Source organism: Wolffia australiana, chromosome 18 (assembly GCF_029677425.1).
Source record: "Wolffia australiana isolate 7733 chromosome 18, ASM2967742v1".
NCBI lineage: Eukaryota > Viridiplantae > Streptophyta > Magnoliopsida > Alismatales > Araceae > Wolffia > Wolffia australiana.
In genome coordinates, this window is record NC_135852.1 from 6,377,532 (window position 1) to 6,521,710 (window position 144,179).

The window sequence follows — 144,179 nt, forward strand, 5'->3', positions numbered from 1 at the left end:
ATTGGGAATTAATAAGCAAAGCAATTGATTTAGAAATTGGACTTGAAGATAGACGCATTTTTTACTGAAATTTTGAATTAAGGTGTGGTAGATGTGGAATTGAATTTTTGAACAATCAATTTTTAGATCTAGAGAGAGAAAGTAGACGAGATAATCTAGAGAGAGAAAGCGAGAAAAATTAGGGGAAAATCAGTTGTAGGTGAAAGTTGACTCTAATCTATGGATCTACGATGCAAGATGAGATGAAAAATAATCTAGAAATGGGAATTTAAACTCAGATCTTGAATCAAAACCAAAATTTAATGCTAAACACTATTCAATTCATCTCTAAGGGCATGTGCATTTCGCCCATGCCTTGGCGTTTTGAAATCATTCGAGAAGATGTTCAAATAGTGAAGAAGAAACTTACAATTTTGATCCTTGAAGCAAGAAGTGTCGACTTCAGAGCAACTCATGTGTCCTTCTTGGCCAAACTAGTTTGGGAGAGCTTCCTCAGTGGTTTTAACCTTTTTCCTGACCTCTATTTTATAATCCAACCGTATGGATCGTAGAGGTTGAAATACAAACCTACCCTCAAAATTTGGGCGCAATCAAAAGGCTAGATCTCAAGATATTGCCATTTTAATGGCGATTAATCCTGGTCCTGAGATCTTTTTATCTCACCTCCACGGGGTTAAAGAAAGCCGCATTTCTGATTCGCCAGGGTGTTTTCATTGTTTTCTGCACCCTTGGATCACACGCTGACACATCTTTGCATGCTAAAAAACAATGAAATCATTGGTGTTAAAAGTGAGATAAATTTACCTTTTGAACGGCTAGGAGAGCGCCACATCAACTGCGTCAGCATTTCTCGTTTTAGTAAAATAAAAAAAGTACCTCGCTTTGACTAAATCCCCGCGGTTATCAATTCGATGTGTGCATTTATTCATATCGAGATACTTTTTAACACCAACGAAAAAAAACAAATGTACCTTTCTCCTAGAGCCGCCCGCGCCAAATAATAATCGAGATGATGATTGGCTACTTATGGCATTGCGCATTTTATAATTAGCCTATGACAAATGATTGGCACAGCCAATCATTCGCCCAAATTTTTGGACGGATTGACGTGGAAGCCACATAACTTAGTTTAAAAAAATCGTTATTAAATGCCAAATAAATCATAAAATGCATTCTTTTAGCTCTAAAAATTATTTTTTGGCTCAATACTGGTAAAAACAATTATAAAAAATATGTAAAATTTTGAGATAAATTAGTTAAGGCCTTAAAAACTTCTAGCCAAGTACTTTATGCCCTGCAAAAAATAAATCTTCACTGCACTAAGGTCAAAATGTCATGTAATAAATATTGAAAAAAATAAAAGCAATCATGACACTATAGTGCAAGCTATTTATGTCCATTTAATTATGATAGCATGCAAATATGGCTAATAGAACACATATATGTATGTAATATTCATCAATTTTATATTATAAATTGCAATTTATTAGCGGGGACCCATGGCAGCTCCTTGGTCCCGCATACTGATATGGTCCCAGGAGTTGTCCAATGAAAAGACAAAGTGAAGATGCAATATTCCTTGGGATAACAAGACTGTTCACCCAGGTTCTCAAGAAATGACAACCCAGATAAAGTTTCTCATTATAGAATAAGGGAAATGCAATGGGAATAGATATAGAACTCCGTAGGAGGTGAATCGTTCCGTCGGCCCAAAAGGAGAAGGATCTTCCCCACTCAGTCTTCACTTCCAACTCCTTTTTCCCTCCTCCCACGTCCATCCGTCATCTCTTTATTCGTAGGTGTCTGTCACCTATTCGTCTTCTCTTGCGTTACCTGACGTGGAAAGAGTAATGGTCCGAATTCTATTCTTCTTCTTTGACTCCCGGTCAACACAAGTGAGGCTCGTATCACATACCTTGTACAAGTCTGCCTCAGCATACCTTCCTCTCTCTCTTATAATATAGATTCGACACTTTGAGCTTGAATCAAAATCATATGACACTAGAGAGAGTGTGGATTGAAATATGTTTGAAAATCGATATTAACTTGAGTTCATCTATGTGAGTTGAAATTATTAGACCATGATTTTTTTGTGGCTAATAAAGATCAAAGTTGAAGAAGAAATTTTCTAGACAGCTTTGGTATAAATAGTAACAGGAGGAGACTCCAATCCCATTCACGAAGCTTTGGAATATGAGGTCAATAATTGGATTCCTCGAGGGTAATATTTGTGTTTTATTTTTTTCATGTTATCTCACTCTAATTGAGGGGCTCAGTGATAACATGCATTTTTAGTACCCCAATCTGACCATATTTACATGTTTATTTCTATTAACTCAAATATATTTGCATGATATCAAGCTTAAAATGATTAAATTTATGTTTAGAATGAAATTATGAATTTTTGGCATTTCTATGCATTTTTTGTTTCTGACAACAGATTCTGAAAAAATATATTTTTTGGATCAGAATATGATGTTTCTCAAATTTTTTGACATTAAATATGTGAAGATATGATTTTCCTAAGTTGAAATATATTTATATTTGTACTTTTTTGGCCTTATTATATAAAATGGGAATTTTTGAATATACTTTAAGTCCTTTATTTCAGGACGCAACATGACGTCATTTGATTTGTCGAACGGTGATGAATCAGGATTAAGTATAATGATTCGTGATAGCCAATCATTAAGCTCAGTTAATGATTGGCATTCAGCCAATCATTTAACTAAGCCATTATGGCATCACGATTAATAATGCCATAACAGCATTTAATACTAACAAACTTGCCTTTTGACTTTTCCTAAAGTAGGTGACGTGGACCAATCAGAAAAAAGTTGTTCTTTTTTTGCCACAAATACTGGCGTGGATAGGCAAAAAACATTAAAAAATGAAAATTTTTTCTTTCTCTCGCCCTTTGGAACGGTCAACAATGATGGCCGAGCGACGTGGCAGCATGTACATGTGGCGTGCACATGTCAATTTTTTATTGGATTAGAAAGGGGAAGTCGCTGACATGGTGCGCGCTTACACAACGCCACGTGAGCTGGGAGGATATTAAATTATAACATATTAAATAATATAATATATTATAATACATTTTGTCTTTTTCCCCCTACAGGTACTCGTGACGGCTTTGAAAGGCGCGAGTGAGGAAGATGATGCGACAAGGAGTCTCAATGATTTGACAATTCAATTGAAACGGAAAAAGAGGAAGTGTCAGCGCTGATGATGAGGAGAGAGAAAAAGTCAAGGTCTAGGATTTCTCCAATTTCAAACCGCGAGATCTGACAATCCACAGCTTCCATTGAGCTGAAATTTTCAGGATTGCTTTGTCTCCCCCTCTTTACATCCATACCCTTTGATCTATAAATAGAGGCATGGATCACGATAAAATTCATCTTGAACTTGCTTCCTACTCATGTGGGCTGATTGAAAGATAGTGAGTTTTGAGGTCCATCAAGTGTGTTCTTGGTGTCTTGGGTGTATGGGAAGAAGCTTTAGAGAAGAGAGGGAGCTTACCAGCACTCGTAAATCGCCGTGATCCTGGTGCAACGTAAGGATCCATGGTAAGCATATTCGCCTTATGTTGTTTTTTCCGACATCGTCGTCAACATAATTAGAGTTTACTATCATCTTTTCACTATCACACCACCTCCTTAAATCCCCATTATCTCGCCTCTCTACCATCATACCATTCACTCACTCGATCATTATTGTATCCGACATGTTCTCTACCTCACTCATGTAACGCTTCACGTCATTCTACTTTATTTTCCTCTTTTCTTTGCTAATTTCAAGTTTGAATTATAACTATTTACAAACTTTGACTCGATATCACTCACTTCTCATCTTAATCATTGTTCCCTCTGGAGGCGATCCGTACTCATCACTATGGAAATATTCCTCAGCAAATACTGGTAAATATTTTTTATTGAATAATTTCAATTATTGACGACGAGTTAAAACCCAAAAACTGTCACTCAGATCTTTTTTGGTGAACATAATTAGGAATAGAATATAGGGTATAATACTAAATTGGACAAGATTAAGGATTTGTGTGAACCTCATTATAAAACACTGAAGCATTTGTTATCTTCCATCTCTATATGACTGTAATTACTTACCAGGTATATGTTGGGTTCTAGAGGCCTAGATCTGGATGAAGAAATCAAAACGATGCGCAGCGGAAGTCTTTTTGCGAATCGAACGGCATCGATAAAAACCATTGACACGGCGTACCTTTTCACAGATCGCATCCATAATTTCTTTGATCCCGGAGTGAGACGAGTCGAGCTGCTCAAGTGTGCAGCCTCTAGACGTATCCACGCAGTCCTCGACGCGTCGGATCTCCTCATTCTCGTTGACGAGCCCCGTTATTTCTCTGTCGGCGTCGTTACGTTGTCCCGATCACTTCAAGAATGGAGAGGGGGTGTGGGGAGAGTGGAGAAGAAGGGGAAAGGCCCCTGAACAATTCTGGCCTGGGTGAATTTCGTTCAGGGCCTTCCCCTATTTATACTAAGTGGGTATTTTTCATAAAAATCCCCAAAACTTAAGTATATCTTCCAACGTCCAAAAGACCATTTGCGTGTGACCCTCTAGGCCCATGTATCAATCTAGTTAACGACTCTAGCGGCCCAATAACATTTATTGGCCTTCCAAATTAATTAACTATATCATCATATAGATTAATTAACGTTGGATCGATTTAACCCAATCGATCGGCCGAGACTCCAACACGTGGGGTGCCAAGCTACACCTCGTATCCTAGAAGATACAAAGGAGTGTGCATTGACTCACTCATGGAAATTGTTCATCATCGGTTACCGTGTATGTATAATCCCTCATCCACTTGACGCTCCTTGGACGACTTAGGGTATGGTCAACTGTCAAACCCTAATCGGTGATCCGAGTTACTAGTGATGCATTCGGAAATCATCAGAGAACTTCGTTGCATTGTCTTCCTTGAGCTTTTACCTCTTATACCGAGGGTGGACGATCCCATCTTGACCACTCAATCGCCTTCATGTACTTCTTGATGCACCCGAACTAAGACCGTTTAAAATCCCATGACTAGAGACTCGTTGGACATAACCAAAGTACAACCGTTCGTCCACAAGACATTTTTGGTGTCTCAGGTCTAAGGACCACTTACACAATCGTGACATGAATCAACCTGATTGACAGTTTGGTATAATACCATTCAGGGATTCGTACGGATCAATTCAGTGAACTCTTTCCTCTAAAGAGCACCCACTATCTATCCTTAGTGTCGCCACACTAATGGCTATGGGACCGGCCATACTCATCATATGAGTGAGGCTAGATAGTGCTATTCTATCCGGAAACTTCGATGTCCTTCTAGCGTATCCTTGGAATAGGAATGTTTAGAACACATGCTTAAAGGCTAGTGATCTCCGTATTACGATTTCATCATAATTCACTAAGCCCGATCATGTATTCATGGACTTCATTATATGCATCACACGTGCACTATAATGAATATGTTCTATTAATGAATATGGAACGAGATGTGGAGTGTGTGATTGGCTTGCCGGCTACATATATTTCCATCAATATATTCTCTGATTTTACTTTAAAATGTTAACTCTTAATTCAACCCTCTAGTGATAAAAACTAAGAACTACTAGCCTATACTTACTGAAATGTGAACTTAGGCGAGCGGACAAATATATTCTATAAGCATACTATGTACTTTCATTTGACCCCAAGATTTAAAACTGACATAAATTTTATATTTTAAATACTTTGATCTGAACACTTTGATTGTAAACTCAGAAACAAAAATATGTACTTTATATATGATAATAAAAAAATAAATCTTATTTTTTATTATAATTTCATGTATTTCATACTTTATTCATTTAAATGTTAATAAATGAATGTTATTTATTATATTTTAAATATAATTTATAATATTTTAAAAATTAAGTTCTGATTTTTCCTAATTGTATGGTCTTTTACACTTTTTCTGATATTAATTTCATAAAGAAAATAATTTAATAAGTCAGAATATATATTTTGTATTTATTTTTAAGGTTTTATTAAATTTATAATGATATCTGGAATTTTCTGAATTTTTGTATTTTTCTGATATTTTTTGGAATTTTCTGACATTAAATTCATAAAGAAAATAATATATACATGAGAATGTGTGTATATATATCTCAATTTAGTTAAGTATTTACCTCCACTAGTTATAAATGTGCCAGTTAATTTTTTATTGTGAAAGTACATGTGGCAGCACACAATTTGATGAAAGAAAAAAGGCATATTTATTGTGACAAGATTAATTTTTTATTTTTTACTCTTTCAAGTACACATGGCATACTTTGACACAGTAAAGCATTTTAGACGAGGAAGCTCAGCTAGTGATAATAGTCTTTTTGGTGCTTTCAAGGACATGTGTCTCTGTTAGATTAAAAGTGTGAATTTAGGTGCAACTATTGGCATTTTTTGTGGAAATCAAGGGCATGTCTGAAAGCATGAATGGATCACATTTCTAAACATGTATTTTTTATGACAAGTAATTCAATGATTATTTGTCATGCTATAGATCTCTGAAGAGGAATATGAGGAGAGAGAATAAAGCAACAGTCTCCATCGATCCAACTTCAAATTGCAATATATGACAATCCTTGAAAGCACCCTTGGGCTCACATTCTAACAATAGTTTTGTATTTACACCGCTATCCATCTATGGTGTCAGGTCTATAAATAGATGCCCCACAAATCTCAGAAAAAAATGCACCCTTGGATTTTACTCATTCAAAATATCGTTTTGGTCAATTATTGAGCTTGTAGAAGGATTGAAGAAATGGTGATCTAATCAAGACTATTGAAGCAAAGCACCCTAAGCTCGTTGGGATGTGCGGATGAGGTTAGTGCATTTTTTTATTTTTCTAGACTCACATCTTCATCCTTATTCCTAGGTTGTCATCATCTAGAATAATCTAGATTTTTGTCATACCACACACAACCGTGAACGCCATTTCTCACCATTGTGTACCCCCTTCCATATTCATTGGTATCAACATTGCTAATACCACATCCCTCGCCCACTATGCCCCTCTTCCGTGCATATCTTTGCCATCTCCCCCCACATTATGCTTTGCTAAAACCACCACTCCATTACACTCGCTTCCCTTGCCACATTTCCCTGTCACCTGGTGTCACGTGGTCAAATTCTGAACTACGAACAATGCTCAGATCGAACACCTGTCGCCCTCAACGCTTGGGCAGAAATGCTGAGCAGCAGTTGCTTATGCGGTAGAAGTCTCTTGCAGAAACTTTAGATTGCTTATAGGTCAAGGAGAGAAGGTAGGGCCAGGCCCCATAAATGAATTGGGACATTGTATTACAAGGAACAAGATTATGTCATAGTTTTAGCCATTACGTGGGGGAAGACCAGGGATGATACCATAGTAACGAGATGAGTGCACGTGCACTTGGGTAGTGGAGCTCTGTGACTTGAGCCCAACAGCCACGTGTGTGCACTTTCCTTCAATGCCTCTACACATGTGCCCCCAGTCCGAGAGCCGCGCCCCATCAGTCCGTCCCAGCCTTAACGCTTCATGCACCACCAGCACCCGCACTGACACCACCGTGCTCTATCTGCATAGGTGCCACAGTGTTTTTCGCCCAGAGCCTAGGCACCGTGCGACGCAGCACTACCTATAGGGCCGCCACTCGCCCTACAGCCTTCTTGGCGCTCACTGTGTGCCAATGCCTTAGTCTCCTAATGGGTTGTCTCCTGCCCTACGCCTTGTGATAACATGCATTTCTAGTGCCTTATATGATTATAGTTACATGTTTTTCTGCATTAAATTACTCATATTTTCCTATTATCAAGCTTAAAATGATTAAATCTATTTTTAGAACGCTTTTCTGATTTTTTTTACATTTTTCAGGATTTTTATAACAATATATTCTAAAAGAATATAATTTTAGAGACAGAATATGATTTTTCTCAAACTTTTCAACATTAAATTTGGAAATATATTATTTTTCTGAGTCAAAATATATATTAATACGTATTTTTTGGGCTTTTTTTATTTAATATGAATTTTTAAGCATTTTTGGCTTTTTTTTTGCGCAAGGTGATGTGGCACACTCACAGCCATTCATTTAAAACAAAGGAAAAAATAAGAAAGAAGAGGGTGACGTGGCGCACTGACGCGCCGCGACGTCAGCCTCCAAAAAAACATGTTTTAATGTGCTTCTTTTTTTTTCTTCTCTCTTTTGTTTTTTTGACTTCTTTCTCAGCGCACGTTGCGTGGAAAACAATGAGCAGCACACGGAATATGAAAAACGCAGAATATAAGGTGCTTTGACTTTTTAACGAGCATGAAAAATGAGGATGTTGATGAGGAGAGAGAAAAAATCAAGGGCTAGGATTGCTTCAACTTCAAACGGCCATAACTTTTGGTCTACAACTCCAGTTGAGCTGAAATTTTCAGTGTTGCTTCGTCTTCCCCTCCTCTTTCTATCCGTACCCTCTATCTATAGAGGCCTGGACCATTGTGAAATTTATCTTGAACTTGCTTCCTACTTTTGTGGGCTGATTGAAAGATAGTGAGTCTTGAGATCCATCAAGAGTGTTCTTGGTGTCCTGGGTGTGTAGGAAGAAGAATTGGAGAAGAGGGGGAGCTTACCAGCACTCGTAAATCACTGTGATCTTGGCGGAACATAAGGATCTAAGGTAAGTATCGTCGCCTTACGTTGTCTCTTTCACGACGCCATAGTTAACGTAATTAGGGTTTATCATCGTTCTTGCACTCTCATTTCACTCTCTTTTCTCTTCTTTTCATCCTTGCCACCGTACCACTACAAATTCATTCACTATCCTCGTTCATACCGTCGTTCATCGTCATCTCCATCACGATCAATTACTCTTCTATTTAAGTTAAATTAACCTATAACTTACATATTTTTAATCAATATCACTAGCTCACGTACTCGAATCTTGTTTTCATCAATCCTCTTGTCGATCATCACTAGTATAAGAAAGTAATTCATTAATCATTGTTCCCTGTGGAGACGATCCATACTCATCACTAACTAAGTATTTTCAAGTATGGTTAAATTTATTTTTATTGAATAATATCAATCACCAACGACGAATTTTAACCCTAAAATATAGATTATCACCTTGCACATGCAGTACGCACGGAACATGCGCAGCTTGCGTGGTGCGAGCATGCGAGCGGCGCTCAACACATGTGCCTACGCGCCCACGCAACTCCCACACACAGTGTCTGCACCTCTACCGCCCAGCCTACGCGTCATGCACACGTGCGACACTTGGCGCCCGTGCACGCACGCCCTCGGCGGCTTGCATGCGCAACATGTGCTTGGTCTGCCCTGATTTGTCGTGCTTGCCCGCCAACAAGCATGAACACCTAACATGCATTGGCTTAAAAGACATTCCTGCCCCTATTTTGAGTCCAAGTATACAGACATGTCCTCACATTTTGCCCGCAGGCCTCTGTGCAGGAATGTCGTCTGCTTGGGCCCTTACACTTGTCGCTACACATACACTAGTTAAGGCAATTTAATTAGAATTAATTATTTTTTGCTCAAAAATCCCTTAAAATTCCTAAAGATATTCTATTATATTTGGATAAATTAGGTTAAGTAATCTGATTTCAAGTAACGCATCTTTATACTTAGATCTTCAAGTACCTGATTCCAGGAGATCTGATTACATCTAGGCACATCTAATACTCCAATTAAGTAAAGTGACGATACTCAAAGTCCTGGGCACCATGCAATACTGTGATCGGATTTGCACTCTACAACCAAGATCTGCAAGGAAAGATAATTCATAATATTATAAACACAAACACACGAAACCTTCTCTCAAACATACTTCCTCTAATTTTTAACGTACGTGTTTCTCATCGGTAAGCCTTAAGAGACCCACTCGTTCTCCACTATTCAAATGAAAAAGTTTCTTGGAGAAATCACACAGGCAAGAACTAAAACTGAGCTTGAACAAAAAACAGGGTTTATAGCTCACAGCCGAGCAAGCCTCAACAAACACCTTCCCTGTTCATGCGTCTTATTTATCTTCCCACAATTCTCACTCGACATGTGTAGCTCATGTCGATCGACAAAGAGAGAGAGAAGAAGAAGAAGAAGAAGAATGAAGAAATAATCACGCGGATTTGTGATTGACCTGAACGGGAGAGAGCCGAAGAAGATGAATATCGGCAACGCTTCCATCACAAGAACAAGATCGGCTTACGAGAGGTACCGTGCAAGCTTTATCATTCCACGCGGCCAAAACTTTTTTTTAGCATGTATATTAATAGTCGACGCAAAAAAAGTAGCTAATCTCAGACTACCACGTCTCTCTCTCTCTCCCTCCCTCTCTCTCTGTCTTTCTCTCTCTCCCTCTCTCTCTATCTATCTCTCTTTCTATCATTCTTTGTCTCCGTCTCTCTCTCTCTCTCTTTCTACCATTGTTTATCTCCGTCTCTGTCTCTCTCTCTCTCTCTCTCTCTCTCTCTCTCTCTCTCTCTCTCTCTCCCTCTCTCTCTCTCTCTCTCTCTCTCTCTCTCTCTCTCTCTCTCTCTCTCTCTCTCTCTCTCTCTCTCTCTCTCTCTCTCTCTCTCTCTCTCTCTACCTCCCTCTCTCTCTCTCTCTCTCTCTACCTCCCTCTCTCTCTCTTTTTCTCCCACTACCTTCCTCTCTCTTTGTCTCTTTCTCTCCCTCTCTCTCTCTATCTCTCCCTCTCTCTCGCTCTCCCTCTACCTCCCTCTCTATCTCTCTCTCCGCTTCTCTATCGATCTCTCCCTCTCTCTCTCTCTTTCGCCCCCTCTCTCCATCGATACCCATTCCTCTATCTCTCTCTCTCTTTCTCTCCCTCTCTCTCTCCCTCTCTCTCTCTCTCCCTCTCCCTCCCTCTCTCTCTCTCTCTCCGCCTCTCTATCGATCTCTCCCTCTCTCTCTCTCTCTTTCGCCCCCTCTCTCCATCGATACCCATTCCTCTATCTCTCTCTCTCTCTCTTTCTCTCCCTCTATCTCCCTCTCTCTCCGACTCTCTCCATCTATCTCCCTCTCTCTCTCTCTCTCTGCCTGGTCCATCACCGCCTGGCTCGATCATCACGAACGCCGGCTCGGCCGATGAAGAACCGTCGCTGGTTTTGATTCGCAGAAGAAAAGTAGTAATCTCGAGCGAGGATGGCGGACGGGGTGAAGCAGATTTTACAGACGCCGATTCAGCTGGCGGACCAGGTGACGAAGCTGGCCGACGACGTGCACTCGTCGTTCCGCGCCGACTGCGCGGAGCTCAAGTCCAAGACGGAGCGCCTGGCCGAGCTCCTCCGGCAGGCGGCGCGCGCAGACCTCTGCGAGCGCCCCACCCGCCGGATAATGGACAACACGGAGCAGGTCCTCGACAAGGCCCTCGCGCTGGTCTGCAAGTGCCGCGAAGCCCACGGCCTCGTCAAGCGCGTCTTCACCATCATCCCCTCCGCGGCCTTCAAAAAGATGTCTTCTTTGCTCGAAAACTCCATCGGCGACGTCTCCTGGCTGCTCCGCGTCTCCGCCACCGGCGACGACGACGGCGCAGGCTACCTCGGCCTCCCCCCCATCGCCTCCAACGAGCCCATCCTCTGCCTCATCTGGGAGCAGATCGCCAAGCTCAACAACGGCTCTCTCGACGAGCGCGCCGACGCGGCCGCCTCCCTCGTCTCCTTCGCCCGCGACAACGAGCGCTACGGCAAGCTCATCGTGGAGGAAGGCGGGGTCGCGCTCCTCCTCAGGCTGATCAAGGAGGGCCGATCCGACGGCCAGGAGAGCGCCGCCCGCGCGATCGGCCTCCTCGCCCGCGACGCCGAGAGCGTCGACCAGATGCTCCTCGCCGGCGCGGTCACCGTCGTGTCGAAGATCCTCAAGGAGGGTCCGATGAAGGTCCAGGCCGCGGTCGCCTGGGCCGTGGCCGAGCTCGCCGCCGCCCAGCCCAAGTGCCAGGACCTCTTCGCCCAGACCAACGTCATCCGCCTCCTCGTCGGCCATCTCGCCTTCGAGACCCTCCAAGAGCACAGCAAGTACTCCGTCCCGTCCAAAGCCAAGCTCTCCATCCACTCCGTCGTCCTCGCCAACAAGCAGCACATCTCTCTCTCCGGCGCGAGCTCGAAAGGCCGCGACTTGGAGGACGGGGAGACGAAGGCCGCCATGAAGGCCATGGCCGCGAAGGCGCTCTGGCAGCTCACCAAGTCCAACCCCGCCGTCTCGCGCGCCATCGCCGAGTCGCGCGCTCTGCTCTGCTTCGCCGCGCTCCTCGAGAAGGGCCCCCACGCGGTGCAGTACAACTCCGCCATGGCGCTCATGGAGATAGCCCGCGTGGCGGAGAAGGACGACGAGCTGAGGCGGTCGGCGTTCAAGCCCAACTCCCCCGCCTGCCGCGCCGTCGTCGACCAGCTCCTCAGAGTGGTGGACCGCGGCGAGCCCGGCGAGCTTCTTCTCCCCTGCGTGACCGCCATCGGTTGCCTTTCCAGGACGTTCCGCGCGACGGAGACGCGGGTCATCGGCCCGCTCGTCCGCCTCCTCGACGAGAGAGAAGACCAGGTGGCGAGAGAGGCGGCCGTGGCGCTGGGGAAGTTCGCTTGCACGGGGAATTATCTTCACGTGGATCATTGCAAGGCGATTATCGCCGCGGGGGGGGCGGGGCATCTCGTGCAGTTGGTGTATTTTGGGGCGCAGCCGGCGCTGCAGATTGACGCGCTGGTGCTGCTTTGCTACGTTGCGCTGCATGTTCCTCAGCACGAGGCGCTGATCAAGGCGGAGGCGCTGACGGTGCTGGAGTGGGCTTCGAAGCAGGGCTTCGTGGTGCAGGACCCGGCCGTGGAGGAGCTGCTGGGTGAGGCCAAGGGGGCGCTGGAGCTGTACCAGTCCAGAGGCTCCAGGGCGTTTCCCTGACTCGGGCTTGTGTCCACTCCTCCCAACTAGTTGATTAACTCCATGAACCACGCACACCCCCCGACCCCCAATTTTTTTCAGCGATACGCTTGCTGCGATCCTTTCTGCCTCTCTGTCTCTCCGTCTCTCGGTCTCTCTGTCTCTCAGTCTCCCTGCCACTCTCCGTCTATGTGTCTCTCTCTCTCTGTCTCTTTCCGTCTATATCTCTCTCTCTCTGTATGACTTTATGTCTGTCTGTCTATCTCCCTCTCTCTCTCCTCTCTCTACGTCTCTGCCTCTCTCTCTGTCTGTCTCTCTCTTTCCTCTCTCTACGTCTCTTCCTCTCTCTCTGTCTGTCTCTCTCTTTCCTCTCTCTACGTCTCTTCCTCTCTCTGTCTGTCTCTCTCTTTCCTCTCTCTACGTCTCTTCCTCTCTCTGTCTGTCTCTCTCTTTCCTCTCTCTACGTCTCTTCCTCTCTCTCTCTCTCTGTCTGTCTCTCTCTTTCCTCTCTCTACGTCTCTTCCTCTCTCTCTCTCTCTCTGTCTCTCTCTTTCCTCTCTCTCTGCCTGTCTCTCTCTGTCTGTCTCTCTCTTTCCTCTCTCTCTGCCTGTCTCTCTCTGTCTGTCTCTCTCTTTCCTCTCTCTCTGCCTGTCTCTCTTTCCTCTCTCTCTTTCTCTCTCTGCGTCTCTCTCTATATGCCTGTCTCTCTATCTCACCGTCTGTGTGTCTCTCTCTCTGTCTCTCTGTCTCTGTCTCTGTCTGTCTATCTCTCTCTCTATCCTTCTGTATGTCTTTATATCTCTCTCTCTCTTTCCTCTCTCTACGTCTCTGCTTCTCTCTGTCTGTCTCTCTCTTTCCTCTCTATCTCTTTCCTCTCTCTCTATGCCTGTCTCTCTCGTTCTTTCTCTCCCTCTCTCTCTCTCTCTCTCCCTCTTTCCCCCTCTCTGTCTCTCTCTCTCCTATTTCACTCACCCTCTCTCGCTTTCCTTTCTTTCATCTCTTTCCTCTCTCCCTCTCTCTCTCTTTCTCTCTCTCTATCTCTCACACACTCCCCTCTCCCTCTCTTTCTCTCTCTTTCTTTCCTCTCTCTCCCTCTCTGTCTCTCACTCTCTCCCTCTCTCTCCCTCTCTATGTCTCTCTTTGTGTCTCTCTCTTATCTCTCTCTTTCATGTCTCCCCCTTCTCCCTGCTTCTCTCTATGTCTTTCTCTCTTCTCTCTTTCCTCTCCCTCTGTCTCTCTCTCCCTCTCTATGTCTCTCTTTCCTCTCTCTCCCCTTCTCTCTTTTCTCTCTCTCTATCTCTACTTCCCTCTCTCTTTGCTCTCTCTCTTCCCTTCTCTCTTTTCTCTCTATCTATCTCTACTTCCCTCTCTCTTTCCTCTCCCTCTTTCTCTCTCTCCCTATCTATGTCTCTCTTTCCTCTCCCGCTTCCCTTCTCTCTTTACTCTCTCTATCTCTACTTCCCTCTCTCACACACTCTCCCTCTCTCTTCTCTCTCCCTCCTCTTCCTCTCTCTATCCCTCTCTCTGTCTCTCTCTTCTATTTCTCTCACCCTCTCTCTCCTCTCTCCCTCTCTCACTTTCCTCTCCTGTCTCTTTCCTGATGGAAATATTTGTGGCAACAAGCAAATCACACATTTCATATTTCATTCTATGTTCATTAATTGAACATATTCATTGTAGTGCGCGTGTGATGCCTATAATGAAATCTATGAATATGTGATCGAACTTAAAGAATTACGATGATATCATAATGCGGAGAGAACTAGTCGCTTAGTATGTATTCTAAATATTCATATTCGAATGATACTCGAGAAGGAAGTAGAAACATCCTGATATAATAGCACTATCTAGACTCACTCATATGATGAGTATGGCTGGTCCCATAGCCATTAGTATGGAAACACTAAACATAGATAGTGGGTGCTCTTTACTGGAAGAGTTCACTAGATTGATCCATACAAATCCCTGAATGGTATCATACCAAACTATCAATCTAGTTGATTTACATCACATTTGTGTAAGTGGTCCTTAGACCTGAGACACCGAAGACGTCTTGTGAACGGATAGTTGTACTTTGACTATGCTTTACGCATCCCTAAGTCTTGTGGACAGGTGACTGCTCAAGGAAGTCGACGCAATGAAGTTCTTGGCCAAGGCAATGAAATATTAGAGGAGTTCTTCAATGATTTTCAAACGCATTAATACTAACTCGAATGACCAATTAGGGTTTGACAATTGACCATACCCTAAGTCGTCTTTGGAGCATCAAGTGGATGAGGGACTATAGGTACATGATTATCGATGACAACAATATCTATGAGTGAATCGATACACACTCCTTGTATCTTATAGAGCAAGAGGTGCAGTTTGGTACCCCAAGTGCTGGAGACTCAACCTATTGATTGGGTTAGATCGATCCAATTTTAATTGATCTATATAATTTTATAATTAATTAATTTAGAAGGCCAATCAAGGTTATTTGGCCGATGGAATCGTTAACTAGACGGATACATGGGCCTAAAGTGTCACACGCAAATGGTCTTTTGGGTGTCAAAAGATACACTTGTTTTGAGAGTTTTTATGAAAAATACCCACTTAATATAAATAGGAAAATGCCTTAAACAAAATTCACACAAGCCATGATTGTTTAGGGGCCTTCCCCTTATTCTCCCTTCTCCCCATGACTCCTCTCCATTCCTAATGTTACCGGGAAGACTTAGCGAATACGACGGAGATTGAGTAGGGCTCGTCAATTAGAAGGAGGAGATCCGACGTGCAGAGTAATGTGTGGATATTTCTAGAGGTTACACATATGAGCAGCACTACACAACTTGTTCAAAGATTAAAGGAACTATGGATGTGATATGTGCCTAGGTAATTTGTTTAATGATTTTAATGATATTGTTTGATTTTATTTAATGTCTTTCAATGCGTGGAATCCTCGTCTTTGTCAAAATCAAGGCCTCTAGAACCCAACATTTCCTATCTCTCTCACCCTCTGTTTCCTCTCTCTCTATCTCTTACTCTCTCCCTCTTCCTCTCGCTCCCTCTCCCTCTCCTCTCTCTACTTTCCTATCTGCCCCTCTATCTCTCACTCCCCTACTCTCTTTCCTCTCTCACTGTCTCTCCCAATCAAAACATTTCTCCAAAAAACTATGGTCGGGGTGGATAATTATTCTATCATGATATGTTGATGTCCTTCTCAAATATCCTATGAATAGGGATGTTTTGGATTCTTGTTCATGTAAGTAATCACATTATATCATCATAATTGACTCATCATTGCACTTATCATTGTACTTCATGATAAGCATCACAAGTGAATGATAATGAATAAAATTTTTATTGATGTAGAATGTGTATTGACTCATTGGCCATGTAATTCCATCGTCAGCATCATATATGCATGTTTTGAAAGACTTTGTGAAATGGGTCAAATGTAATGGAACTGTGGAGAAGAGGTTGAGGTTGACAAGAAAATCCGGGATGTAGAGGATTACACAGAGAGATTTGGAGTAGGTGGGACAGATATTTCCATATCCTTTGATGAGATAAGAATAAGCATCCACAATGGATATAGATAGAAGAGGACTAGAGGAAATAAGTTTGGGAGTAGAGGGAAGAGTTATTTATTATATGAGTACAAGGCCCAGAGTGAATGATTGAAGATGAATTCTTAGAAGCAATACTCGTTTACTTGAGTAGAAGCATAAGCAGTCATTAGAGAGGAGGATATATAAGTCATATTTCTCTTATTCATTCTTCATATTGTCTACTTTGAAAGAGAGATGGACCATTGGCCTAGGAGTGGCGGTGGTCGAAGATGCAAGGAGACAAGTAACTATGCTAGTAAGGACAGCCATACTTCTTCCGGCATTTTTTATGGGGACAATTAATCACTTCTAGCGCATGTATTAGAAATGAACAATTGAGCCAGCTAGGTTGACCAAACTCTTCTGTTTTTATTTTTTACCTCTCTTTCTAAAATGTGTCTATTCATATTTGAAATTTTCATTTAATAAGATTTTAATTATCAAAATTTATCCTTCCCACTTTATCATTACATTTATGGTAACTTTGAACCAACCATTGCATTTTATGCCATAATAAAGAGAAATCCTAAAAATGACTTAATGGCGCTGAAGATGACAAGGAAAGAGAATTTTTTTGATTAAATGAACAGTTAGAAATCGTCCAACTTCAAGGCTTGATATCTGACAATCTATGATCCTCTATTTGATCGATGGAGCTTTGAATTAATGTTCGTGCTCCTAACCCTAATTTTGTGATTTAATATGTTGAGAGATATCGATCTGTCGATAGATCACGATCTCTCCTCCTTTGTTGGATCGATGGATCTTTGAATTTTTGCTCTCGTTCCAGACCCTGAATGAAAATTTAACTTAAATAGCTTGTTATTTTCATTAAAATTAAAGGTTCTAGATGCACATTACGTTCGTGTTCGTTCACGAACGAACCGAACACGAACACAATTTTTGTTATGTTCGTTCGTCGTCGAACAGTGTTCGTTCGACGATGAAACATGAACTTCCCAACCCTAGTCCTTCTTGAGTATTCTTCTATTATGAATATTTAGAACATATGTTCAAAGAGTAATGATCATCATATTTTTGTTGCATCGCAATTTACTTAGTCATTACATGTATTCATGGACTTCAATTATTAGCATCACACATGCATTCTAATGAATATATTGCATATGTGACTATTGAAAGATATGTAGAATGTGATTAACTTGCATGCTAAATTTATTTCCTACATTACATTTATTTCTCATCCGGCAACATCTATCCATCCTTACCAAATCCATAATGCATGTAATCATAAACCAGTATGTCTCCCGTTCCATTTTTAATGTATATGCACTGTTTACAAGCATCACATTTACCTTTGCACTCTGGGGTACTCTAACTCTAGATATGCGATGGAAAAAGGTTATCAAAGTTGGCCATTGGCTACTACTCGTACATTGGCGAGAATCTAGGCACATGGCACACACAAGAGTAAAAAGTGGTATCTCTCTCAAGTGCATAAACTTAATATAATGCAAAGGTTGAGACTTCTTGTGAGATGGTGCACTACACTCCATGTAGGAACATTGGGTTTGCTTCCTTAACACCAATGGCATGCAATGTGACAACTATGTGGGCATCTTCTTTGCAGGAAAACTACATTTTGTGAACACGCCAAGCATAACTAGATTAACTGACTTATGATACAATGTATAAGGCATTATCTCCAGTCAACACATGACTTATTATTAGTTAGTAAACATATTCATGAAAAATCTCTATGAATCTTCATATTGATAAACCATTAATTAGTTTTCATTTATGTCGTTTAAGGTTTCTGATTTATGTAACAATATTTTTTAATTATCCTTACAAGGATAGTGTAAGGGTTGAATCCCCAGGGAGTAAGTATTGAATGAGAGAATGTTAACCTTAATTTATTTTTTTGGATTATATATTATTTAATAATTTAATATAAGTTAATAAAGTAATGAAAATTAATTAAAAATAAATCCAAGATGAGGAAGCAATCTGTCCTGTTTATCCAAATTTAATTAAAGTTTTACAATAGGTTTCACGCTTTATGGAATTTTTAAAAGAGAAATAATAATAAAATCCAATTAATTATAATTAAATACCATAGTCACCGGGTGACAGTTGATGGAAATGACATGAACAAAGTGATGGAGATGAATGAAATACTCCCACTAGTTGCAAGGGAGATTGTGATGGATACATGCATATTGGTGGCAAAAAAGTGGTATGGGTTTTCCATTGTTGGCGATGACAAAGATGGAGGTGGATACGAGTCAACAAGTGGGATCACTTGCAGCGCGTGTGATGTAGAAAAACCTAGACTATTCTTTTATGAACAAGATGCAAATCTAAAAAAGATGAAGGTTACACTAACCTCATTGTCGTGTGCCCTACGAGCTGAGGGGGGGATACAAACATATATATATTTGTATAGAGATAGATAGATAGATAGATAGATAGAGAGAGAGAGAGAGAGAGAGAGAGAGAGAGAGAGAGAGAGAGGAGAGAGAGATGTACACACACATAAACGTAGAGAGTGAGAGGCGACAAAATGCATCTCAAAGGAAGAGGACCAAGAGGGCAAGAAAATGAGAAGTAACATTTTATCTCCATCTCTGCGAGAGGAGACAACTGTAAGGCTTCAAATCGGAGCTTTCCATTACGACGATTAAATCCCACATCGGCTGTCTTCAAAAACTTGAAGACCGGGTGTTAATATATTTGCTCCACATGCCTTGATATCCCTTACGCAGCCGCGTAGTGAGCACAGAGCGAACTATTCTTTCGCCTTTTACTAAAGAATTCCGTGTGCGCGCCACACAAAGCGGCATACGCTTATTTTTGGAGGGTCGCCAGTCAAACACTGCCGACCCCATCAAATTAAGATGAAATTCTCTCTACTTTGACAAAATATATCGAGCAACGTTAGTCTCTGCCAAAATATTATTTATCGATTACGGGGATCTAAGGCGATGATGAAGATTAGGATACTAATCAGAATGCCATCGATCCCGTTTCCTTGCAGGCTCGTGCAAGTAATGATTCTTCGCATTGTTCGTTGATCTCTCTCATTGTTTGGTTTCATGGTCAAAAGTAGTGATTATATGCCATAATATTTAGGGGATTCTGAGGCGAGATTGAAGAGTAGTATATTAGTCAGAATGCCATGATAATACCAACGATTCCGTTTCCTTGCAGGCTCCTGCAGGTAATGATTCTTCGCTTTGTTCGTTGATCTCTCTCATTGTTTGGTTTCATGGTCAAAAGTAGTGATTATATGCCGAAGTCGCGAGTGAATAAGAGGGTTCGATGAACACCGCAAGAGATCAGAGTACCTGATTTCTCTGAATCTTGATTGTTGTTCCTTCGTAGGATCAGAATTTTCTGTGTTCCGTGATTTCTTTAGTGTCTCTGTCATAGGTTCAAACTTAGAAATTATATTCCGAAATGAATGAATAAGAGAGATCAATGAGTTCAGGAAGAGATCAGAGTCCCAGATTGATCTGAATCTTGATCAGAATCTTTGCCGTGTTCCCTGATTTCTTTAGTGTCTCAGTTATAGGTCTAAAACTAGGGTTTTGTTTTTTGAACTGAAAGAATAAAAGACAACGCAAGATATCAGAGTCCTTGATTCCCCTTAAATGTTAATCGATGTTCCATCGTAGGGTTAAATTCTTCTGTGTTCTCTGATTTCTCTTATTTTTCGGTTCTACTTTCAACATTAAGGATTACATTCCGAAGAAGGGAGTAAATTAGAGCGATCGACGAGCGTGGCAAACTATCAGAGTCCTTGAACTCTCAAAATTTCAATCGATGTTCCTTTGTAGGGTCAGATTCTTCGACGTGTACTCCGGTTTCTCTAATTTCTCGGTTTTACGTTCAAAATTAAGGATTTTTTCCCGAAGAAGTGAATGAATTAGAGAGATCGATGAGCACAACAGAATATCGGAGTCCTTTCATCCGAAGTGGGGATAAAATCGTTCTGTCCTGATCTTGGATCTCTCTTATCTCGTCAGTTCTCAGTTTCAAATCCAGTAAAACGATGAACTAGGGTTAAAGAAGAGATCGAAGTCCCTGTTTCCTTAGAAAAAACTCATTCTCTGGCAGATAAAAAAACTACATTTCTCGAATACAGGTGATTTTTGTTCTGAATGTTGAATCTAAATTGAGAATCGCAAGTTTTTTACTAGAATTATCTGGATTTCGAAGTTTATTCTCTGAGATGAAAGATGTTCATCGCTCGGTTTTATGCGAGGATCAATTTTGTCACGACCAAGATTTATGCATTCATTGTCGATTGAGTTATACTGGGACTTATCATCAGATTGACGAGTTAAATATGAGGGCAATTGTTGATGAAAGTATAGTGACGCTTTTTAATGAATGATGCACATTTGCTGATTGTTCAGCTCAATCGTCTTACAAACTTTATAATCGGCTATTTTTCTCTGAGTTTACTTGTTCATAGTCTGCTTATGATTGCATTGGCTTTGATATTTTGATAAAAATTTTTCCATGAAAGTTACACTAGCAAAGGAATTTTTCTTTAGCTATTTTCCAGATAATGCCGATTGGAATCCATGTATGTATTTATAAATTTCTGGTGCAAGTGATATGGAGTCTGGCGATAGAGATAGAGATAGAGACATGAATACAGATTGAAGATGGCGATGAAGACATAGATCGAGAATGAGATGGAGATTCAGATGGTGTTTGAGGTAGAGAATGCGATGGAGATTCAATTGCAAATAAAAAGATAGAGAATCACCAGTTAGGGCTAGAGATGGGTATAGACATAGGGAGAGATAGAGATGAAGAAAGACAGAGAGATGTAAATATGATGCAGATACATATACAGATGAGCGTAGACATTGATGCTCTCACCTATTTGGTTGGGAAATAAAAACGGTGTTTGGGATTGTTAGAGAAAGATACAGGGAGTGACAATGATAAAGGTGGAGATGGAGATAGAGATAGCGATTTTGACATGAATAAGAAAAAAAGTTGAAGATGGAGGTAAGAACCGTTAAAGGTAGATATATAGATAGAGATAAGAACTGAGATACAATATAGATGTAGAGATAGAGGTTAAAGCTGAGGGAAAGATACTAGTAGAGAGATGTAGAAAAAGGTAGATATATTGATTGAGATACATACAAATAAAGGATGATGTTGGAATTGATGGAGCGCCTGGAAAAAGCTGCGAGGTGCAACATGTGGAACTGGTTTGATTGATAGATGAATGAATAGATAGATAGACAGACATTTTGAGCTTCTACTGATTGATCTGTGATATGGATAGACATATAATTCTATATATCCATCCATCTATAATTTTTCTTGTTTTTTAAAAATCATTCCTCCTTTGTTTTTCTTTTTTTTTTAAACTCATCCATCTATATACATAGATAGATGGATGGATGTATTGACCGTCAAAACCCAATAGAAAAATTGCTATGATCCACTTCAAACGAAAGAGAAATGAGTTCAGAAAATAAGAAAAACAAAATAGAATGATACTTCTATCCCTCTTTTGCTTTTAGTGGCCTTCTCCTTCTCTTTTGTTCTGTATCTCCAGGGAAGAGTTCCTTATTCCTTCTTGAAGCCTTCTTCTAGAGGATGATATCTCTTGTTCTCATCCCATTGCTCTTTCATCTGCTGATGCTTTTCACTGTCCTTTTATTTCACATCCATTTCTTATTGCATTTGATTAATGCCAGGAAATGGATTACTGATTCAGACTTATCATGAATAGTGATCTGATCCACAACAAAAATCCAAATTATGTATCAAGAAACATGTAACCCTTCAAGAACCTTCAGACTGAGGGATCCGGATCAAGAACAACATGGGAGGTTAGAGATTGTTGAATAGCAAGAGAGGTAGGATAATGGAGATGTTCCTGATGGAGGTCCCCCCTTCTGGTTAGCAGGCCTGATCCTGCTGAACAGCCCTGTGGTTGCTCTGCAACCGTAATTCTTGAAACGACTTTAGAATAATGATGTATTTTTGTCTCTCATCTCCTCTTTATTTATGGTTGCCACTTTGTCGGGTGACCACCTTAAATCACTTTTCAAAAAAAATCCCCTCTTTATTTATAGGATCTCATTTCCTCCCTTACCCTTCATATGCTGATGTGGATCTCCCCCTTTTCCTGGCTGGCCTCTAGTATATTTTTTAATAGAACTTATCAATTAGGAACACTGAGATACATGCATACATATATCTCTCCAGCTAATGCAGAAAATATAATGCGAAGAACCCGAGAATTCTTATAGAAGAAGATAGGGATAGAGGAAGAACAGTAAGATCATAGCCATGAACTCGGAGGGAGCGGGAGAACGCCAGGAAGATCACCGGCCAAGGTAGAAGAGGGACCAGCAAAATTGACGTCGGCACGACAGAGATATAGAAGCCCAAAAAATACTTTTGATTTACTTCTTGTCTGCCCTCTTAAAGGGAGGCCTACCCTTATTCAAGATTAATATGAGCATAGTGGAAAATGAAAAAATCCCCCTAGATGGTAAAATGACATAAATATCATAGTTATTAATGGCCATCATGTCATATGCTGTTCAATCTGCAAAGAAGTATTCAATATGTATCTAATTTCGCCCACCAAAAGAGTTGTAAAAACTTCCAAGACCTTGAAACACTCAAGGTGTTAGTACTCTTTTATTTAGTTGAAACAATTTCAGAGTAATTATTGCTAATTGACAAGATAATAATGACATAGTAATTGAGATTAATTTTCTTGGCAGATGTAGCACTACGATATTAGGTGAAGAAAATAATATGTGCTATAGTTATTCTGAGTATTAAGTCACAACTTCATGAATCAAAGTTTGTTTCAGCTCTTACTGGATATGAAATTAACCCCACGCAATATGATAATCATATTTTGAATTTAGCTTTTTTTGGAAAATAGCTCTTGTGATTTATTTACAAGCTCTCTTGGAATCATATTCTTACATACATTCTTAAACATTTTGATTGAAATAACATGCATCGTTGAGTTAAAACTATAAATTCACAAATGATGCTTAATTAATTATTGAAATAAAATTGATAATGATGTAACAATACTTTGAGGGATCGCATACTGACAGATCAAACGTGTGAAGGCCTTCTAATATTTTCCCCAGCTTAGAGGGCTCAGGTTTATTGAATTTGAACTTTATTTTGTTTGAGAATTCCAGGAAATACCTGTCTATCAACAAAGTTGAGGGGATCGATTAAATATGAATCAATTATCAATTTGAAGAATATGCTTCAGATTTATATGATATTTTTCAGTAAAATGTAAAACAATTAACATGCTGTGACAGTAGGTCAATGAATAGGCCAATCATTTATTGTCTCATCAAATGGAGGTAGTTAGTGAATGGTCATGAAAAACAGCTTTGTTGGTCAAGTACTCTTACATCTTCCTTAAGTTGACTATTCTGATGGAAATGGCAACCATTTCTTGCAGGGCCAAAGTGAGATTGTAACCCTTAGTCTGATGGAAATGTCAATCCTATAACTCATATTCATATTGGAACAACCCAAATTTCACTAGATTGAAAGGTGTTACCCGAAGTTCTAGAATGGAATAGCCACTGATTCAAGCTGTCTTTCCTCCATCCACTCACTAACAAATATATCAATGATTAGTCTCTCCAATATCATTGAATTGATGCCAAACTCTGGTAGTGGAACAAACAAATTAAGGTTGAGAATTTTCTATTTCCACACGTCAAAGAAATAAGGGAAGAAAAAGGAAATAGGAATTCTTCAATAACTATCTACACGAGAAGATGAACATAAGTTTTCATCACGAAAGTAAACTTATGCAAAGCATGAAAAACAGCTGGGACGGATGACTCGTCCCACCATCATCCTTGCCGTCCAGCTCCTGAGTTGAAACAGAATGGAACCAAGAGCCATGTAAAGGATGACTGAACGAAAGAACCTCTTAGTTCAGTACCCTCCCGTCCCGACCGGCAAAACAGTTCCGTCATCTGTCCTGGAACATTGGGGTATTTTCCATGCCAGAAATATCATTAGCCAGTAAAAAATCAACAGGTGGACCATTTCTATACCCTCCTCTTTCTGTAATTCTGCCTTGTCAGTTCTCACTTATATCACTATATCTCTCTATCTATCTCTCATTAACTCCCTCTCTGTATATATCTATCTATATCTAAATTTCTATCTCTCCCTGTCTATCTTCCCCCAACTCGCTATCTCCCCATCTTCTATCTATCAACATCTATCAATCTCTATTTCTCTCTATCTATCTATCTATCTCTCTATATCTATCTATCCATCAATCTCTATCTATCTATATAGCTATCTATATCTATCTATCAATCTCTATCTCTCTATCTCTCTATCTCTCTCTATCTGTCTATCAATCTCTCCCTATCTTAACTCTCTCTCTCTTCTATCTCTGTAGAACTCTATCTCCCTATCTATCTCTAACTAACTCTATCTCTCTATCTATCTCACTCCAACTCTATCTCTCGAACTCTATCTATCTACCCTCTCTCTCTAATGCTATCTCATTATATATCTCACTCCAACTCTATCTCTCTAACTCTATCTACCTACTCTCTCACTGAAGCTATCTCTCTATCTATCTCACTCCAACTCTATCTCTCTCTATCTATCTACTCTCTCACTGAAGCTATCTCTCTATCTATCTCACTCCAACTCTATCTCTCTCTATCTATCTACTCTCTCTATCGCTCTCTCTATCTATCTCACTCCAACTCTATATCTCTCTCTAATTCTAACTCACTCCGACCCTATCTCTCTCTAACTCTCTCTATCATATATATCAAACACTAGCTCTCTCTATCATATATCAATTTCTAACGTTCTCTATCTATCTATCAATCTCTATCTCTCTATCTCTCTCTAGCTCTATCTATATATATCTCCAACTCTATCTCTCTAGCTCTATCTTTCTCCAACTCTATCCCTCTATCTATCTCTCCAACTCTATCTCTCGCTAACTCTACATCTCTATATATCTCTCTCTAGCTCTATCTTTCTCCAATTCTATCTCTATCTATCTCTCCAACTCTATCTCTCTCTAGCTCTATCTTTCTCCTACTCTATCTCTCTATCTATCTCTCCAATTCTATGTCTCTCTAGCTCTATCTTTCTCCAACTCTATCTCTCTCTAGCTCTATCTTTCTCCAATTCTATCTCTATCTATCTCTCCAACTCTATCTCTCTCTAGTTCTATCTTTCTCCTACTCTATCTTTCTCTAGCTCTTTCTCCAACTCTATCTCTCTCTAGCTCTATCTTTCTCCTACTCTACCTCTCTCTATCTCTATCTTTCTCCTACTCTATCTTTCACTAGCTCTTTCTCCAACTCTATCTCTCTCTAGCTCTATCTTTCTCCTACTCTATCTCTCTCTAGCTCTATCTTTCTCCTACTCTATCTCTCTCTACCTCTATCTTTCTCCTACTCTATCTCTCTCTACCTCTATCTTTCTCCAACTCTATCTCTCCAACTCTATCTCTCTCTAGCTCTATCTTTCTCCTACTCTATCTCTCTCTAGCTCTTTCCCCAACTCTATCTCTCTATCTATATTCTATGTGTCTATCTCAAACTCTTTCTCTATCTATCTCTATCTTTCTAATTTCTATCCATCTCTCTCCAACTCTCTCTTAACCTCTCTCTATCTCTCTTCCACTGTTTCCGTGATGCGGTCCTGTCAGTTCTCATTTTCTATATATATACTTCTCTCTCTCTCTGCGCCTGTGAGAAGGAGCGAGGAGGAAGATGACAGGCGGGCCAGTCCTCTGTCCCACCCTGCCTCTTCTCTGCGATTCGAAGAGATTCCACTCCCAAGGCGGGAGAATTTTGAATTCGTCGATCTCGCCAGGTATTTAACCGGTTTTCATAGGTTCCACCCTCAGATCGCGAGCCTGGATTCCACCATCTTCCGATGAAGATCACAAACAACGCCAGAGGCCTCGCTCTCGCTGTTCTCTCCAGCGTCTTCATCGGCCTCAGCTTCATTCTCAAGAAGATCGGCCTTAAGCGCGCCGGATCCTCCGGCACGCGCGCAGGTTGGCTGAAATCTTTGTTTTGCCTTGAGAAAATGTCTTATGGATAAATCTCTTTGTTTGGAGTATACGATTCCAATGTGATTTTCTCTCGTATGTCGCCTGCGACGACCGTTTCTTCGGAAATTTTAAATTCCTGACCAAAATTTGAGGAGTGAGATTATAATGATCCATCGATGATTTATAAAATCTCTCTGTTTGGAGTTTACGATTCCATTGTGATTTTATCTCGTATGTCGCCTGCGACGACCGTTTCTTCGGTAATTTGAAATTCTTGGCCAAAACTTGAAGAATAGGACTTGAATGAACCATCGATGATGCGCAAAATCTCTCTGTTCGGAGTTTTACGATTCCTTTGCGATTTTCTCTTATTTGCCGCCTGCGACGACCGTTTCTTCGGTAATTTGAAATTCTTGGCCAAAACTTGAAGAATAGGATTTGAATGAACCATCGATGATGTGCGAAATCTCTCTGTTTGGAGTTTACGTTTCCATTGTGATTTGCGACGACCGTTTCTTCGGCAATTTGAAATAATTGGCAAACCCTGAAGAATAAGATTTGAATGAACTATCGATGACATACAAAGTATCTCGGGTTGGAGTTTACGACTTCATGATTTGCGACTACCATTTCTTCGGTAATTTGAAATTCTCGGCCGAAACCTGAGAATAAGGTTAGAATGAACCACCGATGATGTACAAAATCTCTCTGTTTGGAGTTTACGACCATTTATTCGGTAATTTGAGATTCTCGGCCGAAACTTGAAGAATAAGATTTGAATGAACCGTCGATGACATACAAAATCATACATCGGATTCCTTGGATTAGATCTCAGCCCGATGCCCAATTTGAACCGCATTGTTTGTATTTGCCACCTTCATCGATTCGACTCGGGATCGGTGGTAAATTTTGAAAATGGTTACGTAAGAGAAATTAGGATTCATACCTTTGGAAAAATGCCTCACTCCAAATCAATCATTGATCGCTAATTATTAGAATAATAACTGATTTGTTTTCCCCGTTCCCGAATACCACTTCAAGTCTTCTCTCCTGAGAACTTCCGTCTTCTTTGTCAGGATTTGGTGGCTATGACTATCTTTTGGAGCCGTTTTGGTGGGCTGGAATGTTGTCAAGTAAGAAAAGAAGAAAGAAAACAAAATTTGCCGGCTAGATTAATTGAATTCTAAAATACCAACCTTGCTTTGGAAAAACAGTGTTCTTCGGGGAGATTGCGAATTTTATGGCTTATGTTTTTGCTCCAGCTGTTCTGGTCACTCCTCTAGGTGCTTTGAGTATCATCGTCAGGTATGATCAAATACTTTTGTTTTTTTTTTTCCAAAGGAAAAGGAAAGATCACCCGGAATCAGTGATCAACCCAATACTCGATAGATATAAACATAACAAAACCAGTATATAACAAAACCCTCCACTTCATGAATGTCAAAGCTGTCCTCCCCTTGAATACAATCTCATTACGATGCAGCCATACAGCTCATAGGACTGGAAATATCTTTCCCCGCTCAGCCTCTCTCCTGAATATTCCACCCTCGTCTGAAGTAACATCCATCCCAGGAGTCTGATGGCTTGCTCAGATTGCCCGAGCAAACAGGCAATGAAAGAACATTTTTTTAAATTCTGTGATATTTTAATTCTGTGAAGAGGCCCAAATAGGGGAGTTGAAAAGATGCGACTTTGAAAAAAAAACTGAGAAGGGATGATTAATTAGGGAAAATCATATCATTTTTTTTACATTCTTGCCAGTTCTGTGCTAGCACACTTTTTGCTAGGGGAGCAGCTGCAGAAACTTGGAGTTCTTGGATGTATATCTTGCGTAGTTGGTTCTGTGGTTATTGTTCTTCATGCACCGCAGGAGAGTTCCCCCAGTTCTATCGATGAAATTTGGATCCTTGCAACAGAGCCTGGTATAATCCTAATACAAATGTGCTATATTTGGACTCCTCTTATTTTGAGCTATCTATCTACTAATGAAATTTAAACTTTATCGTACAGCCTTTCTAGGGTACACTGCTACTGCCGTGTCGGTTGTCTGTATCCTGGTGCTGCATTTTGAATCCAGATATGGTCAGTCAAATATATTGGTTTACCTGGGAATCTGCTCTCTGATGGGATCGCTAACGGTTAGTTTATAATGAATATAATGTCTTAGAAAAAAAAAAATTATATCAAACTGAATGATATTCATCTTTCTTTGCAGGTGGTCAGCATAAAAGCCATCGGCATTGCCATAAAACTAACCTTGGAGGGAACAAACCAGGCTGTTTACCCTCAAACTTGGTTTTTTGTTTTGGTCGCGGTTATCTGTGTGTTTACCCAGCTAAATTACTTAAACAAGGTCGGTAATGATGCCTTATTGTTCATTGTTTTCGAGTGCAGAGAAATACGACTTAGAAAGCTGGAGTAATTTCAATTTTTCTTTTTCGACATCATTCTTTTTTATTAAACTGTAGCTGGGTTTCTCTTTTCCAGGCGCTTGATTCCTTCAATACGGCCTTGGTTTCTCCCATTTACTATGTCATGTTCACAACGCTCACCATCCTGGCAAGTGCCATTATGTTCAAGGTATGCTATCTAACTAATAATCAATTTTCCCTCAATTGCAACTGCCCATTGAAGTTTTGTCATGATCTGTTCTTGGTGACCAAAATCAGGATTGGTCTGGCCAAGATATTAGTAGCATAGCTTCAGAACTCTGCGGATTCATAACGGTCCTGTCGGGGACTGTTTTGCTACACTGTTCAAGAGAACCGGAGGCCGTTTCTTCTGCAGGTATATGATTGACTGAATTTAATGAATGCCTTTAACTATTAAGTTATATTTTAATGAGCAAAATTAGTTACCGTGTAGTAATTGTAGAGATATGGGAAAGGTCATGACAAGTTATGACAAGTTTGTCATTGTCATTATAATTACTGCATTTTGTAATGAGAGCGATAGTATCACCATCCGCATCATCCCCCTGTCATGGTCTTTATTTACGAGGGAACGCTTCTCTGAGTAGAGTTGTTGGACGATGATAAATTCATCATTGTCATAGTCCATGGTTGATGATGATGATGATGACGACGACAGTGACGGAAGGAAGATGATGATACGTTTTCATGATCATCATAGTCTTGATTGACGAGCAAACTATTCTTTGATAAACTCTATCGGTTCATCATCTTCCATGAACTTTGTCATGGTCATCATCATCCATGTCTAGCTTGAACGAATGACGACAATGGCAACGAATTCATTATCAACATCATCTTCCGTGCCAAACCCTAGTTATGAGTCTCTTTGCTGCCATATAGGCTTATGTTGGTTGAAACCATTCATTAAAATGATCATAATCGCAATCCATATGCTTATGGCATCTAAATCCCATTTACCTCTTCCTACAGCCTCTATTTCATGGTACATTTGGAAAGCCAGCGATGATCTCTTGAAGAATATCCACGACGACCATTTTGTGACCCTTCACAGCTCAGATTGCTACCAGAATTGTTAAGCTCGTCGTCTCCGTGGGGATGGCTGAACTCTCAGAGGTCATTAGATTTTTTGTTTATCCATGTTCTTTTTATGTATTATGTAAATAAACAGAAGAGGTAATAATTTTTTTATTTTAATGCCGACTCTTTTAGAAATACTGAGTCCCTTGAACTGATAAAAGATCAAGGGAAAAATAATATTTTTGCAGATAAATAGTAGGAGAAAGCCCTCTTAAGGAGGAGCCCTCACTCGAATTTTACAACATTATATATAATATACATCCATGTATATATATCTATGGATAGGCTGACCTGAAGCGAGGGGATTTCACGCTGTCAAGGACTGTTTATGATCATGATTGTCAAGATGTAGAGCCTGAAGCAGCTTCGGCCATGATTCTGGTATGCCTCCTGGCAACTCAAACTCCAGAAGCTTCCCTCTCTTGCGGTAGAACTCTTCCACCGGCTGAGTCTGCATAAAACCCCACTCCAGAGTTAATGATTTTATACAACTTTCGCAGATTATTCTACTTTTGAAAGTCTTAAATTACTTTAAGGAAGTTTTATGCAGTTTGCGTCTTGGGCAAGGTTTTTCAAACAGTCATGAAACCTGACCAAGGATTACAAATGACTTGTTTAAGAAAACTTACTACAGGGATTAAACCTGACGTCCAGAACAAGGATTTAAAATGACTTGTTTTGGAAAATTCAGGAATAAACCACTTTGGGTAAACTGTTCTCCAAAAGGCAAAAAATCTGACCTCCAGAGTACAGATTTAAATTGCTAGTTTTGAAATTTTCAGGAAGATCCCCCTTTCGGACAAGATTTCAGGAAGAGAAATTAAAACTGGGCTCCAAAGGAAGAGCTTAAACTGCTAGTTATGGAAAATTAAAGAAGATTGCCATTCTGACCAAGCTTTTTTCAAAAGACATAAAACCCCAAACTCTAGAGTAAGGTCTTTAACCGATAATTATGGAAATTTCAGGAAGATATCGGCTTTAGATAGCTTTCAGCACAGCGCTAACATAGACATAAAACCTGACCACCACAGTAAAGAATTAAATATCAGTTTTGGGAAACTAAGGGAAATCCGTTTTCGGCTGTTTAGTACCAAAATACTCTATGATAAATCTTACCATATCATTATAAATGCGAAGGCGTTCTTTGACCACTTCTTCGGTGTCGTCAGATCTGGTGACAAGCTTGTCGGCGCAGTCGGAAGGTGGGAGAAGAGGAGCCATGTATATTCCTGGTTTCCCTTCTTCCTCCTTGATATCAATTAGGGCAACATTGAAGTTTCCACCGCATTGGCTGCATATCCGCCTTCCTAAGCACTTTTTTAGCAATACATCCTCCCGAAGCTTCAAGTTGATCACCTGATCTATGTCTGTCACTCTCTCTAGAATTTCCTGCCAATTAAAGAGGGGAAAAAACATATTAAAGGCAGCAAAAGGTTGATACCTGTTGCAGGCATTGCCATTCCATGGCAAGGGCGACCGGAAAGAGAGATAGATAGACAGACAGATAGATAGATAGATTTTTTCTTTTGACAAGAATAAGGATCACCACATAAAACTGGTGATCAACCTGATGCTATTAAGATATATAGACGATCCATATGCGTAGTGACTGAACTAGTCCTCCAACTCTAAACCAATAGGACAGTAACATCTTCACTTGGAATAATTCTACCACTTCTACTAAGAGCAGCTTTTTTAGTGCTAGCTGAACAAAAAGTCATGGCTTTTGTGCAACATCGAAAGGGTCCTGATGTAGTGGAATGGTTCGAAATTGATTCTAAAAGAACCTATTTCACCAAGTAGTGCTAATTATAGTTCAGGGATGCGGACGGGATAATTTTTTCGTCCCGGAACGAAAAAATTGTCCTGTCCGAGGATAGGGACGAATTTTGGGTGAAAATTTGTCCCGGGGACCATCGGACGGGACGGTTTTCGTCCCGTGGGATGAAAAAACCATCCGTCCGGTGGTCTCGGATGATGGACGGATGGATGTGGACGAAAAACCGCCGGATTCACATCCAACGGTTGAGATCTCGCCACGTGGCCTCGCTATGGCAATTTGCATCACGGTCCCTGTATTTTTCTGCGCGTGCAAACTGACGCCGCTCAGTATTAATTGTACATATGTCCATTTGCATTCTCTCTCCCCCATATTTTCCTTTAAAAACTTAGAAAAATCTATATTAATATATTAAAAATATAAAATGGGGTTTTTTTTGTTCAGGACGAATTTCGGGATGAAAATTTGTCCCGGGAGGACTGGACGGGACGAAAAACCGTCCCGGTATGATTGGACGTGACGGTTTTTTTATCGTTGGACGAAAAATCGTCCTGTCCTTCCTCCCTGAACTTACTCTGGACGTGGGGCGGGACGAAATTCGTCCTGTCCCGTCCATCGTCCACTTCCGGGATGATCCGGAACTGTTGTGCTAATTTCTCCCTTTTAAGAATGGCTCCAGTGTTCGGAATTATACTGAACAGCTCCCCTCCGTTTGTTTTAGCAACTTATCCTATGGTCTCCTCGCCAAACCGGCGACAACCGAGGAATCAACCTGCCTGCTGTGGCGGGGTGGCTTTTTTGTTTCACAATAAGACCTGGACGATTATCCCTACCGTCGGTAGCTTACGAGTTTAAGTCCATCCGTGGTCGGGTATAGTTTATCCTAAAGTTGAACCTTGTAGCCGTTTCCCGAATTCGCGCCCCTGATTGTGAGTGACACTATCTCACACTATCAACAAGATTGAAAGATTGATAGATAAAGAGAGAGTGAAGCTGCTTACTGCCTGTCTCACAGTCCGAGGAAATCCATCTAGAATGAAACCAGATTCGCCCCTCGCTGCTCCCTCCTCGACCCTCTTCGATAACAAGTCTATGATGATTTCATCTGAAACAAGCTTGCCTTGATTCACGATCCCTTTCAGCTGAGAGTGGAATAAAACGGTTCAGAGGCAACATCATGAGACTTTTAAGAACATAAGCTCATGCAAATCCCCAAAATATGATTCACATTCCTTTTTTCAGTTCACGTTATGAAAAAGCAGTGGCTTGATTTTTTTTAGTGAAATCCTAATTTTATTTTCGAATAACAGGAGCAAGAAAAATGAAACAATTGATTTATCTTCACTATAACCTTCAATTTACTGATTTTCTTGGCAGACAAACATTTTTTAGAAAAAAAAGCGACAAGGGAAGTAGGTCTTAGAAGAACCCACGCAATAATTCTGAATTTGAGGTATCACGGGCAATGATTCTAATTGCAAACCCAAGATTTTCCAAACAGTATCACAATCATGGACAAAGAGTACCTTAATTAAGAGACAATAACCAAAAGACATTATCATTCATATTTTTCACTCTTGACAAATAAGAAATTCTGATACTTCTGAAACTTGTTAGATAAAGCCATGCCATGTTCTTGATCTGTTTAACAATTTTCTATGACTAATTTCAATTCGTCTTCATGATTTCTAGTAACACTGGGATGCTCAGACACACCCAAGCGAAGTTTTTATGATTTCGCGGTAAGGGACACACCGAACCAAAACATGGACGATTTTCAAGAAAAATTCTTCAAATTTTAAGGTGCGGAACGGGGATAATCGTATGAACAACTTATCAGTGTTCTTAATCGGTAAATTGTCGGGAGAAAATGTATCAGAAATGAGATTATGATTCCGACAGAAGATATGAAATGCAGCGCCAGTGAAACTCGGAGAAAGAGGAAGAATCCTTGATTTTCAAGAAAAATCCTTAAACTTTCAGGTACATACTCGATGAACAGCTACACGGAGTTCTTGATCTCCGAATCGTTTCAAGAAAACTGACCAAAATACGAGAAAAACTAAGATTCTGACAAAACATAGGAAAGTACGAAACATTTGCAAGGGGATGAAAATCGCAACGGATTTCGGAACCCGAAGCAAGAGGAAGAATCGTAAATGCAGGTGAAACATTGTGAGAAAATAAATAAAAAATGAAAAAAAAAAATAAGATCTGCCTCGGGAATCAACGGCAAAAGCACAAGAAGAAAGAAGAACATTACCTGATCGGCGAGGGGCCCGGAGGAGTTGAGCTCCTCACGAACGAGATCTCCAGTAGATATATGCGGAACGCCGAGCAACAGCGAGAGACGACTAGCGTAAGTACCTTTCCCGACGCCGGGGCATCCCAGGAAGGCCCACTGCACGTTCTTCCCCTTCACATCGCATCGCGCCTCGCAAGAGGAATTTACAGTCGAAGAAGGCGGAAATCGAAGATCTCCCTCCGACGCCGCGATCGACAATCGCCGCGCAAACACGGAAAACGTTTGAACAGTTGGAGAAGAAACCGAAGCCGCAAATCTCAGCAGGCGGCTTCCTGCCGCCATTGAAAAGTCGAGATCGCAATCGAAACAAGCGTATCAAACTTGGAATTCGATCGTCGAAGAAGAGGATCGCGATCGAGAAATCGAGGAGAAATCGCCGGAAATCGCGCAGATCGTAGAATTTTAGAATGAGCTCCGCGGCGAGGACGAAAAAAAACGATTACGAGTTACGACTCGTGTTCGTGGACGGTTGACGGATCCGTTTCCGTCACCGAAGTGTTACAGTCCGTCGTCCGTTCAAACTCAGTCGTGGAAGGGACGAGATGACGCGTCATCCCATGGTAAGTATAACTAAGATTGCGTCCCGTCCAGGTCACAGACAGAATGGAACGACTATATGACAGGCCCTTTCCATCTGTTCTAGTTCATCATCTGTTATCCGTCCCCATCCTTTGTTAGAACGACGATGGGGCCTGAACGGATGACTGGACGACAGCTCCGTTCAGGTGTTCAGTCCCATGACATCCGTCCCTAAAGTCCTCTTCCATCAGTCATCTAGGGTGCGACCGTTCAGATAACGGATACGACACTGGGCGCTGGTATCCGAATACGCAACTTGTTGCGTTCAACATTCGTTCGTTATCCACATTATCGTAATCGATATCCGAAATCTGTTATTGGATATCGATGTCAGATTACTGAAAAATTATGTTACGGGTTTGTTAGCTGTCTCCGTACAGCGAAATTATAGTTTTCATTGTTTCGCTATCTGATATCATGTACAGATATCAGATAACGGTATAAATATTCGTAATGGGCCAACAATGTTTTTATGTTTTGTTGGCCCAATAAGTGCGCCTAAGCCTCGAAGGTGGAGGAGCTGGAGCTGGAGGCCATATTAGGGGCTGCGATTTGGGGCTGGAGGAGTTGAGATTTAGGGCTGCGATTTGGGTTTGGAGGAGCTATGATTTAGGGTTGCGATTTGGGGTTGGAGGAGCTATGATTTAGGGTTGCAATTTGGGGCTTGAAGAGGTGTAGCTGAAGATTTCCTGTTGAAGACAATTGTTGGAGTTGTTGAAGATGCCGGAGCTGACCCATACCATGAGCAGGGTTCTCCTTCGCTTCACGTATGTTCCTCCACTCGACAAGGGTTATGCATGCATTGATCTGTATTTTTATATATTTTTTTGACTATTCATAATGTTGCATTGCATGCTTCTGCATGAGCTGGTAAAGACTATTTTGATCTCTCGATCTTGAGCTCTCGTACTCTTCGTGTGATTTATATGTTGAGCAAGTGATTTATGGTGCATTGTCAAAAGCTATTTAACTAATTTATTTAATGAACGTATATATCACACAATCGTTTAAGTTATATTCATCAAGCACATTGTATCTATTGAACAATCTGGTTTAGCAAACACTTTTAGCATTGACTCGTCATAACAAGGTGTTTTCTCGCTCTCTCAATCTCTCACTTACCCATTCTCTCTTTCCTGCTCAGTTCTCACTCTTTCCCTCTCTATCTTTCACTCTCTCATTCCTTCTCATTTTTTCCCTCTCGCATTCTCACTCTCTCTCATTGCTTCTCCCTCTACCCTCTATTCATCTTGCACTTTCTCATTCTTTCCATTTCATTCATTCACACACACTCTCTCTTCCCTACGTACCTATATACCACATCATCTATTTGTCCATCAATTGGCACAAGTTTCTATAGAGTCCATACATATTTATGTACAGTTCATGCATTATCTATTTTTTGGTGCGATTGCTCTGTCATCAAATTCCAAATTCCAAGTCATATTAAAAATAACCATGAAGTCTTATTTAGTAGATAGTCTATGTTATTTTTGAAATCTTATTTATGGTGATATTTTATTTTTCAAATATTATTGTAAATTCCTTTTTTTAACATCCATACATTGCACATACACCTTACACTTCACCCAAGCAACTGTCATGTCAACAGTAGGGAGCACTTTACCCCAAATAGACGAGAATTTGGCGTTTGAGGAATTACCAATAGATCATACTACTGATGCGTCGGAGCCCCACGGACAAGCAAAAAAAAAAATCACCCATACTAAAGTACCTCACAGTTGTTGGGGATTCGAATATGAGTGTGAATTTTTTTGCACAAAGAGTGCGACAAAGGCGTTCCATTTCAAGCGCCCAATAGACGGTAGTACAAACATCTTTTGGCACCGTTTCAAATTCTTTCATCCAAAAGAACAAGATGGGCTGAAGGGCAGCACTTGTAGGCAACAATGTATAGATGACTTAGCAGGCGATGAGACATCAGGTCTCTTTGACGGTAGGCAACCATTGAGGGGTCGAACACCAGAAGAGACCAAGGACGTCATTAGTCGGCTAGTCTACCGCACAGACTTGCCAAGGCGTTAGGTTGATACAAATGCTTGGAAGGAGACATGGTGATTTGCGACACAGAATGATGTATTCTTGTCGAGTACCTAAGTCATCAAGGCATGGACGATGAAGTTGTTTGAGAGGATGAAGGCGGAGATCATTCGCACATTAGCAGATGTCGACCGTGTGGCAATAACAACAGTTAGTTGGACGACAAAAAATGGTTGTGGACTTTTGTCCATAGCATTTCATTCGATCGACACTCGTTGGACGTAGCGTGAACTTGTCCTCACCATTCACAAGCTCAATGAGAAGTACGACACGGAGTCTATGGCAAAAATTCTTGCCAAGGTGCTTGAAGAGTAAGGACTTGACTCAAAGGTGAGTAATGTTAAGACTATTGTATTTAATACTTTTCAATGTACACTCTAATGTTTAATGTGCTTTCCGTTGCAGTTATGTGCGGCTACCACTGATAATGCACCAAGCAACAAAAGAATGATAGTCGTATTAGGAAGAAGACCACGTGGAAGGAGAATAGGGTTCAATGCCACGCAACACGTTCCATGTGTCATACACATAGTGTTCATCATTGAAGAGCATTTCTATACCCACCGCAGCACCCGTAGTCGCGGAGGAGAGTGATATCGACATGAATGCCGGCATGTATGACTGTGAATCAGATGTGGAGGAGGGCGAAGAGGACGTCTCATTGCAGCGTCACAGTGGTTCACTTGGGGACATAGTGACTAAAGTGAGAACAGTAGTTCTAGCTATTTGACGAACAACAATGAGACAGATGTATTATGCTGATCTATGCAATACACATAAATTAAAGCTAAGATTTCCCTCACTTGACTGCCCGCCACGATGGAGTAGAACGCACGAGATGCTGATGTAACATGATAATCAAGATCGGAGGGTCGTGTTATGTCGCAGAGGAATGATCACAAAATAGGGTATAATGATAAGTGAAATGTGAGTCAATGAAGGGAATGCAACGTGTGTTAGAAAATTCAACGAGAAGAGTACGTCAAATTTGGAAGATGTGTGTTGTAACCAGATAATGACACGGAGAACAATTGTGGCATGATCAAGCTCCCAATGACCCGTGTGAGCAGCTCGAAAGCCAACGAGTGGGGAACAATCTTGTCCAAGAGCATCCGCACTATCTATGTAATCGAGTAGATCTGACATCGTCAAAGAAATTCTCTGACACAAATAGGGGGCTAATCATATGTTCACATTTAAATTCTCTCGTAGCCGCGGAGCAATCGTAAACCAATACTGGAAGACGTAATCAACACTTGTAAATAAAAGAGGGGAGAAGTAGAGACCTGTGGGTTTAGAACCCGGGCATGTGGCAGGTGCCCGTGGCGATAGCCTAAGAGTTTCGATCTATGATGTGAGGATGAGAGAAACTCAAAGTAGTACTCAAGTAGGAAGGAAGGTATCGGACTGGAGTCGAGCATGCAGTCCAGAAGCCTACGGAATTTCCGATGGAACTCTTGTATTCTGACGGCAGGGGAATGTCCGTGCACACGTTGACTCAAATCCAGTGGTAGAATACTGATTCACCGTGTGAAGATGGGAACTAGGAACCAAGGTTTGTTAACTACTGAGGTCTTGTGGATCTCCATGGACTTGTAAGGAAAAGTCGTGAATCACCGTAGGGGCATATGCCCACCTTTATGGGGGGGGTAGATCCACGATCGGGTTTTGGCACATTAAGGAAAGGGGACGACCACACATCGTCAATGTTGATAGACGGTGGGATGCTTCCTATCGTTATAATGATCCGCTGCAATCGCAGACGCCGTTCGCAAGCGTGCTCTGGTGTTGTCGTGGAGCGATCTCGTTGTGGGGGATGAAAACATGATATATCGTTCACCATGTATGTTTCCCCACAGGATTTGAGTGGTGAAAACTGTCAGCTTCTAACAGAGCTTCGGTAGAAGAAGAATAGCCACGCGTTGCAGATACAAACAATCCTTCCACAGAGTTGTGCGCCGGTCAAAAGAAACTTCACTGTCTCATGTACAACATTCTGGAGGTTCAGTCAATGCGATATGGGAATTCTTCATTCACCAAATTGGGTAGTCAATCTAGAGGACAAGGACAAGAACTTCACCTTTTGTAACACGGATGATCGTCTACGGCTGGAACACGATCATCCGTGTATTCCCTTGAACAAGGAAACCCTAATAGAGAAAAGGCTATAATGATAAGCATATTTTTCGCAGAAACATAAAATTCCACAATTCAGGTCTGGCCCCCCACGTTCACCTTCCCCCTCATCTTATAGTGGACAAGGGGGAACGGTTATGGGTCCATGGTGGGCCTCTTTTTAGCGAAAGCCTATTGGGCTTTCCCTTAAGAGGATCATTTAGGGAGAAAGGAAGTCAACATAGGCTTCCCCCCCCCGAAAGGTGTAGATGAAAACTAAACAACATAAACACAAACATACACGGGGGAGGTCTGTACACGCGTAGGTGGAAGCCTCCCTACAGTCAAGGACATCGACGAGAAAGTAAAACAAAAAACGACGAGATGATGAGCCCATATGCAAGGAATAGGCTGTCATAAACATAAAAGAACATGACGCATAACAAGACAAAACAATTGTGACTTTTCAAACTTGGTAGTGGAAATGTGGGTTCTTCACGTCACCTCGGGCTCTACAAAGGGGCTGGTGATGAGTTTGGACACGATCAACTGGATGGTCCTCCATCAGATGATATTGCCAAAAGGGACGTGATTGATGATGGCCTTGCATTCTTCACGACAGGGGGTAGCCAAACGAAGATCTCGCATGAAGAATGGGAGTTGCTTAAGGATTTTGCCTTCTTATTGGAACCTTTCGTGTACATAGTCGATCATGTTAGCATATTGAAGGAGTCTGTTATTGAGGATGTCCTCCTCACGCGGACATGAGCACGACACATGGAGGACGTCATGAAGTGGATTGTTGAGTCCACATTGTTCACAAGCAAGAGACTGCCACAGGATGAATGAGCATCATTGTTGCATGTAGTTCTCGCCATGCAAACAAAACTACCTGAATATGAGAAGTTGTTGTGGAACAACGATGCCGTCCTAGCTGCCTCATTACTTGATCCATTTTGCAAGGGGTCAATGTTTGACGAGGCATCCTATTTTAAGGTTATATCCTTTGTTCGAGGAATTCTCCCTATTACATCGACATCTTCCCATGACCGATGCCACACAACCATGCCCCAACAATAACAATCCTCAAAGGCTTAGGACAGTCGGGCCCTTAGCAGCGAACGTCTATATGAACAACCTCACCAGCTTCCCCTTTGGCAGAATTAGAGACATTCCTACGTACAACACACCAAGGAGAGGGAGATTATGCACATGCCTAGTGGGAAACAAAGGGTGTTCTTGTTTATCCAGCATTATCAAAAATTGCATGTGAATTTCTATGACTGTCAGTTACAAGTGCTCCCTTAGAACGGTTGTTCTCTGTTGGTAGAGCAGTTGTCACTTATGAGAGATCACGTTTGGAGGGGATGAGTATTGAGGCACTTGTCTATGTAAAGTGTTGGTGTCGAGGAGGAAAAACTAAATGGTTCGACATTTTTTTTGACAGTGACATTGATGTTGACCAAGATACATCAGGTATGATTCTAATTTATATTTAGTTATGTTACACATATGGATGGTAAAGTGACGTGGCTTTTATTTCAGATGTCGTAGTAACTTTGGAGCTGTAGGACGCTTGTGACGTTGCATTACATGGGATTTATGATGAAGTCCTTGATGCATTGTGATGACAAATCTAACATTTTTCCAAACACAAAAAACACTTTTTTTACAGAACTCTTTTCTTATTACACGTACATTGTCTGTAGCTAGTTTGACATGTGATACCTTTTACTTTATATTTGGGTATTACACCCCAGATTACCTAAGACATATATACCATGATAGGTGCCATGACGTCAAGTGATGAACCAGCAACACAACATCGACACCTACCACTACTCCTTCTATGCCTGTCAAAGAAACCACAAGACTCAATTGTGCACATCATCAGCTCTGACTCTGAAGATGACGGCGATAGTAATGGAAGGCCTGGAATAAATTACCGAGACAGCACTATCGATACCCCACTATTCTCACCGGAGCAAATTGAATTGATCAGAATCCTTGAAAGCATGTGCTTCACTCCACCTGAGCCCATACTAGAGCCACACATCCCAGTGAGCCATGATCCATTTTTTGAGCCATGGGATGGACACACCTATTAGACCCGCTACAACGTTACCCCAACAATGACAAACTTTGTCGAGTTTCAGGTCGCCCATAGCCTCCATAAAAGGCAACATTAATCACCAAAAAGTGACGGCAGAGGAAACGGATGGCTTGTGGAATGAAAGCCAATGATGTTTATTATGTTTAGTTGTTTACAGATCATCTTTACTTTTATAATGTATGTTTAGTTGAATTCCCTAACTTGACATCAATGCGGAACATTACTTTACCGTTAATCTCATAACACTAGTTCATCAACGTACATACACTATCCATGAATGTTTCTATTGTGCGTCGGCCATTATCCGTTTTGTAATCAATTATTGATGGATACCATTTTACAGATGCCCTCAAAGAAACAGGTGCACCTTGCTCTTATGGGCAACGATTGGTGAAACTTTAAACTCGAGGAAGATACTATGGATATTGGATACAACTTAGTAAAATAAATATTATCAAGACATGTGCACCATGTTCGTAATCCGTTATCTGTTCCGATATCAAATTCGATACCGTAACTGTAATCTTCTTAACGATATCGACATCCGATATCATTACCACAGTAATTGATAATATTTTTGTTCCATCAGTATCATTACCACAGTATCATTACCACAACCATCATTTGTTCCATCTATTTTTGTCATCTATTCTCATTTTGAGAAGATGGATGGATGACTGAACAAATCAAATCAGTATTTGGTTATCTGTCCCATATGACAGATGATGTTTAGGATGACAAAAATGTGAAAGAATATTTTAAAAAAATAAAAATAAAATAAGAAGTACCTTCGTACACATAGAAGATGGAGACGACGATCGTCAATGACATAGTTGAGGACTCCCGACAAAGGGGAGAACAACCAAGTAGGATGTGTGAGTATCGGGGATCGTCCAAGAGAGGCTTAGTAGGTAATGAGATGTTCAATATGATTAGTGGATTTTGAGCCAAATTTGGGAGAGGAATATAGAGGAGATAATAGGAGGAGTGATTCCTATCTGGATTTCTTGATCTTGTCAAGAAGATCAAGAAACTCAGGACAGGGGAAAAGAAATGAGGATTGTATTTGTGAGATATCTATTTATGTTTCTTGATCTTGAAATCAAGATCAAGAAATCAGAAATAGAGTGGGAAATAAGATAATCTTTGTAGGAATGATAATCTATATAGGAGCTGATTCAATTTTTCTCACGAGTTTTTAGGAGCAGTCTAATTTTTAAACTAAAAGGAAACAAAATCTATCTAATTTTTAGTTATTTTTATTTTCAGGGCTCAATATTCATCTCAAGCAAACTCAGATTCAACTCTTAGAAAGGACCAGAACATTTCGCCAAAGCCAAGGCGATTTAGAAGAATGGAATCTAGAAATCAAGATCAAAAATCCAATGAAATAAATTCAGAACCATGTTTGATCCAAGAACTTCCTGGTGCGGATGGAAGACTCCTGAATGATCACAGAGAGAAAAAAAGGGTTTAGGTACCTTGGGTGAAAGGGTAAAGTTAATTTCCCTTTTGCCCTTGGACGTCCCCTTCATTAAAAAATTTCTAGAAATTTTTTGGTAATTTCCACCTTTAGATTGAAATTAGATGAAGTGAACAACCCACCACCAAAATTTGAGCTTGATCCAACAGTGGAGTTGAGAGATATGAGGGTTTGAAGTGGGCTAAGTCTCCACATTTCATCATTTTCTCTCTCCTCTGTCTCCTCGTGTTCTATGCTCATTTTGGCTCCCCTTTCTCCAAATTTTCCCTCCAAAATTGTCCAATCTCCTGCTAAAACCTGTCATCTAAAATATTTAGACCCAAATAAGCCTTTTGACAAATATATAAATATATTCGGATAACTAAAAGTTCTGGAAGAGCACCCAAAGAAAATCAGAGAAATCATATACTCACCAAATTAAATTCATTTTGATTCAGTGCTCAATAAGTGGTTCTAATGCAGATAAATGATAATTCCATATGATAATATACATTTAGATCACTTTAATACCCCCAGATAACACACATTTATAGCATTTTACCAACAAATTTGTGTTGTTTCATGTATAACGATTGACGATGATGGGGATGAGGATCTTTGACAAAATGGGAGACAACCATTAATAATGAGGGTAATACAAGTTTAAACAATGGGGATGGCAACAATTAAAGACATGTAAGACGACTCATATAACGACCATCGACAATGGGAACAACCATCGATGACTCGTATAACGACCATGATTAATAAGAACAATGGCCATTAACAGCGCATACTATCGGTGGAAATTCACGCAGACTGTGCACGTGCTCGTCCGCGCCCAAGGCGGGACGGATCAGGTACGGTCCGTGCGTGCTGGGCGCACGGGCTGAACAGTGTGTGCTCGCGCGCGCCAAGCGCCATGCGCCAATGCCAAGCGCCACGCGCGGGCGCTAACACTACTTGCCAGCGCCGAGTGCTGCGCACGGGAGTGGGAAGCGCTGCGCGCGGGTACGGGACGCGCAGGCCCGGTGTGCCGCGATTGGAGCGAGCGGAGTTGTGCGGGTGCCGCGCAGCTGCCGCGCGGGCAGCGCGCGCATTACGTGTGCGGGGCGCGGGGCTGGGAGACATCCCGCCAGGAGACTAAGGCATGTGGCGCACCGAGAGCGCCGAGATGGCACGGCGGGCGCGTAGCGCTCCTGGGGGTAGTGTTGGGCATGCAGCGCCCAGCTGGGGGGCGTCGAATGCGGCGGTGTTGTGCAGACTGCGCGCTAGAGTGTCGACACGGGTGCCGGTGGCGTGTGTGATCGTCAAGGCAGGGGTGGCGTGTGTGATCGCCAGGCCCGCGGGCGCGCGGCGTCTGGCCCGGCGCACTTGTGTAGCGGCAGAGCGGGCGCGCGCGCGCGGAGCGACGGCCCTTAGGCGGTGTGGCGACATTACCTCGACGCAAGGCACCTCGTTTCATTCATTGTATCACCCTCCTCTTCCCCCATGTAATTATCCCCAATGATGATGTACTCTTTACGATATAAATGCAATGACCCTATTCACTGACAGTGCCTGGCACCCCCATCTCCTCTAACCCCTTCTAAGTGATCTTAAGCGATTGCAAAAGCTTCCGCTGCAAGAGATCAAGGCTGCTCAGTGTTCTGCTCAAAGCATTGAGGCCGGCACACGCCAATTCTGAGCAAGAAACCTAGCTCGAGATTTGACCGTGTGACAGGTAGGGATAGAATGAAAATGATGATCACATAAAGGGATGATTATTATTTAATAAGAATTAAACAAATATAATAACTATTTATGGTTTAATATCATACCAGAGGGTTTGAAGAGGCACGTGATGGAGATAATAGTGCGCGATATCGGGATAAATGATGTGGAGTAGGGAAATAATGAGCAATAAGATGAAGGAAGATGGTGGTCCAGGTTTACTCAGGTGTATGTTGAGGAAAACATGAGACGAAATAGTAATGGTGTGGATGATATGTGACGTAGGTGTAAGATGATATGTGACATAATTTAAAGATGATTTACGATGTGGATGGAATATGATGATGGATGGTAACGTATAACGATGGATAGAGGTGATGAAATGGATATGATCTACCGAAGTGAATGTGTTGAATAATGATCTGATGGAGCGCACGAGTCCACTCCATCGAAGACATCTTCAGAGCTGCCACCATCGTCATCGATGGTCCCGCCGGCTCACGTCCAGCCTGACCGGCGTGACGAAGCAAAGGTGAAGCACCCGGGTACAAATACCATGGGTAAAGCACGTTTGTGTATCCAACCGTTTTGGTTTTTATCAACACATGCTTCTTATGATCATCGTTTTACTGTGTTTGTGTTCGTCGTGTTCATGTTCGTATCGTCGTGTCATGTCATTTTGTGTCGTCGAATATGTGTCAAACCTATGTTTTATTTTGTGTTAAAAGGGGGGTCCTATGCATAAGACCCCCCCTAGTAAGGGCACTTGGACCCTTACTAAGGGATCCTCTGCCCTTAGTAAGAGCCATCGTGCCCCTATACAAGGGGGCGCAATGGAGCCCTAATCTCTCAGACCAGGTTATATCATTTTGAAAATTTTTGTTCAAAACTTGGTCTCACGGAAGAAGAAGAGTGGAAGAAAAAAGAGAGGAGAGAGAAAGTAGGAGAGAGGGAGGGAAGATAAAGGGGAGCGCCATGCTACTGCACCACCACCGTGCGGACCACCATCGCCGGCTGGCAAACTACTACACCGCCCCCTTCCCTCGGCCACGCCCTACGCGTACCGCCCTAGGCAGAGCGTTCACGGCCGCTTAGCACGTTCGCACCCATTGGTGCCTATGCGACCTACCATAGGCATCTGTGTGACACCAGCACGCCCGCTGAGCCACTCGCGCGCACTCTTGCGGACTTGCGATGCACCGATGAGCGGTCTTCTAGACATCAGATGACTCTATTGACCCATCTCGCGCACGGGGGACTCGTCTTGGAGCTCGCAAGCTCACCTCGCGGAATGAACTCCCTCGCGGATCGCGAGTTGCCGGATTCCGTCGACCCATCATAGGCACGACTCTGCACCATGACGCACCCGACGTACAGTATGAGCTCCACTACACGACACCCTCGCACTGCCCCTGCACTATGATTCACACTTGGTGACAAATCCCTCACCCTGCAGGTTGCTGGTTGCAGCTCGGGTTCAGCTAGCTGATAACATGTCATGGGGTCAACGGGCCGCCACCATACCATCCGTGTGGTTGTGCCACTGATGTGCATGCGTCACCTCAATGTTGCTGGTCATGCGTTGTGTTGTACACCGCCTGAGCTCATCATGCACCATTTACGGCTGAATGCTCTAACCCTTGTGGCATAGCCCACTATCCCCACTTTGACGCGTGCCCGCGACCACACTACGCCACACGCCAACTACCACTATCGTCACTGCCACTTGACTCTGCTATAGCTGTCGTCACCATCTTTACTCGCTCCATCAGTGCCTCATTTCGTTGAGTGAGTAGTGTCATTTGCTCCATCATTTTTCTCAACATATCTTGAGTGGCAAGATCATTAGGTGCTGGGGTATTTTGAGCAAGTGGTGATGTACGGTGAATACAATGTATCATGGATTGATGCTTCTACTCTTCCGACATGATCACAGTGCCACGTATCGCTGAAGATGAGTACCTATGATGAGTGCGTGTTATGTGACATTCTACCCATGAAGATCGACATCATCATACTAGGACAACCATGGCTGTACCACAATGACGTTCAACTTACAGGGCAAGCAAACACATGTTCATTCATGTATGGTGGACATCGATTGATATGGTTTCCAGTGGTACAAGTACTTACTCTACTAGCGCCAACTGTCCCGACGCCGGCTCCCCAGCCAAAGGCACTATTGATGATCAACATGTGCATAATTCGATGAGAGCTTGATCGAGAGCGCAAAGACCTACCCGTATGCTACGCTCTCACCATAGACGTTCCCTCTAAGGAACCACCTCGCGCGCCCGATGCTCTAGAGCTGACAGAGCTCATGATTGATTTTGGGGACATCTTTCCCAAAGAGCTCCCAAACAAGCTCCCACCCATGCGTAGCATCAAGCTCGCCATTAACCTCGTTCATGGAGCCTCACTCCCAAACTTAGCTCCTAGCCAAGGGACTTATACGAGAGAGTTTCAGCTTGTGCACCTTCCTCGCACTACTCGTGCCAAAGAAAGATGGGACGTGGCGTATGCATTGCGACTCCCACACCATCAACAAGATTACAATGAAGTACCATTTTCCTATTCTCAGAGTGCAGGATCTATTCGATCCAATGGCCGGAGTGACCATCTTTTCAAGGATAGTCTTATGTAGTGGATACCACCAAGTCTGCATCTTACCAGGACACGAGTGGAAGATGGCCTTCAAGATCGAGGATGGCATGTTCGAGTGGAACATCATGCTATTTGGGCTTTCCAAAGCCCTGAGTATGTTCCAACGATTGATGAACGAGGTCCTACACCCATTCATTGGAAGATTTTTCATCATCTACTTTGGCGATATATTGATCTTTAGTGGCTCCGGCATAGACCACCTACAACACCTACGAGAGGTGTGCGCCACAGTGCAATGGGGGAAGCTCAATGCTCATCTGAAGAAATGCAATTTCTTCATGGCCGATGTCTCCTTCCTCAGCTTCATCTTATCAGCTCACAAAGTCTCTGCCGGCCCAACCAAGGTCAAGGCCATCACGTTGTGGCCCTAGCCCAAGGATGTTCATGACATATGTAGCTTCATGCGTTTGGCAACTTTTTATCAGAGATTCGTCCTTTGATTTAGCGGTGTCACGGTGCCTATTACCGATCTCATCGGCCTTGACAAGTTTGAGTGAACGACGGCAATTGATAAGGCCTTTGAGGAAATCAAGTGACGCATGACTGAGGCACATGTGTTAAGATTGCCCGACTTCAACAAGGTTTTTGAAGTCACCTGTGATGCCTCATGCGTACCTATTGTTGGCGTCCTTAGCCAGGATGGCCACCCTATAGAATATTTTGATGACAAACTTAGTGACACGAGGCGACGTACGACAACTATGATCACAAATTCTACGCCTCGTTCAGTCCCTCCGACATTGGCGACCACTACCTCTTGCCCAAGGAGTTCGTACTCTATTCTGATCATAGTGCACTAAGGCGCGTACACGATTAGAAGAAGGTCAGCGACCAACGTGCGCGTTGGATTGCAAATCTACAGGACTACACTTTTGTCATCAGGCACACGAAGGGGAAGGATAATGTCGTAGTTGATGCCCTTAGCTGGAGGCCAGTTATCCTCAACCTGATGAGGATCAAGTTTTGGGATTCGATCAACTCCCACATGATTACACGGCGTGCCTCGACTTCAAGAAGATCGCTAGTGCTATTCGTGACGGCCCAAAGTCTGAATATCGATACTACTATCTCTCCAATGGCTACCTCTTCCACAGGAAGAGATTATGTGTACCTCACACTTTGCTGCGAGATTTCCTTACCTAGGAGATGCATGCGGGTGGTCTGAATGGAAATTTCAGTGTCCACAAGACCATCCAATCCTTAGAGTACCAATTCGATTGCACGTTGTTGAAGAGAGACATCAGGAAGATCGTCTTCCCCTGCTTGACTTGCTCCAAGGTCAAGATGACAAAGTAGAATGCTGGACTCTATACGTCCATATCCGTATCGATGCGCCCATGGGACAACGTTAGCATTGATTTTATTCTCGGTCTACCCAAGATCGCTCGATGACACGACTCCATCATGGTAGTAGTCAACAGATTTTCCTAGATGGCTCATTTTATACCCTGTTTGAGGATGGTGGATGCCTCGCTAGTAGCGCTCCTATGATTTGACGAGATTGTGTGCTTGCAAGGAGTAACACAGTCAATAGTGTGTTACTCCTTTTTTTTGGAAGTAACACACTAGCTATTTTTGGAAGACCGTATGTGATGGTGCACGCCATCAAGGATCACCGACGATGTCTTTCGCGTCGTTGCACACCGTCATCAAAAGCCAGGTGAAAGATGCTCCATTTTCGCATTTTGTTTTTCATCGTTCTTTTTCTCGTGATTTGTGTTTTCCCATTCTCGTCGTTGTGTTTTCTTCACGTTTGTGATGTGTCCTATACGTCCGTCATTTTATCGTCGTTTTATGCCTCCCTTTTCCTCCTTTTCCTATTTTATTTTATTTAAATCCCCCTTCCCTTCTATGTGTAATGGGGGGCCAGTTTATAAGGGCCCCTTAATGGACCCATTTTCCCGTTGTTGACCCACCTAAGGGGGCCCAATTTACCTCTTCCCCTTTATAAGGGAAGAAGGGGCGCCCTAGTACGGCAAACCAAGAAGACAAAGAAGAAGGAAAATTGTGCATTTTTTTGGTCTCGCTTCCTCGCTCAAGAGAAGTGCACAAGGGAAGGAGGAAGAGGGAAAGGGGGGAGAAGAAGGAAGAATTGAAGGGAATTTCGAGTCCAATCCCCCCCAAAATTCCTGCTCAGGTCATAAGATTCCAATTACCCCTCATCAAGGGTGATCAGATCTCACGATTGGGGGCGGACCTTCATGACCCAGCACTCCACTGCAAGGGGACAAAAGGGAGCAAAAATAGTCAAAGACTAGATAATTGGATACACCGTTGTGCCGCCAAGACATCTGATTTGGCGTCCCCATGCGCTGGTCCATCTCCACGACTTTTGAACCACCGACGGTTGCAGGCAATTCCTGCTACCTTTGAGTTCCCGTGGGTGAACATTAACTTGCGGCGATCAATTCTGGAACCAATGAGTATCTCGTGCGCATCTCCGACAAAATTGACAACTATAGCGACCGCCGGATTTGCTAAAGTCCATTTGATCGAGCAGCCAGTCGCTCGATCAGGATTCCACCGATGAGCGACCAACTAGGCCAATGTGGAATGGGAATGCTTTGATGACAGAGCTGCCTAGCTTGTCCAAGCCTCTACGTCCTAGGGATAAGTGATTGCTGATGAATTATCCACCCTGACCCTGTTGAGCCTGGCCGCCGATCCCCGGCCAAGTCAAAGGGACCCTAGACAGCATCTCATTTCCAACGAAGTGGCTAATGATCTGACCGGCGTCGTGTAGTGCTGATTGTTGATTTTCTAGGGCCGGCCCGCGCTGCTTCCCTTGCACAAGGCTAAATTGAGAACCGCTGCACGCAAATTGTTCAACGGGTGACTGTTAGAACGGGAACCCTCCATGACCTTGAACGCTCACCACCAACTATGGATCCACCGTCGTGGGTCGACCTGCTTGTGCAGACGTGCCAGAGACCATTGCTCATGTCACCTTCCTGACCCGCACGCGTCCTCCCGTTCGTAAGCATGCATTCGGATCAGGAACACGCTTGAGCTGGTTCACTGCGGTCGCGCCGTATTTCCCTCCTCCTCTGACCTTTATCTGTAGCTCCGGCACCAACATCATTCATCGAGCCGCCGTCCACTCTCTGGCGCCTCTCCACTTGACCCGCTTCAACCACCGCCGATTGTCGACGAATTCTGCACCACGAGCCACACCAACGAGATACACCGTCCTCTTCCGTCACTCATTTAATCATCTCTTGCAGTAAATTTTCGTCTTGACTCCACCGCGCTTGGGCTAGGTAGGTGAGAGAGGTTTTGAGAGAAAACTACGACATATTTGAGTGTCTTACCGGTGTGAATGCAAACCCTACGGATTGATCCGTTAGGCCGTAAATGCCTTCGTCGCTCCGACGAGGTTTGAGAGACTACCATCGTCGTCAACCGGCGACCCCATCCAAGCTCAGAGCTCTGCGCCTCCCATGAGTCAGAACCTGCACATACGACATGTAGGGTGCTCCTTCATTGCATCATAGTCACATCCCGTCAGGGTTCACCAGTCAGACGACGACACTGCCGATGTTCTATACCACTATCCTATTATCAGTACCGAGCCATCATACTCAGTGTCGACTGGACGACGTCCCCGACGACGTCCGACATCAGTATGGGTCTTAATTGGAATGAAGATCAAGTTCTCCACTGCCCATCATCCACAAACTGATGGGCAGACGGAAGTAGTCAACAGTAGTTTAGGGAATTTGCTACGTTCCATTGTGGGGGACAACCTCACCACTTTTGATTGTGTCCTTCCCCGTACTGAGTTCGCTTTCAACTCCTCCGTGAATTGTACCATCGGTTGCATGTCATTTGAGATCGTATAAGTGCCAGGTACCTCGTAGGCCCTTAGACCTCCTAGTATAACATCATTCTAGAGCTTTCAAGGGTGGCATTGCATTTGTACAACATATTAGGGACATGCATCATGATATTCATACTCGCATCATCGAACAAAATGAGAATTACAAGGCCGTCGCTGTTGTGGGTTGTAGGTCAATTAGCTACACAGAGGGAGATCTAGTCATGGTTAGGTTGAGGCCCGAGAGATATTCTCGTGGGGCAGCTACGATGCTTCATGCTTGTAGTGTTGGGCCTTTATAGATAGTCTGTGTGGTTTGCGTGAATGCCTACGCTATGGGTATCCCGCCAAATTGGGGGATCTGTCCCACCTTCAACGTTAGAAATCTATTCTGACACCATCCTATGCCACCCATCGTTGAGCCTCACAGTCCCTCAAGTTTTAGCAGTGATGTGAGTGAGAGACTCCCTCTATCCCCTCCCGCCCTGTCCCTAGTGAGTCCAGAGCATGTCGAGTAGGTACTAGAGGTGGTAATTAACGCTGCTGGGAAGCGGGTGGACCGCAAGTTTCTTGTGCATTGGCAGGGCCGACCATCGTCCGAATGACACGTGGATTTTAGAGGTGGATCTCCTTTGACTACGGCCAGAGCTCATCCAGCCCCTCGAAGATATCATTATCTTTAACCAATCGGTGCCAAATTCTTCCCACCCTGAGAGGATGATGGAGGATGATGGAGGTCCATACTCATTATCAGCCAAGTCGCAGAGCCCGAGCCGATGTGAAGAACCTGAGTTTTCGCTACCAGGTTTGAGGAAATGACCTTCACGTCATTTTATTTTGTGTTCATGTCTTCTTTTGGTTTTAAGGAGGCCATTCCCGTGTACGGGCCCCCGGTTCGTGTCGTTTTGGTCTTACTTGATCATCCCCTTTGACTGTAGAGAGGCCCCTCCTATATATGTAAGGGCCTCCCCAGACTCATTCGTCGTTTGTTTTGTTCACACCCTTTACGGGGGGAGCCCATGCTTGGCTTCTACTGCCCCCTAAAGGACCCTTTAGGGGGGAAACCCACTAAGCTTCTTCCCCTAAAGGAGCCCATTAGGGCACCTATAAGCCCTTCCCTCCCTTTTTATATAAAATTGGAGGGGAGGCTCATGATGTTTTCATAGAGTTTTGAAAAGAGACCATTTTGATGAAGAATGTTTGAAGTTGTTGTTCTTTATCACAGATTTCCTCTTCCCCGTCCATCTTAGAGTTAGCTTTCAGTACACCAATGATAGACCCGCAAGGACGTTGTCGGGGACTGTTTCAACCGCCCATGGTCCCTCTCTCTAGTGACTTTTCCTGCCCAACAGAACTGGCATGCCACTTTTGGCAGTCGCACCCCTCTCAGTGGGGCAGTTACGCACCGTCTACACATTGCCGCCTGTGACAACCCGCACAATAAGGTCTCCAACGTCCTACCACTGCCGACTTGTGCACTCACGACCTTGTGGATCATGCCTACCAACCTTTCCCGGGCTGTTGATGCCACAAACTCCCAGCCGTGGTGTTCCCACGGTTAAACATGGTCTCCAACCCCTTCTTCGCAGTTTTCATGGCGTTGCACCAAGAAACCGATATCTCACTTGTGACTACTTCGCATGGTCAACAGGCTTCCTGGACAAACGTGTAGACTCCATACGAGGTCACTCACTATGTCCTGATGTCAATGTGATTTGGTAGCTGCTCCATCTCATACGTCATCATGCATGCACTATTGTGAGTGTGCCACATGACTCTTATAAAGTACGTCCCACCATCAATAGAATTGGTCGTCGTTCCTACTCCAACATCACCGTGCACCATTGTGAGTGTTGATATGGGGCTATTGATGGAGGACCATCTAGTTGATTGTGTCCACCATCAATAGAATCGGTCGTCGTTCCTACTCCAACATCACCGTGCACCATTGTGAGTGTTGATATGGGGCTATTGATGGAGGACCATCTAGTTGATTGTGTCCAGATTCGTCACCAGCCCCTACACGGAGCCCAAGCCAATGTAAAGAACCCACATTTCCACTATCAGGTTTGAAGTGACATTCGTGTCATCTTGAAGCGTGTCGTGTCGTCTTTATGTTCTTTTATTTTTTATCATCTTTGGATTGTAAGGAGACCCCTCCGGCATGAGTACCGGCCTCCTGTATGTGTTTTTTATTTTTAATTATGATTAGTTTCCACCTTTAGGGGGAGGAAATCCGTATTGGGCTTCTTCTCCCTCTAAAGATTCCTTTTAAGGGGAAGCCCAATAGGCTTTCCCCTCCAAAGGGGACCCAATTGGGCCTCCCACAACTACCATTCCCTCATTATAAAGAAGGGGGAGGGGTGGACGTGGGAGGGGAGGCTTGTTCTATTTTCAAGATCTAGATCTGAATTTGAAGTTGGTAGTTATTGTTTTTTTTTTGGAAGAAACTTTTCTCATTCTTTTGGCTAGAGTTTCCTCTCAGACTCTGGGGAGGATCCTCACTTCTTCAATGACCTTCTTTACTCAAGCATCAAGAATGATCCATTGGGGAGTGTAGTCGAAATTGACACTTGATCGTTCTTGTCAAGAAAAGAGCATCATTGATTTCGGGATAGTTTTTAAGGAAGTCCGTCTCTTGGAAGCCCTCTTATTAGATCAATTTTTTTTCATTCTCTTGCCAGTTGACTACAATTGTGTGTTGCAGCCTAAGATTTGCATAGCCCGTTGACATGCCCGTGTAGCTTCACGCCATCTTCATCAAGGTGAAGTATAATATCTACTCCAACAAGAAGCGGTAGTTGTTGCAAAATATTCGAGGTGCCGATGAATGGGGAGGAACCTATGCGACTGTGAGAGAGCACTAAGAATATGATCCAGGCCATCGAACTGCCACTACCTCTGCCAGACTCGATCCACCTGCTTATCTCCTCCAATCTATCTTGATTGCTACCAGGGAAATAAACGATTTCGGCAGCCTAATCCGATGCCCGAACCATATTGTTGGCCGTAAAAGTCTGCATCAACGACTTGCTGAGGAGCTGGCTGCACATTCTTGTCCTTTTGAACCGATTGTTGATCGAGTATCGGTTGTGATGTTTCTCTTGCTCTAAGAATCGCTATCTTGGGAAGAAGTATCTCACCCCTTTGTGCAACTATCAAGTTCATTTTTCTATGTAATTATCTTTGTGGGTGGAAATTCACATTCATCCTCATTCGTGCGATTATCATGTTCACTCATTATGCAATAAAATTTTTGCTGGCATCAAACCTAAAGCCAGTTGCTCCGCCCTGTGAGCGTGATTCCTAAGTTTCATATTGCCCTCCTTGATGGTGCCTTTGTAAATCTCCATACTTAAGTGCGCAGGACAAATGCATTCTACATCTACCGAGTTACGAAATTTCCTATCCAGTCTGTTTTGATTTGCCTTAGGGTCTTCCTACGCCAAGCCGAAGTTGCTTGTGATCAATTGATCACTCATCTCTGACATCTATCTACTCTCATCTACGACGAAGGGTTACCGCCATAAGTTGCTGGAACACAATTTACAGGTATATTTTCTCCCCTCATTATCAATATTATTATCTCCCTCAATGCCGTTCTCTCGTGCTCCGCTGTCTCGGGAGGATGCAATTTTGATATAGGACTTACTGCCATCGTGATAGGATATTTTCTTTAACGGTATTAGATTAGCTCATCCTCGTCGACGGTGTGGACATATTTTGGATGAAGAACGTCCCCCACGTCGATTCCTTCAAGCTGATTACGTGGATCATTGGAAGCCTGATCATGATAAAGCCGTCACGTGTCATCCAATTGAGCTGTGTTTAGGATCACCTGACGACTCATGTACTTCTCATTATTATTTTCTTAAAATCACATTATTATTCCATGTCATTAACATCAAATATTAGAGTCTACCCTCTGGACATTACATGAAGTGTCACTTCTGACCGTCGTGTTACATCAGCTACCATCATCTACATCCCACTGGCTACAGAACTCATTCACTACCCCATCCCCAATGCCATCGCGCACCATGGTGAGTGCACCATGGTAGTCCACACCGATGACAGAACTTGACGTCCATCAGATCGCTCGCTCGACAAAGACCTTCACTAGTGGACAAAGACCTTCACTAGTGAACTCATTCCTTTGGTCGTCGTGACTCGGCCGTAGTGGCCTGCGTTACGCTCGTGGCACGGACCATCGTCATCGACATCGTCCACAGTCATGGCTTCCATTGTGGGTTTGATCATCGATACCCGCCAACATAGAAGCTGACGATAGCCAGCCAACCCTATCGAGTCTGAATGTCCCACACATCCATCGAGTCCCGTACATTTGTTATCTGACAGACGCGATCCACCAATTTTACATTCCGGTCTTAGCCCGCATGTTACGTCTTCTTCCCCTTCCATTATTTTGTAGTATTATTACTTTTTTTAATGCCATCCTCGCCTGCTTCTACTTCGAGATATTTTCTATGTGTTATAGGATTAGCCACTGGACTCGTCTTAGGAATCTTCTTCGTCGGTGCCGAATCAGCTTTGTTCACGGTGACGGATGAGGATGCTCATAGACGGTGACGTCCTCCACTCTGTTGGACTTCAAATCGAACAATCGAGTCATTGGGAGCTTGTCCGTGCCCTGACCCCTCGTGTCTTCATCTGTGTTTATGCCTCAGATCACCCGGATTTTGACATACCTCTCGTTAATTTTTAGTCGCATGCACCATTTAACCATTCACATCACGTCTTTGTGTCCGTCCCCTATGGTGTAGCACGAGCATCTCGATCTCGGCATCCATCATGCCATAAACTCGTTGTCTGAAGACAATAATGGCACTGCCATTGCTGTTCGTGACAATCTTTCTTCATCATCCTTATGGTCAAGGAAGCCATCTTGATCACATGTCAACATCATACATGGCACTTACCCACTTCATCATTGTCATCATCCATCTCGTTAAACGAGCCATCTACATTGTCCATGATGATAAATATCTCATTAACTGTTTCCATGATCACAAACACATGACAATGGCACTGCCATTGTCATCGTCATTGTCATGGGCCAATGACATCAACAAACACATGACAACTGTTAATGCATAATACAATGTCACTCCCTTTAACAGATAAACTGTATGACAAGCCTGATCTAGGTTCCACCTATAAGGTATGGACATGAACGGGAAAGTTATTTTGTTTGTGGACGAAAAAATCATCCTGTCCAGTAGTTCAAACGAATTGGGATGTGGAATCACCTGCCAGTCTCTAGAAAGGGGGTTTTATCATCCATAGACAAAAAAATGGCCCCATTTGGGGCCTTGGATGGCGGACAGTACAGGTTTTGCATGTCGTGTGAGTCAAGTAGGAGCTTGGAAGCTCAAGCTGGCTCACGCACGTGTTGTGCAATGTGTCAAATTCTGAGCGGGCCTAATGTTGACACAAGGTGGAGGTAGGCACCGCTTCCTCCCAAATGTTAGATGTGACGAGAATGTCATGGACGGGACGGTTATTAAATGGGATAGGAAGTGGACGAAAATATTTGGAAGGGGACCATCTCCGAAGGGGACGGTGAGGACAAACTCTAAAAATGGAATAAATGAAGGGGCAATATTCCTCCCGTCCCGTTAGTTTCTGTCATGGACAATCCTGCATAGGGAAGATCCAAATGTGTGACCGAATATTTTTTGTGCGTTTGTGCGGTGCGGTGCAAATTTCACATGCAGCACACAAAACATTTTTCGCACATTGCGCCACACAATGCACAAAGGTCTGTGCGGTGCAAATATGGTGCAAGACAGCTCGGGGAAAAGGACGACCGTGGGGTGAAGAGAACAATGACGGATGGAGGGACTGGCGGGTTTGGATGATGGATAAAACAGATCACAGAAATCCACACGATCGATTTCGGAGCTTAAAGCCGATGAAATGCTGGTGGTGCAGCCCCGTTCCTCGTCGAGGGTGGGAGTACTGTCTTCAACCACCGCGACGATGCCGAAGCACCAAATTCAATACTCGAATTCACGTCACGAGGGAAACTCACGAAAGAGAGAGATTTTGAGAATTCCAAATCAAATCAAATCTGTGGTGGTGGAGAAGTCTTGCAGAATACTGTACAAAGAACACGACGACACCAAAGAGTTCAGGCGTACCTCAGCACCATAGTGCGTGAAGAGGCTGTGGGGAATTCTGATTCGTGACGAGGTTGGACGATTCTGGGCGTTGACTGGCCCACTAGACGAGAGGGTCTAGGCGTTCCGGGCATTGTACAACTGTTGCTAAAAATACGACGGACGAGTGTGGACATGAGCAGGAGGCAGCGCGCACGGGCAGGCTGGGGATGGGTGGTCGTAGAGCAGCCTTGGGTGGCCCTTTGGACAGCCCTGAGCGGGCCCCCTGGGGTTAGCCTAGGGCAGCCTAGGGCACCCCTGGGGTGGCAGCCTGGGGTGGCCTAGGGCAGCCTTGGGCGGGCGGCCTTGGGCAGCCTTGGTTGGGGGGGCTGTGCGGCCTTTGGGCGGCCCTAGGCGGGCAGCTTGGGGCGGCCTTTGGGTGGACCTGGGCAAGAGGCCTGGGGAAGCCTAGGGCGGCCTTGGGCGTGGGGCCTGGGGTGGCCTAGGGCGGCCCTCGGCTGGCGGCTTGGGGTGGCCTAGGGCGACCCTGGGTGGGCGGCCTGGGGGCGACCTTTGGCGGCCCTAGGTGGGCGGCCTCGGTGGCCTTTGGGCAGTCTTGAGCGGCAGCCCTGGGCGGTCAAGGGTGGGCAGCCTTGGCGGTCCTGGGCGAGGGTTGAGAGGGGAGGATAGAAGAAAGACAAGAGAGAAGGAGAGAGAGAGGGAGATGGAGAAGAAGGTGGCCGGCGACGCAAGGCGGCGGTGGCGACGGCGGAAGCGGCGGTGGCGACGGCGGAAGCGGCGGTGGCGACGGCGGAATCGGCGGCGGTAGGATTGGAGAAGGGATAGGGTTGAAGGAGGGATAGGGAGGCTAGGCAGTCCTCCAAGAATAGTTAATAATAAACTCAATTCTTGAATAATGACTGCCTACTGTTTCTTGAAACAATGGCCTATACATATAGGCCTTGGAGGAAAGAGAAAATACAACTTAACGACGAGAAATTAAAGACGAGAGATGTGATTTGTATCACGTCAAGGGCCAGTTGTGGATCTGCCATTAGCGACGTGTCAAGACGCGTGAAGGGTGTTGGGTCCTGGTGGCCTTGAGATGGATGAGCAACACAAAACGATGCGCAGCGTAAAACGTAATTGTGAATCGAACGGCATCAACAAAACCATTAAAACGACATACCTTTACACGAATTCGATTCGTGATTTCTTCGATCCCAGAGAGAGACGAGTCGAGCTGCTCAAGTGTGCAGCCTCTAGATGTATCCACGTGATCCTCGGCATGTTGGATCTCCTCCTTCTCGTAGACAAGCCCCGTTCGATCTCCGTCAGCGTCGTTACGTCGTCTCGATCACATTAGGGGTGGAGAGGGGGTGTGGGGAGAGTGGAGAAGAAGGGGAAAGGCCCTTGAACAATTCTAGCCTGGGTGAATTTCATTCAGGGCCTTCCCCTATTTATACTAAGTCGGTATTTTTCATAAAAATCCCCAAAACTTAAGTATATCTTCCAACGTCCAAAAGATTATTTGCGTGTGACCCTCTAGACCCATGTATTAGTCTAGTTAACGACTCGAGCGGCCCAATAACCTTTATTGGCCTTCCAAATTAATTAACTATATCATCATATTGATTAATTAATGTCGGTATGTCGGATCAATTTAACCCAATCGATAGGTCGAGACTCTGACACGTGGGTTGCCAAGCTACACCTCGTGTCCTAGAAGATACAAAGGAGTGTGTATCGACTCACTCATGGAACCTGTTCGTCATCGGTTACCGTGTATGTATAATCCCTCATCCACTTGACGCTCCTTGGACGACTTAGGGTATAGTCAACTATCAAACCCTAATCGATCATCCGAGTTACTACTGATGCATTCGAAAATCATCGGAGAACTCTTCTCTGATATTTCACTGCCTTGGCCAAGGACTTCGTTGCATTGTCTTCCTTGAGCTTTTACCTCTTATACCGAGGGTGGACGATCCCATCTTGACCACTCAATCGCCTTCGTGTACTTCTTGATGCACCCAAACTAAGATCGTTTAGAATCCCATGATTAGAGACTCGTTGGCCATAGCCAAAGTACAACCGTCCGTCCACAAGACGTCTTTGGTGTCTCAGGTCTAAGGACCACTTACACAACCGTGACATGATTCAACCTGATTGACAGTTCGGTATAATACCATTCAGGGATTCGTACGGATCAGTTCAGTGAACTCTTTCCACTAAAGAGCACCCACTATCTATCCTTAGTGTCGGCACACTAATGGCTACGGGACCGGCCATACTCATCATATGAGTGAGGCTAGATAGTGCTATTCTATCGGGATACTTTGATGTCCTTCTCGCGTATCCTTTGAATATGAATGTTTATAACACATGCTTAAAGACTAGTGATCTCCGTGTTACGATCCCATCATAATTCACTAAGTCTGATCATGTATTCATGGACTTCATTATACGCATCGCACGTGCACTATAATGAATGTGTTCTATTAATGAATATGGAACGAGATGTGGAATGTGTGATTGGCTTGCCGGCCACATATATTTCCATCAAAGGGGCGTGCGTGGAGATGTGTGTGACGCTGGTTCGTTGACTTGATCCGGTGACGATGGCGACATGTCTTCGACAGTCGCGTTGACTTCTGATGACGGTGGTGACACGTCTGGTGTCGAAGCGCTGACGTCGTCACCACTAAAATATGTGCGAATGTGCGGTTTTTTTAACCCCAGCCCCCAACCCAAGCCCCCCCCCCCTCTCAGTCTCGATGACTCTGTTTTGCTTTCCTGCTCGTTGTCCTCTCTCCATTCTGTTTTCATGCTTGGCTTCCTCTCCCCTCTTCATGTCTCTATCTCTCATTGCCTTTCCCTCCCTTTTAAGAAGACGTTGTATTGTGTGCTTGTGTGGTGTCTACAAATTACTCTCATTTGAAGAAATGTAATTTGCCTCACTAACATAATTGATTGATAAATGTGAGATGTTCATCGGTGAAATCTTATTGTTATTTTTCGTCTCCTTACTCTGTTTCTTCTTTTTCTTCCCTTATTCCCTTCTTTTTGCTCTTCTTCGTTCGACTGATACTAGACTATGAATGCAGTTCTATCATAATTTGAATTTGTTTGAACTGTTCTATCACTTCTATCTCATTTTGTTTTCCTCTCTGTTATTCTTGATAACGTGATTATTTATTTCAACTATGTCTACTCATCCCTTTTCTCATTTCAGGGTTATGTTCTGGGAGCTAATTGGGGGATTTGTGATCTTGCTAGTTTTCTTTCTGGGTCAGGCTCATTGTTACTAATGGGTTCCTTCGTTTATATATAGAATTCTGCTAACACTAGTCAGAAAAATAATGGTCGCATTAGTGGAATCTTTTAGCTCAAACTTTGTTCCCTTCTAAATGTACGTAAAGTTTTAAACTACCATAGATTGTTCCTCTTCTTTTTCTTCTTCTTCATCATCATCTTCTTCTTCTTCTTCCTCTTCTTTTGATGCATTCTTCACATGGGCCCTGTTCTCCACTGCTGATCTTATATTTAAAAGTTTCAACTTATTTAAAATCCTTTAAAATTTTTGACCAATAGTTTTAACTTATAAAGGTTTCTTTTTTCTATTTTTCTTATTCTTCCTCTTTTTCTTCTTCTTCTTCTTCCTTCTCTTCTTCTTCTTCTTTTTCTTATTATTATTTTTCTTCTTTTTCTTCTTCTTCTTCTTCTTCTTCCTCTTCTTCTTCTTCTTCTTTTTCTTCTTCTTCTTCTTCTTCTTCTTCCTCTTCTTCTTCCTCTTCTTTTTCTTCTTTTTTTTCTTCTTCTTTTTTTTCTTCTTCTTTTTCTTCTTCTTCTTCTTTTCTTCTTCTTCCTCTTCTTCCTCTTCTTCCTCTTCTTCCGCTTCTTCCTCTTCTTCCTCTTCTTCTTCTTCCTTTTCTTCCACTTTTATCTTCTCCTTCCACTTTCTGTGTTGAAATCAACTTTTGTGGGAAATGTTGTTGCCTTTTGATGATGCATTGGCATGATGATAAAAACTGTAATGATCACGCCGTGTAATGATCCACAGTACTGTTATTTTAATATTTATTGCTTTCTTTTAAGTTATTTGTTATTATTATCTTTAATTAATGTTTGATTATTTTTCTTCTTACGAATGCTTATGTCTAGATGTTCACATTTTTACAAATACATTTTATAATGCCAGCTAAAACTTAGCCTGCTTATCATAAGTATATATATGTTCAAATTGCTCGATGATTGTCTCAATTTAAAAATAATATGGATTTCTAATGTCATTCAAGGTATGATTATTTGTGCCAACTTCTTAGGGTGTTGTTAATGTTGTTCTCTGTGTACCATCCATTTATGAGCTCGATTCCACATGAATTTCTATTCTTCCTCACCATTCACGTTATGATCTTGCAAATCGTAGGATGGAAGTTGGTATGCCTTCACATGTACCAAACACTGCAGAAATGTCTGCGGAAGAAGAACCTCACAACAGCCCAAACACCAAAATGAAAAAGCCTCGCATTAGTGCATATGATGCACTAAGGCACTACACAGATTTGGGTGGGAAAAAAATTAAATGCAACTTGTGTGGTGGCACTATAGACCGTAACAAGTATCAAAGCAACACTCCTTTGCGGAGGCATCTAAAAAAGTTCCATCGCAAAACATTTTAATCTTTGAAAGCAAAGACAAGTCGAGGTACACAAGAGATGTCAATAATAGACATGCTTAATGTTGGAGATGCTAAGAAACAGTGTCATACCGGTCATACCGCGGAGAAGACCAAAGAAGAGCTGGTGCGGTTCATATGTCTGTTTGATTCACCATGGGCTATTATTAGGAAGAAATACTTCATACGACTTCTTCGTTACATTGCCCAAGAAGAAATATCAGTACCATTAGTTAATGCTATCAAGGTGAAAGCATTTTCACTCTAACAAGATATGAAGAAAAGCATTCAAAAAAATTGGCAGCCTTTGCTCGTATGTCGTTAACACTTAACGCGTGGACTTCGGAAAACAACATTGCTTTCCTAGGTGTGATTGTGCATTGGGTGGACTTTGAGTGGAAGTTGTGCGAGCGTGTTATGGGAATACACCAATTGAGTGGGTTCCACCACACTAGAGAAAACATGAGTGCACACATCCTTGAAATCTTTGAGGAGTTTCACTTGAAGAGGAATGTATGGGTTACTACATTAAATTTGGTATTACTGATTTTTTCTTTGTTCCCTTATATTGATGAATCCAATATACGCAGGTTGTGTGAAGTTACCACAAACAAGATCGAAACAAAAAGATGATGAGCATTCTAGAGGAGCAACTGAAGTTAGAGAACCCTCAATTCAGTGCAAGTCGGCGCGTGCGCAATGCAAAGCACTTGCTTTGCATTGCGCACGTGCTAAACCTTGTAATCCAGGCCGAGTTGAGCTCCCAATGTGTGACAGAGGCGCCATCAAAGTCATTGATTATAGACAAGGATGATATGGCTGGTATGAATGATATAAAACAAGACAACACACTTTCTGCATTCACTACGTCTACACAGGTGATGTCATACTCTGGCTAAAGAATGCGAGATACTCACAATAATACGTGGTTGAACATAGCGTGAAGAACACTATGCAGCATTATGCAAACAATTTGGCCTACCTGAATTCTACGTGGGCCGTGCTAGTAGCTGCTATCGAGAAAAGGGATGTTATAGATATCACTACATTGAATGTTTTAAAGAAACAAGTCTTATGTGATGAGAAATAGACGATGATCAAGGAGTTTGTGGGTATATTGCAACCCCTTCAATTGGCTATTACAGTTGCATGCCTATGATAAGTGCCACAACAAATGAGACAATTGTAATCACCGGAGCAGTGATGAGACACTTGAATGGTGTTATGACTGGTATCAGAGAGTGAAGGATGTTACGAGTCAATAGTGTTATGTCCATCGAGCAATAGACAGTAGTGTACAAGGCTTGTGAGACGATGAAAACCAAGATGAATAGATATGCATTAGTCCTCACTCGCAACCCCGCCTTCACCTTTGCTGCTCTCTTTGATCCCTCCATGAAGCTACGGTTACTAGACTGCAACCAACAGGATGAAAATCATGTATGTGCAACACTTATTACATTCCCTTATATCACCAACGACGAAAGTGTCATTCGTTCAGATTCTTTTGAATGTTTTCAATCGGAGTGCACGTCTACAGCTTTCCTCAGTGAAGTGTTGGATTAGTTGTTACCGAAGAGTGAGCAAACACCGACCCTTACTCCAGGGCACGAGCTAGATGTGTACATGAGCTCACCTCCTCTCAAGGGGATAAAACCATTGCACTGGTGGAAAGCAACAGGAGAACATTCATATCCAAGGTTGGCAATGGTTGCGAAGGAATTCCTATCAGTCTCTGCGACGAGTGTGCCCTCTGAAAGATTCTTCTCTACTGGTCGTGGCGTCATCAACTACAGGCGTTCCAAGTTGACGGTAGAGGGCATTGAATTACTAATGACACTAAAGTGTTGGTGGCGAGTGGATGAGGATGACAACACTAATATCAAGCAAATAGACGAAGATAGCAAGGAAGATCCCAATGTTCATTAAGCTCATTTCTTCGCCCTTCAATTTTTTGAAGCACATATACATTTCTTTATGTGTTGAAACTAGCTGTGGCATACTAATTTTATAAACTCACAACATAGTTGATTTATGGGTTGTTTCTTCTTCATTCACATGATAGAGTATCATCATTTTATAAAGAAAATTCTGTTAAATACTTGCAAGTTTTCATGTTTCTTAGGGTTTTTAGGATTCCAACAACCAATTCCAACAATTTCATTTGTCATTTCAAGATTCATATACATCAACCATGAATTGTACCATGAAACAAATATTAAAAACTCATGTTCTAAGTTTTTGGATTTTCATAGTGTTTGAGATATATATCTTTGAAGTATGAGTTGAACCATACTAATTAAAATGGAAAGTTTAGAATGAAAAGTTGAACCATACTAATTAGAATGAAAAGTTTATATATTTACATTCCATTTATTATTCCAAGTGAATGTCTGATTTCACTATTTCTTATTAATTCACCAATTATATGAAATTATTTAAGCCTGGAATAACTATGTTTTGAAGAAATTGGCAGGTTTAAATACTTAGTTTAATAATAATAATTAATTTGGAGATGAAGTTAAGAGTTTTCTGGCATTTTATTGATTTTTTTTTAATTTATCAAAGGAAGAAATGATTTTTAAATAGAAAAATAAAAGAAAAAGGGTACAACTATAAGTAAAATAGGATTTCGAAGTAAGGTTTTGAAGAAAAAAAAGGACGGGGGGCTGCATGGCACCTCTCGACAGTGTTTCTGAGGAACTGTTGAACGATCGACTCATGAATGCTGCCGGTTTCCACGCCATTTTAAATTTCGGAGGGACATTTTTTAAATTTTCCTCGCATATATACCCTTAAAAAAGCTATCAGTCGGGCGTGGCAGGGGTAAAAATACAATAAACAATTCTCCAGTGCGTTGAAGGTTTATTTCCGAAATTGTGCGAATTCGTGAGAGCTTCCGCACTATTCGCACCGCACAGTATCGAAAATTCGCACGGACTTTACTTCCCTAATCCTGCACTTTAGTTCCACCTTTCCTAATCGTCACCGTCACCGGCATCAGTCCAAGCCGTCATCCGTCGTCCATCTCGAACCCTATAAATACGACTTTTCTAGGGGAGGTAAGTAAGAAATCATTTTTCTATTCGTACTCAGTCACGAAGGGCGGGGTTGTTCTTCGTCCAGTGGCGCGAAGTTGTATATGTCAAAAGAGAAATTCGAGAGCGGAGGTGGTGATTTCTCCTCCTCGACAGCCCTAGGGCTCCACGATCTCGGCGATGGGGATTCTCAACTACGAGCAGCATGCGCACAGGCTGATGGAGCCCGATCTGCGTAAGCATCCCCGAAAAATTTGAGGTTTTCGATCCCGTTTTCGTCATTTTTCTCTCTGATCGTCGTTTTTTTTTTCGTTTTTTCCGTGCAGCTTTGCAGGGAAGGCTGCAGCTCGCCATGGAGGTCCGTGACAGCTTGGAGATCGCGCACACGTCTGAGTACTTGAACTTCCTTAGATGCTACTTCAGAGCTTTTTCGATGATTCTGACGCAGATGACCAAGCCGCAGACTACTGAAAACTTAGAGCATAAGCTGCGGAATGTGGTGGTGGATATTCTCAATAGACTGCCCCACAGCGAGGTTCTCCGACCCTTCGTGCAAGACCTCCTCAAGGTCTCTCTTCAGGTCCTCACTCAGGACAACGAGGACAATGCCCTCGTTGCTATCCGGATCATCTTTGATCTTCTCCGTAACTTTAGACCCACGCAAGACAACGAGGTGCAGCCTTTTCTGGATTTCGTGGGGGCTATCTACAACAATTTCCCCTCTACTGTGTCCTTCTTCTTCAGCAATTCCGCTGTTGCCGGCGATGGTAATTTGGGTGGTATGCCGAGAGGCGGCCCTGGGTCTATAAGTGGGTCAGCAATGTCGATGAGCAGCGATGATGGTAGTGTTAGCTTGGATGTGTCTGGTGCTAGTGCAGTGCCTTATGTCGGCGCTGGGCAGCTAAACCCCAGTACTAGATCTTTCAAGATTGTCAACGAGTGTCCCTTGGTTGTGATGTTTCTCTTTCAATTGTATTCGAAGCTGGTGCAGACAAATATAGCGTACCTTCTGCCTCGAATGGTTGCAGCGATATCTGTCCCAGGACCTGAGAAGGTTCCTCCTCACCTCAAGGCTCAGCTCGTGGATTTAAAGGGCGCCCAAGTCAAGGTGCATGATTGTCAATTGTTTCATTTACAGGGTTTTATGATATCTTGACCAAGTATCACTGTAAAATGACCATTTTTTTTTCTTTGGGTTTTCAGACTCTCTCTTTCTTGACTTATTTGCTGAAGAGTTGCGCTGATTACATTAGGCCACACGAAGAAAGTATATGCAAGAGCATTGTAAACTTGCTTGTAACGTGTCCTGACTCAATTTCTACTAGAAAGGTGGGGCATGGATAAAAGCCATGGTCCTGAGGATCACCTATCTGCTCTTATCAAATGAAAAAAAATCAATTTTTTTACGTTCATTCTTTTGGTGCCTGCAGGAATTGCTGGTAGCCTTAAAACAAGTTCTAGGAACGGAATTCAGGCGGGGTCTCTTTCCTCTAATAGACACGCTTCTGGAAGAGAGGTAACTCTCCGTCCATGGCATTTTCCACTCATTTAATCTGCATAATGATGTCAGAGAAGTCCATAAAATCGAAATATTGGACTGCGGTTAGAATCTTGAAATTTGATGACGAAAAAATCGTTTGGCAAGATGCCTTTATGAGGTTTTGATGAATCATAAGGATTTTTATGTGGATATTTCTGTCTGATTAGATTCATTTCACTTTCCGGAAGCTGCTTCGGTGAATCTACGTTGCGTCAACCGAATCTATGCTATTGCTACATCCTGAAACTCCCTCAGCTTCCTCTATTCTCTTCCTCTTAGCTGATGGGATATGGATCATCGATTGCTCTGTCTCAGTCTGAGTCACGACACCATAATGTGGGACCATACATTGTGTAACATATCCCATTTCAATTTCACATTTACAAAAATCATCTAGCCAAAGCTTGGCGCTTTGAGCGTCTTGATGTGAGATAATCTTGGAGATGACTTGTTTCTTTTTTTTTTTGAAAGAAAGTAGGGCAGGCCACCCGGAAACCGGTGGTCTATCTGTGGAGATGACTTGTTATCTATCTGCTCTCAGATCGTGAACAATATTTTTTTGTGTCGTAACATCTTTGTTTTTGGTTTTGATTTTAAATGTGGAACCTCTACGTGAAATTGCCATCCTCTTACCCAATTTTTTACGCTTTAATCTCACTCAAGCTATGAAGTTGTACGATGAAGTTTTCTACAGTATACTTCTTGATGAACTTGGAGAGAGAGAGTTTTTAAATGAACAAATGTCATCGCACCATGTTCTCTCGGGCACTTATGTATTTTCGGTGATTTTTTTTCTCCATTATCAAATTTTCTTAAATGAAACTACGCTTGCAACTTTTCACCGTTCTATGGCATATAAGTTATATTTATTCATTGTTTTCGAGGAGTGCTACTTCGTGGCTGTTTCAATCTGATTAGAAATTTTACAAATGATATATTTTTTTACTCATCTTTTACCTGTCTAATTTCTTAGATCTGATTTTTTTTTGATTTATTTTTACGATTTGAATATTGAAATCTTATTGTATTTGTCATGTAAGATCTTTCCTAATTTGTTATTTCTCAACAGAGTTCTGGTAGGGACTGGCCGTACATGTGCAGAATCAGCGAAACCTTTGGCCTACAGCCTTCTTGCTGAGATTGTCCATCATGTTCGGGGAGAGTTATCTCTACCACAGGTTGGTATTTCATCTCTCTTATTGGTTTTTATTATCGTCCTTACGGCTTTTATTAATTTTGTTGAAGATATGGGCCGAAATATTAGGCTTTATCTTAATCATTATCGGGCTCCACTATGCTCCATATCGGGCCCTATTGAGCCCACTATCTACAACTAATGGCTAGTCAAACTAGCCGTTAGAAAAACTAGCCGTTAGACGGCGACTATAAATCATAGTGTATGTGATTGTAATTGTACTGCTTTTGTGTTGAATGAAAATATTGCATTTCTCTTGTTCTTCTCTTGTCTGGTTCCGCCAGTTACTCTGATTCGATCCAAGAAGTTAACATGGTATCAGAGCCACAGTCGTGACTGCTGGATTCTTCAGAGTTTTTGTTCGAGAAACAGTTGAAGGTAAACATCTGGAGAAACAGTTGAGCATCAACGTCATCCTCCGGGAGGACTTGTTCGAGCCTGTTGAAGGTTAGTTCTTAGCAGAATATCTGTTGCGAAAGTCATGGCAGAGGACATGGCTAAGGTCACCTCTGAAGCAGCAATATCATCATTGGGAAATCAAATTGTCATTACCGATAGATAAATTACTACACTTCCAGTTATTGCTAAATGTAATATTTTCAATGGAAAGAATCTGTTATTGTGGGCAAGGACAATCGAAACAGCCCTCAAGCCCAGAAAATTAGTATATCATCTTACTGAAAATTGTCCACCAAAGACTCATCCAAACTATCCAAGATGGATGGTAGAGGAAGAGTATGTGTTTGGGAGGATGCTTGACTCCATCTCTGCAAAACAGTTGGTTCAATATTCACCTTATGGAACTGCCAGAACTCTGTGGGAGGCTATTCATCGAAATCATTCCAAGAAAAATGACAGAGCAAGAATTATTGATCTGATTATACAATGCTACACTCTCAAGCAGGGAGACATGAATGTGTTGACCTACTCAAATAAATTAAGGGATATTCATAATGAACTGGATCATTGCAGGCCACCCTCCTCTGATTCAGTAGCAAGAGCTCATGAAGCAACAAACTGATTGTGTCAATTCCTACAAGGACTTCGACCAGAGTTTGAAATGGTCAGAAGTCAACTCTACAACAGAGAAGATGAGCCTACATTTGATGAGGCTGTGTCCAAAGTTATGCAGGAGGAAAGTAGACTCAACTCCACAAGAGGAACTATTGAAAGTACCTCGTATGCAGCAAAAACTCAGAATCAACAGAAGAATGATTCAGACAAGCCAAGCAAGGACGAAATTGTATGCAACTATTGTAAAAAGAAAGGACACATGAAGGACAAATGCTGGAAGCTTCATGGCAAGCCACCTCACATTGCCAGAGCTCATATGTTACAAGCAGGAGATGGAAGTATAAATCCAGATTCACAGAGTACTACACCATCAATCCAAGACTTTCAGAAGATGATGTAGGAACTACAAAGTATCAAGTCATTCATCAATTCTGGAACAGTCATTGGATCAGCCTCCTTAGTCAACTCTGGTATGAAAGAATTATTTCATAATATCTCTTTACTTGCTAAGGATCCATCTACAGCATGGATCCTTGACTCAGGAGCAACTGATCATATGTCCTGGTAAATACATTCAAACAGCCGATGGTACATTACTTCCAGTAATGGGCATAGGAAAATTGAACGTTAAACCTATTGGTGAGTTAAAAAATGTGCTACATGTCCCTAAATTATCTATAAACCTAGTATCAGTACAACAATATTCTCTTTGATAATTTGGATGCTTATTTATGTCATAAGGAGCTCGGGTGGAGGACTGGACTAGCTAGAGCCCATGGAATGCCCATGAGATAAATCCAAGGTGGCAGCAGTGAACATATCTCCTGAGGAAACGATTATAGAGACTCACCAACGAATGGGTCATCCGTCCTATCACCTTCTTAAACATTTGTACCCAAAACTCTTTGAGAACATTCTTGTTGAAAAATTAGTTTGTGAAGCATGTCAATTAGGAAAATTCAAAAGGGGAACATATCCTCCAAGTCATACCCGAATGCAAAGACCCTTTCAAATCATTCATTGTGATGTCTGGGGCCATCGTCTCAAACAGACATACTAGGGCACTGATATTTTCTAGTGTGTACTGATGATTACAGTAGATACAGCTGGATTTTCTTGCTAAAACATAAGTATGAGGTTACTAAGAACCTAAAAGGATTATGTAACCTCATCAAAAGACAATTTGGTGATCAAGTTCAGGGACTAAGGACAGATAATGTAAGGACAGATAAGGCCTGCATTTCCCAGGTATTGTGCTGTGAATGTTTTAAGTCAGTTTATGCACTCACCTAGAAGCTCTCATTTTCAAGCAGCTAACAGAATCCTCAGGTATCTGAAGGGAACACCAGGACTCGGCATAGCACACAGGGAAACAGGTAAGTTTGATCTTGTTTTGTACACAGACTCTGACTTTGCTGGTTCTCGACTTGACTACAGGTCTACTACTGGATATTGCACAATGCTAGGAGGAAATTTGGTTACATGGAGAAGCAAGAAGCAAAGTGTAGTACCGCCAGCCCCACCTGATGCAGAGGGGCATGAGCCTCGCATTGAGGCCATCAGAGGGGGGAGGCGGTAGAGGATGCCTGCAAGGGATGGGGAGATAGGGCTGGACGCAAAGTTCAGCGGAGGTGCGATGACAGAGACTGAGGCAGGAACCAGGACGATGGAGGAAAAAGGGAATAATGGAGAGGAGAGCTCGTGGGTAGTAGAGGACGCGAGTGGAAATGACAGCACGATGGAGTCACAGAGCTTGGGAGCGATCAAACAGAAAGGGGCCAGGAGAAAGGGCACCATGCGGTTGCCAAGAGGGAGGAGATTACTGAAGGGGGACTTATTGGGTCGATGCATTGGTTATGAGAGGCAACAACTATATATCAAGAACGTTGACGGAGTGAAGATATGGCTAGAGGTTGGGAAAGGTAGGCGGATGCATTTCCCTCGGGACTGGATGGCAGTGAGTGTGGAAAAATCAAGGCGCGACAAGATGGAGAGGAAAGCAAACAAAGCGAGGAGCGGAGTAATGGAGTAGGTTGAGATCGAGGAGACACTCGAGATGGAGAGGGAGGCAGTGGCGATCAAGATTGATGATGCAACACGAGACTCAATTGTGGGTGTGGTCGGAGGTTTCACGGAGACTCAGAAGGGCGGGAAGGGCTGGTACCAGGATCCATGAGATGCATATCATGGAATGTGCGGGGGCTCCGGAGTGTCAAGAGGAGAGGGATTGTGGGCAAGTACTTACGGGAGTGGGGTGCCACGGTGGTGTGTTTGCAGGAGACGATGTTGGGGGAATGTGGGGTAGGGGAATGTCATGGGGTTGGAGGGAGGTTGCTGGAGGGGTTCATTTCGGTGAATGCAAATGGGCGGTCTGGAGGGGTGTTAATTGCTTGGAGCGAGACGCTCTTTAAGGAGGAGGAGGCATGGCGTGGTCGATTTACGGCGGCGGTGAAGTTGACAAGGTGTGATGGTCTGGGGTTGGTCGTAGCTTCAGTGTATGGACCAGTGAACGCCAGCTTGAGGGAGGGGCTATGGGTGGAACTGGCGGAAATTGTAGATAAGTGGCGAGGGATGCCATTGCTGTTTGGGGGGGACTTCAATGTGACACCGGAGATCAATGATAGGCTCAATGGAGGGGGGGGGGCGTAACCAGGGGTCGGAGTTCTGGGCCTTCTTGGCGGCAACAGGCTTGCAGGAGATGGGGCCCAATGATTGTTGCTACACATGGCGGAGTTCGAAGGGAGCGGCTTATAAGTCTCGGTTGGATAGGTTCTTGTGCTCAGTGGAGTTGATGGAGAGGTTCCCGGGGGCAGTTGTACAAGCATTGTCAAGACCGTTATCAGACCATACACCGATCATTTGGCAGTCTCAGGAGGGCTTGGGGCGGAGCACATATTTTAAAATTGACAGGTCATGGCTGCGAGAAGGGGGGTTCAGAGAGAAGGTTAAGGATTTATGGCGTACGCACTCGGAGCAAGAGCCAGGGGCGGAGAGATTAGCGATTCGCATAGATGGGCTGAGAGAGCATCTGAAAAGCTAGAGAAAGAGGATATGGGAGGCGAGATGCAGAGTAAGAACTGAGGCCCTCACAAGGATTAGAGAACTGGACGAGGTGGAGGATAATTGGACATTAATGGTTGAGGAGATTCAGGAGCGAAAGAGGTGGAGATGTGTGGTGGCAGGGGAAGACAGGAAGGAGGAAATGGATTGGAGACAAAGGTCCCAGCAGTTTTGGCTAAAGGAGGGTGACGCCAACACGAGGTTTTTCCACCTTGCAGCAAATGGACGACGGAGAATGAATCAGATTATTTCTGTGAAGGTCGGTTCACAGAGGTTTTCCGGTACGCAGGCAGTGGGGCGTGCAGTGGCAGAACACATTCGTTTGATGTCACGGCGGGAGGGCCCAAACAGATGGAGGTGGACGGGTCAAGGAGCTTCTCAATTAACCCAAGGTCAGAGAGATGATTTGGTGCGGCCTTTTGATTTGGCGGAGGTTCGGGCAGCTATGGCAGGATTGAATGGCGAAGGTGCCCTGGGACCGGATGGCATACCGGTGTTTTTCTACAAGGAGTTTTGGAATGAGGTTCAAGAGGATGTGATGGCCACATTGGGGGAATTGAGAAATCCTCAAGCAAATATGGAAAGGATAAATAAGTCGTTCCTCTTCTTACTACCGAAGCGGCAAGGTGCAGAAAATGTAGGCGACTACCGGTCCATATCGTTATCCAACTCCATATATCTTATAGTTGCAAAGGTACTGGCTAATCGGTTACAAGGGGTGCTTGGGGATTTGGTTGGTCCGTTTCAGTCTGCTTTTGTTCTGGGTAGACAGCTAGTTGATTGTGCAGTCTTGGCAGGGGAGATTATTGCGTCGTGGAAGGAGAATGGAACCAAGGGGTTCATGTGGAAGGTAGATTTTGCGAAGGCATATGACTCGCTGGATTGGCGATTCTTATGGGCATCGTTACGAAGGAGAGGTTTCCCGGAGGAATGGATAAAATGGGTGAAGCGATGCGTGACGTCTCAGTCTATTGCGGTGTTGGTTAATGGTCGTCTAGAAGGTGGGTGGATTAGACCACAGAGAGGGATCAGACAAGGGTGTCCTCTAGCACCAATGCTTTTTGTGCTGGCAGCTGATGTATTAGCCATAAGCACATCCATGTTATGTGGGAGGGGCTGTATTCGAGGTTTCCAGACGCCGAGCAAGCCAGTGGGCATCCCTCTGCGACAGTATGCCGACGATACATTGTTCTTTATCGAGGGATCGGTGGAGGAGGCCAAGAATTTGGCGGCACTCCTGCGGGTGTTCGCGGATTGTTCGGGACTGCAAATCAATGGAGGTAAATCAGAATTTGTGGGCTTTGGTATGTCGCCGGAGGAGGAGACCCAGTGTGCCAGTGCGCTTTATACGCCAGTGGGATCACTGCCTATGAGATACCTGGGGCTACCCCTATCTGTCGGTAACCTACAAAAAGCAGATTGGCAACCAGTGGTGGAAAAGGTGGAGAGACACATGGAGGGATGGAAACAGCGAGTGTTGTCGCGAGGGGGGAGATTTGTCCTTTTGCGATCTGTTTTATCAGCTATACCAACCTTTTATCTCTCTGTTTGTAAAATTCTGATGGGGGTTGAGAAACGCCTAAGTGGGCTCATGCGGAGATTCTTTTGGAAAGGGGCAAATGCAGGGGAGGGACGTGGTATGGCGCTGGTTTCATGGAATGACATATGCACGCCAACCAAACAGGGTGGACTTGGAGTTCCTCACCTAGGTACACTGAATGTGGCTCTGTTGACGAAATGGGTTAGACGGTTCGTAGGACCGGAGGATGACTTGATTAAGGATATACTGAGGGACAGATATGGCTCCAACTTGGGTTGGGAGAATCTGATGGACAAGGTGAGGGGGGAGTCGACCTTTTGGAGAGGGTCGAGGAAGGTGTTTCCCATGGTCAGGGAATTCTTCCAGGCTCAACTGGGGAATGGCGCCGGTTTTAGGTTTGTGACGGATAATTGGACGCCACATGGAAGATTTCAAGACCTGTTCCCTCGCCTGTATGCCATAGCCCGTCATCGGCAAGCGTTGGTGGAAGAGTGTTGGGAAGGGGTGTGGTCTCCAACTTTTGTGGCCAGTTTATCCGATCAGCGGGTAAAGGAATTCCTAAGTCTTCAGCAAACACTGAGCAACTGGAGGCCAGTGGAGGGGATGACAGATGGGTGGATATGGGCATTGGGCCCGTTCTCCAGTCGAGGAGTATACCAGAGGCTGAGGACACCGCATTGAGGACCCGATCATCTCAAGGGCATGTCGCTCAATTTGGAGGCAAAAGATACCTCTAAAGGTTAGGGTGTTTGCCTGGATGCTTGCCAGGAAGCGGACAATGACCCGCGTGAGACGTAGAAGGTTTTTTCCGGCTGAATTGTCTTTATGCATTCTGTGTGCGGAGGAGGAAGAGGAGTGCGAGCATCTTTTTATCCAATGTCGGGTCGCTCGTGCACTATGGGCTAGCCAGGGGCTTGCAGAGTTAACATCGAGCACGGTCTTATGGGCCACACTGCCGCGACCTCAACGTGGGTTTGACAGAGAGCAGGGGCTGAGATTCGTGGTGCTTTGAGCCATATGAACCCTCCGAAACGAGGTTCTTTTCAAGGGGACAGCAATGTCGGTGGACAGGGCTATAAATGAGGTGGAGAGGCTTGTGTATTGTTGGTTTGGCCCTGGATGAGGTGGGGGGTAGGGGGGCCCATGATGGGCCATCTTATTTTTTGGCCTAGATCCCTCCTGTCCATGTGTACCGAGGATCACCAAGCTGGGTGATCTTCTTTATGGTTTCAAAAAAAGGAAAAAAAGAAGAAGCAAAGTGTAGTATCAAAATCCAGTACGGAAGCTGAATTTCAAGCCATGTCAAAAGGAATCGATGAAGCAATGTGGATCAAAAACTTGCTAGAAGATTTGAAGATCACTTTTCTAAAGCCAATTGTCATCCGCTGCGACAATAAATCAGCCATCAGTATAGCGCACGACCCGGTTGAACATGATCGAATGAAGCATGTAAATATTGACTGGTTCTATATACAAGACCACTTAGAACAAGGACTCCTGAAGACAGAGTATGTGAACACAGAAGAACAGTGTGCAGACATTTTCACCAAAGGCTTACCGATCAAGCGAACACAATATCTACGATCCAAGCTTGGAATGAAGAATATACATTCCTGTGCTTGAGGGGGAGTGTTGAAGATATGGGCCGAAATATTGGGCTTTAACTTAATCATTATCGGGCTCCACTATGCTCCATATCAGGCCCTATTGAGCCCACTATCTACAACTAACGGCTAGTCAAACTAGCCGTTAACTAGCCGTTAGGCGGCGATTATAAATCATAGTGTATGCGATTGTAATTGTACGGCTTTTGTGTTGAATGAAAATATTGCATTTCTCTTGTTCTTCTCTTGTCTGGTTCCGCCGGTTACTCTGATTCGATCCAAGAAGTTAACGAATTTTTTTGTTATTGGTATGTAAAGAAGAATTTTCAATCGTTGGATTTGGGAAGAGATAAATCTTTTCTTGAAACTCCATTAAGTTTACTTGATCAAGGGGGCTGGTTGAGAGTTTTTTCTCTCTCAAGGAAACCCTTACATATACCACTATTTATATGTCTTGAGGAATCGCTAGGATTTTTTATAAGAATCATTTATGTCTGACGAGAGGGAAAGGAACTGTTTTGCATTCATACGAGATGGAACGGTGCATCATTGTTTTTCATTTTGATCTCACAAATATTGTGGAGAGGATTTAAATTTCAAGGGAAGTGCCGAAAATAACTTTCTCTTATAAAACGAAGACAGATCTGAAGTCAAAGCAGTATTCTCTATAATGGCAAAGAATAAAAGCAGTCAATACCTCACTGCTGTAACTGTGTGGCTGCTTTTTTTGTTTGAAGAAAAACTGCGTGTTTTATCACAAAAAAGTTATCTCTTTGCAGTTCTGACCTACATAGGGTTTCCTGTCTACTGATCCTCTCTATCACTCTCAATTATAGTGATAAGAAAGAAGATTCAGATCACTTCATAGGATTGGAAGAACCTAAAATACGGTACATGGGTTATTGGGCCAGACCCAGTAATGAGAAGTCGGAAATAATAGAATTTAATCAAAATCAGTTATCCAGCCCAATAACATAAAAATAAGAGAAAGCTGTCTAACAAGGGAGAGAGAACCCGTCCTATAGTATACCTCTAATGGATTATTTCATTTAATGCCGTCAAAGAAAGATAATGAAGCTTAGTAATGTGGAAGAAGTTGATTTGAAGCACGGAGAGTTCTAATTATTTGCAGGAGCATGTTTGTGTTCTTAAATGTCATACCGTACTCTTGAGAATTACTCTGGAAAGTTTATAATGGTAAGTTGTCTTGAATATCTTTTGCGCCTCTTAGTGATCCTGTTTTATCATTTTCTTGTAATCGCGTATATTATTACTTTCAAAAGAGCTTACTGGTAAAAAATATGTTGCTCTATGGGGGATAGCCAACAGGAATGAGACTTTCCATTATCATCATCGTTTGCTTTCAAAAGAGTGAAACAATATGCTGGATTACGAGGTCAAAATGTTTAACTTCCTTGACGTTTAGTACAAGCTAGATTAGGAGATCAGGGTATTCAGACTCTCGAAGTATTCTTTCATAATTTTTCAAACGGGTTCCCATTTCGCAAACTGTTTTATAGTTTCATAGTTTCGATTTATTGATGCCAACATTCATTAACTGTTCCTTAACTATTTATTTCTCTATATTATTCTTTTTTCTTCAATTATTTTTCTTCTCTATATTATTCTTTGTTTCTCTTTCTCTTCTTTTTCCTCTCTTTCTCTTAAATTCTCTTACAATGCTTGTTGGCAATGGTGATGCAGCTATCCCGCGTGGTGTACTTGTTCTCTCGGAGTTTGCACGATTCATCCTTGAACCTCTCTATTCGTACAACTTGTGCCAGGCTACTGTTGAATCTGGTGCATTTCTGATAACAGTGAACGAATTCATTTATTGATTCCTGTTCAGTTGGAATACATCATTCTAATTTGCTTTATCTTTCTTAAGGTGGAGCCAATTTTCGAGAAAGGTATTGACAAGCCAACCATGGATGAAGCACGGAATTTACTGGTTTGTTCCTCGAACTGTTCTCTATACCTCAAGTACCATTCTAGTTAGGAATCACTATGTGGAAGTTGAGTTGGCTATCGTTGTGGGTGTAGGCGGTAAACTGAAAACAAGATCGTCTCTCACTGAGAAATTGTAATACGGAAAAAAATGAACATTTTTTTACTGTGATTTCATTGGGTCTTTTGGATCCCTTAATCCTTCCTTTTATGTTTCTGTTATAACTCCACGATAACAATGATAGATCTTCGATAAGTTCCCAGTTCCAACAAGAAGAAAAGGGATAACAAGTCAAGAGAGAGGAAATGGAAAGATAGAAGAAGGAAATGTGTGAAGAGATCGAGCCCAATCTCCTTCTCTGGCCGTCGGGCAAACCCCTTCCGACTGCTCCAGACGTCGCCCACCGCTTGAGTTTCTCTGGAAATAAAAAACGTCCCTGCATCCCCCTTCGCAGGATTATTTATAATAGCTTAAGGTAAATTAATTGCCGCCAGCTGCGTCGTTTCCCGTTCGGCGGAAGCGACGCCGTTGGTATGCCTTGTTGAAACGTTTATCAATACTCCCCCCTTCGAGTTGAAACTTGTCCTCACGCGTGAAATGAGGGAAGCTGCGGGCGATGTTGACGGCGTCTTCCCAGGTAGCATCATAGGCTGGAAGACCTTGCCACTTGATTAAGACAGAAAAGCCAGCGGGTGTAATCTTGGAAGTGAGAACGGCTTCTGGAGTGACCTGCCATTCATAATCATCAGTAAGAAAGGGTGGTATGGATGATGCTTGACTGTTGGGGCTTAATGCACGTTTCAATTTAGACACATGAAACACTGGATGGACGGTGGTGGATGGTGGGAGATCCAGTTGATAGGCAACGGGACCTATCCGTTTGGTGATTTTATATGGCCCAAAGAATTTTGGGGCTGAGTTTTTCATTGGGATGTCTGGCAAGTGTTTTCATGCGATAAGGTCTGATCTTCAACAAGTAAACGAAATCCCCTTCATTGCATTGTACATCTCGACGATGTTGATCTGCCTGGACCTTCATCTGATTTTGTGCTTTGGCCAGATTAAGTTTAAGCTTGTCGAGGACGAGATCTCGCTCGCTGAGTAATTTATCAACTGAATCGACTGGAGAGGTGGGTGATCCATAACTCAATAGGGATGGCGGGTCTCGGCCATACGCTGCCTTAAAAGGAGTCATACCAATGGACGTGTGGAACGACGTATTATAGCTGTATTCTGGCCATGGAAGAAATCTGACCCACAGTTTTGGGTGCTCCGCAGTGAAACAGCGTACATAACACTCGATGCCACGATTGGTGACTTCTGTCTGTCCATTGGTCTCAAGGTGGTAGGAAGAACTCAATAATAATTTGGTGCCTTGAAGTTTATGCAACGCTTTCCAGAATTGAATGATAAAAAGGCGCCCACGGTCTGAAACGATAGAGTTGGGAGGTCCGTGTAATCGAATAATTTCTTTGATGAAAAGATGAGCAATGATTTCGGCCAAGAAAGGGTGTTTGACTGGCAGATAATGGCTGTATTTACTGAGTCTATCAACCATGACTAATATGGAGTCATACCCTTGAGAATTTGGCAAGCCCTCAATGAAGTCCATACTAATGTAACTGTTGGAGGAGACCAGCTGGTGAGAGGTGTGATGATCTCTGGCATTGATAAGTATCGAAGAGATCTACATATTCCTTGATAATTTTTTTCATACCGGTCCAGAAGAGTTGCTGAGAAATTCTTTTGTAGGTCTTCTTAAAGTCGCCATGAACCCCTATCTTGGCATCATGAAATTCATATAAAATAGTAGTGATCAAAGAGGAGTTGGGGGGTAACACAATACGTCCCTTGTAACATGGGAGGCCCTGATGATTAGAATAAGATGGATGTTTTGAAGGGTCTTCCGAGCAAGCAACCTTAATTTGGGAGAGTTTAGCATGGTCAGTAACCTCACGATCAATGGTTGCGCGGTCACGCCAGTGGCTGACAACAATGGCATTTAGACATTCTGCAGAATCGTCCATAGATCGGGAGAGTGCATCAGCGACAATGTTTTCCTTTCCTGACTTGAAATGAATGTCAAAATCAATACCCATCAATTTTACCAGCCATCGATGATACTGTATTGGAACGTCCTTTTGATCATTCAAAAATTTGAGGCTAAAATGATCAGTGAAGTTGTGAAAATTTTGAAAGATGAGATAGTGCTTCCATTTGTTGACTGCATTGACTACTGCGAGGAATTCCCTTTCATATGCCGACGTAAAACGAGAAGTTGGAGAGAGCACCTGACTGAAGAAAGCAATAGGCTTTGATTGCTAGAGTAAGACAGCCCCGATACCCCCACCTGAAGTGTCAGTCTCAATTGCAAATGGCTAGGAAAAATTTGGTAAAGCCAGAACAGGTGTGGAAGTTAAGGCAGTTTTAAGCTGTACAAGAGACTGCTCGGCTGCTGTCGACCACTTGAAAGAGTTCTTCTTAAGGAGATCCGTCAGTGGTTGTGCCATTGCTGCATAATGTGACACAAGTCGGCGATAATAACCGGCCAGACCGAGAAAACCCCATAGTTGTTTGATAGCTTTGGGCACGGGCCATTTGAGTATAGCATCAATTTTTGCTTGAGACGTGGCTACTCCCTTGGAGGAAATCCAATGTCCCAAGAACTCCAACTGTGGTAAGAAAAAACTGCATTCCTGAGAGTTGACTTGGAGATGATTATCTGCTAATATTTGGAAGACTGTATTTAGATGGACTGTGTGATCCGCTTCTGATTTACTGTACAACATAATGTCGTCAAAGAAAATAAGGATAAACCTTCTGAGAAACTTCTGAAAAATAGAATTATTTAGAGCTTGAAATGTGGCCGGCGCTTTAGTCAGGCCAAAAGGCATAACTTTAAATTCATAATGGCCCTGATGGGTCGTGAATGCTGTTTTGTGGATATCTGTTGGGTCCATTCTTATCTGGTAGTATCCTGACCACAGATCCAGCTTAGAGAACACGGTCATACCATGCAGTTCTTCCAACAATTCGTCCACAATTGGAATTGGAAATCCATTTGGAATAGTGATTTTATTCAATGCCCTGTAATCTATACACATATGCCAATTGCCGTCTTTCTTTTTGATCAACAATCCTGGACTAGAAAATGGGCTATTAGAATGCTGAATGATTCTTTTGTCCAACAGTTCTTGTATCAAACCTTCTAGCACGTTTTTATGCTGATGAGAATATCTATATGGTCTGACATTGATCGGTTGGGCCCCGGGGATTGGATATATCTTATGATCAAATGGGCGTTTAGGTGATAAAGTTATGGGAGTGTCAAATACCATAGGGAATTTGTTTCTAAGCATGACAATGCAGGGCTCAAGTTCAAGAGAAGATACCTCCACCGTCTGCCGTGAGCGTTTGCGGTTGATGTTAAGCGATTTCTACAGAGATGTAAGCCAGTCGCGATGCGCTTGTGCCGGATTGCGAGGGAATACCTTTGTTGGGTTAAGTGTTTGGTCTGCTTGCACGGTAAATATCTGGTCGTCTCTGAAAATTTTGATCATCAATTGATCATAGTTGCATGAAAACCATCCTAATGTTTTCATCCATTGGATACCAAGAATGAGGTCAATGTCCCCTAGATCAAAAGGAATGAGATCTTGATAAAAACTTAGGCCTTGGATGATAATTGGGACGTCTATGCATAAACCAGTTGCCTTCCTGATTGAGCCGTCTCCCAATATGAGGTCGAAACGCATTGTTCCTTCGATTGGGATATTAAAATCTCTGACCACCCTCATGTGAATGAGATTGTGGGAAGCTCCTCCGTCGATGAGGATGACAAGAGGACGTCCCAACAATTCCCCCCAGACCTTCATTGACCCATTCAGACTTGGGCCTAGGCGAACTGCACATAAGGAACCTTCCAAAATAGGAGTGTCATCAGTTTGCATCAGATCCTCTTCGTTAATTGGTATTTCCTCGATACTGTCTTCTTCTTGAACTAAGAATATATTCAGCTCTCTCTTGCACATATCCCTGGAAGATACTTGTCATTACAATGATAGCAGAGTCCCTTCTCCCTCCTTGACTGAAATTCCTCATCGATCAAACGCATGATCTTCTTCCTGGGAGGTCTTGATAAGTTTTCAGTGGGCCTTTCTGCCGCTGCTGATTGTGCTTTATCCAAGAACGGTGTTCCCCCTGATCTATTTCGAAAATTGGAATAAGACGATGGTAGTACCGTGGTCTGCACAGGTTTCGCACGTGTATCCCTGGCAGGAGCTCCCGCTATCTCTGTCTGACCTGTCGGCCATGTTTGCCACATTACCTTCAAATTTTTTTCTGCCTCAATCGAGACATCCATGACCTGGTGTACCCAAATGGCCGGTACTTGGGGACTTTGGAGCAGATTTCAGGCTTCAGACCATTTAGATATGCTGTTTCCAAAACATCAGGATCCATAGGGGGAAGATATGCTACCAGCAGTTTGAACTCTGCACAATACTCAGAAATGTCTCCTATCTATTGAAGATTAACTAGTTTTTGTCGCAAAGACTTTGACAAGAAACCATATCGCTCAAATTGCAGCCTGAAAGCGGACCAATTCTCGAAACCGAATTGCTTCTCCGAGTAGATGAACCAGGCCTGAGCTGCTCCCTCCAAATGCTGCGAAATCAAGTTGAGTTCTCTGCGTCAGTCAATATGTGGACATGAAAAAACCTCTCCACGTAGTTAAGCCAACCTTGAGCTTGATCCCCAGAAAAATTTGGCAAATCCCCTTTTCTGAATGGTGTCTTGACTTTGGCAGTGTTTTCTCGCACTACCGGCACCCTCCCGTACCTTGGAATATTTCCTGGTACGGCTGGCGTCACATTTGATGTCGATGCTGCGTTCCCTTCAATCTTCGAATTCATCAGGGATAATTGCCTCAAGATTTGCGTCAGAACATCTGCGATTGGAGCGGGATCCTCGTGGTTTGCCTCCATATCTGCCCGCTGCTCCTCCATGTACGAAATTCCCGGATCGAACGTTGCTCTGATACCAGATTGTTATAACTCCACGATAACAATGATAGATCTTCGATAACTTCTCAGTTCTAACAAGAAGAAAATGGATAACAAGTCAAGAGAGAGGAAATGGAAAGATAGAAGAAGGAAATGTGCGAAGAGATCGAGCCCGATCTCCTTCTCTGGCAGTCGGGCAAACCCCTTCTGACTGCTCCAGACGTCGCCCCGCCGCTTGAGTTTCTCTGGAAATCAAAAACGTCCCTGCATCCCCCTTCGCAGGATTATTTATTATTATTTTTTTGAAATAAGGATAGGGGAGATCACACAAAGTCGTTTCCCGTTCGGCGGAAGCGACGCCGCTGGTATGCCTTGTTGAAACGTTTATCAGTTTCCCGGGGACTTTTCTTGTGTCCTTGTTTGATCTGATCGGGAGCTAACAAGTTGGTGATGTGTTTAACTCTATTCTTTTGTTATATTCTGCAGGGAAGGATTTTGGATGCGTTTGTTGGGAAATTTCGCTCCCTCAAGCATAATATACCTCGGGTAAAGTACAAGGATCACATTAACCAAGCTTAATTCATATTTCATTATTTGTTCTCTTGAAGGTCTCATGATTGTGTTACTCTTCATGGAACAAACTTATTCTTTCTTGTTTGAGATTGACGATTTGGTAGACACAATTATGACATTCATTTATTAGATGAACAATTTCTACCCCCAATCTTTTCTCAAGTAATTTTGCTGAGGGGAATATTTCTAGAAATTTCGGTTCCTCTATCTTAGCTGTCTTCTTCCACTTACGGATAATATAATATTCTTTGGCTGCGTGATCAGGTGTAATTTATCATAGCCTTTAATTTGTTACGGATTTCTACTGTTTCCTCTGTTGTTCATGTGGTACCCAACATGAAGTTTCTCTCTTAGTCTTTGAATTCTATGCTTATATTAATGCTTGAGATGTCTGCTGTTATCTTGGTTTTTTATTCGTTAATTTCCTTATTCTTAACCTAATTTTTCTTACGCTGTTCTCGAATGTTCTAGATAGTTGCCTCTTGCCTGTATAATCTTTTAATTTGTTATTTTATCTCATTTTTATTGTTTTGTGATGAGCCGGGGAAGTCAATAGCAAATAACTTGCATTTAGATCCTTTTGGCTCTTTGATGGAGGAAACTAGCTCTTATCTATTGATAAGATCCCGGCCTGTCGCGACCAAGATCAATGGTTGTTACTCAAATGTTCAAATGGAAATTGATAGTTCCACAATCTTCCGCTGTCGCTCACTGAGAACGGAGAGGGAGTAGAGAGGGAGAAGAGAGGGAGAGAGAAGGAAGATGTTCCTGTGGTAGAGGAGAGAAGAATCGGGAAGGATGAATGAGAGGTGATGACAGATCGTTGGACGCGGTTGTGGCTGGCAGGAGGGACGATGTCGGCCTGCGAGCACAGAGAGAATGGAGAGATGATCAAAACCAAGTAGAGGGGTAGAGGGAGGGGGAAGGTAAGACTCACTATGGCAACTGATTTCCTGCCTCCCTTTCCAGCAGGGGCCTGGCTTAAGTAGGGGCTGGAGTGGGCCGGGCCGGTGCGGTGGTAGTGGGCTGCTGTTGGGCCCTCCGAGCATAAACCCATTGACAAATCATATCATCTATCTACTTGTTTCTTCAATATATTCTATTTCTCAACTTCTTATGATCTGGTTTTGTGCAGATCAAACATCCCGTGGTTTATGTGTGAAGCATTGATGAAAAAAAATCTTAATTAATGAAATAATCTTGATTTGGGTACCTACATAACATCACTTATGCTCGGGTCCCATTATAAGTGTGCTTGGGCAAGAGCAGTATGATAGTCCCCCACACAACTTATCAAAGCAAACAACGGAAGGGAGAAGCCACGTCACGTGCCAGCATGGAGCACGAGCGCTCAACGGAATGAGTACTACTGGGAGCAGAAGAGAATAAAACAGGGGCAGCACAAGCAGAGGGGGTGCGTTTTTTTCCAGAGTTAGTTACGGGGAGATTCTCTCGGGGAGGAAAGGCCTATTCAGCTCGTTCCATCGCCATCGTAAGGAGGGATCCGATCTGGTCTCGCCTGCAGATATCCAGTCTTCTAGTTCGATTTCTCTAAGACTCGTTGGAGAGTTCTTATTCCTTCTTGTTATTCTCTTTGGATTGAGTTATGTTTCTGGATGTTTAGTTCCTATTTGTTGCGATCTTCCGAGTTCCGGAAATGCAACGGTTGATAGAGATCCACACTGGCCGTTTAAAAGAAAGAAGCCACTCAACTCTAGCAATATCCGCTTCAAGAGTAAAATGTTCCGAGAGGGAAGTCGACGATGAGAGAAGGATGAAGTTCACGGAGAGATAAACGGTGACACGGGAAAGAGATAGACAGGCCGGATCGGCACTGTCTCCAGCAAGATGGCAAGAGGATCTCCCGCCCCTTCTCGTAGCTCCATGCGGGAACTCCTCACAGTCCACAGTTCTCCTACTGCTCCCCTTGTTACGGTGCACCCTTGCGCCCTATAGGTTGTTAGGCGCCCTTGTCTCGTTCAGCGTCTGACCCGAGGCGCTCGGTGCGTGAGCCACGTGAGCGTGTTTCTGTTTCTTCCTTTTTTCCAAATAAGTCCTCGTCAGTTCTCTATCACTATACTTCTCGACCGAGTGGAACTACGTGCTACAACTGTCTGATTCTAACGATCACAACTACCGCGGAGTGTTTATTCCAGGCGAGCTACTTGCAGCATAACCAGGTCACATAACAGGAAGCTAACCTTGGAGGGTTCTATCAAGTGGTATCAGAGCCGTTCCATCCTTGGATCAAGGCCGAGTTTGAAGATCAACTCGAGGCTTTATCCAGCAAGGTCGACAGCAACCAGGCTAGAGTTACAAATGCATTGGAGCATTTGATGCAAGAGGTATCGACTATCAGCGCCAATCTAAAGAATAAGGCTCCGTGTATTCCCACAATCGATCCAACCCTACCGCAAGCCACAGAAAGACGTATTGAGTTCGATTGCCGGTTTAAAAGAGGAGACCTACCAGTATTCAGTGGTTATCACTCAAAATGTGGGGCTTAAGAGCGTGGAGAGATTCTTCAGGCTGCATCCAATGGCAGACTCGGATAAACTGCATTTGGTAGCCTTACATCTGGACGACGCCGCTCTCACGTTGTTCATACACACTGAAGAAAACTTCAGCATGGTTTCTTGGGCAGATTTTAAAGCTTTCTTCGATGGACGCTATGCATTGTCTCCGCATGTACTGCACCAGAAATTATTTGAGATTCAGCAAGAGAGCTCTGTACAAGATTACCGAGAGGAGTTTGAAGTCATTATTATTGAGTTACTGATGATAGCTCCTGAAATAAAGGAAAGCACCTACCTCAGAGGGCTAAGAGCTGAGATTCGGACTGAAGTTCTACGTTATAGGCCCTATGGGTTAAGAGAGATAATGAACCTGTCCTTGCGCGCAGAATCCGACCTAGGCATTTTATATTGGGCATAGCAGACTCCTCCACCTTATGTGTCTTACTCTGCACCCGTGGGAGCAGGACAACCTACTAGTTTCAGGCCAACGGTGCGGCCTCCTCAGAACCACTCAAGCTACTCTAAACAGCCCTCTTCTCACAAGACAGGCCACTCTACTGTAACTCAAGGACAAATTTACTCTCCATCCATGGAACGGAGTAGTCGTCGACAGAATCTGAGGATCACAGACTCAGAGTACCAGCAAAGAAAGGACAAGGGCCTCTGCCACTACTGTAACGACAGATTCACTCCTGGTCATAGGTGTCGCACGAATTTGAACCTCATATTGGTACAAGAAGGTGATAATCAACCATTGCCCACAGAAGAGCCTGATGAAGATCCCATGCAAACTGACAAAGATCCTATTACTCAACGAGCATTATTCCTAGCCAGAGTAAATTTAAGACCAGCTTCTGGTCCACTTTCCGCTAGTTCACTCAAAATGTGGGGCAGGATAAATGGAGTTCGAGTGATGGTTTTGATCGATGGGGGTGCCACTCATAATTTCGTCAACTCAGCAATACTTCCCGACTTAAACCTGCCAGTCTATGAAGGTCCTAAATTCGACGTTATGATGGGAGATGGGTACCTAAGTTTGTCTCAAGGGGTCTGCTTAAACGTCTCAAGGGGTCTATATCTACAAAGTATGGACCTTATTCAAGATTTCTTACCTCTTCCCCTTGGCCGATATCACATAATCCTAGGAGTGCAGTGGTTACAGACGCTTGACTGGTTTTATTCCAACTACAAGTTACTCACACCATCGATTGTACGTCCTTCAGGCTCCTGGAGTTTAGACCCCAGGATTCGTTGGAACCTCAGTCACCTCAAGACATACTAAGGAGCAAAAGACAATTCAGAAGGCTGCATGATATCAGTAATCCCGACACATCCACGGTGCTTTCTCTTGAACTTACTTCGGTTATTAATAAATTCAAGGTTCTTTACCCGTCGGTATGCAATCCCTGCATCAATTTACCCCGTAAGAAAGACTGTGATCATCGTATTCATTTATTGCCTGGATCAACTCCTATCAACATCAGACCATACATGTACTCTTACCTCCACAAGAATGAGATGGAGAAAATAATACAAGAGCTGCTGGATACCCATGTGATCAGACCATCGACCAGTCCATTTTCTAGCCCTGCCCTGTTAATCAGGAAAAAGGATGGGGCCTGGAGGATTTGCATCGACTACTGGGCCTTGAATAGAATCACAGTTCCTAATCGTTTTCCTATTCCCATTGTGGATGAACTTTTGGAAGAATTATATGGTGCAACAATTTTTTCCAAATTGGACCTAAAATCAGGATACTACCAAATTCGAATGCATGAAGATGATATACCAAAGACAGCGTTTAAAACTCATCAAGGGCATTTTGAATTTCTAGTTATGCCTTTCGGGTTGTCTACTGCTCCAGCCACCTTCCAAGGCTTAATGAACACGGTTTTCAAACCATATCTGAGGCGTTTTGTGTTAGTATTCTTTGATGACATCTTAATTTACAGTAAGAGTCTGACTGAACATGAAGAGCATATCAAAAGGGTTATGAATATCCTTATGGTTAATCAATGGTACATTAATGTGAAGAAATGCAGTTTCTATCAAGACAAGGTAGAGTTTCTGGGACACTGGGTATCAGCACAAGGAGTCTCTACAGATGCAGGAAAAATAGAGGCAATACAGCAATGACCAAAACCGAGCAACATCAAGCAGCTAAGAGGATTTCTGGGCCTGACCGACTATTACTGGAGATTTGTCCAACATTATGTGATCAAGGCTCAACCACTCACAGCCCTACCAAAAAAGAATGCCTTTACATGGAAACCAGATACAGATACTGCCTTCCACACCTTGAAACAAGCGATGGCTTCAACACCAGTACTACAACTCCCAGATTTTTCTAAACCTTTCTTAGTAGAAACGGACGCATCAGGTTTCGGAGTAGGGGCAGTACTTAAACTAGACTCACACCCCATTTCTTTCTTTAGTAAGGCCTTATCCAAGACTGCTCAGGGGAAGTCAACTTACGAAAGAGAGCTCATAAAGTAGTGGTGTGGTCAATTCAGAAATGGAACCACTACCTTTATTTTCAGAAGTTCTATATCCCGACAGATCAGTGTACCTTGAAGTTCCTCAATGACCAAATGGGAATTCCTCAGCAATATCACAAATGGATCTCCAAACTGATGGGGTACGACTTTGAAATCAGATACAAGGTTGGGAAGAACAATGTTGTAGCAGATGTGCTCTCTCGCTCCGTGCATGATTTATCTCCAAACTTGTTGGACAAATACAAACTAGAGAAGGAAATTGCAGAAGACGAGCAGTTATCCAAAATTGTTACAGCAGTCAACAACACTCCAAGAAAATACCAACAAAGGAAGGTTAGTCATTCCAAGTTCTTCAACACTTATACCAACTATTATGAGGGAAATGCATGATACCAAGGTGGGAGGACACGGAGGATTCCTGAAAACCTATAAAAGAATTCTGCAACAATTCTATTGGCAGGGAATGAAGAAGCGGATAAAATCATACGTTTCTGCATGTCATATCTGTCAAACACACAAGTCTTCGACATTGAGTCCTGTCGGACTGCTTCAACCTCTGCCTGTACAGGACCAAATATGGGAAGATATCGCCATGGATTTTATAGAAGGGTTACCCAATTCGAGCAGGTAGAATTGTATATTGGTAATTATCGACTGATTGAGTAAGTACGCTCATTTCATTGCAATAAAACATCCGTTTTCTTCGCAAGACATAGCTCTCACTTTCGTAAAGGAGATTGTGAGGTTGCATGGAGTGTCCCGTTCTATAATATCAGATAGAGGCAGCGTATTTATAAGCTCATTTTGGAAAGAATTCCACAGACTGCAAGGAACGACTCTACATCTCAGCTCCTCATATCATCCGGAGACTGATGGACAAACAGAGGTTACCAACAGAGGGCTCGAGTGTTACTTGCGATGCTTTTGTTCTGATCATCCTGAGCAATGGTACAAGTGGATAGCTTGGGTAGAGTACAGCTATATCAGTTCCTACTATTCAGCTATTAAGATGACCCCTTTTAAGGCAGTTTACAGTTGAGATCCACCTACATTACTACGCTATAGCACCCCGACATCACCCTTGGATTCTTTGGACAATCTCTTAACAGAGAGATCAATTTCTGAATTCCCTCAAATCTCAATTGGCTAAGGGCCAATTATATATGAAAGATCAGGCCGACAAAAAAAGGAGAGATGTGCACTTTGAGGAAGGAGATTTAGTGTATCTAAAGATTCACCCTTATCGTATGAGATCTCTAGCTTAACGCCCTTCAGAGAAATTGTCATCCAAGTATTTGGGTCAGTATAAAATACTAAAGAAAATAGGGCCGGTGGCTTTTAAATTACAATTACCATAAGGAGTAAAACTACACCCGGTTTTCCATGTCTCCAAGCTACGTCGTGCTCTCGGTGAAAGTCAACAAGCGATGGATATTCCTACTAACCTCTCTGATGATTTGGAATGGCAGGAATTCTCGGAATGTGTTTTGTCCTACAGTTTTACAAGAAATGGCATGCGAATTCTGGTCAAAATTTGAGGCTACATGGGAAGATGTCGACGTCATCAAGCGCCAATTTCCTAGCTTTCCACTTAGGGACCAAGTGATCTTCGGGGATGGCAGCAATGATACAGTCCTCCCCAGGACTTGTCAATTCAAACAACGGAAGGGAGAAGCCACGTCACGTGACAGCGTGGAGTACGAGCGCTCAACGGAATGAGTACTACCGGGAGCCGAAGAGAATAAAGCGGGGACAGCAGAAGCAGAGGGGTGCATTTTTTTACAGAGTTAGTTACGGGGAGATTCTCTCGGGGAGGAAGGGCCAATTTAGCTCGTTCCATCGCCATCGCAAGGAGGGAAACGATCTGGTCTCGCCTGCGGATATCCAGTCTTCTAGTTCAATTTCTCTAAGACTCGTTGGAGTGTTCTGATACACTACTGTATCGAATTGGTAAAGAAATGTGGTAAATAGGGCTTACAGAAGGTGCTCGCTGTATCTCCTTGTCTTGCAAGAAGAGCCACGCCGTCGTCTCCAAGCTTCTCTTCAACCTCGGATCCCAGGAGAGCCCCTAGCCGAACGCAGCCTCCAGCTCCTCCAGAATTCCCGCTCAAGAAAGGCCCAGATACTCCGTGTCCCTTTTTCTTGTTCCCCCCCTTTATTTATACTGCTTCTTTATTTCCTAACTAACTACCTTTCAAGAAAGGTGGTTATTTTGACAGGTGAGTGCCAGCTGGCTCACTGCCTGTCGCTACTTTCTTTCTCCTTCTTTCATAAACTTTCAACGGAATCATATCAAGTTCTTATTCCTTCTCGTTATTCTCTTTGGATTGAATTATGTTTCTGGATGTTTTGTTCCTATACTTCTAGACCGAGTGGAACTACGTGCTACAATTGTCTGATTCTGAAGATCACAACTACCGCGGAGTGTTTATTCCAGTAGAGCTACTTGCGGCATAACCAGGTCATACAACAGGAAGCAAACGCTGGTCTGGTCTGGTGACAGACATCTGGTCTGTCAGATATAAGAGTTTTCCAACAATACTTTGATATGAGTTAATATCTACCCTAGGTTCATCCTCATAGATAGTTAATTTATGATTAACTTCAATCGGTGTTTCATTTGTATGGCAATTTATATGCTTTGTTTCTTCTAGAAGTTCCAAGATATATTTTTGCTGTGTCATTAAAATTCCTTCAGTTGAGCTTGCAAATTCTATTCCTAAGATATACTTTAGAGGCCCCAATTGTTTGACTCGAAAATTCTTAGCTAAGTGTTGTTCGAGACTTTTAATTTCTTCTAGATTATTCCCTGTAATTATAATATCATCTACATATACTATCAAAATTGTTATCAGTCCTTGAGACATCTCTTTAAAAAACATAGTGTGTTCACCATTACATTGTTTGTATCCAAGATTCTTCATGGTTTGGGTGAATCTTCCAAACCATGCTCTAGGTGATTGCTTTAATCCATACAAAGCTTTTCAAAGTCTGCATACCTTTCCTTGATTTATTTTTTCTTCATAGCCTGGTGGAACATCCATGTAGATCTCTTCTTTTAAGTAGCCATGAAGAAAAGCATTTTTTATATCGTACTGGTTTGGAGGCCAATCCAGGTTGACTGCCAATGATAGTAAGATTCAGATGGTGTTGATCTTTGCTACTGGAGCAAATGTCTCCTGATAGTCAATTCCATAAGTTTGAGTGTACCCTCTAGCTACAGGTCGAGCCTTATATCTTTCTAGACTACCGACTGATCTACATTTGAGTGTAAATACCCATCTACAACCAACAGTTCTTTTATCCTTGGGTTGTTCCACAAGTTCCCAGGTATTGTTCTGTATTAGTGCCTTCATTTCCTCGTCCATTGCTTCTTTCCATCTGACATCTTTCATAGCTTCCTGTGGAGATTTTGGGATAGGAATATCTTGGATTTTGGTAAGAAAAACCTTGTATCTAGGCGACACCTTCTGGTAGTTTAGATAATTAACCATTGGATAAGGCATTGGTTTCACAACAATTTCTAGTTCCCTTCCTTAGTGCAATCGGCCAATCATTTCCTCCATTATCAGTGACTCTTTCTTCATCTCCAGAGATCACTCCCCCTTTATTAAAAACTTCTCCCCCTTCACCCATGTCCGTGACTTCTTTATTCCTTTCTTTTTTTTTCTCTGATAGTATTTTGGGCATGGGGATATTAGATGTAAGACTTCTGAGTTTTCCATTGTTTCATCTGTTCTACTGGAGATGCCTAAGTCATCACTGGTATTTTCATTTTCTTCCGTATGTAAATCGACCAAACGAATAGATATAGGTATAGTATCTGGTCCATGTTCAGAAAGATTATCTTCGGTAGTGAGATTATCATTCTCACTAGTAAGTAAATGAGATACTACATCCTTGGTGACCATATGTTTTCGAGTAATAGGGTGATACATCTCGTATCCCTTTTTAGTAACAGAATATCCAACAAATACACACTTCAGGCCTTTTGTAGACCATTTATTCTGTTTATATGTATGGTTGTATGCATATCCAACACATCCAAATATTTTGACAGGTAAACCAGTTTTCAATTTCACAGTTGGGTAGTGTGTTTCTAGCAATTCTAAAGGGCTTTTGAATGCTAAAACTCTAGATGGTAGTCTATTTATAAGATGAGTGGCTGTCATTACTGCAAATCCCCATAGGTTTGTAGGGACGTTTCCATGTATGAGGAGAGTTCTCCCCTTGTCAACAATATCCCCTAATTTTCTTTCAGCAAGACCAATTTTGTTGTGGTGTATAAGGACATGAGGTTTCATATCTTATTCCCTCAGATCTGAAGAATTCCATAAGCTCGTTGTTAAGGAAATCCTTGGCATTGTCAGTTCTAAATACTTGGACTGGGTCACCAAATTGTCTTCTGATAAGATTACACAGTCCTTTCAGGTTCTTAGTAACTTCAGTCTTATTTTTGAGTAAGAATACCCAACTGTATCGACTGTAATCATCTGTACATACTAGAAAATATCGATGTCCTAGTATGTCTAGTTGAGGGGATGGTCCCCATACATCACAATGGATGTTTTGGAATGGTCTGGTCATTCTGGTGTTACTTGATGGATAGGAAACCCTTTTGAATTTTCCTAATTGACAAGCTTCACAAATAATATGTTCCACCAAAATATCCTTAAACAGGTATGGGTACATGTGTTTCAGAAGATGAAAAGAAGGATGACCCATTCTTTGATGGATCTCCATAATAGAGGCTTGAGATGATATTGCTGCCACCTTGGGTTCATCGCTTATCAGGGTGCTAGGCAACGTCCAAGGTAGATAGTAGAGTCCTTGTTGAACTTTAGCTAGTCCGATCTTCCAACCGAGGTCCTTATGTCATAAATAGGCATCCAAATTGTCAAATAGTATATTATACTCCCTCATCTTTGCAAGGTGTTGTACTGAAACTAGACTTACAAATAATTTTGGGACATGTAACACATTAGTTATTTCACCAATGGGTTGGATGTTCAGACTACCAATGCCAACTACTGGAAGTAGTGTGCCATCAGCAGTTTGAACATGTTTTCCAGGAGCAATCTTCTCATATGTTATAAAGATTTCTCTTCTAGATGACATATGCTCTGTTGCTCCTGAGTCTAGGATCCAGGCTTTTTCTGGATTCCTAGTAAACAAAGTAATATGAGTAAGTATTTCCCCTTTACCTGTATTAGCCATGGATGTTGATCCAATGACAGCACCACCAGAGATGATTGACTTCAAATTCTGGAATTCCTGGATCATCTTATGGAGGTCCTGGGCTGAAGGAAGATTATCTGAATTGATTGCTCCTTGTTGGGCTAGGTAGGCTCTGGCAATGTGTGGAGGCTTTCCATGGAGCTTCCAGCATTTATCTTTGATATGGCCCTTTTTCTTGCTGTAGTTGCACACCAATTCATCTCGGTTGACTTTTTCGGTAACAGTAGTGCCAGCAGAATGCTGGTTTTTTGTAACATAGGCTGTATTCTCAATGACTCCACGAGTTGCATTCAGACGACTCTCTTCTTGCATGGCTGTGGACACTGCCTGGTCGAACGTGGGCTCTTCCTCCCTGTTGTATAATTGACTCCTGATTATCTCGAACTCAGGTCTGAGCCCTTGTAAGAACTGACACAGTCGATTTGTAGCTTCATGGGCTCTGGCAACTGGGTCTGTAGATGGTGGTCTGCAGTGATCCAACTCATTATGAATATCCCTCAGCTTGTTTGAGTTAGGACATCCATATCTCCTTGCTTGAGAGTGTAGGCTTTACAATAAGCTCAATGATCTTTGTCTTGTCATTCTTTTTAGAATGGCTTCGATGGATTGCTTCCCACAATGACTTCGCTGTTCCATAATAAGAGAGACTGGTTAACTGCTCGGATGCAATAGAATCTAGCATCCATGCAAAAATAAACTCCTCCTCTGTTATCCATTTTGGATAACTTGGATGAGTCTCACACGGACGATCTTCTGAGAGATGATGAGTGAGTTTCCGGGGCTTCAATACTGCCTGGATATCCCTCTCCCATAACAGGAGATTGTTTCCGTTGAATATATTGCATTTGGCAATCACTGGAAATTGAGTGAGCCATCTATCGGCGAACAGAATCTGATGGCCTGATGACACCACCTGAGAAGAAATCTTTGCAGCTTCGTCTGCCATAAAACCAGCGAAAAAGACTTCTTATAATGTGGACTTTAGCTCCAACAATCTAGAAGAAGATCCTCCCGTGGGATGAACTTCTCCTTAGCAGCGGCCTTTGAGCTTCAGTTTCCAACAATCACAGGCGATCACAAGCCTGCTCTGATACCATGACAATTCTTCTGAAGCTGAGAGAGAGAGAGAGAAATAGTAAAATATATTCAGGTAAAAACAGTACAAATTGCAACCCTTTTATAGGGTAATAACTAGCCGTTAGTAATGGCTAGTTAGAACGGCTAGTCTTTAACTAGCCGTTATCACTTACCCGATTTGTAATAACAAATTGGGTAATGGGCCATATGGACCCGATAGTACAAAATGGGCCTTTATTTTAGACCCTATACATTTTACAGTATTTTTGGGCTTATTATGCCCGTACATTCAACAAAGACCATCTTTATTTAGCTTTCATTAAAGCATTAATTTGTACCCTTGATGTTGTCCTCAATATTTTTAATATTGTGCATTCTTTGTTATCTATTTATATTATCTTCCTATGATTGAATCAGTTGCTTGAAGGCGCTGAGGCAGTAAAGGATCAATATGCTCCCCCTAAGGCAACTCTTGAGGTCTATCTCCAAGTCCCTCTCTATGAAGTTTTTTTTCTGAAGAAACTCTTTATGAAGTTATGCGGAAAACATTTCTTGCTTTTGTGGTTCCTTGACTTCAACTGTTGTGTCTCTTGTGTTTTTTTCTTATTAGTATGTTGACGTCCCCTTTCTTTTTGATCTAATATCTCAGTTAATTTTCGTTCAGTGTACTACGTATTTCATAGCCTGTGTCTTCTATATCATTGCTCCGAGACCTTTCTGATGTCAATTAAAGTTTCGCATTTTTTTTTTTCGTAAATGATTTCATTGGCATGAATAACTACCTTTATTATATCTCCAGAGTCATACTGTCAAAAGAAATAGGAATACTCGCTTTCCAAATAAACCTCCTTGCATAAGCTCTAATTAACAGTGTATCTAGATCATAAGAAGTCAATTCTACTCGTTTCACTTGATTACATTCTGTCTTTAAGTTGTTGAGGAAATCAATTGGATTGTCGTTTAAAAGAAACATAGGGCTAATCTTCCCAAGAGACAATTCTTTATCATATAATCCTGGACATGTTTTGATGATCTTTTAGTAGGGATGTCAGACGTTTTTTAGAGCTGGAAGTTTTCAAAAGAACGTCAACATTATCTTAAGCTTATGTCAGACATTTCCGAATTATGTCTCGTTCCTTCCTGAGAAATGCACTGTAACCAGGTGCTTAGCGATTTCTGCAAACTTGGATCCATCCTCTAGTGCCGTTTATGATTATATTAATGATATTATATGCCCACATTCTCTTTTAAGTCTGCTAATAGTGAAAAAAATGATAATAATGATGTCCGTCAATATCCATCTTTTGAGTTATTTGTAGAACATCAGTGATAATCATATACCCATATTCTGTCCGTCCATGACGTTTCAGAAAAATTCAAGGCTATTATGTCTGGGCATTGACTTAAATCTTTTCTCGGTTATGTATCAAAGTTTTTAAATCTGCACCTTTGTTCAGTCAATCTCGCGATTGGCCATCAAAATTTCTGAGAGATACTTTTATCCATTTCATTTCGACTGCATTGAATTTCAATGATCGACTCTTGTCATCCATCTCTGAGAGAGGATGCTGTATGTGCTATTTTCTTCTACCCAGGACTATGCGATAAAGCTTCTTGTTTATTTATGAATTTACATTTCATCGGTTTCTTGATCTATATTATGTCTTCTGTTCGGTGTTAAAAGTTAATGGATTGCAAGTTAAACTTCTTTCGCAGACCCTGTTGCATTTCATCCATACAGCTTTTCATTTCTATTTGTCCTCATGCTCAACCATTCTATCCTTGTTTCCCGCAGTCAATAATGAGCCACTCCTCGCCTCCTGAATATGTCAAGGAACTCAGTGACTGCAGGCATCTTGTTAGAACTCTTGTCATGGGTAAGAAACGGAATTTAAATCTACAAATTATCCTGGTAGATTGTTGGATTCAATCATTGGAGCTTTATCATGAACATGTTTATAACCATCCGGCTCCCACTATCATGGCATGCGTCGATTGCTGTTCTGCAAACTAAGAAATCTAAGCTTCTAAGTGAAGGGAGTAAGCTTGAGGCTATGTGATGTCATGAAATTATCATATGTTACCTCTTTGTCAGGTGACTGCCTTAAATCATTTTTCAAAAGAAAATGAAATGATCTTGTGTTCTGTTTGCTTTGCCTAGTCTAATGAGTCGACTTTATTCTTAGCATGCATTTCATTTCACATTGTGAGTCAGCCTATTTGGAAATCATTTTTGAGTTATTGTGGCTTTCCCCCTTTAATTAGCTTGCTTTTTTCTCCATGACGAGGGCAGCGAGCATTTTCTTTGGACTGTGAGTCAATTTAAGACCTTTATTTATGTTATATTCGTTTCTACGACATCAAAGACCATTTTTTTTTGCGCTGTAGTCTGCCAGAAATTAAACATGATTGATTCTACGACATTTTTTGATTTATTAAAAAAAATAATTTTTGTTTATAGCTCTGGTCTCCAAGAAGTTTACGCTTTCTCATCATTTCTATCCTTGATATCGGTTTTTCCATCTCAGCCACTGTGACTTTTTCGTGTCGATTGACTATTTACGTCGCATTACATTTTTCAGGAATGAAAACGATAGTTTGGAGCATTACCAATGCTAATATTCCAAGATCTCAGGTCATCTCTCCTCTCCACTCTCTCTCTCTCTTCACACTCATACTCTTAAGCAGTCTTCATGACATTGCAATCTTTCTTTATAAAACATTCTTTATCTCAGGGTATGCATTCACAAGTGCCGGCATCTCCCTCTAGTTCAGGCATGCCTCAAATATTTAAGGGCATGAGGGAAGATGAGGTATTTCCAATTGAATATCAATTTTTATTCCTTTCATCGTGTTGGTAACACTCTGAAGACTTCAACGAGATAACTTTTCACAGGTAAGGAAAGCCTCTGGTGTCTTAAAGAACGGTGTTCATTGCTTAGCTGTCTTCAAGGAAAAGAATGAGGAGAGAGAAATGATACAACATTTCTCTCAGATATTAACCATAATGGAGCCTCGTGATTTAATGGATATGTTCTCGCTCTGTATGCCTCATCTTTTCGAATGCATGTGCACCAGTACTCAGCTGCTTCATATTTTTTCTGCCCTCTCTCAAGTTCCAAAGGTTCTAAGGCCCTTTGCTGACGTTTTGGTCAATTTCCTTGTCAGCAGCAAACTTGATACTCTAAAGCAACCCGACACTCCTTCAGCTAAACTCGTACTGCAATTGTTTCGTTTTGTATTCATTGCAGTCAGTAAAGCTTCAGCTGAATGTGAGCGTATCCTTCAGCCTCACGTTGCTGTTATTATGGAAGTTTGCATGAGGAATGCAATGGAAGTGGATAATCCTTTGGGATATATGCAACTACTCAGGAACATGTTCCGAGCGCTTAGTGGAGGGAAATTTGACAGCCTTCTGAGAGATCTAGTTTCATTATTGCAACCCTGTCTCAATATGCTATTAGCTATGCTTGAAGGACCAAACGGGGACGATATGAGAGACCTTGTTCTGGAACTCTGCTTGACATTACCTGCCCGCTTGAGTTCATTGCTTCCTCATCTTCCGCGTCTGCACAGGCCTCTAGTTTATGCTTTGAAAGGGAACGATGATCTTGTAAGCTTGGGCCTAAGAACACTGGAATATTGGGTTGATAGCTTGAATCCTGACTTTTTGGAACCCAATATGGCCAATGTCATGTCTGAGGTTATTCTAGCCTTATGGTCGCACTTAAGGCCACCTCCGTACCCTTGGGGGGCAAAATCTCTTCAGCTACTTGGAAAATTGGGAGGCCGAAACAGGCGATTTCTGAAGGAACCCCTTTCTCTGGACTGCAAGGAGAATCCTGAGCATGGGCTTCGTTTGATTCTTACTTTTGAGCCATCAACACCCTTCTTAGTCCCTCTAGATCGTTGCATACACTTAGCTGTCGCGACGGTCATGCTGAACAATGGTAGTGTAGATCCATTTTACAGGAAGCAGGCACTGAGATTTGTTCGAGTTTGCCTTGTTTCCCTTTTAAATTTATCTATTAATATCCCTGGGGAGAGTGCGAATCCAAGACATCTAGGTTCATTGTTGTTATCTGCGGTGGATCCTGCGCGGCGTCGTACTGATGGACCTTCCATGAAGGTATGTTATAGTCCCTGCCTTTTATGGGTTGCTGTTTTTTGTTCTTTTAAGTTTCCTTTTTGCGCAGCTATTCCTCTAGGTCAGCATGCATGTAATGAGAGTTATTTTTAGCTGTCCCTCTGTTCCTCTCTATTCTTCTGTAGGAGTAAATATGTATTGATATTTTTCTTCAAAAAAATGTGGATTGATATTTGTCTCTTGTTTTGCTCAATAGTTAGATTAGTCCGCTCCAAATTGGAGTGAAAATCCTGGGCGTATATTTTGTACCATTGAAATAAATTATCGGATCTGTCCCAACAAATAAATTTCTTTAGTCCTTTTTTACGGTGAGATAGTCTGGTATTTTCAGTGTTGCCACTATGGCTAGATCTTTGCACGTGGTGATTTTATATAGGAAACAACCTTGGATATTTGTATTTTTTTATGAGTTTTTTCTCCGATTCCTTTTGCGCCACATGTGCAATAAAATTTCCTTCCTTTTGAGGATATGCTTTCGTAAATGTTCTCTGAACTGTCAGATATTCGTCCAAAGATGATTCTTAGGACGATTTGTAAGCTGGAGAACCCTTTTGTCTCTACGATGGTTCTAAGACCATTGGGGAACCAGTTAATGAGAGATTTATACTGATGTGATGTGCTTGGCTGTGTCACACGAACATTAATCATTTCTTTTCTCTTTAACTTATTGTTAATGAGTATTAATTTCTTCATAAAAAATATTAATGAATATTAGCAATTATAGATCTATGTTGCCAAATTTCAGAACTTTTATCATATAAAAGTTATTTGTTAAGGACTTCTATTTTCCTGTCTTGAATCCGTGTACCCACAACGCTATGTTTTAAATTGCTAGAGGTTCAGTATCTGCTTACAGGAACGTGGGGAGTTAAAACGTCCATGATTTATTTACTCTTGTCTTTCTGATGAGCGCTACAAAATACTAATGAAACAATATTTATAGCTACTTCTAGAATCTACTTTTTCTTAATTTTTTTATTTGGCAGCTTGACTTAGGAGTGAAGACAAAGACTCAGCTTATGGCTGAAAAAACCGTCTTCAAGACTCTTTTGATGACTGTTATTGCTGCAAGTGCCGAAGCAGATCTTGCCACCCCAAACGATGATTTTTTAGAAAATGTCTGTCATCATTTTGCCATGATATTTCATGTTGATGGTCCTATTGTGAATGCGTCGGGGACAAATGTTCAACAACAGCTTGGTTCATCAACTTTTGGACCAAGTAATTACCCTAGTTCAAGGCCAAGAACAACTATGAGTTTCAACCTTAAAGAGTTAGATCCATTGATATTTTTGGATGCTCTGGTGGAAGTCCTGGCCGGTGACAACAGACAACATGCAAACGCCTCTCTTCGAGCCCTCAATTTGTTTGTTGAAACTATTATTCTTCTTGTGCGCTCCAAGCACTCTGGCGCAGTCAACCCTAAAGGACTTTCCAGTAATCCCTTGATGGTTTCCAGTCCTTCTTTGAATGTGTCTTATTTGCAACCTGGGCTCAGGATCCCTGTTTTTGAACAGCTTTTGCCTCGTCTGTTACATTGCTGTTATGGTTGTACATGGCAAGCTCAAATTGGTGGTGTTATGGGACTCGGAGCCCTTGTTAACAAAGTTCCTGTTGAAACCATTTGTGTGTTTTTGGTGAGGATAGTTCGCGCCCTTGTTTATGTTCTTAAAAGACTTCCCTCTCACGCCAATAAGGAGCAGGAAGAGACCAGTCAGGTTCTTAATCATGTTCTTCGGGTGGTGGATAATGCTGACGAGGCAATTAATGAGTTCCGACGGCAAAATTTTCAAGGCGTTGTTGAATTTCTTGCGTCTGAGCTATTTAATCCTAATGCGTCGATTTCTGTGAGGAAAAATGTCCAGTCTTGCCTCTCCTTTCTGGCCAATCGGACTGGCAGTGAAGTGTCTGAGCTGCTTGAGCCATTGTACCAGCCTTTGCTTCAGCCTCTCATAATGCGTCCTTTACGCTTGAAAAACATTGAGCAACAGGTATCTTTTCTTTTACGTTTACTCATAATATCTGTTGGAGTTGTGAATATCATGTTTATTTTTCTGAAATGTATATAGTTACATCGTTATGATATAATGTCAGGTTGGGACTGTCACAGCGATGAACTTCTGCCTGGCCTTGCGACCTCCGTTGCTTAAGTTGACTCCAGAGTTGGTGAGCTTTTTGCAAGATGCCCTACAGATAGCAGATGCAGATGAGACAGTTTGGGTCGTTAAGTTTATAAATCCAAAGGTTGTGACAACGCTTAACAAACTTCGTACGGCTTGTATTCAACTCCTCTGCACGGCAATGGTCTGGGCGGACTTCAAAACGCCTAATCATGCAGACCTTCGTGCAAAAGTAATTTCTATGTTTTTTAAGTCTTTGACTTGCCGCACCCCTGAAATTGTTGCCGTTGCAAAGGAAGGACTTCGCGTGGTAAGTAGCTCTCCGGTCAATCTTGACTTTCTTTCTAAGAATTTTGATTGCGAATTCTTTCATTTGTGGGTAAATACAGTTTAATGGACGTGGGAGGGTGGGATGAGGTAGCATACGCCTATCTTTCTGTGAGGGGGAAATTCCCCCGATATGAAATGGCATAAGTATTTAGAATACTTCTTGATTTAGGACTATTTGGATAGTTAATTTGTGATTGGAATTATTTTCCGGGGACAATAAGAGACTGATGGGTGGTTGGTCTATTCCATTATCCAATGAATTAACGGGGAAATGATGGAGCTATTTTAGGGCCAACTCAGAAAAGTTAACTGTGCGTTAGGTTTTTCCGTAACCGTAAAACCCCACATAAGTCGCTTCTCTCTCAAGACTTCCCTGCGGCTGTCTTCGACCCTCTCCTGTCGTTTTTCTCAGCAACCAATTCCAGTGAACCCCTTAGAATTACCAGCGTTTCCTCTCTAATGTTTATCGAGTTCCTTGATTGAAGTGTCCTGTGAGGTTCCTGATTTATCAGGTTCCATCCATATTCTTTTCATGAAATGTTCATTTTAGTTGCAAGCTGAAATCTTCTTGTTTAGCAGGTTATTCAGCAGCAAAGAATGCCCAAGGAATTGTTACAAAATAGTCTTCGGCCTATTCTAGTTAACTTAGCCCATACAAAGAGCCTTACTATGCCACTGCTGCAAGGCTTAGCACGTCTTCTTGAACTTCTATCTAACTGGTTCAATGTAACCCTTGGTGCCAAGCTTCTGGACCACTTAAAAAAATGGTTAGAACCAGAAAAATTAGCTCAGAGTCAGAAATCTTGGAAGGTTGGGGATGAGCCTAAGGTTGCTGCAGGTAATCATTTTTTTGTGTGTCCCCTGCGTTTCGAGATGTTATAGATTATTTTCTTCTTCATGCAGCAATGATAGAGCTTTTTCACCTGCTCCCCCCGGCGGCTGGCAAGTTTCTAGATGATCTCGTCACTATAACAATTGACCTTGAAGGAGCTCTTCCACCTGGACAGCTATACAGTGAAATAAACAGCCCCTATATCCTTCCACTTACAAAGTTTTTAAATAGATATGCAACGGACGCTGTCGACTACTTTCTTTCTCGGTTGAATCTGCCTAAATATTTCAGACGGTGAGGATGTATTTTTAATTTGACAATCTACTCTTATCAATTAATCATTTCCTTTTCGTCGTCCTTACTAATGATATAAATACTATATTGCTTTGAGTTTAGGTTCATTGATATTATACGTTCTGATGCTGGTGAACCACTCCGGGAGGAGCTTGCAAAGTCACCAACCAAGATTCTGGAGAAAGCATTTCCAGAATTCTCTCGTACAGTCGACGCATCTGTTGTTCAGGGTGGCTCTTCGTCGCAGGAGGAATCTCTTGGAACAATATCTGAAGGCTTTGAGTCTCAACAGGCCACCCAAGGCTCTGGTTCAATTTCTTATTTTCATGGACTCAGCCTTATCTGTTCGTTGGTTAAGTTGATGCCAGAGTGGTTGCATCATAACAGAATAGTTTTTGACGCACTGGTTTTTATTTGGAAGTCACCTGGAAGAATAGCTCGCCTGCAGAATGAGCAAGAGTTAAGTTTGGTACAAGTGAGTGCATACCATCTCTTACTCACATGATCTTTGAGTATAAATGTGGGAAAGTTCTTCTCTTTGTGAAGTTAATTGCTTAAATTTGACTTCTTAATATGTCAATCGGCGTCTATTTTAAGTACCTGTTGTTTCCTACAGTCATGATTTTCTTGCTACATTGAATATCCTAGTTTTAATTGCTAAAATCAATGGACTTGGAGCATTTCCATGGTCGAATTCATTTTGAATTCGATAAATGTACCGCTTGTGAAGTATGTGTTTGTGTATGTCCTATAAATCTACCTGTTGTGGATTGGAGATTGGGAACACATGCCGATTGATTTTTGACATGAATCTTTTTGCTTCTTTTGGATTTCGCTTCCATTAACTTTTATTTCCTCTGATCCTCTGGTACATATTTCTTTTTAATGTTCACAGGTAAAAGAAAGCAAATGGCTTGTTAAATGCTTCCTGAATTACCTGCGCCATGACAAGTCTGAAGTTGGCGTCCTATTTGATATGCTTTCGATTTTTCTCCACCGCACATGTATAGATTATGATTTCCTTAAGGGATTTTATACAACAGAGGTATGCCTCTTTGAGAGTTTAGTGCTCACTCTTTTTCTATCTAGGATTGACTAATCCTGTCGTTCATTTAGAGAACTCTTTTACTTGTTTTAACTGTTCAGAGTATTAGTATCGATTTAAACCCTTACAGTGACATACAATCCGTAATGGAAATGTTGGATATCAATCTTAATTTTTGATCAAAATTGTTTCACGTTATAAGCTAATTGCCCATTGTACCAAATATTAAGCTGGTAATTCAAAAAAGAAAAATATTTATCTGGTGACTATTACTTCACTTGTCTAGTTTCATTCTTTTGATGAGCTTATTAATAGTTAATCATCTTTTAATTGATGAATTCGAATTATGATTTTGGTTACATTTTGTGAATTTATTTTGTTAGCGCACTTTGCTCTTGAGTTATAATTGAGGTTGGTAGAACACAATTTGATTTTCTTTAATATTCTGTCCAATTTTGTAAATTCGAATGATTACAAATTTTATTGTATCGATTTTGTAATATTTACCGACTCTAGTCATTTTAGGCTTCCTACTATATCCATATTTTTCTTAACGTCTGATTGAAAAATTATTTGTTTCCTCAGTAGTTGATAATTTACTTTATTTCTTTCCCTGGCAGTATCCAAACTTAGTTGTCTCATTCTCCATAAAGCTAGGAGACATAACCTCAATATATGATTTGCGATGTACATGCACAAAGAAAAGTCAATGGATTGCGTTATCGTTCGTTTGTCCTAACACAGAAGGAACTGTCAGCGAAGGTTCCTTGCTGTTATTGAAAACTAAAATTCAATTCATGTTGGTGTTTCTTGGCATATTGGTGCCGCCATAGTTAACTTCATCTGTCATATTTTATCGGGAAATAAATTACTTTCTCTGTTTCTGCATCCATGTGTTGTGTACAATTTTTTCAGGTTGCTTGCGGTTATGCTCCAAACTTAAGGAAGACAATTCTCTTGCACTTTCTGAATCTTTTCCAATCAAAACTGTTGGGGCAAGATCAGTTAGTTGTCTCTATGCAAATACTGATTCTTCCGATGCTAAGTGATGCATTTCAGAAAAATATGAAATCTGATGTCGTCGATCCTGCAATTCTGAAAACCATAGTGGAGAAGCTTCTTGATCCCCCCGAAGAGGTTGTCTACAGAGATGTTCGATTTTTTTGATTTATATATATTTTTCTGTCAGCTTGTCAATGGGCATTAGTTCTTTATGTTGCAGATTAGTGCGGAATATGATGAGCCAATGCGAGTCGAACTTTTACAGCTTGCTACGCTACTCCTTAAACATCTACAAAGTGATCTCGTTCATCATCGCAAGGAACTAATTAAGTTTGGTTGGAACCATCTCAAACGAGAAGATAATTCCAGCAAACAGTGGGCGTTTGTTAACGTCTGTCACTTTCTGGAGGCATATCAGGCTCCTGAAAAAATTATTCTTCAGGTATTCACCTGATTACAACTAAGATTTACGTTTACAGTCGTCCTATATTTTTGTCTAGCTGCTGAGTTGCAACATCTCTGTACTTCTCTCGGAACAAAGAGACATTAATCTTAATTTTTCCTTTTCCCTTTTCCTTTCTTTAATTTTATTCTTCTTTTCATTGTTCTGTTCCAGTTCCTTGTTAAGCTGGAACAGAAAAAAATAAATAAATTATGAGGATCCCTTTTTTGACATAATTCATTTAATTTTTGACTCGGCAGTGTAATAATTAATAATTTTCTTGGAGGTGGATGTAGGGACACTTTAGTTTGATTTACTCTTTAATCTTGTACTAACACTTTGCCTTTTTCTCAAAGGTATTTATCGCTCTTTTGAGAACTTGTCAACCAGAAAATAGGATGCTCGTCCGGCAGGCTCTTGACATACTAATGCCGGCGCTGCCAAGAAGACTTCCTCCGGGAGATTCTCGCGTGCCTATTTGGATTCGCTACACAAAGAAGATCCTCGTTGAAGAAGGTCACTCGATACCCAATTTAATTCATATATTCCAGCTCATCGTACGCCATTCAGACCTCTTCTACAGCTGTAGAGCTCAATTTGTTCCCCAAATGGTGAACTCTCTTAGTCGACTTGGGCTACCCTTTACTAACACCACGGAAAATAGGAGGCTTGCAATCAAACTCGCTGGATTGGTTGTTTCCTGGGAAAAGCAGAGGCAGAGCGAGGCAAAAACTATGCCCGATAGAGAAGGACATGCCCTAGTTGCTGATGTTTACAGCTCTGCTTCGGTCGTTTCTGATCCAAAGCGTCCTTCTGATGTTTCTTCTTTTCCTGATGAACTTACCAAACGAGTGAAGGTTGAGCCGGGTTTGCAGTCTCTATGCATCATGTCCCCTGGCGGGTCGTCTATCAGCAACATTGAAACTCCAGGTTCTACTGGTCATGTGGATGAGGAGTACAAACCCAACGCTGCAATGGAGGAAATGATTATAAACTTTCTCATCAGAGTGGGTTTCTTTAAAAATTTTTGTTTTATTTTCTCATTTACCAATACTTCGTTGTTGTTTATTTTGTGTTTAGCCCTTGAAACCGCGTTGTGATAATTTTGGGTCTTGAAACTGTGTTTTGCTGAACTAGAACCTAATAGTGATTTATAGCACATTTTGTTTGTTTATTTTCTTTATGCTGAACATCGTTATACAATCAGTTTCTTCTAAATCCTATACGATTTTTTGGCTCATAGGTTTGTTTATTTGCTCGTTAATTTTATCTAAAACGATGAATTTTTGGCTCATATGGTTTTCTCATCGTCTGTCTCATAACGTGCATTGCCAACGTTCGATGTCACACTACATGCATTCTTGTCCCCTTCGATGGTGGTCCTACCTCTTATCTTCCATGAAATCTGACTTATCTTAAACTGATACTCTTGCCATTTGGTAAGAAATGGCCCTGGCCTTTCCATATTTGTAGTTCTACTTGATTGAATAGACATGTTGCTGATTTATTGTGGGTCTAACTGAAAATAGCAATTTTCTCTCAGTCAGTTGTCATTGTCAGCTTTCCCGTTCATTTATAAGTTGAAGTCGAATTATCTTTTCATCAACTGCCCAGGTCTCTTTGGTTATAGAGCTCAAAGATAAGGAATCCATAGCGATGTATAATAATGCGCTGGAACTACTTTCAACTGCTCTGGAGGTTTGGCCCAATGCAAATGTTAAATTCAACTATTTGGAGAAGATACTGGGAAGTATGCAGCCATCTCAGTCGAGGGACCCTGCTGCAGCTCTAGCGCAAGGTCTGGATGTGATGAACAGGGCACTGGAGAAGCAGCCACAGCTTTTTATCCGCAACAATATAAATCACATCGCCCAGGCACGTTTTTCCCCTGTTTTTGTCAGAACTCCTTTGCACAACTTTGACCGAGTAATTCAATGTTCTTGAAATGTACCTGTGTAGATACTCGAACCCTGCTTCAACAGCAAAATGTTGGACGCCGGGAAGTCTCTGTGCTCGTTATTAAAAATGGTCTTCAGTGCCTTCCCTCTCGACTCCAGTGACACGCCTCAGGATGTTAAAGTTCTTTATCAAAGGATCGAAGATCTTATACAGAAGCATCTCGCTGCAGTGACTGCACCTCAAATATCTCTTGAAGTTACCTCTGCTAATGCGGTTATAAACTTTATACTCTTTGTTGTGAAGAGCTTGGCAGAAGTGCAGCCCAATTTCATCGATCCATTCATAGTTCCATTTGTTCGCGTCCTTCAGCGTCTGATGCGGGACATGGGACCATCGTCCGGTTCCCATGTCAGACAGGTGGGACTTTTCATTTATGCTCTTCTTTCCTCGTATCTTATTTAATTATTGGATTTTCGTTTGATTTTCATTAGCCCTGAGTAATAAACCTTTAGATGCTTTGTTTCTTCTTGAAAATGAGTTCCGAGCTGCAATTTTTATAATGGCTACCCGATTACAAGACCCTTAGATCACATTTGTAAAGGGAGAATAGGGCTTGGAGATTAGATCGGATTGATTGGATCGGACATTGGACTGGTCTAATTGGCCCATTGGATCCGGTCAAGATGTGGTCCATGTGATTGATCTATTGCGATCAGATCTGTTGGAACAATCGAATACTTCATTAGGTTTGGCTCAATATGATCTGATGCAATCTGGACCTGGTAGTGGCTCATGGCCACTTCTGATTGGACGGACATATCTGTTCTGTCAAACGAACCATTCGATCAAATTGAGCCCATTGATTGGATTGGCCCATTGGCCCCAAGCAGGGTCGACTTATGTGGTCAATAAAATCTTTGATCGGGAAATATTCTGTCTCTATCTGACCGAATCCCAGAGCCCTGATGTAGAAATAATTTTCCCTGTCTATTTATCATTTGAGTTATTGGTTTTGCACTTTTTCAGGGTCAAAAACCTGAAGTAGATACTTTGGTAAGATCTCAAGCTGCCTCGGACTCTGCCTCTGTTGTCTCCAACATGAAATCCTGTCTAAAACTCATCAGTGGAAGGGTAATGCAATCCCCTGATTCCAAAAGGTCGATGAGTCAAATACTGCACGCTCTGCTTTCAGAAAAAAGCACCGATCACAGCATTCTTTTGACCATACTCGACTCCATAAAACTATGGATTGAAGATGGTTCTAAGTCAACTGCGCAATCTTTGTCAAACCCAACTCTTACCCAGAAAGAGACCATCGCCTACTTGCAGAAGCTCTCTCAGGTCGAACGCCAGAGCTTTTCCTCGAGCGCTGGGGAAGAGTGGGACGGAAAATTCCTGCAGCTTCTTTATGGAGTGTGTGCTGACTCGAACAGGTAAGCGACTTTGTTCATACTTGGTTGAATTGCAGCTTATTTTTTTCATTCTTGACAGGTATCCACCGGTCCTTCGCCATGAAGCCTTTGAGAAGGTGGAGAGGCAGTTCATGCTTGGGTTACGGGCCAAGGATCCAGAAATGAGGCAGCGTTTCTTCTTGTTATACCACGATGCTATTGACAAGACACTGTTTGTGCGTCTTCAGTTCATCATTCAGCAGCAGGATTGGGAAGCTGTGAGCGATTGTTTCTGGTTGAAGCAGGGACTTGATCTGCTGCTTGCCATTCTAGTGGAGGACGAGCCCATCAATTTGGCCCCTACCTCTGCTCGCATTCCTCCTCTCATATCACCCTCATCTGCAGCACAGCAGACTGTTTCGGAGGCTCCTGACCGGTCCGAAGAGGATGTGATGGCCTTCGAAACACTTATCTCCAAACACACACAGTTTTTAAATGAAATGGGAAGACTTCAGGTGAAATTCACACTTTTTATGAAGGGTTTAGTAGTCGTCGACCATCACCGTCATTGGCCATCGTCGACTTTGATGAGTGCCCTTGATGTTGATGAAGTTGTGCGAAAGGTTGCTGACAAGGCAAGATTCTCAAAAAAATATGTGAATCAAAATGGCATGGATTATTAGAGTCTGGGACTTATCTTCAACATCGTCCACACTCATTGAGGTTGATATATTTTAGGGTGGTTGATGATGGCGGTAGATGTTGTCATGATGGGGTGACAGTTGACATCAGCAGACTAATTGGTAAAATTCTAGTGACAAATCATCAACCTCTGTCAATGTCACCTGGCCTAGTTGCCAGTTATGATGACGTTAACAGAAATTTTCTTAGAGTTTGAACGGTTCATGATGTCAATGACTCGAACAGTCAATTGACATTAACGTATCACATCACCTGATACGTAGGGATAACCAATCTGTCATTGCTTTAATGCCAACTAGTATAGTTGGATCCAATGTATGACGGAAAATTTAACCTATGGATAGTTGAAGTTAACACTGTCATAGTTGAATTTGACCGTACTACCTTAATTTGACATGCCAAACCCTACATTACTTTCAGCAAACTGTCCGCATTACCTGATCCACATCTATACTTTGGTTTCCTCCAGGTATCCGACCTTATAGTTCCACTGAGAGAACTGGCACACACGGATGCAAATGTCGCCTACCATTTGTGGGTTTTAGTGTTTCCAATCGTCTGGGTAACTTTGCAGAAGGAAGAACAAACTCAGCTCGCCAAGCCCATGATAGCCCTATTGTCTAAGGACTACCACAAGAAGCAGCAAGCCAGCCGGCCCAATGTCGTGCAAGCCCTCATAGAAGGCCTTCATCTCAGCCACCCTCAACCTCGCATGCCCAGCGATTTGATCAAGTACATTGGCAAAACCTACAACTCCTGGAGCATCTCTCTCTCCTTGTTGGAGAACCATGTCATGTGGTTCACCAATGACACTAAGTGCTGCGAGTCCCTGGCTGAGCTCTACCGGCTCCTTAATGAAGAAGACATGAGGTGCGGGCTCTGGAAGAAGAGGTCAATCACTGCAGAGACACGTGCTGGTCTCTCATTGGTTCAGCATGGGTACTGGCAGCAGGCGCAGGATCTCTTCTACCAGGCCATGATCAAAGCAACCCAGGGCACTTACAACAACGCAGTGCCCAAGGCGGAGATGTGCCTCTGGGAAGAGCACTGGCTCTACTGTGCCAGCCAGCTGAGTCAGTGGGATGCGTTGGCAGACTTTGGGAAGAATGTGGAGAACTACGAGATCCTTCTCGACTGTCTGTGGAAGATTCCAGATTGGGCGGGCCTTAAAGACGTGATCTCCAAGGCCCAAGTAGAAGAAACCCCCAAGCTTCGTCTCATCCAAGCGTTTTTTGCACTCCACGACAAGAGCCCGAGCAGTGGCTCAACAGAGGCTGAAACTGTTGTAGGGAGAGGGTTGGAGCTAGCCCTCGAGCGTTGGTGGCAGCTGCCAGACATGTCTGTACAGTCGAGGACCCCGCTCTTGCAGCAGTTCCAGCAGTTGGTTGAAGTACAAGAGTCTTCTAGGATACTTGTTGACATCGCTAATGGTAACAAACAGTCATCCCACTCGGGCAGTCCTGCAGCTTCAGGAGCAACAGTTCATAACAGCTATGTGGAGTTGAAAGATATACTTGAGACATGGCGGTTGAGAACCCCTAACGAGTGGGACAATCTCTCGGTGTGGTGCGACTTGCTGCAATGGAGAAACGAGATCTACAACGTGGTTATTGATAATTTCAAGGACTTTGCTTCCACTAATCCACAGTTGCACCACCTTGGGTACCGTGACAAGGCTTGGAATGTCAATAAGTTGGCTCGTATTGCTCGCAAACAGGGCCTTCAGGAAGTCTGTGTGTCCATTCTCGAAAAAATGTATGGGCACTCTACGATGGAAGTACAGGAGGCATTTGTGAAGATTAGAGAGCAGGCGAAGGCTTACTTGGAGATGAAAGGAGAGCTGACCAGCGGTATGAACTTGATCAATAGCACAAATCTCGAGTACTTCCCTGTGAAGAACAAAGCCGAGATCTTTCGCCTGAAGGGTGACTTCTTGGCTAAGATGAACGATTCTGAGAATGCCAACATGGCTTACTCCCACGCAATTACCCTCTTCAAGAACTTGCCTAAAGGGTGGGTCAGCTGGGGAAACTACTGCGACCTGGTTTACAGGGAAATGGGGGAGGAGGTGTGGCTGGAGTATGCGGTGAGCTGTTTCCTCCAAGGCATCAAGTGTGGGGTCTCCAATGCCAGAAGCCATCTTGCCCGGGTTCTTTACCTCCTCAGCTTTGATACGCCAAATGAGCCAGTTGGGAGAGCCTTCGACAAGTACATGGACCAGATCCCACACTGGGTCTGGCTCTCTTGGATTCCTCAGCTTCTCTTATCATTGCAGAGAACCGAAGCTCCTCACGCCAAGCTCGTCCTTCTCAAAATTGCTGCGATCTACCCCCAGGCAAGGGGGAAAAAGTTAATGGTTATCTGTTTTTTCTTTGTTACATTTTCTAAGTTATAACTACATTTTCAGGCATTATATTACTGGTTGCGCACATATTTAATGGAGAGGCGGGATATAACGAACAAGTCAGAGCTTGGGAGGAGCCTGGCCATGGCGCAGCGCATGCAGCAAACCGGGCGAGGCACTGGAGAGCCTGGTCAGCAACCTGGGTTGCAGACTGGTTCCACTTCCCATGATGGCGGGCTGGAATCGGAGAAGCCGGCAACTGCAGAAGGTGTTGGAGGTGGTGGTGCTCCCCACCATGAACCATCCATTCAAAATGCCTCATCGTCTTCCTCTGATGGCGCCCAGAGTGGCTTAAGGCGCGGGCCTGCCTTGGGATACGTGGCTTCGGCCGCTGGTGCCTTTGAAGCCGCCAAGGACATCATGGAAGCTCTCCGGAACAAGCATACAAACATGGCAAATGAACTTGAGGCACTACTATCAGAGATCGGGTCAAGATTCGTAACTCTGCCGGAGGAGAGGCTGCTGGCAGTGGTCAATGCGCTGCTCCACCGGTGCTACAAGTACCCAACGGCAACTGTGGCAGAGGTGCCACAGTCTCTGAAGAAGGAGCTCTCAGGGGTGTGCAAGGCCTGCTTCTCTGCCGACGCGGTCAACAAGCACGTAGACTTTGTGCGGGAGTACAAGCAAGACTTTGAATCAGATCTCGACCCTGAGAGCACTTCCACCTTTCCCGCCACTCTCTCTGAGCTCACTGAGCGGCTCAAGCACTGGAAGAACATCCTCCAGAGTAACGTGGAGGACCGCTTCCCCCCTGTCCTTAAACTTGAGGATGAGAGCAAGTCCCTCCGTGACTTCCACGTTGTCGACGTCGAGATCCCCGGCCAGTACTTCACCGACCAGGAAGTTCCGCCAGATCACACAATCAAACTGGACAGGGTGGGGCCAGATGTGCCCATTGTGCGACGGCATGGGAGCAGCTTCCGGCGGCTGACTCTGATCGGATCAGATGGCTCTCAGTCTCACTTCATAGTTCAGACCTCACTCACCCCCAATGCAAGAAGCGACGAACGCATCCTTCAGATCTTCCGTGTGCTGAACAAAATGTTTGACAAGCATAAGGAGTCCCGCCACCGAAACCTCTGCATCCACACCCCCATCATCATCCCTGTCTGGTCCCAGGTAAACCCTCTACAATAACCCAGAACTTATTTTTTCAAAACTTTCATAATTATGTGTTGTTTTTCTTTCCCTTAGGTGAGGATGGTGGAAGACGATCTGATGTACAGCACGCTTCTGGAGGTCTACGAGATAAACTGTGCCAGGCACAACAGAGAGGCTGACTTGCCTATAACGCGGTTCAAGGAGCAGCTGAACCAGGCGATAACAGGGCAGGTGTCGGCGGAAGGCGTGATTGATCTGCGATTACAGGCTTATAATGAGATAACGAAGACGCTGGTGTTGGACAGTGTCTTCTCTCAGTACATGTACAAGATCCTGTCTAACGGCAACCATCTCTGGGCCTTCAAGAAGCAGTTCTCCGTCCAGCTTGCCCTCTCCTGCTTTGTCTCCTACATGCTTCAGATTGGTGGTCGCTCCCCCAACAAGACCCTCTTTGCCAAGAACACTGGCAAGATCTTCCAGACCGACTTCCATCCTGGTGCGTACCTCTCCTTGATGGATAGATAGATGGATAGGCAATGACATTGGTTGACAGTTTGGCGATGACACCATCAACGTTAATGTTATCAATGACATATTCACTGTCAACCATTTATGACTAAAATTTCCTTCAGCATCGTCAACTATGTCAGTTGGCTATGATGACATTGACCAGGTTGCCTTTTTCAACTAGAATTTTACTAAGTTGATGGCGGAGATTGATGGATATTGTCAACAGGTTGCCTTCAGCAATATCAATTGTAAGCTCGCCAATGTCATCGTTTACCAACCTAGATTTGTTCAGTGTCATCATCCACATCAAGGAGGGTCAATGACGTTGATGATGACGAATGCATGGCCCTTCTTGTACTCTCCCATTACCTGAAAAATCTGACCCTTCACATTTTTAATCATTTAATTAATGTTTACTTCGGCAAACCTGAGCTTGATGTGTGGTGTTTTGTTTATTTATCTATTTAACTTTATGTGTGGGTGAAGCAGCATACGATGCAAACGGGATGATTGAGTTCAACGAGCCTGTGCCGTTCCGACTGACACGGAACATGCAGGCCTTTTTCTCACACTTCGGGGTGGAGGGGCTGATCGTCTCCGCCATGTGTGCTGCCGCCCAGGCCATCGTGTCATCCAAGGTATTATTCTCTATAAAATTGAAAATATTTTATTTTTGCTAATGTGGAGCTTGGTTTGATGGTGGGTCAGCAAAGCAATCACATATGGTACCAACTGGGGATGTTCTTCCGTGATGAGCTACTGTCGTGGTCATGGCGCCGCCCGCTCGGCCTGCCCTCTGCTGCATTGGGGCCCGGAATCATCAACCCAGCTGACTTTCAGCATAAGGTCAATGCGAATGTTGACGATGTCATCTCTCGCGTCAAATCAATCTCTCCTCTCTACTCAGACGAGGTATCTTCTTTCTCTCTGTTTTCATCCTATCAAGCTATCATTCTTATCTATTGCTCCATCTATCATTCAATCTTCTTCTGTTTGTATACTCGACTATCTATCACCCCATGTATCTATTTTAGTTTGCCAATTCACTCCTTGTATGTATTTATCTGTCTATTTATCGCTGTATCTACTTTTTTACTTGTCTCTCTATATGTCTATCTATTTCTGTTTGTCTATCACTTCATCTATGTGTCACTCTCGACTCCTGTATTTCTCAATCAATTACTATATATGTATACCTATTTACATATCAGTCCATCTGTTTATCATGGCCCATCCATTAAATCTTCTGATATGTGCTCCTGTTAATCTATCTATAAAATCAATCCATCTATTTCTCATGATCAAACCGTCTTTCTATTTATCAATCATTGCATATATTTGCCAACCTATCTTTGTCTGCTTTTGTATCCGTCACTCCTATTTATCACTGTCCATCACCCAATCCCCAATCCGTCCATCCAGGTGTACCTAGCAAACTCTGTTTTCCCTTGTATTATCGGTAACGCCTGAGTAACACGATCAGTTCATCCACCATTCTTGACGCCATCTAACCATCATTCTTTTTTCACGCTTTCTGTTGTCCATCTCTTGCAGTCTATATGTCGATCCATCTATTTATCAACCATATTTCTATCATGTTTTCACTGATATCAACCATCCATCAATCTATTCTTGTTTTTGGGCATGTTATTTATCAAGGATTGATGGATGATTTATTAACCATCCATCATTCACAATCACTTATTTAAATAAGATCTATTATCTCTCTATCCATCAATACATCTTAGTATGTATCTATATATCAACCAAGGAGTCAATGTGCCCATCTTTCAAGTCATCTATCCATTTGGAAATCTATCTAGTGAGGTAATAACTAGCAATGTATCCAAGCTGAGGTGATGGTGTTCTTGGTGGTGGTTGACAGGAAGAGGAGAACACAACGGACCCGCCGCAGTCGGTGCAGAGGGGAGTGAGTGAGCTGGTCGACGCCGCCCTGTCCCCAAGAAATCTCTGCATGATGGATCCTACGTGGCACCCCTGGTTCTGAACCTTACCTTGTTTTCAACTATTTATATAAATTATAATCATTCTTATCATCTCTTGAAGCAACACCTTCTGAATCTCCTTTCGAGAATTAGAAAAAAAAGAAAAAAGAAAGTGGAGGATGTCAAGGGCTGCAAAGCTTCTTGAGATCTTCTTCCTTGGCAAAAGAAGTGGGGATGAGGCGAGATGCGTAAGGGTACAGATCCTTGTACGAATTCCTTATCGTTCCCTCGGCCACTCCTGTTGCAATGGAGATATCTGAAAACAAAAAAATAAAAAATTTCAGCAATTATTCATTCACAATTTCCATTCTTTTGGAAAAAAAAATTCAAGCCCATAAACTAATATTTGAATTAACCTCGTAGCAGTTTTTTGTCGTCTGCCGTTTTTTTATCCTCAGAGAGCTGAGTTATCATGTAGATCACCGCTGCCGCCACTGAGATGGGGCTTCTCCTGTGCAAATAAACCATTACCCAAATTGAATCCGATATTATTTTTCCACTCAGAGATTAAAAATCTTGCCAAAAATTTCAAATATAGAGAAGGATGGTTAAAGGGGGTGCCTTATGTCGAGCTCCTCCGACTTCTTTACCGCCTCCGATGCGGCTTTAACTGCTTGATTGTTCATGCCCAGATGAGAACAGAATCTTCTCTGTAACACAGTTCGAGGAGTTCAAAATTTCCATGTTAGCGAAAAATTTAGGTTTTTTTTTCTATTTTACTTTTTCTGGGGAATGCAGACGACGGTTTACCAAGAAATCTCCTGCATGAATTGTGCCCATCTCCATTGACTGGCCCATCTCAACTTCTAACTGCCGTATGATGAACTCCTTTGCCCTGCCAATCTCCTTTTTTGTGGCTCCATTGGCAACAGAACAGATCTCTATCACAAACCAAAAATGCAAACTGTTGAAATCAACATCTCGTCTTAGTTAATAAGTGAAGTAGCATTCTCGTTATCACCAATAACTTTTCATACATATAGTTTCTACATTGAGTTTCACAAATATAGATTTTTAGCTTTTTATATGTGGGTTCTTAAAAACAAGGTTGAGGGTTTGATAGTAGTGAAGTCAACATCCTACCAAAGTTGGTAAGAAGTAGCACCCTTTCTATCAGCTATATCTTTTAGCACAGTTTTCGGCGCTTGAATCTTTGCAAAACACTAGAAGAGAAATGGAAGATGTACCTTTGACGGTCCGAGGCCGGTCTTCCTGTCGGCATGCAATATAAAGGCACGCCGCTAGTATTGCATCCTGGTTCCTCCCTCGAATGGATTTAAGATCCTCCACCTTCTTATAAATCTCATTTGCACGATCCTTCAATGTTTTTCAAAGTCTTATTCAGGCCTAAAAGTAAAAATACTCATATATGTATCCAAACGATTAACCATTTTTCAGAATTTTATCTCATTTGAAGAAATGAGTTGGAATCTCAAGGTGGATTTGAAATTCACACATTGAACACAGCTTAGTTACTTTTAGGGTAACGAGCAGTGTTATTACCTTAATAGTTGCGACCAGGCCCAACCTGAAAAAAAGAGTAACTTTTGAGTCTGTACATTGCATAGTTTGAAGATTACAGCTGTTTTAACGCCTCGCTAATTTCCTTGCTTTCAAATCATTCTCCAATAATTTAAATGACAATTAGTTGACTCACACAAGAGCAACAACCCAATCTCCAGTTTAATATTCAATCTTGCTCTTAAAACAGTTAATGAATAACTTTTCAAACACAATGAGAGGTTTAGAGAGTAAATACTGGGAAGAGTCAAATGGTATTGAATCACAATGAATAAGAAACAAACTGTGAAGACGTGCAAATAGATCCATCAACAATATTTCAAAATTGATTATAACCCCAGACTAAATGTAAGGAAAAAACTAAAACCAACACCGATTCCCAAAAAACGATTCCCAAGAAACAACATTTGATTAAACATAAACAATCAACACCCATTGACCTACAGATAAAAACAGGAAAAACCCTTTGAAATCTACAGCAAGAGCCAGCCTCAAACCATTCAAGATCAGTTGTTAAACTGTCACTACCCATTTGATTCTCACAAGGAGAAAACCCACCCAATTCCCAGTTTCTATCTTCAACACTGCTCTTAAATCAGTTAACAAATAACTTTTCAAATGCAATACGAGGTTTAGAAAGAAAACACCGGGAAGAGTTTGTGGTGTTGAATCACAAATAAAATCCGTCAACAGTTCTTTCAAAGGTGATTATAATCCGAGGTGAAATACAAGGAAAAAAAGAAAACCAAAACCGATTCCCTAAAAAGAGAACAATTCCATGGAACCAACATTTGGTTAATCATAAACTGTCACAACCCATCAACCCAAAGATAAAAAACAAGAAGACCCTTTTGAAATCTAGAACAAGAACCGGCCGCAAACCAACTAAAATCACAGTCAATGATCTAAGACGAAAGAGAACAATTCCAAGGAACCAACATTTCGTTAATCATAAACTTGTCACAACCCATCAATCGAAAGATAAAAACAAGAAGACCCTTTTGAAATCTAGAGCAAGAACCGGCCCCAAACCAACTAAAATCACAATAAACGATCTAAGACGAAAGAGATCAATTCCAAGGAACCAACATTTAATTAATCATAAACTTATCACAACCCATCAACCGAAAGATAAAAACAAGAAGACCCTTTTGAAATCTAGCGCAAGAACCGGCTACAAACCATTCAAAATCACAATAAATGATCTAAGACGAAAGGATGATCATCCCACAAACCTGTCCGCCATGTTAGCGATAGTCCGGAAGGCGAGAATTAGGGTTCTATCGGGATTAGCCCCGCGGTTCTGCCATCGCCCGAGGGAAGAGGAGAGGAACTCGCCCTGGGCGCCATTCGGCTTGGAAATTACAGTCGAAAGGCCGCCATCTGTGAGCAAAGGATTAGACGGCCCTCCCACACGCACTGGGTCGTTGTCCCCCGACTCGTTCGCAAATGTTCGCCACTCCGAAGTCTCGTCTATCGAGTGAGCTTCCAGCACTAGCCCGCATTCATAGCACACTGTATCCCCGGCCGAGTGATCGAACACCACTTCCGTGTTCTTCTTACAGTCTGGGCAGTAGGTCTCCGCCATCAAAACCCTTGATTTCGACAAACCCACAATCGCCCGATCCAATTCCGCTCGAAATCAGTCGAAACTACGCCGAATTACCCCGCATTCATCGCCTTTTCTTGCTCTGAACATCGCCATCCGCGCCGGAAACGATGCCAGGTTTGAGATTTCTTCTTCTTGTCGCTTGATTTCTTGCCGCGCCGGAGAAAGTTCGAGCAAAGTCAGAGTATCACGCCTTCCCCGCCCCCATTCGCTGTGCCATTTGAGAAAACCCTCCAAAGTCCAAAACGAAGTAGACAACGAGTCGGATCGGCCAGAGTCGATTTGACAAAATTTATTAAGCATGTGGAATGTTTTTTTCGTTTTTTTTTCTCTATTTATTAAATATAAATGTTTATTTGTATTGTGGGGGTCAACCAAGGGAAGTACTTTGCTGAAGAGCTTGTTCTAAGATTGGATTATTGAATCAGATGAGATGATGATCAACTAACTGCTACAATATATTCTGAATTGGTCAATGGATTTGACCGGTTAAGATGGTTGACTTTGACGATGGCAACGACATCGCCCGCTATCCCTGCAGACTCCAACGCCCTCGGGGACGGGACCAGTTCCTAATATCTGATGCATATTCAGCGACCTGTCGAGGTATGAGTGTCGTATGCATTTCCTATTTTTAGAGAATGGGGACGAGTGGGGTCAGCACGGAAATTGGGATATTTATGCTTGCGCCATGTCGACAAACTCTATCTAACAGTACCTTTTTACAAAAAGATTTCTTGGGTTGCATACAAGGCACAGTCGGATATTCCTGCCCATTGAAAAAATGTTGGGTTCTTTATTTTTAAAGTTTGTTGGTAGTTTGGCATAATAAAAATATTTAACATTAAAAGTTTGGCAATCAACAGAGATCATTTGGTTCCGAGACTTAGTGACAGGATTTCTTGATTTATCTTTGTAAACATGAAAAGAAGTTATGTTCTTGCTGATCCTGCCAAAAGATGTGATCCAAAAAGAGATAACAGGCATATTAGGAATGTCATGCAGCTTTTCCAATTTCCAATTCCAATTAGGTTCTTCAAAATCATTCTTTCTAAATGAAAAATAGATAGAGATATGGAGGGGAAAAAAAAGTCGATCTGTTCTTAACCAACACATAACCCATTAGTGATTTAAAGAAGCGAGACAAGGGTCTCTTTCGGAAGCAGACGTCTGTTTTCTATTCATATTGGCTAAGAGTTTTCTTAAAAACCACATTTCATAAGTGAAGAGAGAGGAAATGAATGAGAGAGAAGAGAGAGAACACAATGAAAAATATGGCACTTATTGACAGAGAAAAATTTGAAAGAGGAATACACAGGGTTCTCTCTGCAAGGAACTAAGAGGTCTATTAGTTCATCTGGGTTAATATCAGAACAATTCTCATCACAACACTCCGTAGGGAGAGAGAGAGAGAGAGAGAGAGAGAGAGAGAGAGAGAGAGAGAGAGAGAGAGAGAGAGAGAGAGAGAGAGAGCATCTTCATCTCGGGTGACCTATGCAATAGCCAGCTGGGCAAAAGAGAGAAAGTGAACCCTCAGACAACCCCAGAGGGAAGCCTCAGCACAAGATGCCCGCCAACAAGGCTGTTCCCAGCAAGAGAGAGAAAGAGAGAAAATGAATAAGCCCAAAAATAAAAAAATAGAAAAAGACGGCGCCAGAGAGACAAGGAACAAGCCCAAAACTAAGAAATGTGAAGGAGACGGAGAGGAAAATGATTGAACCAAGAAACAAGAAAGAGGAAGGACACAGAGAAGAGATAAGAGAGAGGAGACAAAGAAAGAGAGAGAAAAGGAATAGGCCCAAAACTAAGAAAAGAGGAAGGAGAGAGAAAAATGAATAAGCCCAGAACTAAGAGGAAGGGGACAAATAGAGAAAAAATAACAGAAATAAGAAACAGGAGACAAAGAGAGACATTGATATAAATGAAAAATATGTATATTTTTTTGAATTAAAAATATATAGAGAGAGAGCGAGAGAGAGAGCTACCTCTTCACATAGTAGTAACAAAAGTCGGCAAGGATGAAAGTCTGAACAATCTCGGAGAGGAGGACCATGGACGGCCACAGACCGTAACCCATGGCTGTCAACAGACGGCCACGTGTATCAAGCACCTGCGAGATCGCAATGAAAAACTCAAAGTTCATCTAATGACCGTTTGTTGGATATGACTATGACACGGCCTTCCCTTAGTAATTCTAGTGATTGCGATAAATTTTAAGCACATAGAACATGATTAGGATATGATCAGCTGATGGTCATTGCCTCGTTAAGTATACTGACTGAACCAAATATTGAGAAATATAAAACATGATTAGCATTTGACCCTCTATTGGCAATTTCATAAATTATTCTACTGATTGAATAAAACATAAAACATACAGAGCAAAAAATTACGATATGACTAGGATAGGACCATCGGATGGCAGTTATTTGGATAATTTCAACAGAATGTATTAAGAATGTGAACATTGTTAGGAAATGACCATGAGATGTTCGTTGCCTCAATGATCCTTCAACTGACTGAATTAATGATAAGAATGTGAACATTATTAGGATATGACCATCAGATGGCCGTTGCCTCAATGATTCTACAACTGACTGAATTAAATGTTAAGAATTTAGAACATGATAAAATAAATGCATACGGGGGTTCACCGATTCATCAGGCTTTCACCCCTTTTATATCTCAAAATAAATAAATAAAGGCATCAACTGGCAGACCTGGAGAACCCAGTGAGCACAACTGAGAAAACGAGCAATTCCGAGTGCGAATACATAGTGAGCAGTGAATGGTTCCACTATCTGCGAGAGAGAGAGAGAGAGAGAGGATGAGAAAATATAAATCTGAGATAATAAATCCAAACTGTAGATCAAGGTAAAAAAGGAGAAAAAGGATAAGGAGTTGCCTTGGTGTTCTGCATCAGGCGTAGCTGGGGAAGGACTGAAACAGCCTCCAAATAGACGCAAAATGCCCAGAAAATCCGGTTAATGATGTTGTGGGTGGTTGACGGGTGGATCAAGAGAGCAAGAACGGCACATGGCAAGACCTGAAGAATAATATTTTTTAAAAAATCGTTTCTCACGGCTTTCAAAGTAAATTTATCAACCGTCGAGATATGTTTATCAGTAATATATACCAATAAGACTTCCTTAATCGCCTCCTCAACATAGTTTAGATACAATTGAAGGTCAGAAGTTATAATACGACAAGATTTCTTCGGTTCCTTTTTGGTACAACTCAATCAGACCATTGCCAGTTCAGCAAAAATATATCCATGAACGAATAAAGCGGATCAGTGGATCAGCAGAAGTTCACATAAATACCATTTATTCGGAATTCCTACAAGTTACCAATTATTTTGGAACTGAGTGAAGATAAGTTTTGAATTGTTGACAGATTTACGAAAGAGAAGGCCCTTTATGAAAAACAAGATCTACTGCACGCAGACATGAGAAGCTTCTTTTAAAAAAAAGGATCATCGAACTAATGGCATTGTGATAGATAATGGAGATGTACTTACGACATAATATATGGCGAAGTTGTCCTGATCCTCCATGTAACTGAATCTTAGTTTAAATCTAAACATATAAATTACCCACAAAGTGGTTACAAGGGTGGCGGAATCAAGAAGTGTATGTATATCGTATTCCATGACAAAACTGCAGTAAAGTCTAACGGCCAAGAACAGAGCCGTAAGTTCCTGCGACTTGAGTGACAATCCTGCATTTCAAAAGAGGAGATACGTCAAATATTTAAGAATCAAAGAAGTATTTGAAAGAAAAAGGATTTTGCAGAAATTGAGGTTAATTGCCTCAAGGACAAAGAATGAAAAAACCCCTCCGGATCATGACTCATGCGATCATAAATATCATGTTTGTAGGGATTTCATTGCCGGACGTGGGCCATAACTGTAAATCCACAAAAGCCAGGGTAACCCATGTTTGAAACCCTTTGGTATTGCTATTAGATCATGATTGGAATATGAAATCACAGGAAGCGGGTCCAAATAAGATATTGATGAATCACTAGGTTTCCAAGCTTAAATTGTTCAAGTATGGGATTTTGGCCAGCGCAGTGGCACAAAATAATCGTTAAATTCCAGATGCCCGGCGATTTCCTTTCCCCAACTTTCTTCCGAGAGATTATAGAAGATCAAATCAAAAACTTAAACAGGCACCACAACTGACACTCGTCAGCATCCCTTTCATCGTAGAGATAAAGGTAATAATTTCAAGCAAACAAGGAAGCGTAGGAATCAGAACTCCGATCGCCATTGAATCAACCGTGATATGGGAGACAGAGTTAAACCCGTATGCGGAAAAGCTGAGACGATCGATCTTTCTCCAATGATCGGCCATTTGAGATGGAAAAACAGGCAAATCGAAACAGGATCTTTTTTAAAACAAAGGATTAGGCACGTAGGGAACCCTAAAAACATCGAAAATGGACCTAGCTTGGGACGAAAGCAAAACAGAGAACTCAACCCAAAGTTCAGGGCGCCGTAAAGATCGAATTGAGGACTCGGGCACTCGCCAACATCGCGGAGAAGGATAGATTCGATGGGTACGAACAAAATCAAAAGGGAAAGAGCGGGGAACAAGAAAGCGAGGGATTAACCGGCGCAGGTCTTCTCCTTGGTGAGCTTGTAGATGAGGACAGAGATGCCGATGGCGTGGCAGGCCTCGGCGGCGACGAAGAGATTGTCGTGGTCGTGGACGATGAAGCGGAGGAAGACGAGGGAGGCCATGCCGGCGACGACGCCGAGGAAAGCCTTGACCTTGGGCGGCTGGCCTGCCACCCATCCCACCACCGCGTTCAGCGATCTCCTCGACCCCCTCATTTCGCGTTCGCTTCTTCTTCTTCTTCTTCTTCTTCTTCTTCCCCTTTGCTTTGAAGATCTACCAACACAACTCGTCAAACCCCTCTCTTTAAACACACTCTGATACCTCTCTCTCTCTCTCTTCCCCCCTTTTTTTATCTCTTTTTTCTCTTGTTAGTCTCTCTCTCTTGATCGATCTCTCTCTCTTCCCCCCTTTTTTATCTCTTTTTTCTCTTGTTAGTCTCTCAATCCTGATCGATCTCTCTCTCTTCCCCCCTTCTTTTCTCTTTTTTCTATTGTTAATCTCTCTCTCTTGATCGATCTCTCTCTCTTTCCCCCCTTTTTTTCTCTTCTTTCTCTTGTTAATCTCTCTCTCTTCCGCCCTTTTTTATCTCTTATTTCTCTTGTTAATCTTTCTCTCTTGATCGATCTCTCTCTCTTCCCCCCTTTTTTATCTCTTTTTTCTCTTGTTATTCTCTCTCTCTCCCCTTTTTTCTCGTTTTTCTCTTGTTAATCTCTCTCTCTTGATCGATCTCTCTCTCTCTTTCCCCCCTTTTTCTCGTTTTTCTCTTGTTAATCTCTCTCTCTTGATCGATCTCTCTCTCTTTCCCCCACTTTTTTTCTCTTTTTTCTCTTGTTAATCTCTCTCTCTTCCCCCCCTTTTTTTCTCTTTTTTCTCTTGTTAATCTCTCTCTCTTCCCCCCCTTTTTTTCTCTTTTTTCTCTTGTTAATCTCTCTCTCTTCCCCCCCTTTTTTTCTTCTTTCTCCCTTTATTGATCTCTCTCTCTTCCCCCCCTTTTTTTCTCTTTTTTCTCTTGTTAATCTCTCTCTCTCTCTCTCTCTCACTTTCCCCCTTTTTTTCTCGTTTTTCTCTTGTTAATCTCTCTCTCTTGATCGATCTCTCTCTCACTCTTTCCCCCCTTTTTTCTCGTTTTTCTCTTGTTAATCTCTCTCTCTCTCTCTCTCCCTTTTTTCTCTTTTTTCTCTTGTTTGTCTCTCTCTCTTGATCGATCTCTCTCTCTCTCTCCCTTTTTTTCTCTTTTTTCTCTTGTTTGTCTCTCTCTCTTGATCGATCTCTCTCTTCCCCCCTTTTTTTCTCTTTTTCCCTTGTTAATCTCTCTCTCTTGATGGATCTCTCTCTCTCTCTCCCTTTTTTTCTCTTTTTTCTCTTGTTAATCTCTCTCTCTTGATCGATCTCTCTTCCCCCCTTTTTTTCTCTTTTTTCTCTTGTTAATCTCTCTCTCTTGATCGATCTCTCTTCCCCCCTTTTTTTCTCTTTTTTCTCTTGTTAATCTCTCTCTCTTGATGGATCTCTCTCTCTCTCTCTCCCCCCTTTTTTTCTCTTTTTTCTCTTGTTAATCTCTCTCTCTTGATCGATCTCTCTCTCTCTTTCCCCCCTTTTTTTTCTCTTTTTTCTTGTGTTAATCTCTCTCTTGATCGATCTCTCTCTCTCTCTCTCCCCCTTTTTTCTCTTTTTTCTCTTGTTAATCTCTCTCTCCCCCTTTTTTCTCTTTTTTCTCTTGTTAATCTCTCTCTCTTGATCTCTCTCTCTCTCTCTCTTTCCCCCCTTTTTTCTCGTTTTTCTCTTGTTAATCTCTCTCTCCCCCTTTTTTCTCTTTTTTCTCTTGTTAATCTCTCTCTCTTGATCTCTCTCTCTCTCTCTTTCCCCCCTTTTTCTCGTTTTTCTCTTGTTAATCTCTCTCTCTTGATCGATCTCTCTCTCTCTCTTTCCCCCTTTTTTCTCGTTTTTCTCTTGTTAATCTCTCTCTCTTGATCGATCTCTCTCTCTCTCTTTCCCCCTTTTTTCTCGTTTTTCTCTTGTTAATCTCTCTCTCTTGATCGATCTCTCTCTCTCTTTCCCCCTTTTTTCTCGTTTTTCTCTTGTTAATCTCTCTCTCTCTTTCCCCCCCTTTTTTCTCGTTTTTCTCTTGTTAATCTCTCTCTCTTGATCGATCTCTCTCTCTTCCCCCCTTTTTTTCTCTTTTTTCTCTTGTTTCTCTCTCTCTCTTGATCGATCTCTCTCTCTCTTTCCCCCCTTTTTCTCGTTTTTCTCTTGTTAATCTCTCTCTCTTGATCGATCTCTCTCTCTCTTTCCCCCCTTTTTTTCTCGTTTTTCTCTTGTTAATCTCTCTCTCTTGATCGATCTCTCTCTCTTGATCGATCTCTCTCTCTCTTTCCCCCCCTTTTTTCTCGTTTTTCTCTTGTTAATCTCTCTCTCTCTTGATCGATCTCTCTCTCTCTTTCCCCCCCTTTTTTTCTCTTTTTTCTCTTGTTTGTCTCTCTCTCTTGATCGATCTCTCTCTTCCCCCCTTTTTTTCTCTTTTTTCTCTTGTAATCTCTCTCTCTTGATCTTGATCTCTTTTTTTTCGTGTTACACCTTTTCTCACTCTTGATCTCTTTTTTTTAGAGTTACGCTCTCTCTCTCTCTCTCTCTCTCTCTCTCTCTTTATCCCTCTCTTTTTTGCTCTTGTTACTCTCTTGCTCTTATCACCCTCTCTCCCTCTTTATCCCTCTTTTGCTCTTCTCTCTCTCTCTCTTGCTCTTCTCTCTCTTTTTTGCTCCTGTTACTCTCTCTCTTTATCCCTTTCTTTTTTGCTCTTGTTACTCTTTGCTCTTGTTACTCTCTCTCTCTCTCTCTCTCTCTCTCTCTCTCTCTTTATCCCTCTCTTTTTGATCTTGTTACTCTCTCTCTCTCTCTTTATCCCTCTCTTTTTGATCTTGTTACTCTCTCTCTCTCTTTATCCCTCTCTTTTTTGATCTTGTTTCTCTCTCTCTTGCTCTTATCACCCTTTCTCCCTCTTATCTCTCTCTCATTTGCTCTTGTCACTCTCTCTCTCTCTCTCTTGCTCTTGTCACTCTCTCCCTCTCTCTTATCCCTCTCTTTTTTGCTCTTGTCTCTCTCTCTCTCTATCTATCTATCTATCTCTATCTCTATCTCTATCTCTATCTCTCTCGCTCTTGTTACTCTCTTACTCTCTTTTGCTCTTGTTTCTCTCTCTCTCTTGCTCTTGTTACTCTCTCTCTCTGTCTTTTGCTCTTGTTACTCTCTCCTCTCTTATTGCTGTCACTCTCTTTTTTGCTCTTGTTACTCTCTCTCCTCTCTTTCTGTTGTCTCTCTCTCTCTCTTGCTCTTGTTTCTCTCTCTCTCTCTCTCTCTGTCTTTTGCTCTTGTTACTCTCTCCTCTCTTATTGCTGTCACTCTCTTTTTTGCTCTTGTTACTCTCTCTCCTCTCTTACTGTTGTCACTCTCTCTCTCTTGCTCTTGTTACTCTCTCTCTCTCTCTCTCTGTCTTTTGCTCTTGTTACTCTCTCCTCTCTTATTGCTGTCACTCTCTTTTTTGCTCTTGTTACTCTCTCTCCTCTCTTACTGTTGTCACTCTCTCTCTTTTTTGCTCTTGTTACTCTCCCTCCTCTCCTACTGTTGTCACACTATCACTTATTTGCTACTTTTAGTCTCTTCATCTCCCATAATCCCTCTACATCTTTATATCTTATTTCCATCCTCCAACTATATATATATCTCTCCTGTTGTATGTCTCTCTTGATCTCTCTTCATCTCTATATCTATTTCCATCCCTCTCCTGATCTCTCTCTTGATCGCTCTAAATCTCTATATCTATTTCCAACTCTCTCCAACAATATATCTATATATCTTTTTCTCTATATGAATATGATTAATCTCCTTCTCCATCTTTTTTGATCTCTCTATATCTCTCGACCTATCTCTGTCTCTCTCTCTACCTATTTCTCTCTCTTGATCTCCATATCAGTCTTGCTTTCTTTCTTGATCTCTCTATTTCTCTATCTATCTCCAGCTCTATATCAAAATGGTTTTTGTTATGAAATGCAACTGATACTCTCGCCTTGTGGATCTCGAGCATGGATAATAAGCATCAAGAAAGACTTACCTGAGTCTGTAGAGGAGATGTGTTAATTTTTTCTGAAATTGATCTCCATGGAGAATGAAAAAGACTAGTATGTACAGCATAGGGTCAGATACCCTTCTAGGGCAAGAAAGGAATAGGATGGATTATTCATCCATAAGGTCCCTGGGAAACTTCTGAAAATATGTATTCATAGTATTTTCAAAGTTTTTAAACGTAGAGGATAACACTAAGATTTTTCAATTTTTATACATGCGCTACTTTCTGAAAAAGCTAACATTGATATCGATTTCCTTGTCGTAGTCTGGCTAGGCGTCTAGGTTGCCTTCTTCTCGACTTCTCCCTCCAAGCAAACTGTGGATTCCATCCTGAGCTTGTTAAGAAGCTTAATAAAAGAAGTCTTCTCAGTCCCTTGGTGAAGATATTTGCATAATTGTTGACTGATCAGATGTAGGTGATGCAAATGACTTTAGCCTCTTTTCTTTCTTTTTAAGAGTCAACATGAACTGTCAGTCAATGCCAACATGCTTTGTCCTTTCATGTTGAACCGGGTCATGAACTGTGCTTATCACTGATTTATTGTCACTCTACAGCATAATTGGACCGAGCAGAGCTGTATTCAATTTTCTAAATATACATTTTATCCGTCCGTCTTCACTTATCCCTACCACCACCACAGCTCTTAGTTCAGTATCAGAACTATATACTTTTTGCTTTTACAAGTTAGTAGATTTCCTTCTAGAAAGGTGCACATCCTTGTATTAAACTATTGATCAAGTAATGAACTTACAAAATTTGCATTAATATAGTATCTTCCAAGATCATATATATGTATATGTTTAAATTCAACATAAGATTTATTTTTAAGGCTATCGTACAGTAGCTTTTAGGTATCCTAAAACTCTGAAATCAGCTTTCACATACATAAGGTTAGCTGAATTGGAAATATTGATAAGATGTATGAATAGGGTTAGATATATCTGGCTTCATATGAGAAAAATAAATTAATTAACCAATGAGTCATTGATATACTCCTCAATCATCCCCCTCAACACTTCCTATACAAAATTTTATTGGAATTTGTTTCATTATCAATGGATTGAGAATCTTGAAAACCCCTTTCTCTCAGAAGATCAACTATCTAATTCCATTGTGATAAAAATAAACCAAAATAAATAATTGAAACTTTTATACCAATAAAATATTTCAAAAGGCCTAAGACCTTCATTGTAAATTCCTGAGACAATCGACAGCCAAAGGTTTTCATTTCTTCCTTGGAATCACTTGTTAAAATGATGTCATCTTAAAAACTAAGACAACAGTAACTTTCATCATATTATTGGGTTTAGAAATAGTGTGGGATTAGAGTTACTTTGATTACTTAAGTAAAATTTTTAAACCAAACTCTCAGTGATTGTTTCAAAACAAAAATTATCTTGTGATATTTGTAAACTTTATCACTTGATTATTGATTATAACTTGGGAACATCAATGTCTAAAGGAACTTCGTTGAGAACTAATTGAATCTCAAGCAATACAATTTCATGAAGCTACATTATTTACTATATTACCTCTCTCTCTCGCTATCTGTTTCTCTCTCCCTCTTTCCTTCTCAATGGTGATGCCTCTCTTTCTCGATCACTCTCTCTCCGTCACTAACTTTGTTCCTTTCCCTCTTTCCCTTCCCTTCTATCCACCTCGCTCTTACTCACACACACTCTCTCTCCTCCTCTCTTAATCACCCTCTCTTTCCTTCTCACTCTCTCCCCTTCTCTACCTCTATTTCCATCTCTCTAACTATTTTCCTTTTCCTTACCATTTCACACTACCCCCCCTCTCTAACTCTATCACTATTTCTCTAACCATTTCCCGTTTCCTCTCCATTTCCCACTCTCCCCCTCTCTAACTGTATCTCTATATCTCCAACTATTTCCTGTTTCCTCTCCATTTCACACTCTCCCCTCTCTAACTATTTCCCGTTTCCTTTCCATTTCACTCTCTCCCCCCCTCTCTCTATCTCTATCTCTCTAAATATTTCCTGTTTCCTTTCCATATCACTCTCTCCCTCTCTAACTATATCTCTTATCTCTAACTATTTCCCTTTTCCTTTCCATTTCACACTCTCCCCCTTTCTATCTCTATCTGTCACGCGGTCAAATCCCGAGCTAGGACAATGTCTCGAATTTGACGTGTGATGGCCTCAGTGCTTGGAGCAAAACACTGAGCAGCCTCGATCTCTTGCAGCGCAAGTCTTCACAATAGCTTAAGATCACATAGAAGGGGTTAGAGGAAAGGGTGGGGATGCATTAATATGGCCATTGCATTAATATCATAAAAAGGCTACATCGTATTCATGAACATTTCATGGGGGAAGACGAGGCACCACACATTTGGGTAGGGGCGCCACTACGCCTTGAGGCCTGCAGCCCCGCGTGCCTGCCCGCCAGCAGTACCGCTACACGAGTGCCCCAGGGCCAGGCGCCATGCGCCCATGGGCCTGGTGATTACACACGCCACAATGCCCACGCTGACACCTTTTGCTCGGTCCACTCGGACGCCACCGTGCTCAGCTCCTCAAGTTGGGTGCCACGTCCCCAATGCTACCCGTGGGAAACGCCAAGCGCCCTCATGTCGTGTTTGTGTTCATTGCGCACCAATAGCCTTAGTCTCCTTGCAGGATGTCTCCCACCCTACGTCCCCCACATGCGATGCGCGCGAGGCCCGTGCAGTCGCTATCGGCTTCCTGTGCAACTCTATGTGCTGCCCCGCAGTATTGCCGCCCGGCCTGCGCGTCTCGTGCTCATGCGCGGCGCTAAGCACTCCCAGGCGGCGCTCGGTGCCCGTGTGAAACGCTTGGCGCTGGCGCGCGGCACTTGGCGCTCGTGCACGGGCTGGTCGGCCCATGTGCCCAGCACGTGCGGACTTCACCTGATCCATCCCGCCTAGGCGCGAACGGGCACGCACACCATCCGCAATATATCACCACTATGAGGGCAATGGCTGAAAGATCAGGTTGGGCGTCACCACCCTTAGTGTGTCATAGCACTAAATAGGACTCAGTCAATACAGATCATGAGTCTAACGCAAACACACCCTCCCAATAAGCTCCAAGGCCTCTAGGCAGGGAATGCCACTTAGTTAGCGGCCTAACACTATCTCTTATCTCTAACTATTTCCTGTTTCCTTTACATTTCACTCTCTCCCCCTCATTATCTCTATATCTTATATCTAACTATTCCTTTCCCTTCATCTCTCTTTCCCTCGCTAAATCCATCTCTTTCCCTCTCTCTCTTTATCTCTCCCTCTATCCACCTCAATGTATTTCCATTTTACTCATTCCCTCTCAATCTCTAATTATAACCCATGTTTCTGATGCCCTTAAAGCCTATGATTATATATTATTTTCTATCCATCTTGAGAAATGTAATCCACTTTAAAGGGAGGCCAATTTTAGTGGAATCCATTCAAGAGAGTATTATGCTATCCGTAATTGACTAAGCACAATTTATAAGATGTTATTCCTTATCATAAAAATTCATTTAAAAAATATTTACCTAATATGTATAATTGGTTCAGTAAGAAACATTGCATGTTTATCTTTTGCCATTAAATTTGGTGATTTCTGTTCAAAAATGTGAAAAATTAAAAAATTTAACTTTGACTTTGATATTGAATATTCAACGTGATTTGAGTCCAGACCATTCTTCAGGTCTTTTAGATTTTTGTTAAAGTAAGACAAATATCAGTCCATGATGTTCCCTAATTGTAATTATGTGTGATATCCATATATATATATATATATATCCAAGTCTCCATATAAAAGTACATTTTTACTTCAATTTGATGTAAACTCTAGTCTAAACTAGATGCTAGTAAGATAAAACAGTATTTAATTTTCTACTGGAGAAAAAAGTCTCTGAATAGTATATACTGTAATCTTTTGTATATCCTTTAGCTATTAATCATGATTTGAACCTTCTAATATCTATTTTTGACTTATTTTAAAGTTAACCACCTATTTACATCCTACAGGTTTGTTTCCATAGGTAAACTAACCAGTTAATTCATCATCCATATCTTGTTTACATATTTGATCATTTATTTCTTAGCCCAAAGATTTTAGAAACATTTTCTTCACCTTACATGGTGAAGAATGTTTGATGTGTTAGTGAGGCACATTTTTATGTCAAATAATCTTTGATAGTATATATATATATACACCATTTTCATTTTCTTATTGCTATAGGAATGTTCAATGTTTCAGTCCTTTTTATTTTTCGTTTCTTTTTCTCTTCAAATTTTTTATTTTGGACATCAGATTCACGTATCAAACCTCCAAAATCATAAATTTCATATATTTTACTTGATGGAAGCAGCTAAAGACTTACATCATAAATAATTTGGTATTCAGTATCTAGCTATCTGAATTTTGGGTGAAGCCGTATGCATTATGGATTCTAGAGTTCCTAGGTGGAGAGCCACTTTACATTGATGTTCAAGTGCTGGAATAATGCATGAAATTCTTATGAAAAGTAACATCTTCTGGTACAAGAAGTCCTCAGTGCAGGAGAAAAACACTTATATCCTTCTTCTGTGTTAGAAAAACAAAAAAATGCATTTAGTAGCTCTTTATTCCATCATTAGGTTTGTGAAAAAATAGTACATATCCAAATATCCTAGGTTCTACATTTTTATGTCATATTTACACTATGACAAGACAAACTCATTTTATTAATAGGAGAGTAGTAGCTGTTATTTTCTGATGATAACTTATTAATAAGATGAGTGGTGTTTAACACAGCTTCTCCCCACATATATTTTATAGCATGTTTTTTTGACAAGTGGAGCCCTTTGTTTCAATGTATGTGACATCTATGAGTACTTTTCTATAGAAGGAGATAACTTGAGGGTGAGTTATTTTTAAGAAGGGGAACCTGATGCAACTGATACACTCAAATTTAGGTTTGAATTAATATCATGTTTATTTGATTTTATTCAATAAAATTTAGAAACTAATGCTCACATAAATATACCACATCGTGGATGAGTACGAGTTATCTCCAAAGGAAATGTAAATTAGGGTTTTAACTATCTCTAAATTGTGATTCTGGTAGGATGAGAAGGGAAACATGTAGTGTAAGTGGTAGTGATGTGATGGGAACACTGAGATGAGAGGGGAGTATTAATTACTTAACTATGGTGTGACGATACGTAAGAAAAGACTTAGGTGAGATGTAGGAGATGAGAGAAGAGGTAGATGGGGGAAGATAGTGGTTTAGGGTTTATGACTAAATGTAGGACGATATCATGGCGGCATAGATGATGTGTGGCATAGATGGCAGGTGGTGATGGATGAAGGTGGACTGTGATGAGAAATATAATGTTGATATAGATAGTGCATGTGATGGAGAAATACCAATGTATGGCAATAATCTAACCTTGGATCACTTTGTTCTGCCATGATCAGGTAGATTTAGTGATGTAGATAAACCTATCCTCTTATCTGTTGACCTTCTCAAAGCACTCAAGATACCAATAAAACCCTTGATGGACTTTCAAAACCTCACTATCTTTCAATATTTTTTTACATAAGCGAATCAATTATAAATTCAACCATATTGATGAATAGCGGAGAGAAAGATACCACTACCCTCAAAATTTTAGCTCAATCGGCTATTAGATCATCAGATATCAAGCTGTGAAGTTGGAAAATTACTAATATTTAATTTAATCAAAAGATTCATCACTCCTCATCCTCCTCAGCACTGTCACGTTGCTTTAAGGGTTTTTGTAAATGCAATGATTGGCTTGGATTCACCTGCATCATCATCGATTGATGGCTCCCATCACTCCATGTGTCACTACACGGAAAAGACAAAATAAAGGAGTAATGGTATATTTTATAATAATAGTAAATATAGATGGTGTGTGATGTGGTGGCACATCAGCGCTCTTTCTTAAAAACAACAATTAATGAGTGAGACATCAGCACTATATGTACATGACGAAGGCCAAAATGGGGTGTAATTAGTTGTTATTTTCGCTTCGACCAAATAATTTTTTTTGTAAACTTATTGAGATATGTATAGTGTTGAGTATGGTCATCTCCACAGGGATTGGCACTTAGAAGTAGGATGGCTAACAAACACCACTAGGTATTTGTTCTAATCTCTAAGTGTAAGGAAGAATTTAATGGTGATTTATAAAGGAAAATATCCTTACAGATTTTCTTTTGACCTCAGATCTTATAGATAGGTAGTGGAAGAAGATTAGCGATTTTAAGAAATTTTTTTAGAATGTTTAGAGGTTGAATTATAGGAGAAAATGCAGGGGCAAGTACTGAAGTTAAGTGTTTGATGAAATCTTTAATAGAGGATTCGAGATTTTTATGATTTTTTATAAGGAACGAGATAGAATTTTTAAGGTATTTTATCAGACCATAGATGTAGATTAAGAAGTACATCTTCCTAGAGTTTATTTTATTTTTTTAGAGATTTTTAATTGTGTTAAAAGTATTTAAAATGATTTTCAAAATATCGAATGTAAAGAACATGCATACCAAGTGTTTGTAAAAATATCTTTGGGGCAATTTTGATAATTTGGGCTTAAGCTCGAAATCAAACCATTTTGATTTCAATTTTGAGGATATGGATAGTGGATTTCTATTTCGACAGCAGAAAGAGTCTTTTGATTCAGATTGTTCTAAACCTTCTGATGTTCTTTGAGAGGGATCAACGGCTACGATTAAATTGCAGCCGTGGACCCTCTTTATCTACGGTGGCCCTTGCTCCGTCAGCAGCGCCATGTCAGCTCCGAGTGTCTACAGGGCCATCTCCAATTTGTCCAGGATGGAGCTCCACGCTGAGCTGTCGACCTGAAATAAAAGAGAAAAAAAGAAAAGAAATTTAAAGGCGATCTTGACCGTTTGATCTTCCAAAGGAAGATCGAACGTCAAGATTATAACACACCTCTTAATAAAAGCCCTAACCGACGCGGGCTTTGGGCCAGGTTGGCGCAAATCCTGGTTGCATTTTGTTTGAAGATTATTTATGATCGCGGCTCGATAGCCCAGCCTGATCCGGTTCGAATTTGCAATTCCATATTGCTAGTTTTTGAAAACAGGGACAATATATAAATTCCACACAAAATATTATTCTGAAATGAAATAACTACTTACCTTTGGACGCCGACTGAGAAAACCTTTGGGCTGCTTTGAGGCCGACCTGGGCTGGACTTGTGCTGCGCGTGCCGCCTACGGCTGTGGCTGCAGGTGGCGCCTGATGTGCACCTGCTTTGGCTAGCCTTGGCAGTTCTAAGGGCCCCTTTTTTATTTATTATATTTATATTATTAATATTCTTTTTATTTTATTATTTTTTATTTTATTATTTTCTTTTTATTTAATCATCAAATTTCATACTATGTTTATCAACGCAAAAACCCATTAAAAAGTGACATTTTACATAGTGAATGAATATTTGCATAAAAGTGGAATTTAACATAAAAATGCATGTTTCTTTTATTTTATGACTTCATAAACTCCTAATGAATGTTGCTTCACATGCCTGATCTGTGACTCGTTAGTACACGTGCGCGACATGTGTACACATGGTGCCATGTGTCCTCAGACACGTCATTGAGTACCACCATTTTTTACTAGTCAAAAGAGAGAAGAACAATAAACTAATAAATATTTTAAATCAGGTCTCTTCAGTCCTATACACATTTATTGCAAAATAGCTTCTATTTTCACAATGGGCTACATCATCGCAATAGTAGAAAAATTGTTAGTCATTAATGTCATTATGATATCCCTGATCACAACGTCATAACATTATCATATTAATGATTGGCCGGTGTCAAGGAATAACAAGACTTAATGGAGCTAATCATTCTAGGGTTAATAACATGCACATATAACCAATTTAATACAAAGAAACATATAAATATCGTCATATTAACCTATTAATAAAGTATGTTATTAGTACCCAAAAGCCCATTTCTTAATGCCCATTAGCAAGTGGTGGCCCAAAATGAAGATCCTTCTAGAAGCTGACAAGATCTAAAAAAGGTTCCTAGAGGCCCACAAAATCTAATGACAGATTCTTGATCAACAAAAATATACATAATATCTTTACTACTTTTTTGAGGTGCATATCTTATGTTGTATGAAGATTAAGCTTTAAAAGTATTTTTACAACAATGCTTTGATGTGTGTTTTGATGAATGTTCAAAGTGATGCATGCCTCAATATGGGTTGGGATCAAAGCACAGTAGGCCCTCAGTCAAGTAGTTGATTGATTGTATGTGAAGATAAAATATGAGTCGTAGATATACTAAAATGTTGCTTAGTTTGACCATACACTGAACAAGTCAAACCGTGTATTTAGGACTTGTAATTTTATTACATGAAGATAAACATAGTTTTTACCATTTCTCTGGTATTTTTGTGAACTTGTTTTCATTTGATTTGTTGAATAACTTGTTCAAAATCTTAATTACTACCTTCAAGTATATAAAGCTGATTTTATTGATGATTTAATGAAAATTAATTACATCAAGATACTATTATCCAATGGTGATATCTTTATTTAAATGTTGTGGTAAACATATCTAAAAGTTTAATATTATTTATAACTCAAGTCCTTGACATAACGGCTAGTTTTTGCTCTTAACGCTTGAAAGGTATTTTGAATTGATGGAAAAATTATAGATATTAAAAATCACAATTAAAATGATTATTATTTTATATTTCTTAATCATAATTAATCACAATTAAAATGACTGTTAGACTTTTGACAGATTACCATTATGCCCTTTTAGATTTCCAAGTCCATATATGCAGGTTTGAGCCCTAAAACTGCACATTTTTATTTCCCTTCTCCTTGCCCTTTGAAAATCGCAGTCCAAAAGCTAGAGAGATATCTCAAGTTCTGGAGCAATTTTCAAGAAGTTTTTTAGCATTCTTTGAAGAGATAATTTTTTGATAACATCAATCCATGTCCATATAACTTGAAATCGTGGTTTTTGGTGCAGGGTATTTCAAGATTCAAAGAAAAGAAGATTGGGATCCAAACTTCGCACATCTTCAACCTTGTGATAAGTTTATAATTTTTAGCATGTTTTTTATACTTATTTTGAGTTTTTGTTCAACATATGAATTGCTAGAATCCATACAAAACCAAAGAAATTTTAATCGCATCATTTGGTTGTGTTTGGAAAGAGTTACAAGTGTTTGTAGTTAGACACGGAGGAATCGATCGGTAAACAAATCATGTTGAAAGATTGATTCTGGAGATTTCTCTGGTTTGTTTTTGAATACTTGATCTGAGATAAAAATTGTGCAAAATTGTGTTACAAAACCGTTCCAGGTGGAATCATTGCATTTGGGGCAAGATTGAAAAAGATGTTGAAATTTTAAGCATCAAAGGTCAAATGCGAATCAAGAATTTTATCCAAATAAAAAACGTGGAGGAGAAAAGGACTAAAGAAAGAACGACCACAAAAAAGGAGTTAGTACTGAAGGGAAGTCATAGTTATATTTATGAATTTTTATCTCTGAATTAATAGAATTTTGACATAAAAGGTTTCTTGTTGAAATACTAAAAATTGATCACTGTATTGAATACTATTTTGAGTAGCCATCAATACTAAGTGTTGCTGAGGAGAAAACATTATTCAGAAATATAATGTTATTTCTAGATCTTTGTGATCACTGAGGTTAAGGCTTTGGGGGCCATAATAAGAAGGCTTTGGGGGCTAATTTGAAGTAGATTAAGCAACGTCATTCTGTGGAAGCCTTAGAGGGTTGAGGACGACAGAGCTTCATAGACTTTTTTCTTTTTTCTTGGTATCCTTGTTCAGCCCTATTTCCAGGAAATTTTCTTGGGGGGCATTCACACAAACTTGGTTAGGACACATCATCAGCTCGGGATGGAAACCCCTGAACAGCATTAGGGATTAGCCTAAGCTGTCTAAAAAAATAATTGTGTCTTCCATTTCCTCTTCATCATTTCTTAAGTAGAAAAATTCTTGGCTAATAAAAATAAAAATAAAATATAAATAGAGAACCTAATTCACCCTCCCCTCTTAGGTTATGCCTTGGCCACCTATGCTAACATTGTATATTGAGAATATTCTTGAGCCACACAATATCTATTGACTGATTCTATGGGCCCAAAATCTACAGAATATCTCTGCTCAGGCCTATCTAGCTTCTAATATTTTATTTTATCTTGTAAAAGTCATTTTTCTCAATGATTTCATTTGTCTTTTCAAATGTGCTGTCATTGTGGATGATCCTGAACCATTAATCACCTATATAAAGCCTCATTGTAACCTTGAAGGGAAATTATTCAATATTTTTTAAAGAAACCTGTTTCTCCTCGTTGAATGTTCTCCTTGTAAGAGAGTGCTCCAATGATTATGGACTCAAGGGCTAGAAAGGTTATTTTTGTTGATTCAATACTCGGTTACTTCAAGTAGAGTAAGGCTTGTGGATTCAGTTTGTGTTCCTACAATATTCCCATGATAAGGCTACACCATGAAATTTTCACATGCCTTCATCTCAGGGGTTTGATGAGGATATCAGATATCATTGTTGGATATCATTTTTTTGATATCTAATGTATAAATTAGAATATAATTATTCAATGAAACACAAAAATACCTAATTAAATTATATGAATTATATTTGTTTTGTGTTTGAGTAATATTAATCATTGTGAGGATATCGGATATCATTATTAGATATCATTTTTATATCTAGCGTATAAATTGAAATATAATTAAAAATATAATTATTTAACGGAACACATAAATACCTAATTAAATTATATGAATTATATCTCTCTTGGGTGTGAGTAATATTACTCAGTCAGAATGAACTCAAATAAGTTCAATAAGATGAAATTATAGGAGGTATATAAAAATTTAAACCTTGTCCAAAATTGCCAAAGTCTAGTTCTACTAGATCAATTATAATCAATACATGTTTAGTCAAGTGGCTTTTGTTACAATGTGTTTTCATTTGAAAAAATATATTTTTTCTTCTTTTTATTTTTATCTATATGGGTCAATGGATCCTTTGATTTTAAACCGATATCTGAATATTCATTCATGGATATTGATTTTTGGTATGGATTTTGATATCTGGTACCTAGACATCAGATTCTGGTATCCAGATATCAGATACAAGAATTGTTTTTCAAGATGAGGCAAACACTACTTTGCACAGAATTTTCCACATCCTGAACCCTATGATATCCATCCCGATATTCAATTTCAACAGTATACTCAATACCCAACCGATATCTATCATCCAATATCTGATCTGGTCTAAATTTCGTCTGGATATAAAAAGATGTTTGTGTGGTATCAGACAGGCGAACAATACGTGGAGTAGCACTCATGAGATACTTGGTTAAGATGTTGCAAAGTGGGACGTGATTGATGAAGGGCAACCTTCTTCACATTTGGAGGAAAGTAGATGATCTCTCACTAAGAGTGGGAGCTTCTAACGGATTTTGATTTCCTCTTGGATTTGTTATTGTACACAACATACCACATTATATGGTCATATGAGTTAGTTGTTGGAGATGCCCTTCTCTTTTTGGTAGTGAAAACCATATGGTTGAGATCATGATGTGGGACACTTGATGTTTTCCACATCGTGGAGGCTTCCTTTATATAAGTGGGCATATTTGAAGGCTTAATCCACTTCCATATACTCAAAATTGATGACTATAATAAGCATTACCAGAAGAATGATGTCTTTTGAGCTACCATTATAATGGGTTTATTTCCTGATGATGAAATGTTTGTTGAGAGTGCATAATAAAATTTTGTGATTATATTTTCAGTCTTTTACCAGTTTCATCACTAGACATATGAGAGAAATGTGAGGCAAACACAACTTGCCCTTTCCACAAGCAGCATCGAGGGCTAGTTTCAATAAAATACTTGTGCTAGGACTCACTAATATAATGGTGTCATCACCTCTGTTGTAAGAATTTAATACCTTCTCACATACTATGAAAGATGGGAAAGGAAACTGCTTTAAAAATGTGGGATAGTGATAATACCAATTTCAGGGGTTTAATTTGTCGTTGGTAATTGAGATCATTCAATAAAATATATTTAACGGTTATTAAGAATACTTAGTTAGTGATGAGTACGGATTGTCTCCACAGGGAATGGTGATTAAGGAATTCATTTCTTATGCTAGTGATGATCAACAAGAGGATAAATGAGGACAAGATTCAAAGATATGAGCTAATGCTATTGATTAAAAACACGTAAGTTATGTGTTAATTTAACTTAATGAAAAGAGTAAGCGAATGTGCCAGACACAATGATGGACGATGGTATGAACTAGAATAGTGATGGAGGACCATCCAGTCGGTCGAGCTCTGACCCATCACCAGACACCTCTCGGAGTCGGAGCCGACGTGAAGAACCCATACTTCCACTTTCAGGTTTGAGAAGTGGCATCGTCATCTTGCTTCGTATCATGTGTCTTTATGTAATTTTATTTTTCATCGTCTTTGGATTGTCTAGAGGCCCCTTCTGCATGAGTACGGGCCTCCTGAGTGTGTTTTTATCTTAATTATATTAGTTGCCATCTTTAGGGGGAGGAAATCCACGTTGGTTTTCTTCTCCCTTGAAGAGCCTTTTTAAGGGGAAGCCCAATAGGCTTTCCCCTTAAAAGAGGGCCCAATTGGGCATCCCACCACTGCCACTCTTCCTCTATAAAGAAGGGGGTGGGTTAGAAGTGGGAAGGATGCTTGTTGTTGTTTGAAGATCCAGATCTGCTTCTTTGTGGCAGTTATATATTTGTTCTGAAGAAGAGTATCATCCTTCCTATTGTTGCACCATCATCCCCTATCGATCTTTCTTTTCCATTCCGGAGCAAGGATTTCTTGACCATTCTTATTTTGCAAGCCGGCACCAAGATTTCAGAAGCTTATCAGAAGGATACTTGCCTTCAACCAGTTGTTGCAGAATATTCCAGGTAGTCGAGAGACAAAATTGACTTCGGATCATCGCCCGCATGTCAGGTTAACTTGCAAGGTCCACGAGATTGATAAGTGCTGTCTCGTGCGACTCTTCTTTTTTCTACCATTGCATCCTATAGGAGTCAATGGTTGTGGAAAAATCTTTGTGACTGACGGAGAACTCTGGGAAGATTATGATTCTGGCCATCGAACTGTCCATCCACTGCCAGAATCGATCTGTTTGTTTACGTCCACAAGATTTTCTCGACTCCTACAGGGGTAATAAACGATTTCGGCAACCTCTCTCATCTCGAAAACCTTGTTAGTGACATCAACGTTCGTCATTCTTCCACATAAGATTGCACTAAATGGGTTGATCGAAAAACTGGCCTCGCTATCATGGTGTTTTGTTGACCGTAAGATTGTACATCGGCATCCTGCGGAAGGACTGGCTTCGCATTCTGGTTCCTCTTGATCGATTGTTGAACCAAGCATCGGTTGTGACTTTCTCTTGTTTCGAAAGTCACCGTCCTTCGGGAGACGTATCACCATGGGTGGCGGTTTACATACCAATCTCGTTTGTGTGATCATCCTGCTCACTCCTTGTGAGACACATTTTTTGCTGTGCATCAGACAAGATACTAGTTGCTCAGCTGTGAGCGTGAATCTTGAGAACCATATCATCATCCTTGACAGTGCCTATGTCAATCACAACCGCCACGCGCACTCAAACCTACGCACTCAAATCTACTGAGCTTTGGATTTCCTGCTAGACCTGTCGCGATATGCCTTAGGGTTTCCTACACCAAGCCCAGGTCACACTTCTCTCCTCTTTCATTGCAGTGCTGATTACTTCTTTCAGTGCATGTTCCTCATTGCTCGTTGCCTGAGAGAATATTATACTTAGTAAAGGATTAGCCACCATAGTCGTGTAGGAACTTTTCTTCGTCGGTACTTGATTTACTCGCTCACATCAGCGGTGTGGACACTCTTGGACGAAGATCATCCCCCACTAAGTCGTCTCTTCAAATTGATCACGTGGATCATTGGGAGTTTGATCGTGTCAAAACCTGTCACGTGTCATCAACTGATTATGCCTCATATCATCTGACTTCTGACATTTCTCGTTAATTCTTTTAAACATATACATCATTACATCGCATCGCATCGCATCGTGTTCTAGGTCCGTTCCCCTGTGGTGTAACACGTTCTGTCCGTTCCTTGTGTTCGTGTTACATTAGATAGAGATTGGACGTGGAGTGGTACGATGGAGAGGATAGAGAGAAGAGATAAGAGAGTAATATGTGAGTGAAGATACAATGATAAACCCTAATTACATTAACTATGGTGTTGGGAAAGAGACAATGTAAGGCGAAGACGATTACCTTAGATCCTTATGTTTTGCTAGGATCACGGCAATTTACGAGTGTCGGTAAGTTCCTCTCTTCTCCAATGCTTCTCCGCAAACACCCAGGATACCGAGAACACACTTGATGGATCTCAAAACTGACTATCTTTCAATCAGCCAACACAAGTAGGAAGTATGATCAAGATGAATTTCACAATGATCTAGGACTCTATTTCTAGATAAGAGGGCATGGATGCAAAGAGGAGGGGAAGACAAAGCAGTCCTGAAATTTTCAGCTCAATCGTATTTGTTGATCAAAAGCTATGGCCCTTTGAAGTTGAAGAAATCCTAGCCCTTGAAATATTCTCTCTCCTCATCATTGTCATCATTTTCCATGTCCGTTGAGAAGTCAAACCATTCTGTATTCTGCACTTTTTGAATTCCATGTTGTGATTTTTGTATTCTGTGTGGCACTTTCCATATTTCTCGCCACATGCACCTAGGAAGAAGAAAAAGACAAAAGAGAGGAAAAAGAAAAAAGAAAAAAGATTAGGAGAGTTATTTGTCAAGGCTGATGTGGTGGCACATCATCGCGCGCCATGTCATCCTCTCTCTCCTTTCTTATTATTTTCTTTTGTTTTGTTTTAAGCATGTGGACGTGAGCGCACCTCATCACCCTATGCCAACCAAATAAAAAAAACATGTTATTTATGCCAGCAATCATCGCTTCGCAAATCGCGAAGCGATGATTGCCTTGTTAATGATTGGCTGATGCCAATCATTAACTCACCTAATGATTCGCTGGTGCCAATCATCATAAAAGGCTTTGATTTGTCGTTGTTCCATGAATCAAACTGCGACATGTGGCGGCGCTAAAGAAAAATAAAATAAAAAACTAAAAATGCTTTAAAAATTCATATTAAATCAAATAAAAGCCCAAATAATACAAATAAATACAGATTTTGACTTAGAAAATTCATATCTTTCCAAATTCAATGTCTAAAAATGCCAAAAAATCATATTCTATCTCAAAATTATATTCTTTTAGAATCTATTGTCAGAAAATTCCCAAAAAATACACAAAGTGTAGAAAATTCTGAAATTCATTATACAAATAGATTTAATCATTTTAAGCTTGATAACGTGCAATTATTAGTAATTTATTGCAGATAAACATGCAATTATTAGTAATTTATTACTAATAATTATTAGTAATTATTAGTAATTATTAGTAATTATTAGTAATTTATTAGTAATTTAAATATGATCATATAAGGTACTAAAAGTGCATGTTATCAGATAGTAAAAGAATTGTTGTATATGTGAAGTTGAAAAAAATTGCAAAGAACTTTTTAGTAATTTCCACAACTTTTTTGAGCCATCAAGCTTAAAAATTTTAAATTCAAGAATGATACTTTGATTTTATTAGATTTTAATATTTTATGAAATCATATTCATGATGAAATTAATTTTATAGTAGAGAATATATATTTAGTTTTTTTGGTAATATATTCAAAGAGATATTATTTTTAATTTAATACATATTTGTAATATTTATGAATTAAAACATCCTTTATAGAAAATATTAATACCTTTTCATGATTTTTCTAGATTCTTAACTTTGTGTCGGAAATCCACCACAATAATGGTGAGAGATAAAATAGGAGTATTGAGAATGATTTAACTTTAAATAGTGATATTGTGCCATCCATAAGCAGCAATGAGCTGTAATTTTGTGCATATATTTGTCTTTCCCTCATGTTTTTCTTCATACAATTAGATATATCAATAGATCCCTTAATTTATTCAACAATAATCTCTATTCATTTCCATTCATACAATTAGCTCCCATTCTCACCAAAGCAACTTAGATTGATCTTCCCTATATTCCTCTCACTTTCTTCGTATCTAGCATTGTATCATGCCTTTCATTGCCAAGTGACTCTGATTTCTGACCATCGTGACGTCACATCATTGTGATTGGATGATAATTCATGGAATTAGAGAAATAATGGTGACTTTAAACTGATAAAAATGAGATATATAATGCATTTAATGATCAATTTTTTGGGTTATGTGCCTTCGTTCAATCATGGAAAACATGATTTTCATGACGCATAAGCATTTTATTGATTCTCAATTAATCTATATAATCAATACATCGTATGGAACTTATGGGGAACTTGTTCCACCCTTGACCTACTCCATTTTGAGATCATTCTGCTCCACACTTGTTCCACCCTTGGCCTCTAGAAGTATCCAGGCTATCATGTTGCTCTTGGATCTCCACCTCTTCTTCTTTGACTCTCCTAAAAAATCTTGAAGATCTCCTGACCATGAAGAAATTTTCCATGGTTGAGTAGGCAAGAATTAGAGTGGAGAAAAGGGAGGCCTCTCAATTCTTGCTGGCCTGGGTGTTTGAAATGAGTGCTTGAAATAAGTTTTTCTCAAAAACCCATGTAGTAAAAAATATATTCTCCAATGCCCTTATGATCTTTTTTGTGTGACCCCCTAGGCCCATGTATCATTCTATTTAATAACTTTAGTGGACCAATAAAAATTATGGCCAACCATATTAATTAAATATATCAACATATATATTAATTAAGGATCGATTTAACCCAATCGGTAGGTTAAGTTTCCAACCCCTGGGGTGCCAAGCTACACCTCGTGCTATGGAAGATATCGAGTAGTGTTTAAACTCTCTCATGGAACCTTTACTGTCATTGAAAACAGTATATGGATAACCCATCATTCACGTGAGACTCTTGAACATTTTAGGTTTAGTTGTTCGAGAACGCTAATCAAACTACTTAACCATGGTTGATTGTCCAACCCTAATCCTCCATCTGATTAGTACTGATGCGTTACATGGATCATTGGAGAACACCTTCTCCAATATCCTCATTACCTTGGCCTGGAATTTTCTGCATCGTCTTCCATCAATCTCCTCTTATACTGAGGGCAGATGATCCCCTCTTAAATAGTCAAACATCTCCGTGAGCTTCTTACTTGACCGTGAGCCATGAATTATTTGAGTCCATGATTGGAGGCTCGTAAGTCGTAGTCAAAATGTAGTCGTCCATTCATGAGATGTCCTTTGTGTCTCAGGTCAATAGATCACTTATATAACTATGACATAAATTAACTTGATTGGTATTTAGGTATAATACCATTCAGGGATTCATACACATCAATTCAATGAATTCTTTCTCTATAGAGCACCCACCATGTGTCCTAAAGGTCGCCATAGTAATGGCCATAGGATCAGCTATACTTCTCGTATAAGTAGAATCAATTAGTTCTATTATATCTGGATAATTTGATGTCCATCTTAACTATCCATTGAATAGGAATATTTAGAATACATGTTTAAAGAAAAATGATTAGTGTATTATGATCTCATCATAATTCACTATGTCTTGCACGTATTCATAGACTTCATCATAAAAACTGGAATAATAATGAACATAGTAATTTATTCGATGAATTTAAATAAACATGGTGTTGTGATTTGGCTTAACGATCACATAATATTCATCACAAGTGATTCCAATTCTGATGATTATTTTAAAACATATAGTAAGAATGTGAAGTAAATTTGATAATTCATTTCACTTTGAACATCTTATCGTTCTCAATTAATATTTATATTTCAGAATCCTAGATGACATTGAGATATTAGTTAACTTTAGTATGAAGTGCTGTAGAGAAATTGTAGATTCATCTTATTAAATACAGTATTAAAATAAGTTATCATTCACCTTATCTTTTATACATGTTGTTATCAATGTCATTATTGTTACTATTATCCTCTTAACAAACCATTATCACAGTCTCATTCCAGGGCTTTTGGTATCTGTTTTCGTCATCCAATATCCATCATAGTAATGATTTCCAAAGTTAAGATTGATTTCTCTCTCAGTTGCATAACTTGTTCTAGTAGAACTGATTTCACAAAATTTTCATTAGCACCCTAACCATCCCAATGAAGTCCATTTTCAAGGTATAGAATTCCATCTAGAAGTTTCTAGATAAAATTTCCACTTCACAAAAAGCCAAAAGATTTACCTTCATAAAAAAACTTCAAATAACAACTCTTATTTTGGCAAATCTAGCCTCAACCACAATTTTAAACCATACACCGTTAAAGATTAGGGGATAAAATTCTTTGTTCCCAAATAAACACAAACAGGAAAAATCCCAAGATAACAATGTTTGAGAACGGTTTGTGAACAGAAAAATCATCCAATAACAAACGTCTGAAGATTGCAGAATGATATGATCCACCGTAGGGTCTACGTTCGGTGAAAGGCCTGACACAGGCCAAGTATGCAAGACGCGGCCCAAATCGCCCCTTCCCCTTGATAACTAGCAAATTATAATGTTAAATTGATGTATATCACATTACATTTATGTATTTTAATGGCCGTATTTACATGTTATCATA

The 144,179-nt window shown here is 41.6% G+C and overlaps 6 protein-coding genes, 1 long non-coding RNA gene and 1 other non-coding gene across 11 annotated transcripts; 5 read left to right on the forward strand and 3 right to left on the reverse strand.

Moving 5' to 3' along the window:
• The first annotated feature begins 10,992 nt into the window (after window positions 1–10,992).
• On the forward strand, window positions 10,993–13,057 carry LOC144715012 (uncharacterized). The gene has a single exon (XM_078589853.1). The coding sequence runs from the start codon at window positions 11,209–11,211 to the stop codon at window positions 12,946–12,948; it is 1,740 nt and encodes a 579-aa protein (XP_078445979.1). The 5' UTR covers window positions 10,993–11,208; the 3' UTR covers window positions 12,949–13,057.
• A 6,021-nt stretch (window positions 13,058–19,078) lies between these two features.
• On the forward strand, window positions 19,079–22,594 carry LOC144715266 (uncharacterized). 2 transcript variants are annotated; one of them, XR_013584567.1, is made up of 3 exons: window positions 19,194–19,531; window positions 19,617–19,704; window positions 22,217–22,594. It is a non-coding gene; the product is annotated as an uncharacterized LOC144715266 (long non-coding RNA). The 2 variants fall into 2 exon arrangements; XR_013584566.1 differs by having other exon boundaries at window positions 19,079–19,704.
• LOC144715363 (U5 spliceosomal RNA) lies at window positions 19,248–19,361 on the forward strand. Its single transcript, XR_013584596.1, has one exon. It is a non-coding gene; the product is annotated as a U5 spliceosomal RNA (small nuclear RNA).
• Window positions 22,595–26,201: 3,607 nt separating the features above from the next.
• Window positions 26,202–33,730, forward strand: LOC144715015 (putative magnesium transporter NIPA6). Of its 2 annotated transcripts, XM_078589856.1 has the most exons (10): window positions 26,202–26,568; window positions 27,642–27,698; window positions 27,780–27,870; window positions 28,327–28,487; window positions 28,576–28,703; window positions 28,781–28,918; window positions 29,053–29,145; window positions 29,235–29,352; window positions 29,970–30,113; window positions 33,550–33,730. In XM_078589856.1, exons 1-9 carry the CDS (start codon window positions 26,445–26,447, stop codon window positions 30,074–30,076), a joined length of 1,017 nt encoding a protein of 338 aa, XP_078445982.1. In that variant the 5' UTR covers window positions 26,202–26,444; the 3' UTR covers window positions 30,077–30,113; window positions 33,550–33,730. The 2 variants fall into 2 exon arrangements, with proteins under 2 accessions (XP_078445982.1, XP_078445981.1); XM_078589855.1 differs by lacking the exon at window positions 33,550–33,730 and having other exon boundaries at window positions 26,203–26,568; window positions 29,970–30,194.
• Window positions 30,238–34,578, reverse strand: LOC144715016 (adenylate kinase 1, chloroplastic-like). The gene is made up of 4 exons (XM_078589857.1): window positions 34,121–34,578; window positions 32,859–32,999; window positions 31,194–31,466; window positions 30,238–30,528 (listed from the first exon to the last, which is right to left on the reverse strand). Exons 1-4 carry the CDS (start codon window positions 34,442–34,444, stop codon window positions 30,385–30,387), a joined length of 882 nt encoding a protein of 293 aa, XP_078445983.1. The 5' UTR covers window positions 34,445–34,578; the 3' UTR covers window positions 30,238–30,384.
• Window positions 34,579–64,559: 29,981 nt separating this feature from the next.
• On the forward strand, window positions 64,560–113,606 carry LOC144715268 (Phosphatidylinositol 3- and 4-kinase family protein with FAT domain-containing protein). 2 transcript variants are annotated; one of them, XM_078590201.1, is made up of 32 exons: window positions 64,560–64,759; window positions 64,851–65,632; window positions 65,728–65,853; window positions 65,955–66,040; window positions 67,134–67,242; window positions 76,182–76,277; window positions 76,366–76,428; window positions 81,915–81,974; window positions 93,748–93,807; window positions 95,126–95,207; window positions 95,913–95,965; window positions 96,066–96,143; window positions 96,227–97,459; window positions 98,464–99,468; window positions 99,572–99,907; window positions 100,504–100,765; window positions 100,831–101,053; window positions 101,156–101,528; window positions 101,949–102,098; window positions 103,014–103,235; window positions 103,321–103,542; window positions 103,899–104,549; window positions 105,157–105,417; window positions 105,502–105,858; window positions 106,468–106,874; window positions 106,933–107,347; window positions 108,004–109,869; window positions 109,942–111,057; window positions 111,133–111,535; window positions 112,039–112,187; window positions 112,258–112,461; window positions 113,435–113,606. In XM_078590201.1, the coding sequence occupies exons 1-32, from the start codon at window positions 64,705–64,707 to the stop codon at window positions 113,555–113,557; spliced, it is 11,628 nt and encodes a 3,875-aa protein (XP_078446327.1). In that variant the 5' UTR covers window positions 64,560–64,704; the 3' UTR covers window positions 113,558–113,606. The 2 variants fall into 2 exon arrangements, with proteins under 2 accessions (XP_078446327.1, XP_078446328.1); XM_078590202.1 differs by having other exon boundaries at window positions 100,507–100,765.
• LOC144715269 (Cyclin-like family protein) lies at window positions 113,552–116,958 on the reverse strand. Its single transcript, XM_078590203.1, has 7 exons — window positions 116,312–116,958; window positions 115,059–115,083; window positions 114,743–114,872; window positions 114,306–114,436; window positions 114,117–114,205; window positions 113,912–114,006; window positions 113,552–113,811 (listed from the first exon to the last, which is right to left on the reverse strand). Exons 1-7 carry the CDS (start codon window positions 116,662–116,664, stop codon window positions 113,678–113,680), a joined length of 957 nt encoding a protein of 318 aa, XP_078446329.1. The 5' UTR covers window positions 116,665–116,958; the 3' UTR covers window positions 113,552–113,677.
• A 993-nt stretch (window positions 116,959–117,951) lies between these two features.
• On the reverse strand, window positions 117,952–121,597 carry LOC144715270 (uncharacterized). Its single transcript, XM_078590204.1, has 6 exons — window positions 121,303–121,597; window positions 120,206–120,405; window positions 119,591–119,731; window positions 119,406–119,486; window positions 118,671–118,795; window positions 117,952–118,267 (listed from the first exon to the last, which is right to left on the reverse strand). Exons 1-6 carry the CDS (start codon window positions 121,523–121,525, stop codon window positions 118,219–118,221), a joined length of 819 nt encoding a protein of 272 aa, XP_078446330.1. The 5' UTR covers window positions 121,526–121,597; the 3' UTR covers window positions 117,952–118,218.
• Between the last annotated feature and the right edge of the window lie 22,582 nt (window positions 121,598–144,179).

Bases quoted from the DNA above. Each gene is read 5' to 3' on its own strand.
- LOC144715268 (XM_078590201.1), top strand. From the start codon at position 64,705: ATGGGGATTCTCAACTACGAGCAGCATGCGCACAGGCTGATGGAGCCC. The intron at 102,099-103,013 runs GTATGCCTCTTT...CAATTTTTTCAG, and splicing joins AGGGATTTTATACAACAGAG to GTTGCTTGCGGTTATGCTCC. The intron at 106,875-106,932 runs GTAAGCGACTTT...CATTCTTGACAG, and splicing joins GTGTGTGCTGACTCGAACAG to GTATCCACCGGTCCTTCGCC.
- LOC144715012 (XM_078589853.1), top strand. From the start codon at position 11,209: ATGGCGGACGGGGTGAAGCAGATTTTACAGACGCCGATTCAGCTGGCG.
- LOC144715016 (XM_078589857.1), bottom strand. From the start codon at position 34,444: ATGGCGGCAGGAAGCCGCCTGCTGAGATTTGCGGCTTCGGTTTCTTCT. The intron at 33,000-34,120 runs GTAATGTTCTTC...TTCCACTCTCAG, and splicing joins CCGGGCCCCTCGCCGATCAG to CTGAAAGGGATCGTGAATCA. The intron at 30,529-31,193 runs GTAAGATTTATC...GGTTTTATGCAG, and splicing joins TTCGCATTTATAATGATATG to ACTCAGCCGGTGGAAGAGTT.
- LOC144715269 (XM_078590203.1), bottom strand. From the start codon at position 116,664: ATGGCGGAGACCTACTGCCCAGACTGTAAGAAGAACACGGAAGTGGTG. The intron at 114,873-115,058 runs GTAATAACACTG...AAAACATTGAAG, and splicing joins GCCTGGTCGCAACTATTAAG to GATCGTGCAAATGAGATTTA. The intron at 113,812-113,911 runs GTTAATTCAAAT...TTTTGTTTTCAG, and splicing joins CGACAAAAAACTGCTACGAG to ATATCTCCATTGCAACAGGA.
- LOC144715270 (XM_078590204.1), bottom strand. From the start codon at position 121,525: ATGAGGGGGTCGAGGAGATCGCTGAACGCGGTGGTGGGATGGGTGGCA. The intron at 119,732-120,205 runs GTAAGTACATCT...ATTATTCTTCAG, and splicing joins ACTTCGCCATATATTATGTC to GTCTTGCCATGTGCCGTTCT. The intron at 118,268-118,670 runs GTAGCTCTCTCT...TGCTGGGAACAG, and splicing joins TGTTACTACTATGTGAAGAG to CCTTGTTGGCGGGCATCTTG.
- LOC144715015 (XM_078589856.1), top strand. From the start codon at position 26,445: ATGAAGATCACAAACAACGCCAGAGGCCTCGCTCTCGCTGTTCTCTCC. The intron at 29,146-29,234 runs GTATGCTATCTA...GACCAAAATCAG, and splicing joins CAAGTGCCATTATGTTCAAG to GATTGGTCTGGCCAAGATAT. The intron at 29,353-29,969 runs GTATATGATTGA...CTCTTCCTACAG, and splicing joins GGAGGCCGTTTCTTCTGCAG to CCTCTATTTCATGGTACATT.